At 35.2% G+C, this 118927-nt stretch overlaps 2 protein-coding genes and 1 long non-coding RNA gene across 3 annotated transcripts; all 3 read right to left on the bottom strand.

Moving 5' to 3' along the window:
- Positions 1 to 21625: 21625 nt before the first annotated feature.
- Positions 21626 to 31160, bottom strand: LOC128557628 (sacsin-like). Its single transcript, XM_053545303.1, has 3 exons — positions 27744 to 31160; positions 25761 to 25880; positions 21626 to 23673 (listed from the first exon to the last, which is right to left on the bottom strand). Exons 1-3 carry the CDS (start codon positions 31101 to 31103, stop codon positions 23509 to 23511), a joined length of 3645 nt encoding a protein of 1214 aa, XP_053401278.1. The 5' UTR covers positions 31104 to 31160; the 3' UTR covers positions 21626 to 23508.
- Positions 31161 to 34451: 3291 nt separating this feature from the next.
- Positions 34452 to 99088, bottom strand: LOC128557627 (sacsin-like). Its single transcript, XM_053545302.1, has 7 exons — positions 98963 to 99088; positions 97493 to 97576; positions 94950 to 95074; positions 59140 to 59304; positions 44131 to 44278; positions 42151 to 43722; positions 34452 to 38731 (listed from the first exon to the last, which is right to left on the bottom strand). The coding sequence occupies exons 3-7, from the start codon at positions 95022 to 95024 to the stop codon at positions 34452 to 34454; spliced, it is 6240 nt and encodes a 2079-aa protein (XP_053401277.1). The 5' UTR covers positions 95025 to 95074; positions 97493 to 97576; positions 98963 to 99088.
- A 1454-nt stretch (positions 99089 to 100542) lies between these two features.
- On the bottom strand, positions 100543 to 104765 carry LOC128557629 (uncharacterized). Its single transcript, XR_008371277.1, has 3 exons — positions 104631 to 104765; positions 101106 to 101177; positions 100543 to 100643 (listed from the first exon to the last, which is right to left on the bottom strand). It is a non-coding gene; the product is annotated as an uncharacterized LOC128557629 (long non-coding RNA).
- Positions 104766 to 118927: the final 14162 nt, after the last annotated feature.

Raw genomic sequence — 118927 nt, 5'->3', positions numbered from 1 at the left:
ATATAGTACGAAACGATTCGATTTACTCTCCGTGCTGAATGAATTTTGCAGTTTTAACTTGAATCTGGACGTTGAGGTTCGTAATAAAAATGGTATAATTTTCGACCCTACCATGTTCACATGTGTGAACGTTTCATTTGCTCATTCTAAAAGCATTTTACTGTATGTTCGTTGCCTCGTAATTTTTCTCTCCCATCCAGGAAAAGACCAATTTACATTTTATCACAATTAAATTATTCCGTTTTTCTACCACCTTCTATTAACTGTTTTAAAACTTGTCTTTCGGTTGTATAACAGAGGCACTGTCAGTGAAAGAAACGAATTTTTTACCAAAGTTTTGGGAGTGACATATCCCTAAGTGAGATTGAAAAATAGCTAGAAAGTTAGAATATTTAAGAAGAGCTTGATAAATACACTTGTTACACGAACTCAACAAATAGTATGTAAATGTTATCATGACATAATTATGTTTATACCCCTATGAACCATTACTTCCATGTTTATGTTACCAGAGTTCAAAGTGGAATCTCCTATTACTTTAGTAAGCCAGTACCGTACCCCGATTTACAGCGCAGGGGACGTGCGTGTGTGGGGGTGGGGGTGGGACAGGTGAGGGGGCACTATACGGAAAATATTAATAGCATAACGAAACAGGACAGTTATTAACCGAATTCTCAATTCCCTGATCCGCTTTGATTATTTAAGTTTATAATAAAAGCGAACCTTAGTAAGACCACATCGATAACTCTTTAATTAAGGAATGACAGTTTTAGTAGATAATAAATGAGTTCTAACGTACAATATTAAAATTAGCGGAAAAATAACTTTGAAATGTAGTTTAAACACAATGTTTTTATGTTTAAAAAATAAAACAAAATCTTCCTAAACACACACAATAACTCGTTGTGATCAAAATTATACTGAATTTTTATTAAAATGGTTGTGGTTTTGCGCAATGATAGAAAAACGACACATAAATAAGACGCAGACGTTTAAAATGCATATTTTTCCTAAAATATAATATACTTTTTTGAACGCCAGTATAACATACGGTCTATACTAGTATGCTTCACAGTTCATTCGTACCCAGCACAGAGTGCCGCCTTAATTCATAAGTTAATTGGTAAGACATAACTAATAATAAATAACTGAAAGTTTTAATTTCCGTGGTGCAAGGGCCTGAATATGCCAAGAATGAACAGTACAGGCTGTGTACGAGATAACCTTCTAGAATATACATGGTTGTTTGGTCCGCACCATAATCCCAAAAACGATTTGAAATATCTACATTTTGTAACAGTTTAACCAGCCACTTATTAAACAGTTATAATCAAGTGTTATTGTGACAGATTTTTTTTTACTATCACATCCATAATACTTAGATTAGCCCGTGAACAATTTTTTCAAAATATTTTGACGGGAATATTACGTAAAATAGCATGATTGTCAAATAAAAAAATCAAAAAACCGTATAGACTACAAAAAAGATTCACAATTTAACGAGAAATGCGCCGGTTTTTTGCACGATATCAAGAATATTATTAATGATAAAACACGTTCAAAAGCTTTACATTTAGCAAACGCACGATCGCGAAATTCCATCATCCTCTACTAGTACAGACACCGAGCCGATTCAGAGCCAGAGGGACAGAGTGAGAATAAAGCCCCCCAGAACAGCCAGAGAACAGAGAGAGATACAGGACTGTCCGGCTAACTTAGCCTAGCTTCTTTGCGAATAGACAGTCTGGTTCTTTAACTTGCCCCGGGTATAGCGCCGATATAACGCGAATCCGTCTTTTCCTGGAAATCACCGATACAGGCCTCATAGTCAGGTGGGAGTAACACTCAAGAGCGTCTCAGAAATATTCCGGTCCTGGACCTGGATTCGAAACCCCGGACCTCTGGATTGCAGACAACGTGTTACCTTACCACTAGACCACCGGCCCACCAACAAATAATAAAACAAAAAGAAAGAAAAAATGAGTCAAAATGTGAGTAATCACCATGCTGCCAGCTTTTGAATAAATAACCAGAGGTCTAAGATCCGTATAACCAAATACTAGTATAATAAATACAAGAGTGGTGTGGACGCCAATGATTTATCTTTCAATTTTTATATCTTATCAACGAAATATATTAAAATTAGAGGGAAAAGCACAAATGAGGGAAAAGCTTTTTTTTTATCTGGCTTCATATATTAACTATTAATACGCTTACATTTCATATAAAGAGAATAAACGACCCGTCCATTAAATAGACTAAAAACTCATCGAAAGAGAGTCATTTGCTTTCTTGTGAACAATCTGTGACCAAGAACGGAGCGATGACTGCTGAGAGTGAGGTTTACAGAAGTAAGGCACCGTTTGCCAGAAGCGTAGGGTCGAACGACGGCAACCGCACATGGTTTCCTTGTGCACAGTTTGGCAGAAAAATCTTCAGACCGCTATAGAATGCCGTTGAGGTTTCCTATTTCTTACCACAGGAAACCACACAGTCACCGACTGCATATGTACTTGCACGCGAATCACAACTATCTTAATCAGAATAACTATTCCAGGTCCCGGCCTACATAGAAAAAATAAAAAAATTAAAGGAAGACCAAATTCCATAATGCTTATATGAGCAGTAAATCGGACAAATTTTCACAATTTCACGAATTTTTGCTTAAACAGTCCTGAAGCCTTTAGTAGTACTGCCGTATAACAAGACATTGTAGTATTATTAAGTCTCCTTTCCCCCATACTTAGGTAATCCTAATTAACTCATAAATTACATAAATAATGCAAAATTTGCAAAAGTAAAAATTATATCCTTTCGTTTTGGTAGGGCCGAAATGAATGTTGTATATATAAACACTTATCGTCCAACCTGTGTAAGTATTTTGTACTGTTGCTCGCATTTGTTTTGGTGCTTTGTAATATAAGCAATTATGAACAATATAACCCTTGAAACAAATGACATTCAATTCCTAGGCCTGTTCTTATATTATTAGGCTGTTCAACGAACTGTGATGCGAATGTTGTCAAAACTTACAAATGCCAAGCACTTTATTAAAAACCTGTATAGATTAAAAAAAAGAAAACCCCTTGTTTCATTATTTTTTTAATATAGTTGCGTATACTGAACCCTGAAAAGTGTACATTACCATAAATAAAATGCAACCATTTTTCGTAAAGCCACCAATTTTTGCTTAAGCAAGAGTCCCTTAAATAATATGTTTTTATTAATACACTCTCATCCAAAACTTAATCATGATCACATAGTATTTTGCAAAACGTATTTGGTACGTACGCACCTAATACCATTTCATTGGCAGTTCAAACACCGTAATTTTATGGCAACGTTGCGGTTTGCGTCAACGGCACTGCCGTCCGTTCCAGGTATAGTAGTTTCTGGCGCATAGAATTTTTAAGCCAAGTAATGAAATTGAAGGTATGGCAGAAAAACTTTGTACAATGTTATCACTGAAATTATTGTGTGTAAACTCGTTTACAGTGTACGAATAAAACATCACTGATTAAATGCTGAGTATGGCCTTCCGTACAAGGGTTCATCATTGAGTTTCCTTATTTTTCTTGATTTAATTCTTTCTCTTTTTTCTCTCTGTTTTTCTTATTTTTTTCCCCTTTGTAACTCTAAAGATGTGATAAATGTTGAGTCTGCTCAACCCCGGGCTAGTAGGGCTTGGACGGTAGCATGCATTTCCACTACTGTCCATGAACAGTAGCCCTGCAACATTTTCGTGTTCGTTATGTTGATCGTCCTGTTTCCACTATTTTCCTTTCTATTTTCAGATCAGATTTTGATGGTTTACTTACTACGTCAATAACATAACCGTCTTCAATTTTAAATCAAGTCTTTATAAACATAGAGAATAATTAAGCGTTTTTATTAACAAGTTGCTCGAGATGCTGAATGTAAAAAAAATCACATCCCTTTTTATTGTTAAATGTTATATTTGTAATATCTCGCAACATATTCATCACTGGCTATTATTTAACTAATAACATCACGTGTTTCAATGATGATGTAAATTTTATATATTGCTATTAATATTTATTTGCTTCATAACTCTGACGGGGCCTTATAGTCTAATGGTTTTAAGTGCCGTCTGCTTCAACCTGTGGGTAGTTCAGTCTAGTCCCCCCACCGGGTTACGACCAATGCCTTCTTTATATGGCACCATACTGTTATTCAAGGAAAAATTGGACCCGTAATGTGATTCAAATAAGCTGAAACTTTCAATCCAAATACGAAGCTAAAAATAAAAGTTTCTATAAACTCGGGCCCTGACCATCTGTTTTTAAAATGAGAATAATGTAACCTTGTTTTTTTCAAAGAATATAAAAAAGTTCATAAAATATCAATCTCTAAAACACTCGTTTTTATATGTTTACAGAAATCCCTCCCCAATTACTACACAATTACGCCACGTCGCGCATAAATATTAAAACGTAAACATACGAGAATGATACGGTTACATTTAGATGACGTCGTGAACGTCGTTGGCAATTTTGAATTTATAGTGTGGTAGCGAAATTCAGTTTACTCACCACGAGGTTCAAAATGCACGGGAGTCTCGTGAAAGTACATGCCGTTAAATTTCACATGTTGAAGTGTAAACAATACTTATAATAGCTTCGTTTTATTTCTCAAGGAAAGATCGGACGGTTTTTGATATTTTGGATATAATTAAAAACATATATGCATCTTAAAGATGCAAAAGTTGAATTGTTTTTCTACAGGACGTAACAACTGAAACAATAAGCACTTTTTACATTTTCAGCAATGGCCCACAGGTGAAAACTTGACATTTTTACAAAGAAAATCAAAAAAAAAAAATTTTGTGTCATATATGAAATGCGTTGATTCGGCTAAAACGTATAGTTTCCCGGAAAGTTCTAAATTGGTTTATTTTGGGGATTTTTGTTTTTATTATAAATTCCAACACAATGGTGCCAATCTTCAGTTTTATTTTAAATGATTGGAATTGAACTTTATTATAGTAAAAAGTTCCGATCTATCAATTATATTTGCCAGCGAATGCTTACAAATTTTAAGTGACGATTCACGACGATGTTTACGACAAAGTAAATGTGTTTGTATATCCATTCTTCTGGAAAAAAATAATGAACCTGTCTCTATTCTGATGCCTAATGGTTTCTTAATGCAGAAATTAATTGAATAAAACAGGCCGTCAGGAAAACGCTTACAAAACATTGTTGCCTTAAAATTGACGTCACTACGTCATGACGCTACGTGTCAGTTACCCGACAAAATTAATAGCTTTTATTTTGAAAGTACGTAACTCTGTGCATTTCTTTATTTCAACTATTTCTTTGACAGCCATTACTTGCTGAAATATTTTTATAAGTCTCTCGTCTAAATAAATGATCAATATTTTGCCTTCTTTTATGTAAGTTAAAATTTGAAAGATTTTATATGGAAAGTAAAGAAAATGAGATGGTAACTCATAGTTTTTTTTTTGAAAAATAGATGGTGAAAGGTCACTTAGAAGGTCATTTTCCTAATAAAAATTAGGCAAGTTTTGATCTGTAATAACTATTTTTCAGTTTCCATGGATGTTACCATGAAAACGATATATCTAAATGTAAAATTCAAAAGCGTTGACACTAGTCTATTTAAGGAACACAGCTACGGCAATTTATTTTCATTTCAACAATATCCATGAGAATAATAGCAGCCTGCAGAATGATTTTTCCATGAAATATGTCAGACGAGGGGTACTGCTGTAAGTATTTTAAGCTGTGAAATAAATTGATAATGTCAAAACGAAAATACTACTTGCGTTAGAAATAGGATGTTTTAAAGCTACATTAACAGGAAAGAAAATTTTAATTAATAGTTACTTAATATAAGAAATTACGATAAAAAGCAAATATAAGCTATTTTAAAACATCTCCTGTTGCCAAAGTTTTTACTTTAAACTTTAAGACAAAAGGGGTACCATGTAAAATGCTTGGTAATTTTGGCTAAAAATAATCCCCAAATATTCCATGTTGGTCATTAACAAATTTGAAGTCGAAAAACCCGTTTTCATACATTATTTGTTTAAAGAGAGAAAATGCGTTACCATACCATGGAAACACGAGCCCCGCGGCATATACATTTTAAACTTATATTAAAAAGCTAACGCGCAATATAAAATATCGATGAAGGGTCATATATTTCAAACCTGGATAATAACTCTACTCGAAGGGACTGAGATGAACGAATTGAGATTGTAGCAGTTAAAACATTAAAGTACACAAAATTCAAAAAAAGTATTGCAGTTAAACTAGTTTAAATTTACCTTGGTAACAAGGTAACATACCTCCTTAAGTAATTTTGGTAGTTACCGCAGAAAGTGCCGGAAATTCCATTTCCACCGAATTTTTCATGGGGTAAGTACATCAATTTCAGTTTAATAAATTAAACCTTTCTTAAACTTGCACAATCCTTGAAACGATTTTTGGATCGTTGCTAAATCATGTTTCACATTAAGTCCTTACAATTTAAGGCAGTTTGGGTACAACCGTACATAGTAAAAATATCTTGTTCCCACATTTCACTACTTTTATGTAATGCTGACATACATTTATGTATGCTGAATATTATTCGTTTATAATACAATGCAGTGGAACGATTTGAAACAGATTTTTTTAATAATTTAGATTCTATTCATAAACATTCTACGCATTAATTGAAACTTTGAACTAAATTTTGCCATTCATGAATTTTTAATAAAGTAATATTGAATAGAAAAGGAAATATAAATGTAACCGAAAATTTAGAAAATTACAGGTAAAATATCTGCCTTTTTTATTCAGCGAACCAAAACTTTCAAATGCCGCTGCTCCATAGCACAAAACAGCCCAGTTTGCAAGACCTTTACTAAAAGTTGCTGTATAAACCGTAAAACTGAATTTTGGAAATAAACAAAGCAGAGGTTGAATATTTGACAGCATAACAAGTATTTTGATCATTTGTTTATTATCGGAAGAAAAAATGGCAAACCCTTATCAGATGAATATTCAGTTTTTGGACAGCATCTACATCTTGAACAGCATCTACATCTTGAAAGGGACATTAAATCAATCTGAGATACAGCGAAAAAGGTGGCAATGTCGGTAACTTCAAGTAAAGATTACCTTTTTCTAATTTCCGTAATATTTTGTCAAAATAAATATTTTGAGTTTGACATATAGACAAATATAACGGAAATGTCTTAAAATATATCAACATATTGTTTCAACAAAATGAGACGTTTTATATTGTTTAATGTTTTGATTTTTAGCTAGAATATCCTGTATAAAGATAATTGCCATGGTAAGGTTCATTTGCGCTAAGTAGCTGGGCAGATTACTGAAACAATACTGCATTTGGTGATGCAAGCAATAATTTGGCATGAGTAACTCGTCGAGCCTACTATTTTCAACAAAACCGTTAGCCACACAAAAATACCAAATGGCGGCCATTTTTCAAGATGCCGCCAATAGGAAGTTGTACATTTTCGACTTGAACAGACCTATACAGAGATCTTTTTTTTGAACCAATTTATTGAGGAAAAAAAAAACTCATTTTGTTTTGAGATATGCACAAATAACCTAATTTGTGATTACACAAGTCCTAACTAAAACTAAAGGACCAGCGTTGGGAGCCATCTGGTTCCAGTCGCCCGTAATGGCTGCCAGGTATTTGAACACTAATTATTTCAACTCGACTTGGCAACAGAGGTCTAAATAGAGGCTAGTTTTTGTTTAAATTCATTGTGGATAGTATTGTTGACAAATTTGGTAGGAAAAACGGGAGAGCAGGTTGTATTTGGTGAAGTCCAAGCTCAATTTTTAGTAATGCGTATACATACCTTCCAGGTCACAAATTTGTGATTTTGATGTCAGTTTTTTACAGTAAGTAAATGTGACCCAGAAAATCTCTCCTAGAAGATACATGACCCCTACTTTATCTCTTCATTTTATAAAATCCAGTTTTAATCATAACACTTTAAAATGGGAGGTATAGATTAGTTTTCTCTGAGAATGGGTGCAAGCTATGTTTGATAGCTCTTTTGAAAAAAGCCAGTTTTTATATAATAGAATATATAGGGAAAACTATTTAGGCATTGTGACCTAATAAGAAAATGTGGGCAAAAATTGAGATTTGTCCAGATATTGATATAAATGAACTAGTTTGGTCAGATTTTGGTAAAAAATGCGCATTTCATTGAAATTTTGCTGCAAAAATTGATAAAAATCCAAAAAACCACGTTTTCACTGTTTTGGGGGTATTTTTAAAAAAAAAATGCAAATTTGCACTCTAAATTATGCCCATCTATACCTTTCAGAGGGGACATTTGGTATATTTCAAAGTGTTAATGTGTAATTTGCTTGCAAATTATGGTGAAAAATTATGAAATAGGGCAAAAACCAGCTCTGGCTAGAAGAACTGGTTAAAAATTATATCGCGACATCAGTTTTGAAGGAAAATTGGCGCAGGGACACGTGTTACTGAAAATGCCATAAAACCTGGAAAACTGATTTAATCAAGCGGAAACTTGGTATTTTTCTTGCAGATGTGTTACTGGTACTATACAAATGAAATTGAGACTATTACAGAAAAACAGTTTTTCTTATAAGAAAATGTGGGCAAAAATTGAGATTTGTCCAGATATTGATATAAATGAACTAGTTTGGTCAGATTTTGGTAAAAAAATAAGCATTTCATTGAAATTTTGCTGCAAAAATTGATAAAATCCCAAAAAATCACATTTTCACTGTTTTGGGGGTATTTTTTTAAAAAAAAATGCAAATTTGCACTCTAAGTTATGCCCATCTATACCTTTCAGAGGGGACACCTGGTATATTTCAAAGTATTAATGTGTAATTTGCTGGCAAATTATGGTGAAAATTTATGAAATAGGGCAAAAACCAGCTCTGGCTAGAAGAACTGGTTAAAAATTATGTCGCGACATCAGTTTTGAAGGAAAATTGGCGCAGGGACCCGTGTTACTGAAAATGCCATAAAACCTGGAAAACTGATTTAATCAAGCTAAAACTTGGTATTTTTCATGCAGATGTGTTACTGGTACTATACAAATGAAATTGAGACTATTACAGAAAAACAGTTTTTCTTATAGGCCTAACTAAACTAAAGGAACCAGCGTGGGAGCCATCTGGTCTAGTCGCGTAATGGCTGCAAGGTATTTGAACATTAATTTTTCACTTGACATGGCAACAGAGGTCTAAATTGAGGCTAGTTTTTGTTTAAATTTCATTGTGGATGTATTGTTGACATTTTGGTAGGAAAAATGGGAGAGCAGGTTGTATTTGGTGAAGTCAAGCTCAATTTTAGTATGAGTAGTACTTCCAGGTCACAGAAGTGTGATTTTGATGTCAGTTTACAGTAAGTAAATGTGACCAGAGAAATCTCTCTTAGAAGATACATGACCCCTACTTTTCTCTTCATTTTATATCAGTTTTATCATAACTCTTTAAAATGAGGTAAGGATTTGTTCTCTGAAATGGGTCTAGCTATGTTTGATAGCTCTTTGAAAAAGGTCAGTTTTATATAGAATATATAGGGAAAACTATTTAGGCTATTGTGACCACAAAAGACCGGTTTCAAAATCCAATATGGGGTCTTTTCTTCAAAACGGCCGATGTTTCATGTAAAAAATACTAATTTGCAATTAAAACTGACCTCCATAGTTAAATCAGTTATTATGTTATAGTCAAATAACATATTTAGAGTGTCGAGGGACAGTTTTTGTCTCGCCTGCGACTTTAGGAACTGACGGTGGACTAAGGCTTAGCTTATCCGGCGGCGACATCGATGGCGACGGTGATGGTGGCATCAAAGTTAAATTTATATGTTAAGTCTTTTTCAAAGAAACTACTACGTTTATTGGGTCGAAACTTCACACATGCCTTTGTGGTCATTTGTCGCTGTTCCAGGTCAAGTTCCATAATGCTGACATACATTTTAACAAAATTATCCCCCTTTCAAACATAGATATTTCACCATTAAGTCTTCTTTTTCTCAGAAACTACTAGGTTTATTGGGTTGAAACTTCAGACATGTCTTCATGGTATTTAGGCACACTACCAAACCAAGTTACATAACTCTGACATACATTTTAACAAAAATATCTCCCTTTTTAAATTAGAAATTTTAACATGAAGTTTTCTTGCCTCTACATGGATGTTGTTAATTATGTCCCTTTATGACCGTCATTGCTTGATCGGAACTTGTGGTCAGACTTTATATAAGGCGGAAATTTTTAAAATTAAAGTGTATGTAGGGTAAATATGTTCAGTCTGACGCCATAAATATATGCTATAGGACTTGACCTGTCATACATAAAGACGACAAACTTTGTTCTTATTAGCACCGGCCTACACCTAGGTTATTAAAGACATCTGTGAACGTTCGTGTGAACGAAATGAGGTCATGACGCTGAACTTTTAAATTATTTGGCCGACAGAGATGTTGAATTGCACACACAAAGTACTATAATTGTGAACAGAAAGGAAAAGGTTGTATGCAATCAGGAAATCAATCTCAAAGGTCTGACATCATGCCGTCAAGAGGAAGCCGATTCACGGATGTTCATGCATGCAAGACATGCTGTTGTGGAGGGTCATAAACAGCTTGTCATTAAAGATACAGACACAAATTTGTTGCCATCACTTTTCATGGCTATTCAAGTATTTTCTGAGCTGAGAGGCTTTGAACAACTGTTTGGTAGTCTTCGGACAGGGATCAAATTAGAGATGGACTCCCATACATGATTTCATTCAATCAATGGACAATGAGAAAGCAAAATGTATAATTGCTTTCTCCCAAGCGTTTGCAGGTTGTGATGTAGTGTCGGGTTTACAAGGAAAAGGTAGGCTCTTCCACGAGTTAAATACTACATATTTATTCAATAAGACAGATCAGTGTAACAGACTAGGAAAAAGGTCAAAGGTAAATTTGGAATGTTTGTTCAGAAGTGACAGATGTCTTTAGTGTATATCGGCCAGGCATAATGAGGATAATGGGGTTCTTGAAAAGTTTGTCATCTTTATGAATGACTGTTCAAGTTCTATAGCAGATATATATGGCTTCAGACTGGACATGTTTGCGCGAAAACAAAGGTCATATGATGCTCTCCCCCCACATCAAGCAGCCCTTGCAGGACAAACAAAGCGTGCTGTATACCAAGCTGGTTGCATACGGAGACAGGTACTATTTTGTTAAATGGATGTCGGGAACCCTGCTGAATAGGGATGGGATAAACAAAGTGACCTTTGGCAGATACACTGGACAACGATTCCACCAGTTGCAGGTAGCTGTAAAGAACTAACCAAATGTGCATGTAAAACAGAATGTTGTGGCAGGTATAAATGCTATCATTTTGGACTCCCGTGTACAGATCTACACAGCTGCAAATGTGACAACTAAAATACTAAGACACGCCTTCCAGAGGAAACAGTACAGTGGCTCTGCATTCGTTTACCTATGACGCAAGTAGGCCTTTTGTTTATCAAAATTGATGTGTCTGCGTTAATGTTAAATATTTCCGCTTTATATTTAGTTTGACCACAAGTTCCAGTCAAACAGTGATGGCCATGAAGGATCATAATTAACAATATTTCATGTGGATACATAAAAACCGTTAGTGGTAATTTCTGATTTAAAAAGGGGGATAATTTTGTTACAATTCACGTCAGAGTTATGTAACTTGGCTTGGTACAGTGCCTAATGACTATAAAGGCATGTGTTAAGTTTCAACCAAATAAACCTTGTAATTAGTTTTTGAGAGAAAAACAACACAAAGACTTAACTTTGAAATTTCTGAGTTAAAAAGGGGGATAATTTCGTTAAAATGTATCTCAGATTAATTGAACTTGGCTTGATACAGCGACAAATGGCCACAAAGGCATATGTAAAGTTTCAACCTAATAAACATAGTAGTTTCTGAGAAAACACTTAACATATAAACTTAACTTTGACGCCACCACCGCCGTCGTCATTGCCGTCAACGCCGGAAAAGCTAAGTCTAAATCCGCCGTCAGTTCCTAATGTCGCAGGCGAGACAAAAACAGCCCTTCAACACTCTAAATATGTTATTTGACAATAACAATAATTTTAATTTAACTAGAAAATCACTGTTTACAGCAAATAAGTACTTTTTACATAAAACGGCGGCCATCTTGAAAAAAATACGCCATATTGAATTTTGAAACTAGTCTTTTGTATACTAAGAATAGGTTTTACACACTCAAAACATCTTAAAAGATATCTTTTCCTCAAAATTTACAAAAAGAACTCGGTATAGGTCTGTTCAAGTCAAATATCAACTTTCTGTGGCGGCCATCTTGAAAAATGGCCGCCATTTTGAACTTTTGTGTAGCTAACGGGCTTTTTGAAAAAAAGAAGGCTTAGATGAGTACTCATGCCAAATTTCATGCTTGCATCACCAAATGCAGTATTTTCCCGAATAAGTGACTTAATCTGCCCAGCTAAAGGGATATATTGTTACACGGAATTATAGAATATCTTGTTTCGCTTTCGGCAGCTTACTGTGTACTTGAATTAATGGTAATATTGGAGAAATTTGAAACAATTTATCTGTAAATATTTTAGATATTGTTAGCGGCGGATCATTTACGTACATGATGTATATAGCAAAATTATAAGTGATGTACTGAACTACATAATTCTTTATCATTTGGTTTGTGTATTACCACAGTGAAGATTTTGGTTGTGTCAGGTCACAACGTTTTCGTGCAAATGGAGCAACAAAAACTCTTTCTGGTCATAATGTTAAACAAAGAAAATAAAACTTTTTTTATTAAAATATGTTATCTCTGAAACGATTTTTGTATAACACATAATATTATCTTATAGATGCGTTTATTTGTTTTTCTTCCCGACTATGCTGATGCTTCTTGTTTTATGTGTTATTTTCTTTTACATTATTGTTTAATATCAATTCTCGGATGCATAGGCTGGTCTGTATCCATGCTGGTCGCAAAGAAACTATGTTGGTTTTCTCATGGCGCGACTCGATTTTTTTTTTCAGATTATGCTATTAGCTTTTAGCATAATCAAAGAAAACAATAGACAATAGCTGTATTTAGGCTGATTATGAATCGTGTGATGTTATGATTAGTACAGAAGCTTTGATTTGCTGAAATGTAGACTACGAGTGGATATGTTTTCAAGAAAAGAATTCAATGAAAAGATATGTATATGTTTAAATAAATTTGTTTTTAAGGCTACTTGCTCATAATTTAAATGAAAATGTTCAATATGTTCATTTCCGCCATGTTTGGCATAGAATGTGTATATAACACTGAAAAGTGATGATGTTGGTGAAAATAAAGTTAGATATTTGAAAAAGTGCAAGAATAATGTTTTTCTTTTGTTTTTCTTTTTGCATTATTTCAAAAGCGTTGCAACGGTTTACCACCTTTTGTAAAGTAATTTTAATTATTTATTAGAGAATCTTGCAAAACTATTATGTCAATAAGTTTGTACCAATAGTCACTTCTGATGCTCTCTTTTTATGGACTTTTTGAGACAAATTATTAGTGATTAGCTTAACGTAGATATCGAATATTGATATACAGTTCAGAAGTATTTAGAATTGGTGAGAGTTGCAATAAAAAGACTTAATATTTGTTTTAACAATTAGAGTTGTAACGTGAAAAAGCACCAATATGTTAGCTATGTTGTTTTTAATTTGGCCGCGCTTTGAGTGTGAGCTCTTGTGTAATATGTGTATTATTACGGTGACTATCATGGTATTCGCGTGTTGTGAAAATGTATATGCTATTTTACTTTACTTTGGTCATGTTGTTGAAATTTAGGCTGTTTCATTTAAGTCCTGCATTATTGTCATGATTGTGTTTACTGTCTTATTACTGTTTTATATTTAGAAGTTGAGCTACAGAAATAAGTGCAACTGTGAAAGATGATGTTTTGGTATATTGAGTTGTTTAAAAAAACGACCATGCTTTTTCAGTTTTTTTGCCGTACCTTGAGACCATTGACCGTTTATTCCAGTTATGCTATGAGAGTTTTACATACAGATCAATCTTGAATCTATTGATTGTTCTTTTCAGATATCGAGATTTAGATTTAACCTTGATTGGTGGATATGTATTTCAGAAAAAAAACTACAGTGTACGAAAAACTGCTGTGAAAACTTAATTATATAATGTTTTTTTTAGTAACAGATTATTACTTTTGTTATATTCAGTTGTGCTTTGAAAACGTTTGTTTTAGTAATTTTGTTGACTATGAAGCCACAGTCCGTACTTACCTTGGTTTTTACACCCAAATATAATCTTTAATCCATTCATTGTTTATTTTAGATGTTGTGATAACCGTAACATTGATTGGCTGATATGTATTTCAGACGTTTTCGCTGTAGTTATTAGCTTAACGAAGAGATTGTTTGATTGATATACTGTTCAAAAGTCTTCAGAATTGGCGAGAACTGCGACGGAAGATAAGTATTTGTCTTACAATACCGAGTTGTAATGCGAAAAAGGTGAATGTTTTACTTTGGTCGTGCTGGGAAAGCATTTGATTTTGGTAAAAAAGTAACATTCTACTTTGACCGTGCTGAGAAAGCGTGGGCTGTTTATTTTAATCGTGGATTATTGCGTTTACTGCCTTATTGTCAATATTACAAAAAAACATTAGCTATTGCACTTTTACTTTGACCGTACTTTGCAAGTGTGGTCTGTTTTGTTTAAGTCGTGCATAATTGCGTTGACTGCATTATTATAATTGCAGTGTTGTGAAAACGTTAGTTATTTTAATTTACGTCGACTGTGCTTTGGAAGTGCGGGCTGTTTTATTTTAGTCGTGTATTATTTTGTTGACTGTCATAGTTCTGTGGTGTTAGATCATTAGCTACGGAATTGAGTACAGAATCAATGATAAATGAAGTGGATTTAAACACGGCAGTGATTTTGTCTTCTCATTTTTGACGTACTGTTGAGAGCATTGACCATTGTTACCATTGAAATATTTTTTTCTAGATCAGTTTTTAATTTTTTAATGTTCTTTTCAGATGTAGTGTTCAGTGTTACTCTGTTTGGTGGATATTTATTTAAGAAACTGTTGAGCTAACCAAGAACAACAATGAATAGATTATACATTTTTGGACGGTTGTCGAAGACAAACCGGCCAATGCAACCACACTCCCCAACTTTTCTCTCTCCCCCACCCCCACCCCACCCCGCCCCTTCACTACACCTAAGTTAAGTTAAGTTACATTCAGTATCGCTTTTGAGATATTAATGCTTTTACCGATACAATTCACAATAAGATTCAATAAGTAATAAAAAAAATGGGGAAGCTGTTCAAAATGCTCTTCTTATAATTTGTAATCTCATGATATTTGCTATAACTACAGCTAAGTAAGATAACTGTTGAATCATTTATCCTTAAGGTTAATTCTAAGGTAGTTTTCCTGCTACTACTGAAGGTACATTTCATTAAACATTAGGGCGGAGTTATTATGGAGGAGATAGATCTCAACTGTGCCTATTTTCATTCGAATAACTTTGTTAAAGATTTTGCCTCATTCAAGGTTTTAGTAGGGAACATTTTCCTATGTATCAAGAGCAATTGGGAAACACTTTCACACACATCCTCTTTGTTTACATATTTAATATATAACGAAACATGAACAAAAAGTGGGAATAAATTGAAAGCTGTTCTGCAGATGGTTATTGTGCTTTAACTCAACACTTTCTCTTAACACCCTCCATCATCATGTAAAGTATAACTTCATCATGCCTTCATGCCTTCCAAAAATGAAATATCATTCAATAAATTATTCAAGATAGAGTTATGATTTAGTGTTCTTCACTGACACTTATTGAAGCCTATTACTATGAAAGTTTCTTAAAGTTTTCCTTAAATTGCAATAAAATAGATAAATCACGGCAAACGTATTGTACTTTTGATCTACAATTTCTAACATTATTATTAACATTCTTTAAAGTCCCTTTTATAATTGCAAAGTATTTGCTCGAGAGGAATTATAAAAAATACGTTGAGAGAGAAATTTCAAGATAAAATTATAGTTCTTGCACTCCATACTCCATACTTTCTCTTTTTGTCATATATAACAATATCAAGTACATTCCTGCAGTTTTAAAGCTATCATGCGGGATAAATATTCGAAAAATGAAGTAAACAAGATAACCAATATGGCCATAGGTCGCTCACCTGAGAAACACACCATAACAGTGCTGATTTCATGTTCATATTCTGACCAATTTTCATTAAGACTGGACCAAAAATGTGGTCTCAATTTGACCTAGTGACCTAGCTTTTGAGCCAAGATGACCTACTTTCGAACTTGACCAAGATTTGATCAAGGAAATTATTCTGACCAAATTTCATCAACCTCAATTGAAAAATACGGCCTCTATTGCACAAAAAACGTTTGTCTTTGATTTGACCAATTGACCTAGTTTTTGACCCCAGATGATCTATATTCAAACTAACTTTATCAAATCTATCGTTCTGAGCAAATTTCATGAAGATCAATAGAAAAATACAGTCTCTATTGCTTACAAAAGGAATTTATTTGATTTGACCTAGAGACCTAGTTTTTGACCCCAGATGACCTATATTCTAACTTAACCTAGATTTTATTAAGGCAATCATTCTGACTACATTGTATGCATATCCAGTGTAAAATGCTTTAATTTGACCTAGTGACCTAATTTTTGACACCACACAACTCATTTTTCAAACCCCTCTTAGATATTATCTAGACAAACATTCTGTCCAGGCTGACAGGATCAAATTTCATGAAGATCAGGTGAAAAATGCAGCCCGTATTGCATACACTAGGTTTTCTTATATTTGACCGAGTGACCTAGTTTAGTTTTTGAATCCAGTTAACCCATTTTCAAACTTGGACTGATTTTATCAAGGGAATCATTCTGGCAATTCAGTTGAAAAATACAGCCTCTATCGCATACACAAGGTTTTTCTTTGATTTGACCTAGTGACGTAGTTTTTGACCCCAGATAACCCATTTTCGAACTTGGCCTAGGTTTCGTCAAGGTAATCATTCTGACCAAAATTCTTGAAGATCAATCAAAATACAGCCTCTATCGCATACACGAGGATTTTCTTTGATTTGGCCTAGTGACCTATTTTATGACCCCATATAACCCATTTTTAATCTTGGCCTAGATTTTATCAAGGTAAATATTCTGACAAAATTTTATGATAATCAGTTGAAAAATACACCCTCAGGTGAGCTAATAAAAAAGGAAATAATTGAAATACTATTCAATGTTTATGATTTGTTTTGCTCTGTAATTTCTCTCGTTCAACATGTTACTATAAATTTGTTTTAAATTCCTTTTCGGATTTGTAAAGTTAGCGAAAATTTTAAATAATTCGCATGTGCTTTTTAGTCGCACTTACTGCTTTATCTTCAAGGCTGTTTAAGCTATCGTTTAGACGGACGTGCTAACTTTCTGTTACAGTACCAACCCCCAGCTTTGACCGTGAGCTGTGTCCTTGACCTTAAGCTGACATGGTTGACTCATAAATTCTTCAAATCGACTTGATGAGGTTATCATTTGACCCAAGTTTCATGAAAATCCTTCAAGGAGTTTAGGAGATATATAGCTCAAACCTTTGACCTTAAGTTGTGACCTTGACCTTGAGTTGACATGGCTGACTCATGAGTTCTTGATGAGGTAACCATCTGACCAAAGTTAAAGAAAATCCTTCAAGGGGTTTAGGAGATACAGAGTGAACACAAAATGGAAGGCTTGACATTTGACCCTAAGTTGTGACCTTGACCTTGAGCCGGCATGGCTGACTTATAAGTTCTGCACATTGCCTTGATGAGGTAATCATTTGACCCAAGTTTCATCTGAATCCTTTAAGGGAAATAGGATATACAGAGAGGACACAAAATTGAACGCTCAAACCTTTGACCCAGAGTTGTGACTTTGACCTTGAGCCAACATGGTTTACTCGTAAGTTCTGCACATTACCTTGATAAGGTGATCATTTGATCAAAGTTTGATGAAAATCCTATAAGGGGTTTAGGAGATACAGAGCTAACACAAAATGGACGGCTCAAACCTTTAACTCTTAGTTGTGACCTTGACCTTGAGCCGGCATGGCTGACTCATGGGTCCTGCACATCGTCTTGATGAGGTGATTATTTGACTCAGTTTTATAAAATTCCTTCAAAGGCTTTAGAAGATACAGAACGGACACAAAACGGAAGGCTTAAACATTTGACCTTGAGTTGTGACCTTGACCTTGACCCGACAAGGCTGAATCATGTTATGTAAATTGTCTTGATGAGGTGATCATTTGACCCAAGTTTCATGAAAATTCTTCAAGGGGTTTAGGAGATATGGAGCGGACATGAAGTGCTGCGGACAGACGGAGACCATTTCTATACTCCCACCCCCACACCACTCGTGGCAGGGGATCAAAAAGCGCATGTCTCCCCCAATGCATAGTCGTATAGGCAAGAAGTCAATAGAGATCAGGAGCGAAATCGAAAGGAGACACTGATGGTAGGTGGCAATAGGGATCATCTACATGGAATGTCCAATTATCCTATTAAGTTTCAACATTCTGAGCCTAGTGGTTCTCAAGTTATAAATTGGAAACAGTTTTCCGTGTTCATGCCCCTGTGACCTCGACCTTGGATCGAGTGACGTAAAAGCCAGTAAATGTCATCTACTCTGCATGTCCAATAATCCTATGAAGTTTCAAGGTTCTAAGTCAAATTGTTTTCAAGTTATTGATTGTGACCTTGATATTTGACGGAGTGACCCCAAAAACGACAGGGCTCATATACTTTGTAAATACTATCACCCTATAAAACTTCAAGGTTCTCGGTCAAAGGTTTCTCAAGTTATTGACTAAAAATGAATTTTCATATTGTCTGCTGCGACCTTGACCTTCAATAGAGGGAACCCAAAACCTATAGAGGACATCTACTATGCATTTACAATCATCCTATGAAATTTCAACATTCTGGGTCAAGTGGTTCTCAAGTAACTGATCGGAATTGTTTTTTCATGTTCAGATACCTGTGACCTTGACCTTTGATGGAGTGACCCCAGAAACAATAGGGGTCGTCTACTCCAAAGCCCTGCCACCCTATGAAGTTTGAAGGTTCTATATAAAATGGTTCTGCAGTTATTGATCAGAATGAAGTGTGACAAACGGACGGAGAGCGCAAAAACAATATGTCTCCCCCTGTGGGCAGTTCTACTAGTTATATTTGAAATTATGATTTATGTTGACGGTACAAAGGAAGATATTGGATAAGCATAGTTACCCATTATTCTCCCAACAGTACGATACGCTATCATAAAATTAAAATGATTTAGTTATATAACTGCATTAACCATACAATGGAATTTTAAACTATGCAACATTTCATTATCTTCATTTAGTCTGAATTAAAGATAAGAAAATAACAACAAGGTGTATAGTATATGGTAAATTTTAATTAATAACTTTAATTGTCTGATCTTAACCGAGTAACCAGCGGTGAATACGATAAAGAGGTAAAAGAATCACGACTTATCAATAAAATTTGTAAAAACACAAAAATGTAGCACAAAAACAAGTATGAGGTTGAAAGTTCAATACATGTGTTGTAGCCGTTGTACTGTCTCCTGGCCGTTATCCCATTGTAACATGTAGAATACGTAAATGAAATTACGTGTAAATAATGTTATCTATTTTTCATCACTTATATTTAGGATATTTTTATTTATGAAAAGATCCCATAAACGTTGCATGCTAAAATATTAATAACTCTCAACCTCAAGTTAATTGGTTTTCTTTTCCTTGAAATAACAGTTTATTGAGAACGTCAACTTTGAAGTTGCTTTGTTATGTACAGCTGAACAAAATATTTACATTTAGCAGATCGTTTAATGTCGATGAGATTGAATGACACATCAGTAAATTAAATTTAGGGGTTTGCATCAGCTTTAAATTATCTTTTGAATAAAATCGTTATCATGCAGGATTGTATGCACAGCTTATAATACTAAATAATTCTTCTTTAATCATGTTAATCTCAATGAGCAAATAGCATTATATTATTCAATATTAATCTTTGTACAAAGTGCAGTATTTGCCCAATAAACACTTATAACAGATTTGCGTTGGGTGAAACTTACATTTAAAAGCGTTCGCGTATTACCATTGAAAAGAATAATAAAGAATATTAGAAGTCTAATGTCTATATTGAAATATATTTTTTGAAATAAAATAACAAAAATTAAATGATCAAAACAAGAGCGCGTTTTTGCTGTTTAACAGTAAAATGTATCCCTTGTGATAAACAGGAAAAAATCAAAATGTTTAAAGCTTTATTTAATAATTGTTAACATTTTAAAAGTTAAAGGGCACGCCTTAATCAGCAAATAAAGTATATCCCTTGAAATAGTATAACCGTAGCTAAAATAATAAAGAGATCGTCTTCACCAGTAAGAAAATAATATCTCTTACAAAGTTAATTAAATATGACAGAATATTAAAGGGCTCGCCTTCATAAATAGAAGTATATCCCTTGAAATATTACAACCGGTGAAATATACCAAAGGGATCATCTTCATCGGTGAATACTCACCCTTATAGAGCTTATCTAAAAATCAAAATATTAAAGGGCTCGCCTTTAAAATATAAAGTATATCCCTTGATATGCTTCTTAAGATATATATGCTGCATGGGCATATACATGATAGTAGTTTAACATATAACCTTATACATTAACATAATATGGAAAATTTAAAGAATATGTACATAATCATGCAAAACACTATCTTCACTATTTTTTTTCAGTGAATCCGTTTTTATTTAGTAACTTACTGTGCTGCTCAAAAATTATTCATCACAAATACATTCTGATCATGTTCAAATAACTATTTTTTACATTATTACAATATACAAATGAATATACAGAAAACTTGTATATATCTCAAACATATTTAAAAGTGTTATGTGATTATATAAAGATGTTACGTAATACATGAAATAAATGTAGTGTGTAATAACAACGGATATTTGTATTAATATAAACTTTTAAGGTAGTTCTGCACGTTTGGATCGAAATTTTTTCTACAATGTAGAGTTTGATTAAACTCTGATTTTTCAAAACGTCAGAACATACCTAGAAAATTCAGCAAATAAAAAAGATAGGGCCGCGTGCTTAATTCTAGCTACACTGATTTGAAAAATTTGGACCTCACGCAATATTTCATAATGGGAGTCTATGGGAAAATCATTACTTTCGTAACATTTTCGCAAACAGAAATTTTTCTACAATGTAGATTTAAATGAAACTTCTCACAGTTGTAAATAAACACATGGCCTATAATTTGGTGAAATAAAATGTATAGGTCCGTGCGCTTATTTTTGAGATATCTGACCATGATTAAAGTGAACTGGACATTTCACGCTAATTTGAAGACATTATTTTGATTATTTTAACGTATCATATGTTTTAATATCATATTTTGACTTTAGAAATATAGCAACAGTGCCATTGTAATAAATTTACTCACAGATTTCAATTGATTCATAAAATGATTTTCAGTTATGTACGAATAGATATATATCAAATATACAGTTCATGTATGAATGTTAGGTATAAGAATATATATTAGCACAAACGCATGTTTTAAGTAAGATACAAGGTGCATTATTTGCAAAACATTTATGCATAAATCAATGGCTGAATACTGTTTCTAATAAGGTCTGCAAAGGCTAAATACTTCCGCAATGAGCAATGCCAGTAAAATATCTGTACAATGAGCAACCGTTACGGCTAAATACTACCGCTAATACTATGTAACATTGCATACTAAAAACAAAACTAATTTACATTTTAAAACCGCATTGTTTGCGTTTCGCTTTATACGCAGCTTGGTACAACATTGCAGACCAATTTGTAGAAACAAAGTGGATCTCTAAATGTTGCAAATGCTAATAACAAAACTAAAATCTCTTCACATATCAATGAGCAAAAAGCAATTACATATTTACACACAAAGTAATCATTTACAGACAACGAAACAGATACTGGTTTGAAATTGTAAAAAAGATATTATCTTACGATACAATTATTCAAAAAATATATTAACTAAATATAACAGTCAAAATCACTAAAACATCAGTAGTTGAACTGTAAGCGTATGTGTCAGTCATTACTACAGAGATGCAAGAGTGACATACAACATTTCGTTTTAGGTAAAATGCAACAAACAACAAAAACCTAATAAAGTGTAATCAGAAACATTACTATATACAGTCAAACCGGTGAACAAAGACCACTCTTCGGAACAAGCAAAAGTGGTCTTTGTTCACAGGTGGTCTTTATTTGGGGGGAATGGTCACTTCTCAGTTAGCCAATTTCATGCTGATAAAAAGTATTTTTATAGCTTCTTGCTTTCTTTACGTTCTATGTATTGATTCGGCCGGTGCAAACTTGCAAATTTTCAATCAAGCAGTAATTATTATGTTTGCTATAATGCGAAAATCGTGAAATTTCGGTGGATTTCAAATATTTTCATGCCGGAACGGTCCAGCTTGGTCGTTATTGGGGGGCAAATATGACCCTTGGGAATGAATTAGGCCGGTCGCTGGTCGCGGTCGCCAGGTGGCCGCTATTCACGGCCTTTTTATGAGCATTTTTCTACGTGAGGACCAGAGACCGGTCGTTGTCGACAGGTGGTCGCTATTCACGGGTGGTCGCTAGCACAAGTTTGACTGTACATAACTTTACATAGATACTGTGCTTGACCTTGTAACCAATTCCAATTACCGGAAACGTGCACAATAATCATCTTATATCTGACACGACCTGTTCACATTCCATATGGCCACAAGGAATGACTGAAAATATATGTATGGCACACAGAGAAAACAACCTTGTATGAATATAATGCATATGCATTTTATACATTATTTCTTAATTTAAAGCTACAATGAAATTTAGTTCCTTCTACAAACAAAATAAATGAAAACAAGACAGACAAATGTTCAATTCAACAGACTTGCATACAAATATAAAACTGTTGCCATGATGCTATATGAACTTTTTTTACCTGCAACAATTCATAACACGTATAAGTTATGTATCTACAGACAGCTCATTAGACAAAAACATTTGCAAAGTAATCAGGCACTCTTAACACTTCATGCAATAGGTTGTAATAAAAGACGATTTACATATGGTAATATTTCTCCATTTATCAAACTTTAAACACAGCTGTTCGCGTTAAAGTTAATACAATCATGTAAAAAAACGAAATAAGACGTGAAATAATATCTAACAATTGTGTGGTATGCCAAAATAACTTATTACCTATAACTTGTTAAATGTTACGATAATAAGGATGCAACATATAATCGTGTCATTATCGTTAATGTTACATTGCGATATTCGCACTAAGTAATTTAGCACTGCCCTCTTTTCCAAATCTAGTCGAGGAAATCAGCAACCATGTCCAGTATGCGCTTTGTGACTTCAACTGCCTGTTCGGCCTTTGTGCGATCAAACATTTCCGAAGGTATCTGGAGTCCAGCAACAGCGTCTGGGTACCGCATACATGAGTAATTTCCAGTTATAGCTTCTAAATTACTAGCCTGAATAAGAAATATCAAAATTACAATAGTGAAGCCGACGTCGTTTCAAATTTGATATTTTAGCGAACAAATTAGTCATGATCACAAACCTGAATTACGATGTTTGCTTAAACAGTTTTAATAGATGGTAATGCAAAGAAAGTAATTGTCATATTATTTTGAAAAAGTGCCACTGTTTTCAGACATGAATATTTCCAAAGATGTGTTGGGGGACTGGGGGTGGGGTCAGACGTTCAGGGAATGATGAAATAGACAATATTAAGCAGCTTCCACTTCATACATACAGGGAAATGTTACAACACCCCATGGCAGTCACGTATTTTGACGACACAGAACGATTTGTACAATCTAAGAACAGGGTCACAAATGAACCATCTGTGTAAAATTATTTTGAAAATTAGCCTGCTATTTCTGGCTGGCGGCTACATTTTCTGACAAATAGGAATATTAATAGAGGGTCAGACAAGGAAGAATTGTGTGAAAATTATGTGAAATTATATTCAGAAATTAGCCTTAGCAGTTCCATACAAGAATTTTATCGATATTTCCACCTATAACATGTAGAGAAAAAGTGACATAATCCTCTTGCAGCCACAGTTCTTTTTAACAAATTGGAAATATTCGAACACGTTTCGAAGAGTATGCGAAACTATTTTAAAATCGAACACGCAGTTTTTGACAAGGAGAGTTAAAAAGTTCATTATGTACCTATAGGGAAAGTTTACAACCCTGACCGCCATGTTCAGTGACGAATCAGAATTATTTGAACAGTCTTCGTAAAGATTCATCATTTAACGACGCGGAATTAACTGCAAAATCTAGGTTGAAAATCACACATTACTATTAATACGGGAATAATTTGAACAATCTTGTCAGACAGTCGCAGAAGGATCATTTCTGTGAAATTATTCTAAAATCGGGTCAGCAATAATATATAAGAAGATATTATACCATATACATACTGGGAAAAGCCTCCTGGCGGTCATGTGTTTTTACGAATTAGAATAATTTGAACGATCCTGGTAGAGGGTCACACATGGACCATCTTTGTAAAATCATTCAAACAAATTAGCCTACTGTTTGTGACTGGTGGCCACTTTTCTTGACAAATCTGTACTATCTGAACAATTTTCGTAGATGATCACAAACGGACCACTAGTGTGCAATTATTTTAAAATCACGTCAGCAGTTTCTGAACAAGAGATCTTAAAATTTCCACTTTATAGATAAAGGGAAATGTGATTACGCCTCCCTGGAAGCCAAGTTCACTGACGCGAATCAGATTTATTTGAACAATATTCGTCAAGGCCATCAAAGTACCATTTGTGTAAAATTATTTTTATAAAATAACCTGTTGTTTCTGACAAGAGTATTTTAAAACGTCCACTTTATGCATATAGGGGAAATGTACACACTGCTTGACGCTTTAGACAAATCAAATGATTTGAACAATATTGGTAGAGGGTCACACAAGGACCATTTTTGTTAAATTATTCCAAAATAGAGCAAAACATGTCCTCTATATAAAGGGACAAATGACCATGCCCTCTGTCGGCTACGTTTTCTGACGAAATGCTCTTGATAGAGCATACGCGTAAAATTGGGATAGCAGTTTCAGACTTCTACTATATACATATAGGGGAATGTGACCACGCCCTTCCCCGGCCGGCAATGTGTTTTGAAGAATCCGTATGTTTTGCATAATCTTGGTAGAGGGTAGCAGCGGTTCAGGAGAAGGAGTCGTTTAAAATGTTTCTATGTTAAACTCTGGTTGCCCCTGTCTAGAATAAACTTACACCACACGGTTTCAGAGGATTTGGTTGTTTGTTTTGGGTTTAACACCGTCTTTAAACAGCATTTCAGTCATGTAACGGCGGGCAGTTAACCTAACCAGTGTTCCTTGATTCTTTTCCAGTACAAACCTGTTCTCCGTAGGTGACTGCAATTTCCCCACATGAATTATCAGAGATAGAGGACGCATAAACTGTAAATGTTAGAATGGGAAACAAAACATTAGGTCTTGAAAGCCAGGTGGTATTTGTACAGAGATGGTCTTTAACAACGGTTTGACTATATAATAAATATACTTCATTCCGCAAAGATCCGCCGTCCAGACCAATTGCAATAGTTGTAAGAGAATGTTCTCGTCTGTTCACCTTGTTTGCATTGGTTGCAAACCAACCTGCCTTCAACGCCTTCTCTGATGCCTAAAGACAAAGTGTAAAATGCTTGAAACAAATAAACCAAATCCTATTTGTGTTATGCTTTAACGACTAATTTGATACAGATCATATCAAACATACGTTGACATTCTAATTAAAGCCTTAAAGCCGTAAAGGAATACCAAAAGTCCCCACCCCGCCCCGCCTCTCAAAATCATTTCAGATAAGAGCTGGTTAACTGGTTCCTTTCAAGGACGCTCCACAAGCAAATCTGATAACTTCATTAAAATAAGCCAGAATACGAAATATCAATATCATCAACGTGTATGTCACTTTGAAAAACCCATGTAATATATAGGTTATATCTGTCTGCCTGTCTTTACGTAAGTATGTACGTCTACCCGTACGACATCGTCAGTCGTCTCTATGTTTGTCTGTCTTCATATCTGTCTGTTTTTTTTCTTTCTGTCTCTATGCATATGTGTCTATCCCTGTCATTTTCTTCGAAACCGTCTCACTGTCTGTTTCTATCTGCTCTTCTCCCTGTGTGTCTGTCTGTCTCTCTGTCCGTCTTTATGTCTGTTTGTTTTATATTTCAGTATACATGTATGCATGTAATCCATCTGTCACTCTTTCTCTGTATCTGTATATCGATGTCCTCATGTCAAGGCCGTTTAACGGTAAAATAATCATATAAAACTTCATTGTTGCAGAGTGCTTCGAGCACTCTTTTGTTAGACACCTGTACGTAACTTGCTATTTCAAGCCACCAATTTGCGTCATGGTATGCTAAACTTTCATCATGTTGGGACTGTCCATGTTTTAACCGATATTTATTCTTTATGCAAAGAGAATATGCGAGATTCACGTTTATTTAATTAACATTTTATAAAGGAACTTCTTGATATAAATATTTGACAGTGTTGTATAATGTTATTGGTATGTGTGTCTATCTGTGTCTTAACGTTTGTCGTTTTATGTGTTGCTTTCTTATATTACCTTTTCAGTTTGATGCTATTCTTTTTGTTTTATTTACAGCGTTTTCCGTCTCTTTTACTTTCTGTCCGTCTGTCTGTATGTCTGTCTGTAAACCTGCCTTCTCATGTCTTTCTGTCTGTCTTATTGTTTTATGTCTCTCTGTTGCTAATTAAAAAGACCATATATCTAAATTTATAATCTGTAATTATGTTTCCCACCACACAGTAGTTGGGAGACATATTGATTTGCTCCAGTTTGTGTGTCTGTCTGTCACAAATCTTTTCCGCACACTAAATCGGAAAAGAATCTCATCCGATCTTCAGCAAACTTAATCAAGAGGTGTTTGACCAATAAGACCTCAACCAAATTCGATAAAAAGCCAAATCGGTCCAGGCACTTCGGAGTTTAGGCCCTTGAATTACCGAAAATCGGACTTTTTACTATTGTCCACAATCTAAGTCAAAGATGTTTCATCCGATCTTCCCCAAAATTAAACAAAATGTGTTTGACTATATGACCTCAGCCAAATTCGATAATTAGCCAAATCGGTTTTGGCACTTGAATTACCGAAAACATTTTCTTACTCTTGTCCGCACTCTAAGTCAAACATTATTCATCCGATCTTCACCAAACTTAAACAAAAGGTGTTTGACCATAACTCCTCGTCCAAGTTTAGCGATATTGGCCTAGGCACTTCAGAATTGTGGCCCTTTAATTACCCAAAGTCGGCCTTTTTACTCTTCAATGGTAACTTTGTAGTGAGTAAACAGTAAATAAAGATTGACTTGCTATTTAGAGGATTAGGCAGTTGTGGGAGACATGCGTTTTTCTCAAAAACATCTGTAGTTTATACTGTATTTGAATTTAATGACACTTCATCAGTTATCACGTATCCGGTGTATGTATATGGTAAATGGAACAAAAGTTTACCTGATGGCATTTATAGCACACCCAGTTAAAACTTTGGTCTTGCTCTCCAGTGCTAACATTACTCTCGGCAGCTTTAAAATCATTTACTGCTTGCCGGTGCCATCTTTTCGCTTCTCTAACATGACGTACCACTGCCTCTTCTGCTCTAATGTGGGCGAAGTTACCTGTTCTTGTTGACCTGTAGTAATCATTAATGTTATCACGAAAACCTGCAGCAAGTCTACAGCCTCTGTTGTAAACAGCAGCGGTGCTAGCCGATCCGAATGGTGAACGGGACATGTCTGGTGGCATTCTACCTGTTTCATTTGTAAAAACATCATCAATATGTTCCTTGTGCTCTAATTTTATGACTACTTCATGTACGTAGTTATAAACTCGCTCAGCATATGGTCGGTGATCTCTTTTTCTATCAGGATGCCACTGAGTTAACAAACGACGTATCACCCTTTTTCGCTCGATTTCATCCATGATCCAAGCTTCCGACAGCATTTGCCTAACACGACGAAAGTTTTCATCAATTGGAATAGATCCTATTGGTTCAATGTCAAACACGACTAAAGCATTTACCTCCTCTGGTTGTTTGGGTTTAAATCTGTACAGGCGATATAATGGTACCGTTATCAATCCATCACTGCGCCCAATGTCAACATTATATGTAATTCTAAGAATTGAGTCACCTGGAGCTGTGCTGCTTTCACTTATGATATGAGCATATATATACACTGAATCTATGACATCGTCGGCGTCTTCTACTTCAAGTGCAACGTACATGTATTCGTGAATTTTAAATGGAAAAATACTTTGTTTCAAGAAAGGATGGAATTTTTCTTCTACATACGTCCCTGGCCTAGGAAACACTGAAACATTCCAGGCAGACGGAAGGTCATACGCATCTATTGGTATGTGATCAAGTTTGCGTCGAATTTCTGACGGTTGTTCGAGTACACGAAGAATTGATGATAAATACTGAGACATTTCCTTTTCAAGTATACCATCAGTACATAAGTCTATCATTTTTCTAAGCCCGTCTTTTTCGTCTATTAAATGAAGCAATAGTTCTTCCTTAGAGCTTATTTGAAAATATAGTTCATACTGTTTAACTTCATTACCATTTGCAAGACTTTTCATTTGAGACTTAATGAAGCAAGAAGCATTTGCATCTGTACCATTAACTTTCTGTCCTTTATATGACAGGAATGTTTTAAGTCCTGTAACTTTGGTAATCCGTACATTTCTTAGGCGAAGCATCAATGTATTTTCAAGACTACGTTCGAATGTGGCTCTATGGAGCTTCATTTGATGTTTCACTAAGCGTAAAAGTCCTTCTATAAATTGGGGAGATCGTATAGAACTTTCTATTCGATGTGCCTGTATGCACTCTTCCTGGACAACATCATCAGTCGAAATTTGTTTCGTAACAACTGTTGTCAAAATATCTGGTCTCAGGTGTTTTGGCCACATTAGGAAAGGTAATACCGGGTCTCGTACACACTTTATTTCCATTTCTTTAAATCCTACGAAGAAATTTATATGTACTTTTCCCTCCAGCTGTTCTGCTATATCGTCGTTGTTTGAAACGGTCAAGGATTTTGATGAAACCAAAACATTATTCCGATTTGGGATGAACAACTGCATTACATCCGGGAACAGTTCGCGTTCTTTTTCCGAAATCTTAACAATGTTTTCAAGAGCTCTCTTTACAAACACTAGCTGATTAGGAGGCACTGGTCCATCTCCAAACTGTTCTTTGATTTTGTCTAAGACCATTGAGTAATCGGAAGAAATCGGAACTTTGTGTGATCCAAGCTTGTAAAATAGTTCCGCGTATGGGCCAAAAACGTTGGGGAGTTTGTATAAATATGGCCTTATCTCTTCTTCTTCTGTCAGATTTATAACAATTTGTTTCAGAGGCAACATCTTTTCGTCTTCTTGATGGAAAACGATAGGAGTTACCTGGAAATTCTGCTGCATTGCCACACTGAAATTTTTAAGAAGCACCTTATACAGCTTACTCATTTGGTAATTAACAAAGCTTGGGTGAACACTCCGTTTTTCTAACTGTACTTTAAAAATATCAGCAACGTTTTGACAATGCTGAACAATTTTGTCAATAGGCGGGTCTTGATGAATGCCTAGACTTTTCGACATTTCTGTTGAAGTTGGAACACGTGAAAGAACATTTAAAACTGACCAACATAAATCGGCATGTTTGCATGACACTCCTCCAGAAAAACAGATTAACTGATCTCCATTTCCTGGCTGGTTTACTACGTTTGTTCTTTGCAAATCAACTTTATATGGCACAATAAATCGTATACTTCTTATTCGAGCCAACGTTTGTTCAGTCCAGCTGCTACTAAAAAGACAGTCAGTCAGAGCATTCGACTGTTTTTCAGTCAAATTGCTGATTGGTGCGTATATGGTTTTCTCTATACGTAGTGCAAAGTCAATCATCATTCCACCGGTAGGCTCCAATGTAAGTCCCAATCTTTCCATAAATTTTAACCAGGAATACTCCCTGTATTTTTCTGGAAGAAAATAGTCATCAGTAAGCATACAGGAAAAAACAGTATGCCTATGATCATAGAGATCACACACTTTTTTATCTGTGTTAGCAACTCTTATAAATGCCAACCTTTTAAGTTGCTCAACAAGATTACGTAGGGTCTCATTAAGCTGTTGACTAAAATATGTTGTTAAAACATGATCTTTCATGTATCTTATATGAATATCCCAGGTGTTCCTTTGGAGGTTCTGCATGCTTGGTAAAATCTTGGCGGAATACACTTCTAATTCTGTCATTGTCGACAGCTGAAGAAATTTATATAATTTCCGAAGTTTATATGTGTCTCTGATCAGTAGAATACCAGTCACACGAGCCCAGGCATCGATTCCATTGGACGGTATACCTTCAGGCAAAATGACTACGTCCCTAAATTGTGTTATGCTTATAACATCTCCTTGATAAGACACAAACAGAGGGAGATCTCTTAATTTATCTCTTATGCTATTTTCTTGCATTTTCTTCTTCATTTCATCTACTTTGTCATCAAAGTAGCCTAATACTGTAATACCGTCATCGCACGTCAATGAACTAGCCTGAATCTTACTTCTGTGGTGATGTAAACATTCAAGTAATTCTACCGGATGCTCGGTAGAAGGCAACATTTTCTGCAATGCATATGTGATTTTGATCCAATGTTCTCGAAACGTTGACGTGTCGAATTGAGGAATATTAAACTTTTCTATTACTGTACTAACCGTTCGATTCCCGCTACAACGGTGAAACAGATTACTTGTTAGACAAATAGGTACAAGTTTATTTTTAGCTTGAACACCACAGCCAATACAAGCTGGCATCAAAGACCATGCATTTAATTTGCGAATGTTAGTTTGGAAAAGTTTATGATTAAGTGTGTCCTGGAAGGTGTGCGATTTCTGTATTTCTTCTGATTCATTGTATATAAAATTAAATACACTAACCAAAGTTTCTGGTTTCAAGGGATCACCAGTTTGTTTGTTCCAACCAATTTGTTGCCCGGATGCAAACAATTCAGGTTTGAATGTTTCTCCAACAATAAGCACAAAATCATCTACGCTAAGCCGTTTAATAACCCCTGCATTGAAATACTCCGTCCGATTGATCAAGTCAACTAATTTTGAATGTATAAACAAATTCGAAGAGCCAGTTACCACATTGCACATGTGTGAACAAAACACAGGCTTACTTTTGTCAAAGGTATGTAGAAAACCATCATTCGTTAAGCACAGTGGTAGACCTTGAACTTTATCGTTAAATGATTTGTCTTTTATAACATACCTTAAAATGCTTTGCAAAGAGTTCAGATCTTTGATCGTCGTTTCCGACAATGGAGTATTTATGTTCCCAAGCCGACAACTTGTCTCCTTTTTATCGCAAAATGTTTTCAAAAATGTTATAACCAACTCCGGTGTGGAATGTGGAACATAATCAATGCCAGACTTTCTTATTGAACTGCTTACACGCAAAGGTGTTTCAATAACTTTCATGCCCAACTTCTTGACTGTGTTTTCAACGGACTGTGCATCTTCTTTGCGAAATGGCTTCCCAGAATTCGAATATTGCGATGCTTCCTGTTCCGATATGACATTAAAGGTGCCACTGAAGTTGTTTTCTGATTTGGAAAGCGACACCCAATCCAGATGTAACTGTTGTATGTCACCATCAGGGTGATCACTTTTTTTTTGTTCTGTTGCTGTACTTATCATTGGAAATATCTCAATATCCTCTGCAATAATGATTCTATACAAACTGCTGACAAGAGCTCTCCAGAAAGAGTCAGTTGCCTTCTCCCATTGTGGAAATAGCTCATGATATTTTTCGAATGCTACTGACCTGATTTTTCTGTCTAACATTTTAGTTAAGTATTTGCAAACGAATTCCCTTTTCATACACTGGATAGCTGAAATACATGCTCTACTTAATAATTCTGCAATAACAAAGTCGTTCCATGACTTTCGGATTCCTTCATTCCACAGCTTCGTCCTGGCCTTATCTAGGGCAAAGTGACCATTTACGTGAAGTGGCAATCCTGTTGTCACTGGAAGAGGAAGAAAACAGAATGCTTTACTTGTATCTTGATTCTCTCGATTTTCATGTCTTTTTCTGTCTTGACTCTTCTTCCAGTCCTCTTTAGGCCAAAGTAACGCTGCAGATGCTACTGGTGTGAGACCAATATCATTTTCTTTAAGAGCAGCTAAGATACTGGAGTATTTTTTGTCTATGTGCTGAATTCCAAACCTATTAACGATTAACCAGCGTTCATTCCTGCCTTTGTTGTCTTCGATAATTACTTTATATGATGCTTCTATTGGTTGCATGCATAGATTTTTGTGTTTGACATCAACGTTAGCTTTTAGTACTTCTTTCACTGAAGAAAAATATCCGTTACGTGTTAAAGCATCTTCCTCTGAAAGTTTTGTTTCTACAGCAAACTCTTCAACCAAATGTCCATTTCTGTTATTTAAAATTTTTATGCATTTAATGCTCTTCAAAAACAGTAGACTATCATACATATCCGTCTTAAAATCCTCAATCAGTCTATCCATTCTTTCAAATGGAAAAACATTGTGACTGATATCTGACTTAGATCGTCTCAAGGGTAATCTAAAAATAGTACCCTGTCCAGAAGTCTCAATGCTTGGTATAACAGGATAACCCAGTAACATATCAGGAAACGATTCTTCCATCAGTTCAACGTCACATATTATACCTGGATTTTCCTTTGTTGCATAACCTTCTAAATACGTCATCAAAGGATCAAAGATACAAATTTTACCACTATTTCCCAGTCCTGGGCCTTTAGTAAGGAAAGATGGTACATCAGTCAAATGATAAACAGCGTTGAAACCAATGCCATACTGACCGGTCTTTGATGGATCAACACGCTTACTCCCAATGCCAAGGTTTCTGATGCCATTAAAGTCCTGTTCAGTGAAATAGCTATTGTTAAATATACATAAGGATGGCCCTTGTAATTCCCCATTGCCAAATATCTTCTCTGTAGAATGGTTAATATAATTCTTAATAAAATATATTTCTGTAGCATCTGCATCGTCTGCATTTTGAATCAGTTCTTTCATGATACTTGAATCACATGGATAGTCTTCCAGTATACCAGTCAGTCTTGTGACTAAGCTCTCGTTTTGCCCAAATGGTTCGAAGAACCCGCTTGAAAACAATTCTACTATTTTTCGCTGTTTTGACTTAACACCAAGTGTTCTACCTGTATCTGGCGAGATTTTCCCATGCAAAATATGTAGAGAAGCGGATGACTTGTAAGCTGGATCTTCTATAACCAGTTCGTTTGTTGGCCTAAGGATCCCGTCTGAATCAGGGGCAATAATACTCGTTTCTTTGTCTTTTAAATCTTCGTAAAGAACCTTTTCTGCTTTCATACTTTCGCACAGGTTTAGCAGCAAACACGTGACCGTATCTATATCCATGCATACACGTTGGAACCATGTTCTATACATTCGCTTTAATATAGAAATCAGATAGTCAACCGAAAATTTGTCCTGTACTCCAAGTGCTTTGAACACCTTTTTCCTCCTATTGTCGAATTCTCTGAGGCAATACAAATCTGGAGGACATTCTGCTTTAACAGTAAATGCTACTTTACACGGTATGACAAGTTCTTTTCCTATTAATATCAGTGGTTTATCTTTTAAGGTTAGAAAATAGGGCATTTGTGAAATTTCGTTTTCAGATTTATCCCAAATTAGTTGTCCAAGCCATTCATACACTGATTTAGAGATTGCCTCCAGACTGTTAAACTGTTGCTCTGAACTAGAATACTGATCAGACATCAGTGTTAGTTGCTGCAGAAGTAGCTCTACGGTTAGCTCGTTTTTTACACCTAGAACTATAAATAAGCGTTCTGGCACAGGATATTCCTTTTTTAAATAGTTTTCATCCAAGAAACAGCAAACGCTCCCAATGCAGCGGTAGTAAGATTCCCGAAACAATTTAGTCGGTCTTTCAAATCTGACAGAAACTCGCGTATGATCACGGTGCTGTCTGCATTCTGTGTTTGAACTATGCTCTTCTAAACAGCCAGCTTGCCATGTAAACTTCCAGTTATTTGGAGATGGTAAAGTAGGCAAAAGAAGTGCATGTTTTAGAGAATTCAATGTGTTTGTATCTTTTTCTAATTCTTGCATCACTTCCTATTTTCCGCAGTATTTTAAAAATCTGCCACATCTTTCTTGAGCACAACTTCCACAAACTGTAAGCAGCTCCTCAATTGACTTGCATCGTTCCATTAACATGTCTTTAGGGAGATACTTATCATTCATACCGAGTGAGATTAGTAGATTAATCACATTGCTCTCACAAAAGCCATCCGTATGTAAGGGGAATTTTCCATCAACAACATTAAACATATCTGCAATCTCAGATGTAGGACAAATAAGTTCATTTGGTCTGCAGAGAACATTGTCTGGGTCAGAAGGAATACATCTGGTTTCTTTCAACTTTTCGAATATCACATTACTTTTTGTTCTTAACGCGTATAGTATCAGTTTGTTCCTTTTGTCTAACTGGTGTTGCCAAAACACAGAGTCTAATGTGTTCAAGAAATGAATAATTAGTTCCTCTTCTCTTATCATCGCGTCTATAAATATGGACTTGCTCTCACATCTCCAGTCTTCAAACGATAACAAGACACGGCGTGGTAATCTTATAATATGTTTCCCTTGTCTGATTGGCATTGAAGACGCAAATGCAAAAGCAATATCTCCAATAATATCCATACAACCAATAGATGGGTCTAAATAGACAATTTCATCCACCGAAAGCCAGCCATGTCCTCCACGAAATAATTTTAGTTTATCCAAAATGAGGGTTTTGAAAAAGCTTCTTTTCAACAGCTGAACATCATCAGATCCATTTAAAGGCCAAAGTGAATGATAGCTATAACTGTCAGAACATCTTGTTGACAGGAACATTAAAAGCCTTACATAACTTTCAACTAAGGAGTCTTCAATTAACGCCTGGTTCCACATATAATTATCCCCTTTCTTTTTGTCATCTTCTGTATACCACGACAGACCTCTCCTATCTGAAGTAACACTGAAACAGCCATTAATATGTACTGGTAAACTTGTTGTGATCGGAAGCGGTAGGAAACAAAATAAATGTCCTTTGTTGTAAAAGCCAATCGGAACATCATCTAGCATCATAGGTATTGTGTCGTCTTTATCTCTCATTGGTACGGCAACAGCAGAAAGTGGCACAGCTCCCTTTTCCGATATCCTTTTTGAGAGCCTGAGAGACTCATTTTTACCTAGAGCCCAAGAAACAATCCACTTTGTTTCAACTGATACTGAATTTGACACTTCAGAAGTAGATTTCAGAAATGAGCTTTCAAAAAGTTTTTGACTTATTTCAACGTGCTGGATTTCTGAAAAGTCCTGGTTACTTTTAAGAATAGTAGGTATACGTTTTAAGATGCTCAGTGTATATCTAGCAGTTTCATCGTGTGAGTTTTGATAAATTCTTTTGTTAATGTTGAAGAGAAGCTTTGCTCGAGAAGGATCTTTTTCATCTTTCGAAAGGTAATAAATCTGTAAAATCTTCACATTTTGTGTGAATAGAAGTATATTTCCGGCATTTTCTACAAATTTATTTAAAAGAGCCGATACTTCTTCTTTTGTGTATGCCTCGTCACATATTTTGCTTTTTGCTGCTTGATTTTCTGTTCGCAATGGCAGCCTAAACAAAGTACCACTGAAGTCAGTAAAACTCGGTTCCAATAAATTACAACCAAACACAGCACTGTAAGGTTTAAACTGGTCAAAACTTCGTTGTATCAAATTTCGTTTTGATAATCTGACCCGCAGTCCTGTTCCACGAGTCTGTCTTGCCTCTTGTAAATACGTCTCGTGTGGGTCGAATATGACCATGTCTTTTCCTGAGATGAAACTAGGAACGTCCGTAAGGTTGTAGACAGAACAAAATCCCAGTCCAAATTTTCCAATCTTGTCCTGATAATCAGCTTTTGTCGCACCGTTTAATTTTGTGATATTTTCTAGGTCCTTTTCTGTAAACTGAGAATCATTATACACCCACAGGGCGGGTCCTTGGCATTCTCTTAGATCTGAACTAAACAGTTTTTCCTTTCTCTTTGCGTCATTATTATGTCTTTCGTCGTACAAAAACTTTACTACTGTTGCACCTGCATCATCCGCATTTTGAACAACCTCTTTTGGAACGGATAAACCATCTTTGTATCCATCTCTTAATAACGTATTGATTCTAGTTGTAAGTGACTCATGTTGTCCCCATTCTTCAAAGCTGAACTCTTCAGCCGCCCCTAAAATTGTTTTCCTCTTCACAGACTTTACTCCAAGGTCACTATCAACTGACACTGGTACGATTTCATTGACAATATAATATATTTTTTGTTCCTCTTCATCAAGTTCGTCCCAATCATTATCAAATATACAGTCCGAAATGTACTGTAAAGAAAGTTTCTCCGACGACTGGCTTTCCACTAACATAAGCAGTTTTGAATCATCAATATCAAGACTTCCATCTCTCCGTCTTGATGCAAATACTTTTAAAATTTCAAGTACAATATCTGAATCTCTCGACAGAGATGATTTAGTGGATTCAGTAGAAGATTCATACTTCATCTTAATGGTTTTCAAAACAATTAATAAAATATCACTGTTTTCTTCAGGATGGCATCCTAACTGCAGAAACAAATCATCCATATCCTGGATCTCTTCAGGTAAATTACAAAAGTATGGCTTCAGATCCAAATCTTGTTCTCGTTTTGTAATGATGACTTTCCTGGGTAATTCAAAGCCAAAACCAGTCCATACCGCTGCATTATTTTCCACTGTATTCCGAAATTTCGAAACTTCATCTCTACATTGATTCAGGTGTTTGTATATTCTCTGTGCTGCACGCATATAATCTGGTTTGTTTTGGACATTGTAATGCTGAGAAATAAAGGCCAACTGTTGCAATATAATATCCACCTTTGGAGCAACATTCCACTTGAACATATGAACTATTTTGTCTGAAGCACAATCAACCATTGGTACTATAGCTCCCGCTAAAAGACTCAGTTCTACAACTTTCGCTTCTTCTGGCTTACAAATTTTCACCCTCTTTGAAAACCATGGTAAACCTTTAGGGTAATCTACAGGTGAATTCTGTATGACCGGGATACAGGAAACTGACATTAAAGCACTGCCTAAAGTTGTTGTTTCGTTGCAAAAGTTGTCTAACAAGTCAGGATGGTGAACTAAAATTTCCAGAAATTCGACAGCCTTCCTTGACAAATAATAGGATTTTTGATCATCTTGACACCAAATACTAAGTGTATTTGCAACTTGTAGCATAATAGAGGCATCTATTTTCTCTTTTCCTTTGATACCAAGCCTTCTTAACGTCCGAATTTCGTCGTTGTTGTATTCACATGGGTTTTCCGGAAACAGCGATTCTCCAATTAGTAATCTTTGAAGTGAGGAACTGGAGGGGTCAAAAAGATCCGAAGGTTTGTGAAGTTCCGTCCCTACTTTTAAAAAAGGTAAATGTGCAGCATTGTCGCATATTGCGGTATTGGTTTCAAATAGATTGAAGTTTTCCATAAAATATGTCATGAAAATTGAGATCTGATCATGTTTCTTATGCAACAGTAAGTTTTGGATGGTACTCAGGACTAGGGATTCTGTCGAAATATTCTCCGCTTCCAGATGTTTAATTAAGTTATCTTCAGAACTGCTTAGCTTTATGCAGCTGAAAGGCAATTCAACTCCGGCAGGGAAGTTTATATCCTCATGTATATAACGAGGTACATCGACTACAGTTGTATATTGACCTTTGTCGTCTATGGTATGCACGGCTCTAAACAATTTCAGCTTTCGGAGCAATTTCACTACATCTTTGTCTATGTAAGCGAGGGTAGATGCAAACTGGGTCAGTGCTTCCCTTATTTGGCTGTTAACTTGGCTTACTGTATCAAACTCTGATACAGCAATATCTCCAGTCTTTTTGTACACTGCCCCTAACAGGGAAGCAATGCTTTCTTTCGTCGGCCGATAAACAAATTCTTTGATGGATTCAAAACGGATCCACTCTGGAAGTCTTGGCAATACTTTTACTTTCATCGCAAGTAGACAGTTACATAACTCATCTACAAGGACAGAGTCTTCTGATTCCTTAATAATAATAAACTCTGAAAGTTTCACCAATTCAATAATATGTGGATCAATCCAGCTTCCTTGTATCAATATAGGAACTAGGGGAATATCTTTGAAAAACTTTACCATATTTTTGTCTATGAGCACATGCCAAACGTTTTCTAACCATTGACCTGTCAGGCTTGAATCCTTAGTCAAACGAACATTCGTATCGGATCCAGCGTTATTAACTATTGTTTGCTTCAGCAGAGTCTTTGCACACTCAACGTTAAGCTTCTGTATCTGGTATGTTTCTGGAAAAATGTTTTGTATATCTTCAAACAAACTAGAAATGAATATTTAGGACACGGTTACCCCCAACTATGTGATGTAACTACGCGATAGTCATGCTTCTTTGACAATAGAACACGTGTACTGAGTGAAGGAGAAAAAAAAAACATTTCTTAACATCTTTCACTACTTAGTGTGTAAACTAAGAGACAGGGATTTATGTTTAGACCTGACACACCGTCTCACTTTGGTAAATGTTTGAGCCAAATTATTTGAATATCTATCTTTGTATACAAAATACCAAAATAATTGATTGGACAAGAAATTCGAAGTAATATTCTAATGATGACATTGACTTTACAACCTTGGATGTAGTTCTTGAATGCAACACACTGTATAATTATGGTCAATCTTTATGCCATAGTACTAGAATTTAAGTCCATTCATACAAAAGTTATTTATTGGAAAAGAAAACATATTTAAAGATCTTTCACCTCAAAGTGTGACCTTGCCTTTATTTGTAGGGTAGGGAACGCGTCATGTTGTCTTCTTTTGTTGAATGTTAGTGCCAAATTATTTTAATACCAATACCAAATACATTTGTAAATCAAGGTGCTGTCAGCCTTTTTCTCTAGCTGACGATGGTGGTAACTATACCCTTACCATTACTATTGGTGGGAGCATATAGTGTTACCACTGTCCATGTGCACACACGAACATTTGTGTTATTCTACGTAAAGTTCAACTCATTTATCCCTTCGTCAATGCATACATCTAAGTCTTGCCTATAACTTTGTTGCGCAATGCCGGATTGTAAAAAAAATCATGTATGGGCACATGTGACTATAATGATGAGTGTTGCTTCGAGACGTCTAACCCTGGTCTTAAGGGTAAGGTCACACTTATAATGTTACTCCTGTTCGCTTAATAACTTTTTATACATGCTTGGACATTCATAAATAAACAAACAAAACTAGTAACCATAACAAAGCATTATGCCGCATTAAAGACCGAAAAATCTACATTTAGGTCGAGGTCACACTTAGAGGATAAAGATTTAAGGTCAGGTTCCCTTTCCATTTCTATGAATGTTTTGATCGGCAAGTAACTGCCAACTTCACCACATGAATCAAAGTTGGAGGATTAATGATTTCAGACACAATGTCGTTTATCAAATAGTCACGGAGAACACACGTCCCGCCCGAGGATCGAACTCACGACCCCGCGATCCGTAGACCAACGCTCTTACTGAGCTAAGCGGGCGGGAGCAAACCATTCTTGAGTAATATTTTCAATTATGAAGGTTTTTTCTTTTTTGTTGGGAGACCAATGTCGCACCGACACAATTATTGGTCAAATGACAACTTTCCAGCTTTGAAGTTAGAGGAAGACCCAAAGTGCCTGTACGTGCATTATTTCATCACGGGTGGGCACCTGAATGGAAAAAAAACCAACATTCCGTAAGCCAGATGGGTAGCTTCCTCGAAAGAGAATTTCAACGCCCAGGATGAGGCTCGAACTAGCATTGGTGAGGAGCATGTGATTTCAAGTCATTGACTTTTAATCATTCGGCAAAGGAGGTTCTTCAATAGTGAAGAGGCCGTTTTTAAAAGGTGAAGAAGCCGTAAGTAACCAAGGTTCGGCCTCTTGTATAAGGTAGAAACCCCTTGTCCTTTGACCCGCTGGTTTAAAACATAAAGCATTTACCTACCACTCACTGTCAATTTGCCCAGATAGTTACAGTGTTGAAGGTCAATTTGCTTCTTAAATATTATGAACGGATTGTCAACTGGTTTAAAATGGAAAGCATCACTGTCAAAGTGCCTACAAAGTTTCAGGGTTGTAGCTCAATTCGCTCTTAAAATATTAGAAACGCATTTATTACTAAAAGTCAATGTGACCTCGACCTTCGACTAAAATCAACAAGAGGCATATACGGCCTCTGAGCAATGTGCCTAACAAGGAAACGGATCATAGGTCAACTGGGTTCTCAAGATATCGAGCTGAAAAGTTTTTGTTACAGTCACTGTGTCCTTGACCTTTGACCAATTATCCTCAAGATCAAAAGAAGTGATTTAATACCTATGAATAATGTCCCTACCAATATTAAGGATCGTAGGTCCGGTTATTCTTAAGATTATACACGAACAAGCACTTTGACCTGGATCTTTGACCCACTGCGCTTGAAGTCAAGACTGGTCATGGTCTATCCATAAGCAAACGTCCCGCAATGTTTGAGGAATGTAGAACTCGTTGATCAAGTCGATCCGAAAATGTTCTCAAGATAGTGTGCGGAAATTGTTTCTGTACTATCTATCACTGTAAGCTGGACCTTTGACCCTCTGACTTTATAACAATAACGGCCACACTATACTATGATATTATGTGTCAATGACCTTTGACCCTTTGACCTCAAACTCAAAAAGGACTCATTATGGACAGCCCATGAACACTGTGTATACATTTTTTTATCATACCGTATAGCGGGTTAATTCTTCGGGCAAAAACATCTGCGGTTTTGTCCTAAAATGGACCTAGTTCATTTCTGCGTTTTTTTAGTTTTGCGACCTTCGAGAAAAGCAGGAATTAATGTTTGCTCTTTGCATGAACCGGAATTTAATTCTGTGCATTGAAAATAGCTACCGCATTTACTAGGACATAGTTAACGATTCAAATGCATATCATTTTCGTCAGCTATATCTTGGTGGCATTATCTAGGTCGAAATCTAGGACAGTGAAGTTGGCGCAGCTGATTTATGTTTAAATCTGATTTCTTTTCATTACCGTGCATGATCAAAGATCAGAGTTAAAAAATAAATTCTGTAGGTCTTGTACCGGTTATTCATTTTAAAATACATTTTCATAAAATGTAATACTACCGGTAGAAAAATTTACGATTTTTTTACAAGTATATACAAATGCAAAATCTAGTACATGTACATAGTCCTTTCACAGTCCATTCTGTTACAACAGTTACAACACATATTAATTATTTTGTTTAACTTTTCATAAACCTAGAGTGTTTTGTAATATACACTTGTAAAGAGTACATGCCCAAAATGGTAAACATTCATTCGTGGACAATAGATTGATACAATAACAAAAGCAATCAACCATAATCGATACGGTGTGAATAACTTGACAGCAGACGAAAAACTCGTGAGATATATATTAAGCGAAATATCAAAGTATATTTCTGCGTCAAAAGATTATGTTGACAGCTTGAATGTGCGTAATTTATTTCTGCGTGACAGCCTCGGTCCGCAGATTTAGCAGAAAAAAAATCCCGCAGAATTAACCCGCCATATGGTAGGTCACTATGAAATAACTAACAGACAGAGAGACGTACATAACACTTACTTCTTTAATATATCGGGCGTGTAAAAATAAAGCTTTGTGCAAGCATTAAATCTACTTGAATAAAACTGAGAAATAAATTTACCTGATTTGCATATGCTTTCAATGCTCTTCGACAGCGGTACTCCAAGCTTTCTTGATTCCATCACAAGTTTGTCCTCCAAGCCCGGAAACATCACAGCTTCATCTGTACACAGATAAACAGGATCATTTTCTTTATTGAATACAGTCCATCGGTTAGAAGCCAATGGTAAAAGCTCAATGCCTTGTATATTCGCAGAATTGCCTTCCTCTAGTAGCAGATAGGATAAAACTTGCAGTTTGTCTTCACAAGACAATTCTCTGTATTGGTTACTTTTCTGTAGATGAATCACCAAGGATGAAGGAGTTAGGTCCTGAACGTACGGGAAATGGATCTGCAATGTGTCAAACAATTGACCTGGCAATTTGGCGTATTTCAGGCTAACTTTATGCAAGCATCTAGAGATGGCCTCCTGCACTGAAGTATCAATTTCACTCCCAAGCAATGTCCTAAACGTTGCAAATGTTGCTTTGTGTAGGACAATCCACTGATTTGTCTGAGCCGTATAAATTATATTTCGTTTTTCGAGCTTTTCGTAAAGTTTATTTTCGAGCGTCATCCACCTTTTATGAGTTTTTCTTGGTGAGTTCTTGCATACTGGCATCGCGTTGTAAACAGCTTTTACGAAGGCTTCATCATTTAAATTCTTCTTTGCAATTTTTATAGCTTCCAATACTAACAGTTCATACGCTTTTGGGAGAGCTTCCTCAATAAGAGCTTTGTTCCATAAAATAGACTTGTCATCTATATGCTTTCCTTCCTGTTCTTCGGTTTCCCACTTCATATGGTGTCTATTCTGGCTAAGCGCAAAGAAACCATTCACATGCACTGGTAACCCGGTCAACCTTTCACCTTCCCTCGGTAATGGTAGGAAACAAAATACATGTCCTTCAAATTCTTCTAAATGTGTATTAAGCGGTACCGCCACTCCAACATAAGGACTGTAACCTAAATCTTTGTTCCTCATTAAATTTCTGAAAACTTCCGATGCGCTTTCTCTTACAAAGTAGCTAACGACAAGCCATTCCTCACTTTTATCTGCGTCAAGAGATGACGTATGTAGAACCATTTTTAATGTTGAATGTATATCCGAGCTTTTGGGGGTTGAATTTATATCCATTATACGTTCTTTGAAAATGTTTCGGGTTTTTCTTACTGCACCATCCTTGTCGTCAATTTCAATTTTGAGTATTTCTTTCATTCTTTCATCTGCGTCTCGGATATGCAATGATATTTTCTCCAAATGTTTTAGAAAAAGTAAAATATTTGAAGCATCCGACTGAAAGGAGTCAAAAAGGTTTTTAACTTTAGTCTCAGTGTACAGTGTCTCTGAAAGATCTGACTTCGTTTCTCGAAGTGGAAACCAAAATAGTGTTCCTTGAAAACCATCTTCTCCAAGCGTATTTCTACTCAAGCCAAATGTGTTCTCTAAAGCACCCCAAAACGCTTCCGAATTGAGTCCTTCTTCAATATATTCGTCGAGGGCACAAATGTCAAATATAGAATTCACTTTCTCTGTAGATTGATGGGGATCAATCAAAAGAACTGTATCACCGCTGATGACGCATGGGAAGTCTGAAACAATGTTACAACCAAATCATCTGGTATTCGGTTTACAACCATTGCTTCCCTTAATGTTTATTTTCTTACTGGTTGTTCTTACTTTCATTTAGGATATATAGAATATTGAACTTCTCTAAGAACATTGTAATGTAATCTGCATAAACATGGCTAACTTGCATCAAATATGAACATATCCGCGATTGTGTAACGAGTAGATATCTGTCAACACTTTCAGTGATATTAGTTATTTTTAAAACTTCAACAGAAGCCATTATATTATTTTTCCTGGTGTGAGTTTATAATAATATACCTATTCAAATATTTGGGATGGATGTTTAAACTTGACTTTGTTAAAAATACTTAAAAAAATACAGTTGTTCAACAAAAACAGTAAGACTTAGTACACGTGTAATGCATTACCTGTAATGTGGAAAACTGACTTGAATCCGAGACCAAATCTTCCAACTTTGAGTGGATCTTTTTCTTTCACACTGCTATATATCATCTGTATACCTTCCCAGTCATTCTCAGTGAAAACAGCGTCATTATACACACAAAGTGCTGGGCCCTTTACAAGAAATAATATATTTATTGACAGATGTTTTATCTTGTGGACTGACGAAGTATTGAACAGCTCAAAGATATTTGGTTATTTAATATTTGAATACTTAAAATGACTCTTAACGTCTGTACGCATATTAAAATAATGTTTTAAGAGGTATAGTACAATGGAACTATGATACAGCAGAGCCAATGTCTACCGCGTAGCTCTGGTGAAAAGCTGTGCTGATATATGATAAAAATGTCTTATTATGTATCAGCACGCTTAAGCCCTCCCTCAAGTTTTATGAATTATCAAAAATGTTTAGTTTACGGTGTTTGACACTACCTAAAGTAAATACTTTTAACATAAAATATTTTTGATTATTAACGTTAAACGTTAAGAAAAATTAAAGATGGAGGAAGAATGATTTCAGACACAATGTTTTTTATCAAAATGTCACGGAGAACATACGCCTCCCAGGACTCTAACTCGCGACACTGTGATCCGTAGATCTGCACTCTCCCTAAGCGGGCTGGCATTAATAATTGTGTAGTACCTATTCTTGATTCTTCAGTTTGGGGCTATAAACAGTTTCAACAAATCGACAACGTGCAAAATCGTGCAAGAGAAACATAGCTTTGATGCAATAATTGCATTATTAGTGACACTGGGTGGATTCCTAGTGTGCATCGCAGATGGCTTAACATGTTGAGATATTGGACTCAAATTATTGGTTTTGATGAAATTAGACTCACAAAGAAAATATCAATTACGACTATAATGAGCACAATAATAACTGGTGTAGTGATATAAAACATGCTAAGTCAGATCTCAACATCATGGAGCATTACCACAATAAAACATATGCTGACCTGCAAACTGCATGTACCGGACTTAACACATATTTTATGAAAGACCTTGAACCATCAATGTACAGAATACCCAAAAAACACGGACGTACAAACTTTTTAAAAGTCAGTTTACGTAAAAACAATATATCAGTCTAAATTTAATGAACGATGAACGCTCTCTCTTAGCGCAATTTAGGAGTAGGATATGGCTTTTGCGCGTAGAAACATGCAGATACATTGAAGAACCGCTGAATGAGAGATTTGCAATTTTTGTGAGAACTCAGAAGTCGAAGATGAGACTCATGTTGTCATTACTTGCAACAAATACAGTTCAATCAGATCTAGTATATTCGCCAATAGTAATGATTTTTTATAATTACCGCCTGTTAAACAATGTAAAACCATGTCCGAAAACTGGCTTAATTTATTGTAAGAGCTTATCTATTGCGAAAAAAATTGTTTGTATTCTGCAAACTTGTTAATTGACATTTATTGGATATCATTTGATAATTAGGTCATTTTATTGTAATTAACATAATTATGTGTTTTTAAGTAGGCTTACATATTATGTATCAATAAGTTGTTATGTTAACCTTCACCATTCACCATTCTTATCAGCATTAACTACAAAAATATTTATTTTTTATATGTTTTATTTATATATTTCATATTTGTTGAATGCTACTGTATTTGTAAAACGTAAATATTTCTTTTTATATCTGGTATTGATGCATTTAATTTACCGCCATCATCGTCTGGAAATATGCATATAGTGCATTTTTAAAATTTGGCGTCTTTGAAATATGTATATACCAATTAAAGGTGACGTATAGGCCTATGGGGCCGGGTGTTCTTAGAATTATGTAGCTAACAGTTTGCTTTATATCTATACTGTATAACACATGTCTCTAAATTTTACTTACTTATTTACTTTTTAAATTTGTTAATGAAAACCAGGTAGTATCTCTTCAAAAGAGGTTTGAAATTGTAGTAAAATTGTGACTCTAAATATAAATTGAATATAAATCTTGGGTAATATCAAACACCACATTCCGCAATAATGTATATTATAGTGATAGTATACTCTTTTCAATCCTAGGGACAAGGGACATTTTCAGCATTCAAATTACATGTTGGGCTTCTCGCGAGATAAATGTATGGCTACCTATATACTTTTAAATCTGGAAGAGAAGGAAAGCAAAACATGTTCAAACTAGGGATGCTTTTGGGAAAAGCGCATGTCTCCCACAACTGCCTAATCATCTTAATAGTAAGTCAGTCTGTGCTTTCTTGGACCAAAAATGTACTCTATACTACTTGTGCATGCACTTTCTTGCACCCAAAACGGTTTGGGTGCATGAAAGCGCATGCCCTCTGAGGATTTTTCAGTAATTCAAGGGCCATAATTCCGAAGTGCCTGGGCCGATTTGGCTAGTTTTCGAACTTGGCCGAGGTCTTATGGTCAGACACATTTTGTTCAAGTTTGGTGAAGATCGGGCGAGAAATGTTCGACTTAGAGTTCGGACAAGCTTTGTGACAGACACACACACACACACACACACAGACAGACACACAGACTGGAGTAAATCAATATGTCTCCCACACCACTGTGTGGTGGGAGACATAATGAACCGCTGAGGTGATTTAGGAAATTTCTAGTTTTCAAGTAAACGTTTTCTGCTCAGTGTGTCACACTCCTAAGGATGATTGCTTGTGATAATTATCTGGTAGTTTAGAAAAGCTTTGGTCTACTTCCTTTAGACTTCATATGATGATTGCCTGGGTCAGAAAATGATTACTATTGTTTTGTGAGTCACTAGGTAAAAGACCAACGTCACATTGACCTTGATACAGATATAAAGTAACTATTTTGCCTACAATCCTCAAAACGTAAAAGCATAATTTGATGTGATCTTTGCATGTAGATGATCGCTACTGTGTTGGGGTTCAGTAGTCACAGCTACAGGTCAAGGTTATAGCAGTTCCTATGTGCTTTCAAACAGTTCTTGTTCTATTTTAAATAGCGGTAATTTTGACCACTCTCCATACGGCAATTAATTTAATCCAAACCTTAGATGTCTTGTCAGCTACCTACATGCTAAGCTTGAATGGTCGAAATATATCATTTCAATGTAGAATTACTGAGCGGAAATTATTTTCGATTTCTTAAAACAACACCCTGGACCTCAGGAGCCAAAATATATCCCAAACTTGGCCTTTTTATAGGGTTGCAATACATCACTTTTTGTTACATTGTGCTAGCTAATCTAATCATATTCTCATTCACTGCACTGGTCTAAACGACATCAAAAGGTTATTTCCATATTTTTACACAAGAGCCAATGCCTGCATTTATACAATTAATCTTCATCTACATAGCAGATTTCTGTTCATTAACGAAGACCAAGCTACTGTCGATATTGTTGTTGCCTTTGTTGCTCATTTTCTTTTCCTTTATTTATTAATAAGTAAAACTGTCAATTTTTTTTTACATTGAATATACGGCTGTCATTAACTGTAAGAAAAATCCCAAACGACGTTTGTATGCGACTATTGAATTGATAACATAGTTAGCTTCTATTTCTTACTTCAGTTTATGCATTTCTGAGACAAAAGCACGGTTGTATGTAGTGATGGTACCTAAAGGATTCAAATTTGTCTTTATATGCTTTGTTTTAGTGTCAAATGATAGCCAAGTGCACAAGTTTACTATTTAACTGTTGTTTCCCCCTCTCCATATAGAAATATTTGATATTTAAAGAATGACCTTCAAAAAATATCTGAAACAAAACGGACAACTCTCATATTGACAGATTTTCATTGATTTTGGGATTTCCCCAGTTAGTCTATATCAACAGTTTCCACAGATAAATAAACTGAATTGATTAAAGTATAAGTTTAGTCTTCTTTAAACCTTTGAAAGAGCCTGTACTGAACTTTCTTTTGTCTTTAAAAAACTAAATCAAAGACTTGCAAAGAGTTGAAAATCATGAAAATAATCTGAAGGAAAGAGAATGACCTTAAATGTTTTGGTTAGGCACCTAACGCTAACTGCGTTTAATCTAAAACACTTGCATGATTCAGCAATTATTTTATTCTATAACATATGTTGATACAAGTTCCCCTCATTAGTACAAATTTAATTCGCAAACACGGTGTGGTGGTGAACAGACTTTCGGAATCACTTTATCTGTTATATTAAAAATATTTTATAAATATCAACAAAATGGCAAAACGGTGGATGCAATTAATTTCAGCTCGAGTTCTTTGTCCCATACAATTTGGACATTACCCTTGTTTCATAAGTTCTTTAGTGTGGAGTGAGGTACTGCGGACAAATATATATCCACTTTGAAAACAAATAAGGATGAGATTGTTATCTCTTTGACATACATTGACCAGGTTTCTCTTTAATAGGCAATAGCGGTCTTTGAAAGCAAATGTTTTATTAACAAATATAACAGGGTGGTGACGCTCTGCCCAAACTGCTAAAGGGTAACTGATTTGTCACAAGATGGTTGCTAGGTGGTAGATAGGTGGCAGCTCTCAATGATATGTAAAAAGAAAACTTTGAAAATATTCTTATGCTCAGAAATATGCATTAATTTTCAATTAAGAAATAATTTATAGCAAAAGAGTGCTTTAACACTATTTATGCAAGATGGGTGGTTATATGTCGGGCGTAATAATTTCACGAGGGCGCAGCCCTCGTGAAATTATTTGAACGACATATTACCACCCGAGTGTATAAATAGTGTTAAAGCATGCTTGTGCTATAAATTATTTCGATTCTAATATGCCCCTAATCTCAAGCATTAGATAAAATATAAAAGCGCTCTTTCTTGTTCGCAACAAAAGCTTTGACGTCATCGCACGTTAACATGTCGTCATTCTAGCGAAATATGGTTTTAACAGAGACAAGCATATTAGAATATTTGATAATAACTCATTTAAAGCTGACGTGCTGCCTTTAACTAATTTTCTGTGGAATTTAAAAATGTTTCAGAACAACAGAAACAAAATGACAGGGTGTTGCAGCGTCAATAAAGAAGACCCACAGCGATGTATCACTTTGTTAGTGTTTGTTCCTTGTGATCGTTAGCAACAGTGCTAGGACTAAAATGTTTCTAGGAATTACGAAGCTAATAGACAAAAATCATTTTCACCTAAGCTTCAAAAGAGACTTTGCCATAAAAAGTATAAATTATGTACGTGACACAGTTTCTTATCATGGTGAACATTGGTGTGCAGTACTAAGATAACACATCAATGCACATAAGATGGAGCGGAAACAATAGAATTATTTTACTTGACCTTCAAAAGTGTAGCTTAAAACTCAAGTATTCAACATGGATAGTATCAATAAAATAACTTTTTATCAGGTTTTCAAAGAACAAATCACCTACATATCAATGCATGCAAAGTAGCACAAAATTACTGTTATGTTTTCATTTTGGTCTTCCTTTTCTAAGGAAAATTTCTTTACATAGAAGTTTCTAAAATCTCTTGGTTTTCCACTTTTTGTATTTAATGTACTATCCTATCTCACAAAGTTTTTCCGTTGTTTTAAGATGGACAGTTTCAAAACATATCTTTACCCTAATGTCCATTACTTAATGCACTGATGTTCAGAAGCACGAACATATAAATAGATAATGCCCAAGGAACTGTCAGAGGAGACAGTTGCTAGACAACCGATGCTTTAATTGGAGCATGTCGCAGTATGTGGGACAACAGTTTGTGTTTGTGTTCAGTTTTATTTAGTACAAACCAAGTGCCTGATTTTCAATGTAAAAGTTGGCATAATTCATCAAATATGGACATATTGTCATTTGATGTAAGTGATAATATATGATAACACATCTAAATTTAAATCAAATCTATTTAATTTTAAAGGGATAGAGTAAAATGCATCAAAACTCAACTCGAAATATTGTAAAATGAGAAACACCTACTAGTAGTTCAGGTAACTCCGTCAGGTAACATAAAGTAGAAAAGCATCCAAATTGCAACATAAAATTCTATGAAAAATAACTGCATATTTCATGAATATTGGTGAACGAGTTCACACAAACATTTCAAACATGTCGAAAACATTTCTGCCAAATTGAAATTGTGCTGGGTACCCAACGTTATAGGGATCTACGGTATACGGAACAACTGATTCTTTTCTGTTCTATACTACTTTAGTAGACGATAGCGATATTTTTTGTTAGTCGTTAGCCAGAACTCGTAAAAGGCGGGCGGTTTTCACCGCACATCGAAAATTCCTTTTAAAGCCAAGATTTCTCATAGGCACAACAGTGTTTGTATTATTTTGAACTATCTTTATTAATATTTTTCTTAAAATGTATTGTAGTCAACTATTATATTGTCTTTTAGGCGTAAATTTCATCCTTTTTTGTCACGTTCGTACCCAAGGTGTTTCGTACATAAGGTTTTCGCACCTCCTCCTTATTGATAAATCCATCTAATAGTTGTCTTGTATGTTAACAGATCTGGCAAGGTATTGAATGTTGCCTCTTTGTATACTTTCAGCTTTTACCATCAATGACACGAACCTCAATAAAAGAACTGAAGTTAAGCCACCTCTCGTTTTGACTTTATTGAACCTGTGTCTAGGGTAAACTGTCTGCAATAGGCAGAGCAGTAAAAGACTGTTCCTGTTCGAGAAGTTTCACGTTCCATGTTGTCAAAAGGACCACAAACAAGGCAAATAAGAACAATGTCCGCTAAAGGGATGGAGTGGTTTAAAGAAACTGTTGACGCATATCAGGATAGACTTCATGAATACTGGGGAACGATTCAAAGAACAATTAATGAAAATGAAGTAACCTCTTCCCTAGACCATCTGAAATACACATTGCTGAAATCATCTGTGTTTGATCAGTTCAAAAAATTGGACAGCACTTCCTCAGAATTTATAAGATTTTTGGAAGGGTCGCAAGTAACAGAAAGTGAGAATCTCCTGAAAAAACAGTCACAGAATTCACAAATGAAAAGAAACAGATCGCAAATCAGTTTATTGAAAATTTAAAGTCTTTGCGTCCTGAATGGTCTTTAGTCCATTCAAATTCACAAACATGTAGGTCCAGCAGCTCTATTGCTAAGCTTCAGGCTATAAAGATGAAAGCGGTATTTGCTGAGACAGAGGCTGAGCTTGAACGGCAAAGAGTAGCACTGCAAGAAAAAGAAGCAATAACGGCTGCCGCGACATCTAGAAAGAAGGCAAATTTAGAAATAGACATGAAACTTTTGCAACAGAAAAAAGAGGCAGCCATAGTTGAAGCTGAACTTAATTCGGTACACAGTGATAGTGAACTAGGTGATATCGACTCGGTGGCCACCGAAGACCCAGAGATAAAAACAGCAAACTATGTAAACAAACTTACAGTCACTGATGCGACAGATAAAATGAATTTGTGCCATGTTCAAACACCGAATGCAGCAGGAGATTTCACAAAATTTCTGTTTAAGAGAGATCTACTCATGTCACGTTTAACTGTATTTAATGAACAGCCAGAAAGCTACCAATCATGGAAGCAAACTTTCAAATGTGTTGTCACAGACATAGATGCCTCACCAATGGAGGAAACAGACTTGCTTATAAAATGGTTGGGATTAAACTCTCGCAGACAAGCAACGTCATTGAAAGCAGCATACATCAGCAACCCACATGAAGGCTTAGTCAAAATTTGGGAAAGATTAGACGAGAGATTTGGTGCCCCTGAAACAGTGTACCACTCAACTGTCAAGAAGCTGGAATTTTTTCCAAAATTAACAGTGAAGACATACAACAAACTGTATGATCTTTCCGACATAATTTCAGAAATAGAAGGGTTACAGAAAGATCCCAGATACTGCACAACACTTTCCTACTTCGATGCCGCAGTTGGAGTGAACCCCATAGTTAGCAAGCTGCCTCACCAGCTCCAAGAAAGATGGACAACTTATGCAACAAGTTATAAGACAAAACATTGTGTCAGCTATCCGCCATTCACAGCATTTGCGCAGTTTATTCGGGAGCAAAGCAAAGTTCGGAATGATCCAAGTTTCGCGTTCGAAGAATTGGTAGCAAGATCAGTATCAAATCGTGGAGAGAGGCCAGTTTTTGCGAGAAAGACTGATGTTGAAGCGAGGTGCCCCATACACAGAACTCAACATGCTTTAGAAAATCGTAGAGTGTTCAGCACCATGAGCAATAGTGATAAGAAAAAGTTACTTAGTGAAAAGCGGTTATGTTTCTAGTGTTTTAGTAGTGCACATGTTGCTAGAAAATGTAATCGTGATGTTAAATGTAGCATTTGTTCACGTGATACACATTGTACAATTATGCATGTTGATACACGGGAAAAGCCAGTTGTTCAAGGTGGGGAGGGGGGCAAAGTTGGCAGTACCAGTGCAAAGTGCACCGAAGTCTGCAATGATAGTTTTGGAGGAAAATCATGTGCAAAGATTGTTTTGGTTAATACTTATAGTATGTCTGCTCCTGAGCGAAAAATGAAAGCGTATGCTATTCTTGATGAACAGAGTAATGGTACTCTAGCAAAGCCCGAGCTATTCAACTCACTGTCTCTGAATGGTCCGCATGCTGAATATACTTTGAATACTTGTTCAGGCTCCTTGGTGGTAGATGGTCGCAGGGCTCACGACCTTGTTATTGAGTCGCTTGATGGGTCTGTAAGCGTTCAGCTCCCAGATGTACTTGAATGTACTCACATTCCTGATAGCCGTGAGGAGATTCCTGTCCCTCAGGTTGCTCTTCACCATCCTCACTTAGAGAGCATATTCTCATGTATTCCAGACTTAGATGAGGGTGCCTCTATCTTACTCTTGGTAGGTTGAGATCTGTTGGAAGCCTACCATATCTTAGAGCAGTGCATCGGTTCCTCTGGTACCCCTTACGCCCAGCGCCTTAGTCTTGGATGGGTGATTATTGGGGAAGTCTCGGTAAGGTCCACACTCCGCGAAAGGTTTCAGTGAATAAGACCTTTGTTGTAGGTGATGGTTGGACATCCATGCTGCCTCCATGTACGAGTAAATTCCACATTGAGAAAGATAGCTTCGAGTTTAAATCTAGTTATACGTATGACCCCGTGTTCGTCACTACTCCCAGTGACAATAAACCTTCCTTATCAGTGGAAGATAGAGAATTCCTTACCATTATGGACCAAGAGTTTTCCTTGGGTTCTGATCGTAGGTGGGTAGCACCTCTCCCTTTCAAGTCTCCCAAACCTAGGTTGCCTAGCAACAGAGATCAAGCCTTGAGACGTGCGAAATCTTTAGAGACAAGTCTCTTAACGAATCCAGTGAAGAAGCAGCATTTTCTAGACTTTATGTCCAAGTTATTTTCAAGTGGCCATGCTGAGCTTGCCCCCAAGCTTGCAGAGAATGCAGAGTGTTGGTACTTACCTATCTTTGGGGTATACCACCCAAAGAAGCCGGGTAAAATCAGGGTTGTGTTTGATTCTTCCTCAAAATGTGATGGTGTGTCCTTGAACTCGGTTCTCCTACAGGGTCCAGACCTTACCAATAGCTTATTGGGTGTATTGATGCGGTTCATGCGTGATCTGGTTGCCATTTCTGTAGACATTGAGCAGATGTTTTATTGTTTTAGTGTGGCTTAACACCATAGAGACTTTCTGCGTTTTATCTGGCACAAGGATAATGACCCCTCTAAGCCCTTAGTTGATTACCGCATGACTAGACATGTGTTTGGAAATAGTCCGTCCCCAACTGCGGCAACGTATGGCCTGAGAAAGGCCGATGAATCAGCTGATCAAGATGTCAAGGACTTTGTGTGCCAGAATTTTTATGTTGACGATGGCCTTACCTCATGCCCCTCAGCCTCAGTTGCCATAGATTTGCTTCAGAGAACTAGGGCCACTTTAGCAGTCACAGGTTTGAATCTCAACAAGATAGCATCCAATGACCCTGATGTAATTAAGGGTTTCCCAAGGAAAGATTTGGCCACAGATCTGTCCCGTGTAGACTTTGAACATGAGAACTTACGTGCTCAGCGTAGTTTAGGTGTCAAATGGGATCTAGAACAAGATAGCTTTACCTTTACATCCAAGATTCAGGACAGACCTATAACCAAGCGAGGCGGCTTACTTTCTGCTTTTCATAGCATTTTTGAACCCCCTTGGCTTTTTAGCCCCAGTACTGATTAGCGCCCGACTCATCTTACGGGATGTAATGTTATGCAAGTTCGGCTGGGATGAACCTTTGCCACCAGAGACCTATAGACAGTGGGAAAGTTGGCAGAAAAACCTCCTTCATTTAGAATGCATTCGGATACCTAGGTGCTTGTTTTCGCTGTCGCTTGGTTCATTGTCTGACTTCGAACTCCACACTTTTTCAGATGCCAGTGAGAAGGCGATAGCAGCTGTTGTTTTTCTAGTCGTAAATTCAGAAGGGGGCAAAAGGCATGTGAGTTTCATTATGGAAAATCAAAGGTTGCCCCAAACAGCGATCATACAATTCCCCGCCTTGAACTTTGTGCTGCAGTCCTTGCCACTGAATTGTACCAGATTGTTGTGGAGAATATGCACATAGATATCTGTAGTTCGCATTTCTATACTGACAGTAGAGTTGTTTTGGGATACATTTGGAACCAAGCTAGAAGGTTTTACACGTATGTAAGCAATCGGGTGCAGAAGGTAAGATGGGTCTCTTCCCCCCAGCAGTGGCAATATGTCGCCACCAACTTAAACCCTGCTGATGTTGGAACCAGGGGTGTAAACTCTTCACAGTTACAAGATAGTGTTTGGTTATCGGGTCCCATCTGATGGTAAGACTACACAGACAGAGTTCTTTCCCCTACTTCAGCCAGACCTAGATAAGGAGATTCGCACTCGGGTTGCCGTTAAAACAACTGTGGTCTCGGAAGGAATTAATCCAAAAAGTAGTCTTGGTTCTGATAGGTTCTCTAGGTTTTCAGATTGGTCTAGACTTGTGTCTGCACTCTGCACGCTCTGGCATATTGCAGTATCTTTTCATGAGAAGGGGCAGTGTCGTGGCTGGCATGCGTGTAGTGAATCTAAAAGTGTAGAAATGAAGCGACAGGTTGAGACTCTGATCGTTAGGGAAGTACAGCAAACAGTATACCAACAGGAAATTACCTCCCTTTTGGCAGGTAGACCTGTGCCCAAGACCAGTTCTATTCTCCGTCTTGACCCTTACTTAGACAAGGAGGGAATGTTGCGCGTAGGTTGACGACTAAGCAAAAGCACCATGTCGGACAAGGAAAAACACCCTTTGTTGTTGCCTGGAAAACACCATGTATCAAAGTTGTTGGTCACCCATATTCATAACTCAATCAAGCACCAAGTCGCCTTATAACCGAAGGCGCTATAAGATCTGCTGGTTTTTGGGTCACTGGTGCAAAACGTATTGTCTCCACACTTCTCCGCAGTTGCGTTGTTTGCCGTAAGCTTAGAGGCCGGTTTGAATACCAGAAAATGTCCGATCTACCTGTTGACCGCGTTAAAGAAGCAAAGTCCTTTTTCTTTGTAGGTGTAGACGTTTTCGGCCTGTGGCAGATTGTGTCACGTCGTACCCGGGGAGGCCAAGCCAATTCAAAACGTTGGGCTGTCCTCTTTACTTGTCTTACTATCCGCGCAGTTCACATTGAGGTAATTGAGGAAATGACTTCCTCCGCATTCCTCAACGCGCTTCGCAGGTTTATTGCTATTACGGGCAAGGTCACGCAGTACAGGTCTGATAGGGGTACCAACTTTGTTAGGGCCACATACAAGCTAGGCATTGACGCCATTAATGTGGAAGACGCTGAGATAAAGAAGTATCTTTTTGACTCTGACGCAGTCTGGGTCTTCAACACTCCTCATAGCTCCCACATGGGAGGAGTCTGGGAGCGAATGATAGGGATTTCGCGGCGTATTCTAGACTCTTTGCTCTTAAAGACACCAAACCTTACCCATGATATCTTGGTCACACTAATGGCAGAAGTGAGTGCCATAGTAAATGCTCGGCAAATAGTCCCTGTCTCAGATGATGCTGAATGTCCAGACATTCTTAGTCCTTCTGCGTTACTTACCATTAAGCTCCAAACAAGTCAGCCCATTTCAGAGTGCGGGTCGTTAATAAACCTATATAAGGACAAATGGCGACGTGTTCAGTTTCTGGCAGAGCAATTTTGGGTCCGGTGGCGACGCGACTATCTCCAGTCCCTACAGTCCAGGCCTAAATGGCTAAATGAAGAAGTCCCACTTAAGGTAGATGATATAGTCCTTTTGAAGGATAGTCAGGCTCCGCGCAATAGTTGGCCAATGGCTAGGGTATCGCAAATCTTTCCAAGCTCAGACAATAGAATTCGCAAGGTCGAGATTAGTTTCTTAAAGGGAATTCCTATAGTTTTTTATGCGCATCTTTCTGCGCAGCCGACACTTTCTATGGAAAACTGAACTGAAGTCAACATTTGTTGAAACATGTTACAGACAATCTTAAATATGAGGAATTTTGAATGAAATAACATTTCTGATAAGTTATATCAGTAATCAAATGTTGATACTGGTTTATGTTGTATTGACAAGTATCATGCCTGACAGGTATCTTGCTATTTTTGTGATTGTGTTTTCACATCGTATTTTAGTACAAAGACAGTGTTGTTGATATAATGTAAGATAATTGACTTAGTACTGATAAGACAATATCACCTTTCAGATTATTTAGTATTCAATTATAGAAAGAATTAAGAATTTTTAAAACTTTTTTTTAACTTTTAGCAGACATACATGTAATCAATTTGGCCAGGTTCGCGCCATTTCCGTCCGAACAGGTGTTGAATCCTAGCGGTCTTAACATAAAATTTAGCCTGGTGACCCATGCATTTTTAGCCATTTTTATGCTCACAATACAATTATCTATACACAAGAAGAAAAAGAAAAAAATCTATGAAAGAGTTTTTTTAAAATTTAAAAAAATATTCTTCACTATGGGTATTTTTCATTGAAAAAAGTTCACAAAAGTAAATATGAAACAATATTTTTTTTTCATTTGTACCCATTATTGTAAGGATAGAGTATTACAAATATGACTTTGATATCAAATAAGTATATAATAAAATCTGTAAAAAGAAAAAACCGTATTGTGCTGCCTGGATGTATATTTTGGTTGGTATTTATAAAAAAGCAGAAAATTATGAAAATGTTGAAAAATCGCTGGCAGTTTCAGCAACAGTGGGTGTGTTCAAAACAATTTTTCACAAAAACAAGCCTGGTGACCTATTGTTTTTATTTGTTCATTGTTTTCAGCCCAAATTTCCTATCATATATGTGAATTTAAAAAAATTCCATGAAAGGAAAAAAACTATAGGAATTCTCTTTAAGGGAGGGAAAACAGATATTCCTAACTAGGCCTGTGGTAGAGTTAGTGGTACTTGTGAGAGCATAATTTGAAGAACAGTGAACTGGGTAGATGTTTTGTGATTTTGTTATTTACAGAAGTCATTTTTGATAGTCCTGAAATTTTAGGAATCTATTGATAATGAGCTAGTCATAACGTTACTGTTTAAATATTTTATTTTTGAAGTTTGCATTATTTTTTGAAGTTTTATAGATGCCAAATACCTTAGGAAAATGCACATGTACATGATGTATGGACATGGTTAAGAGATAATCTGGACATGGTTATGAGATTATATGGACATGGTTAAGAGAAATTGATCGACTTTGTGATTAATTAACCAGATTCTCATTTAAAAATCTATCTATTGCTAATTCATCATATAATATACTACGGTTTTTGAAGTGTTATTTTGCAAATAACAGGTGGGGAGTGTGCTGGGTACCCAACGTTATAGGGACCTACGGTATACGGAACAACTGGTTCTATTCTGTTCTATACTACTTTAGTAGACGATAGCGATATTTTTTGTTAGTCGTTAGCCAGAACTCGTAAAAGGCGGGCGGTTTTCACCGCACATCGAAAATTCCTTTTAAAGCCAAGATTAGGCACAACAGTGTTTGTATTATTTTGAACTATCTTTATTAATATTTTTCTTAAAATGTATTGTAGTCAACTATTATATTGTCTTTTAGGCGTAAATTTCATCCTTTTTTGTCGCGTTCGTACCCAAGGTGTTTCGTACATAAGGTTTTCGCACCTCCTCCTTATTAATAAATCCATCTAATAGTTGTCTTGTATGTTAACAGATCTGGCAAGGTATTGAATGTTGACTCGTTGTATACTTTCAGCTTTTACCATCAATGACACGAACCTCAATAAAAGAACTGAAGTTAAGCCACCTCTCGTTTTGACTTTATTGAACCTGTGTCTAGGGTAAACTGTCTGCAATAGGCAGAACAGAAATATAGATTTACTGACCTAAGTATGTCAAAGCTACGGCACGGAAAAGCTCTAAAATGGCATCTAACCTTTAAGTATCACCATGACGTTTAAGACAAGGGTCTGAAATTTGCGTGCAACACTGCATCTGATTTAGGTGAAGATTTATGGCGAATCAAAAACAGTTGCTGAATGCGAACGACAGTTATGGCCGCGCAGGATCTGACATGGACTTTGACCCCATTTCTGATCTTGACTTTTGAAATATAGACATTTAATGTCATTATTGTAAACTTGTATGTCAAATGTAATTAAAACAAGATTACCCATGCATGTTACTCTCCGGAGAAAGTTAGACGCACGCATGCACTAAACTAATGAACTACAACTATTTCCATGACTATACCGAGTTCACCACAAGCTGGCTCCGACTAAAAAAATCTTTCTTCGCGCTTTTTACAAACATGTTCATAATCTTTTCCGAGCCAGCCGAATATGGCAGTTTGCTTCAAGCGGCATAAGTTTTCCTTTCGTTTCAGGAATAAACATGAAACCAGGGGAGAATACTACAAAACAAAAATAGTTTTTTTGATTCCTCTCCCCATCCTTGCACATTTAATTTATTTTGTTTTAACGATAAGTATATTTTATAATGCACCAACGTAACCCATTCAGGCGATATTTTGTCAAGAAAACCATGGGGCTTAAATCTGCTGAGATTCCTACCTTAAAGAATTTTGTATATGCAGGAGTTGTCTCGCATTCTTTGCACAATTCTTCGTCTTCCGTCTCATGCAGTACGTACTTGCTTGGCTTATGGTTGATCTTTCTTTTGTCGTGCAGAACTTTAATCTCTCTTGCTCCCGCGTCTTCGGCATTTTGAATCAGCTCCTGAGGAATAAGAATAATCAATGATAATGTAGCCTTATCTAAACATTAGCTAACATGACAATTTCAAACTTTATTTTCCAACTAAGATTTACATCAGGTAAACAACAAAAGCAACATTATCATAGCTATACAGTGAATAATGGCGACATATCATATTAACATATTGCAGTTCAATAATATATATAGCAGTCTGATACATTTGTGTAGTCATGAAGACTTGAACGACAGAGAAGCAAAATAAACGTAATACCTTAGTATGGCATTACAGACAAACTTAATTTGGTATGAATAGATGTTTCAGAACTGTTTTCCCGCGCCCTGAATAATAATAACTAAAACGGCAATAATAACCCGAAGAACGGGACATAAAAACTAAATAGAGTAGCACAGGGACAAAACAAAATACTATCAAATACAAACTTATATGAATATAGATTTAACTAGACTGCGTTTCAACAAAGGACATTCCGTTTAGTTTATCAGCTAGTCTAAGACTTAGTCACCATAGCGATTGGACGCATTTCAGTTGTCAAAATATATAAAGGTGTTGGCATTTCCCTGGGACATATAACTAATATCTTGTCATGTATATAGGACAATGTGATTAGTTCTATTGATTAGATATTATGAATAGTGCAAATCTTTTCAAGTTGTATCTGAAACAGCCTGTTGGATGCTTTCAATTTCTAACCTAAACCAATCCAGGTTCTATAGTAACTCTGGGAAAATGTAGGCGATAGGAAATACAGTGAAATGTGTAATAAAAGGTTAATCCGATGTCAAAGTTTTGAAATAAATATTAATTAATTAATTAATATGGTATTCTGCATTCCATAAGCATGGTAAGTATAGCTTTGAACGAGCTCGAAAGAGGTTTTTGCAAATTATCCCATGACGTTATCCTCATCCCCCACCTCCCGCCCAAATACAAAGGGGATATAATATTTCGTCAGGAGCACAACTCCACAACTATTAAAGTAATTTTGTTTTAACCTAGTAAGTTATGACAAATGTTATTGAAATAAAAATTTGATTTTTTTAAAAAGAGGATTCTACACCAATAATCCTCTTTTAAAGAGGCAAAATTAGCTTTTTTTGCCTCTTTTTTCTCCTTTTTTCACACAGAATGTGGAAATTTCTACGACAATATGTAAAATATCACAATGCTTTTATTCATTCCTTTTCATCTTTTTGTGCGAATGTGGAAATTTCCACACCACAAATATGCTAAGGAATACCCATTTTAATGTTAATAAAATAACAACAAATATAGTTGGCATATAGATACATATTTATTGAGGGAATAAAAGAAGTAATAACAAACGTTGTGGAAATTTCCACACCTCGTCGAATGCATAATATAACGGGGTAAAATTTCAAGATATCAACACATGGTAATTTCAACATTACTTGGCACAATCTTGGTGTGGAAATTTCCACGTGAACCCATTATTCTGTAAATTATAAAACATAACAATTGTTGAATATCAATCTATAGTATCTACTAAGAAATCTGATCACTCGAGTCAGTGTGGAAATTTCCACAATAAATATATTGTCTAAATGTTTTCAAACAGTAATCTTTGGCGAAATATTACAAGCAGTAAAGAACATTGTGGAAATTTCCAAACACCCCGTAATGCACAATAAAATAGGGTAAATTTCAAAATATCAAAACAGGGTAGTTTCAAAATTTACCCTTTATAGACATCTGTAGCAATCTTGGTGTGGAAACTTCCACGTCAACCCATTATTCCGTAAAATATTAAACATAACAATGTTCAAATCAATTTATACTAAGAAATGTTATCACTTGTACAAGTGTGGAAATTTCCACAATACATATATTGTCTAAATGTTTCTGTCATAAACGTGGAAATTTCCACGTTTCAAGGTCATATTTGGCGGAATATAATAAGCAATGAAGAGCATTGTGGAAATTTCCACACCTCGTAAAATACATAATAAAATAGAGTAAAATTTCAAAACATGGTAGTTTCAAAAGTTACCCTTTACAAACATTTGTAACAATCTTGGTGTGGAAATTTCCACACAAACCCCAAATTACAATAAGAAATATTTTCACTTGTACAAGTGTGGAAATTTCCACAATACATATATTGTCTACATATTTCTGTCATAAACGTGGACATTTCTACACCTCGTAAAATACGTAATAGATAGGGTAAATATCAAAGCATGGAAATTTCAACATTTTCTCTCTAAAAATATTTGTCACACTGTTGGTGTGGAACCAACCCAATTATTTCCGGACAATTTGAAACAACAATGGTTAAGAAGAAACTACACAATAAAATTCTATCACTTTACAAGTGTGGAAATTTCCACAACATAAATATTATCAAAATCTTGTGCACCTCACAATATACGCCCGTCATAGCAAATTTCTTTACACTAGCACCTGTATTTGCATGTAAAATATTTGGCCAATTATGAAACAGTTATAATATTAGTTATCAATAGTAATATATAGGGAAGTTAAACCTTAATTCTATATAATTAAAGTCACATAAAACTCGTTATTGGGAAAGAGATAGGTCAAAATACACCTAAAAATCGGATGTAACATACATGTTATACCACAGAAAAGTGGTCATGGGGACCTTGACCTTAGATCAATTTCTTGCCCATGACACTCTGTCTCATAGATATACATCAAAATCCCTCCATGCATGAAGAAGAAATGGTACGGACAAAGTTTGTGGACACACAGGGGCAGTAACTCTGGAATATGGCTGGTTCAAGAAAGGAGCCTTGATCTTATGGTGATACAACTTGTGTGCATGTTTGGTTAAAATCAAATCATAAATAAAACCACTGTCGTGCAGACAAGACCAAAATAACCAATTTTGCACATTCAGGGGATGTAACTCTGGAACCCATGGTAAGATATGGCGGATTCAAGAAAGGACCGGAAATCTTACAGTAATACAAACTGTGTGCAAGTTTAGTTTAAATCAAATAACAAATGAAACCACTATCCTGCAGACAAGACCAAAATTGCCAATTTTTCCCTTTCAGGGACTATATCTATGGAACCCATAATGGGATATGGTTGGTTCAAAAAAAAAGGAACCGAGATTTATGGTGATACAACTTGTGAGCAAGATTGGTTAAAAAAATAGCAATAGGGGTCACCTTCTCTGTAATTCTATATGGAGTTTGAAGGTTCTAGGTCAAATGGTTCTAAGTGACAAACGGAAATGGCTTTCCTTTTTCTATATGCTGCAACCTTGACCTTTAACAGATCTAGAGTGTCCCCAAATCAATAGGGATTATTAATTGTACTCTGCATGTCTAATCATCCTATGAATTTTTTAACATTCCGAGTCGGTGGATCTCAAGTTACTGACTGGAATGGTTCTCCAAGTTCAGGCCCCTGTGACCTGGACCTTTAACAGAGTGACTCCAAAATCGGTAGGGGTCATCCCCTCTGCATGTCCAATCACCCTATGAAGTTTCAACATTCTGGGTAAAGTCATTCTCAAATTACTCACTGGAAATGGTTTTCCATGTTCAGGCCCCTGTGACCTTGACCTTTGATCAAGTGATCCCCAAAATCAACAGGGGTTATCTACTCTGCATGACCAATCATTCTATGAAGTTTCAACATTCTGGGTCAGGTGGTTCTTAAGTTACCGACCTGAAACGGTTTTCAATGTTCATGCTCCTGAGACCTTAACCTTTAAAAAGTGACCCTTAAATTCGATAGGGGTTATCCCCTCTGCATGTCCAATCATTCTATGAAGTTTCAACATTCTGGGTTAAGTGGTTCTTGAGTTATTGATCGGAAAAGACTTTCCATGATCAGGCCCCTGTGACATTGCCCATTAACAGAGTGACCCCAAAATCAATAAGTGTCATCTGCTCTGCACGACCAATCATCCTATGAAGTTTCAACGTACTTGGTCAAGTGGTTCACAAGTTACGGACCGAAAATGGTTTTCATGTTCAGGTCCCTGTGACCTTGACCTTTAATAAAGTGACCCTTAAATTCGATGGGGTTATCCCTCGCATGTCCAATCATTCTATGAAGTTTCAACATTTGGGTTAGTGGTTCTCGAGTTATTGATTGGAAAAGACTTTCCATGATCAGGCCCCTGTGACATTGACCATTAACAGAGTGACCCCAAAATCAATAAGTGTCATCTGCTCTGCATGACCAATCATCCTATGAAGTTTCAACATACGGGGTCAAGGGGTTCACAAGTTACAGACCGAAAATGGTTTTCCATGTTCAGGTCCCTGTGACCTTGACCTTTAATAGTGACCCAAAAATTAATAGGGGTTATGCATGACAAGTCATCCTATGAAGTTTCAACATACTGGGTCAAGTGGTTCTCAAGTTACAGACTGGAAATGATGTTCCTTATTCAGGCCCCTGTGACCTTGACCTTTAATAAAGTGACCAAAATCAAAAGGGGTTGTCTACTCTGCAAGACCAATCATCCTATGAAGTTTCAACATTCTGGGTCAGGTGGTTCTCACGTTATTGATCAGAAATGGTTTTCCCTGTTCAGGCCCCTGTGAGCTTGACCTTTGACAGAGTGACCCCAAAAGCAATAGGGGTCGTCTACTCCATAATCCCCGCCACCCTATGAACGTACGGAAGGACAGGGCAAAAAAAATATTGAAACCACTATTGTGCAGACAAGACCAAAATTGCAAATGTTAGTCTTTTCAGGGACCATAACTCTGGAACCCATGGTAGAATCTGGTCTTATTGTGCTACAAGTGTCTGCAAGTTTGGTTAAAATCAAATCATAAATGTAACCCCTAGCATTCAGACAATACCAAAATAGCCAACTTTTTCCCTTCCAGGGGCCGCAACTCTGGAACCTATGATAGGATGGTATTGATTCAAACAAGAGGGCCATGATGGCCCTATATCGCTCACCTGTTATCATTGCACTTAAGGACAAGTCTTCAAGGTCAAAAGATCATAATAGAAATCAATCAAAAGAATTATGAGAAAATATAGTTGAAATTTTCTTTAAGTAACTTTAAAAACAAGATTTGAAAACTTTTTGTAGAGGTCCACTAGGCAATGCTACATGTCAAATATCTAAGCTCTTCTGGTTTATTTTTAGAAAATTTTGAAGATTTTTCTATGTACAATCAAGTAACCCCATGGGGCAGGGTCAATTTGACCCCAGGGGTCATGATTTGAATAAATTTTGTAAAAGTCTAATAGGCAATGCTACATGTCAAATATCTAAGATCTAGGCCTTCTGGTTTATTTTTAGAATTTTTTCTAAGATTTTCCTATGTAAAATCAAGTGACTCCTAGGGCGGAATCAATTTTGACCCCGGGGGACAAGGTTTGAACAAATTTTGTAGAGGTCCTAGGCAATGCCACATGTCAAATATCTAGTCTCTAGGCCTTCTAGTTTATTTTAGAAAATTTTTGAAGATTTTCCTATGTAAAATCAAGTGACCCCCGGGGCGGGGTCAATTTGACCCAGGGGGTCATGATATGAACAAATTTTTGTAGAGGTCCACTAGGTAATGCTACATGTGAAATATCTAAGCTCTAGGCCTTCCGGTTTATTTTTAGAAAACTTTTGAAGATTTTCCTATGTAAAGTCAAGTGACCCCTAGGGCGGGGTCATTTTGACCCCGGGTCATAATTTGAACAACTTTAGTAGAGGTCTACTAAGCAATGCTACATGTCAAAATATCTAAGCTCTAGGGCTTCTGGTTTTTGAGAAGAAGATTTTTTAAATATTTTCCTATGTAAAATCAAGTGACCCTGGGGCGGGGTCAATTTTGACCCCGGGGGCCATGATTTGAACAAATTTTGTAGAGGTCCATTAGGCAATGCTACATGTGAAATATCTAAGCTTGGGCCTTCTGGTTATTTTTTAGAAATTTTTTGAAGATTTTTCCTATGTAAATCAAGTGACCCCTGGGGCGGGGTCAATTTTGACCCCGGGGTCATGATTTGAACAATTTTAGTAGAGGTCCACTAGGCAATGCTACATGTCAAATATCTAAGCTCTAAGGCTTCTGGTTTTTGAGAAGAAGATTTTTTAAGATTTTCTTATGTAAAATCAAGTGACCCTGGGGCGGGGTCAATTTTGACCCCAGGGTCATGATTTGAACAAATTTGGTAGAGGGTCTACTAGGCAATGCTTCACACCAAATATCTAAGCTCTAGGGCTTCTGGTTTTTGAGAAGAAGATTTTTAAAGTTTTCCTTTCGGTTGCCATTTGGGAACCAGTGTTCTGCATGGAATTCAATTCTTTGAACAATTTTGAAAGGGGGCCATCCAAGGAACATCCCTGTGAAGTTTCATCAAAATTGGCCTGTTGGTTTAGGAGGAGATGTTGTTTAAAGGAAAGTGTGGACGGACGTACAACGGACGTACAACGGACGGACGGACGCCGGACGGTGAGTGATCACAATACCTCACCCTGAGCACTTTGTGCTCAGGTGAGCTAAAAAGGAACCGAAATCTTATGGTAATACAAGTTGTGTGCAGGTTTGGTTAAAATCAAGTCATAAATGAAACCACTATCCTGCAGACAAGACAACTTTTGCCCTTTCAGAGGCCATGACTCTGGAACCCAGATTGGCTTCTAGAAAGAAACCAAGATCCTATAGTGATACAAGTTATGTGCAAGTTTGGTTAAAATCAAATCATAAATGAAACCACAATCGTGCAGACAAGTAATTGTTGACAAACTGTTTGAAACGTAAGATGGACATCAAGTGGTCACAAAAGCTCCACTTGAGCTTTGGCTCAGGTGAGCTAAAAACTATTCTGAAACATTGAGAGAAGAAACATTCAAATAATTTATTACTTCCCGAGCATAAATATTAAATTTTCCATGTTATAACCAAATACTATAATTTTCCCCAGCAAAATGTACTTATCTAAATATGGAACAACATTTACTTATACAACATTTACATAAATAAATACAAATAAGATAAAACTCTCAAGATGATTAAACAAACAAATAATGTAGCAACATTTTTGTAAGTCATTTTACTTAGCTCTTATCGAAACGAAATATAAGAGAAACTCATGATACCAACCATGATGAATGAGTATAAGGAATAATGTGACCACATTTTGTAAAAGTCACTTTCTGAGGCTGTACTAAGCCCACATAATAGAGAAACTCATGCTACCTATCATGCGTATCAAAGAGTAACCAAAATACCCAATAATACAGTACAACCCCTTAAAAAATGAAAGCTACTGAAGTATAATATTAATAATTACAAAAAAAGAGGCCCAAATGGGACTAAGTCACCTGAAGAGGACCTTAACCATCTGACCTTCAAGATAGTCATTTAAACTACAAAATAAGCAAAAAGGTTGCCAAGATTGGCCACTTTTATATCAATTCAAAACACTATACAATCATTTCAGGTACTTTCATACTGAATATCCTATCTAAATAGACCTAAAATATTGACAGGAAAATTCAGCTGAAACCAGAATACTACCCTTAAGAGATTTTATTGTAAATCAGGTAATAAAACATAGGTCTTATGTCTAAAATGCGTACTGGTCCGCAGTCCTGGTATTTAATCAGTTATCTTAAAATTAACAATTTAACATAAACTTTTTAATAAACATAAAATAGAAAGTTTTTCAATATTGTTCTTTTAAAATGCGGAAAATATATTTCAATAAAAAACCCCTTTTAATGAAGGCTAGGTAAGAAAATTTAATTTTTAATCCGATTGTTACAGTCCAAAATAATCCAATTATGTACAGGAATGTGAATTTAAACTATTCACTTTTTACCTTTTTTTCTCATTTAAAAAAAGAAAATTGATGAAGACAAGTTTTTGAAAAATTACAAAAAATATTGGGTCAATTACCCAAGGGATTTTTGATATTTAGGACCCTTTATCAAAAGTCAAATTTTTATCTTTTAATCAAAAAAGGGATTTTTGTTTTCCATTTAGGAACCGGGTGTCTCAAGGGTAAAAATGTGAATAGAGGAAAAATGGGTTTTAAAATTTGGGAAAAAATGCTGTTTCAAAAAAAAATTTTTTAAAATTTTCTATAAATTTTTGGGTTTTAAATTTAAAAAAATTTCTATTTATTCCCCAATCATTTTACCAAAAAAATGAATTTTTCGTGTAAAGAATTTCCCTAAAAATTATTGAGAAAAAACTGTTCACTCTACTTCAAAAATGGTGGGCAAATTATCCCTATACAAATGGGAAAGAATTTTAGGGTAAAAAAACTGAACCCTATGTGTTGCCTCACCCAAAAATTCCCCAAATAGAACATTTACTTTTTTGTAAATTGCTTTCAACAGTTGTAAAAAAAAAAGAAATTTGAATAAAAACAGAAACAAAGCAGTAAAAGAAAAACAATTTCTACAAGATAAAAAAAGATTTTTCAACCAGATATGTTTTCTTGATATCATTTTACAATAGGTGATTTCATTTATTCTGTGTCTCTTTTTCCACTGAAAAATACAAAAAAAAATCAAAATTGGAACCCAATCCAACAAAAATTCATAGGATATTCAAGCAGACTAGTAAAACTCCTGTTTCGGGGTAAAATTTTAAAAGGCTCTTTTCAAATTTTTAAAAACAAAAAATACTTGTGAAGTTTTTGAAGTTTAGTTTCCTTTCCCTTCATTCAGACAAAGTAACGGGCCCTAAATGTTTTTAATTAATGTAGTGGAGGGGAAAACTTTCAGCAAAGCTTCTTTTTTTTTGTATCACAATGTTTGTGCAAGAAATTTAAACACTTCATTCATTTTTATAGTAATACCTTCTGTCTTTTGTTAGACTTCTAAAATTTTTCCCTGATTTTTGTTCTTGATTTCCCCTTGTTCTTTTTCTGATTAGGTTGTTTTTTTTTAACCTGTGCTATAAAAATGAAAACAGTTTTAAAAACACATTTTTATACTCTTATATAAGTTCCAGCTAATAAATTTTAAAAAAATTTAATTTTATTTTTTTCAAAATTAAATATTGAAACATTAGAATCAAAAAAAATTACGGGCAAAAACCTGTTTTAATATATTTATACCCCCAAAGGGTTTTTAAAACCCACCCATAATAATTTTTCCATTCTACATTAACTGGAAAATTTTTTTTAATTTTAAAAAATTCTTCTCGGGTTTAAATTTTTTGTACATATTTTTTTTTTAAAACAGGAAGGCCCTGATGCCCCTGGAACCCCTCCCCTGAGAAAAAATACACTGCTTCCCTTAAACATTTTTAGTTGACGCAAATGAAAAGAAAACATAGGGGAATTTATTTTGAAATAGTGCCAGTGTTTTTGGACAAAAAATATTTCAAGGTCTCTACTAAATTTAAAATTAGGGGGGAAAGGTTAATTTGTGTTTTTTGGGGGAGGAAAGGTTTAAGGGACATTTTTCTACTTTAGGAAAATGAAAATGTAGAATAGAAATTCTACTATCATCAATTAAAACTCCCAGGACATACAACCTAATCTTTGGGAAAACCCCATAGAAATGCTGCATTTCCCTATAAAAATTTTAATTATTATAACTTGAGTCTGGTTTTTCATTCTACAATTGTTAATAGCTTATTTTATATCTATCACTTTTAGAAAAAAAATTTTTTTTTTAAATTAGTGGTAAAACTGTTTTTAAAACTAAAAGTATTGTTTTTTGTTTGTTTTTTTTTTAAAAAAAAGGGAGGTAATTTCATGAAAAAAAAAAGAAAGTTAACATGGGTGGGGCCTTTTGGTTTTTGACCTTTGCACTGACACAAGGGCTTGTTTAAAGGGGAATCTTTTTGTACACCCGTTTCAGACCAGGGCAAAAAAAAGATTACCAACAAAAGCTTCACTAATGGCGGGCAAATGCCCCCCCAGCGCCTTTACCTTTGACCCGGTTTACCCCCCAAAAACAGTAGGGGTGGTGTACTCAAAACAAACAGCATGTGAAAAATTTTAAGTCCTGGGTGGTGGTTCGAGGTAAAATGCCTTCATCAAAAAGTTAATGTTTGTGGGCGAAAGAACTAACGAAAGGAAAGGGGCAGTTTAAAAAATAATATGCCTCCCTTCGGGGGCATAAAAAAATTCCCAAAAATGCTATTTACCTTGGAGCTAGGGGGCTGGGTTTTTGCATAAGAAAATTAACATTTGTGTCAATAAATTTTAAAATCCTTTATAAATGGCAGCCTTTTTGACCGGACAAGGGAAAAAGACCATGTTAACCTTTGGGAAGTCGAGCTAGAGGTCTAGGTTTTTTTGGGGACAAATGTCACCCAATTATACGGGGAAAATTTATGCAAAAAAAATTTTAAATCCCCTTTAAGATTTAAAGAGAAAAGGGAAAAAGACCAGTTTAAAATTTTAACCCCTAAGTGTGACCTTTACCTTAAAAAAAAAAAATTGGGGTTTTGGGTCTTGTGCAAGGGCAGTTGTCTTATTAGGGGTGAATAATTTGCAGAATTATTTTGAAATCCCTTTTTGGAAGGCAGGACTGGAACATAGGGGAGGGACCCCCCTTTTTAGGACAAATGCCCGGGTGGAAGGATGCAGCCCATTTTATGTTTCCTCAATAAATTTTTTAGGTGGGAACCCAAAAAAAAAATTTTTCTTCGAAAAAGCAGGGGGACAAAAATATTTATTTTCACCCCCGTAATGCCAATGTAATAAAATTTTTTTAAACCCGTACGGGCCCCCACATATTTTTGTGTCCAAAGTCCCCCGGGAGGCCTTCTTTTTTTGGTTTTAAAAGGGAAAAAATTAAACAATTCCATTAAGGGGTTAAAAAAGAACCCTTTGTGTGAAATTATTTTTTAATCTTTCCCAAAAGTGGTTAAGCAGATGTTGTTTTATGTGACCCATGAAATTCTATGTTTTAAGTAAAGTTTTAGATAAAAAATTTCTGTTCTGTTCTGTTCTATATTTATATGCTACCAAGCAGAACAATTTGAAAACCTTGAGAGAGGACTACACAAGGAACATTCAGTTCAAGTTTCATTAACTTCCCACCACATTGTTTCATAAATGAAATTTGAAGAAAAAATCAGAAATACAGATGGTGAGTGATCACAATAGCTCATTCCGAGCACTTTGTGCTCAGTTAAGCTAAGAAACTATATGGAGTCAGTGGAGCAGTGGTTAGGTTGGGACTACAACGCCAGCGGTCCGGGTTCGATTCCCTGCTGGCAGCTGATATCCCTGGAAATTAAGTTGTTCCATCCATTCCAGGTGGGGACTTTCGTCGACTACCTACGTTAACAAGAACCTTTTTCAACCTAATATAATACGGATGTACAACCTGAAAAGAACTTTTCAGTCAAATTGAACTAAATACGTTAATACCTCCTGCTGACTTAACACTGCCTTTCCGGACTTTCACCGTCTTCTGCAGTTTTCTTTTTTTAGACTTCAAAACTTTCAATGTTGCCTTTTTCACAAGTTAGCTGTAAAATAATGGGAGTCAATGTGTTTTAAAGCAATAAAATCGTCAAAAGAATATTGATGAAATATATGTCAAAAGGATCATTCTTACATTTTGTTATTATCTATATAGACCACAATATAGCACCACAATTTAAAATAGTTCTGAATAAGTGTTGTATGTAAGTCATCATCCAGTTGCTATAAATATACTATGGTTAAATATAACAACACTGACTGCATACTTTTATTAGCTTATTTAGCCTTCTGCAAGTTTGCGGTCGACATTTATTTTGTTAAAATAAAGCATATATTGACCTTTTACTTCAAACTTCATTCGGAAAATTTTGAGGCATAAAACTAACTTAAACTTGTTCATTAATGTTTTAAAAATGGCAACAAAGTCTAAAACAAGCTAAACAAGAGCACCGCCTTGCGGGTGCTAACGCTCATCTGATTTTTTTTTGTATTATAGAAAATTTGTCCTACCCATGATTTTCTAAGTCCAAAAAGGGCCACAATTCTTGCAAAAAGCAGGATGGAGTTATGTTTCTTGATGTACAGAGTCAGCTTATGATGGTGAACAAGAGTTGCAAGTTTAAAAGCAATAGCTTTGATAGTTTATGAGAAAAGCTGACCTAAACATAAAACTTAACCAAGAAATCTGACTTTCTAAGTCCAAAAGGGGCAATAATTCTTGAAAAAAGCAGGATGGAGTTATGTTTCCTGATATACAGGGTCAGCTTATGATGGTGAACAAGTGTTGCAAGTTTCAAAGCAATAGCTTTGATAGTTTAGGAGAAAAGTTGACAAACATAAAACTTAACCAAGAAATCTGATATTTTCTAAGTCAAAAGGGCCATAATTCTTGCAAAAAGCAGGATGGAGTTATGTTTCTTGCTGTACAGGGTCAGCTATGATGGTGAACAAGTGTTGCAAGTTTCAAAGCAATACCTTTGATAGTTTAGGAGAAAAGTTGACCTAAACATAAAACTTAACCAGGCAACGCCGACGCCGACACCGATCAAGTGATGACAATAACTCATCTTGTTTTTTTTTCCAAAAATCAGATTAGCTATAAATGTAAAGTAACTCCAGATAATTCTTGCAGGCATTTCTGACTATCTTTGTTCATACTCCTCCACAGTTTCATCTGACATTGTCAAAACTGACAAAACCCTATATTTACACCATGGCTGATTTCTCTATCTTTTAGTCATTAATTATTAAACATACATGCACTACTCTGTGGAGGATTAACTTACCTCAGGTTCTGCAGATTCTTTTTCCAGTACCTTTTTCAAATATGGATCAAGCAGAGACAGAGAACTCCTGGATTTGGGAAAAAGAGGCTGCTTTGGAAGGACATTTATCCATTCTCGTTTGGGTGTATTTTGTAAAGCATATGTTTTCACATTTGGGATAAAGTCAGCCCACCAATTAAACTTTTCTTTGTCTGAGAAAAGTCCCTCTACTGAAGACACTAGTTTTTTTAATTTTTCTATATTGAGGTCAAACTTTGAATAGTCTGGCTTCAGAAGTTTGGGATTTCCACTAGGCACTTTTCGTAAAAATGTTCCTCTTCCATTTAATTGTTTCCAGAATGTGTGTTGGAGACCTTTATAAAAAACCTTGACATTATTACCACTGGCAACAAACTTGTAATGCAGAGGTTCACTGGTTCCTTTTACATCACAAATGTTTTCTCCAAGCCAACTTTTAACATCATAAGCTTCACCAACTCTCTCTACATTTGGTATCCACTGAAGTAAATCTGGTAATGTTTCAGCTGATTTCTTTTTCAGTGCTCTTGAAAATTTGCTGAATGCTGCGTCTATGTCCTCATGAGTATGCCAAACAAATGAGGAACGAAAATACACCTGTAATATCCATATAAATAACAATACATCAAATTAAGGCAACAACAGAAACAACAAGTATTAAAAATTCCACATAAAATGCCTCTTTAATCTAATTAAAATGACAAATTATGTATGATTGATTGAAACTTTAATATCAATGGTCATAAATGATGCAAAAGTGAAAATTTATTAACATGTTATCAGTACAAAAGAAATAATTGTAATGTTCATATATTGCTCAAATTTGTAACTTGAATGTTGTGTATAGGAACATGGTATTGTTTCCAAGAAAATTTTCATATAACCTTTAGCCAGACTACCTTTAATATAGGATACTACACGTCGTATATGGACACTACATATAAAAGAAGGTCATCTTGAATGCAATCATTAAAAATTCTATATATATTCTCAGAATATTATTAAAAAATTGGTTATTTTCTATTCCTGCTTGCAAGAGGCAACAAAGTTTTGCAAGTGCTTTCTTTGTATTTACTGCTCTAAATTCTAACAAGGTTCACAGCCTAACTGAGAATAATATGCCTTTTATTCACAAACAGAATGGGCATAACAGAAAATGGGCATTACAAACCAAACCAAGAGGTCCTGAATGCCCGTTGCTCACTGAACTAGTTCAATACCCCAGGATAATTTCAAAAGAATCTAAATTTGGTGTAGATTTTCATACAGTGAACCTTTAGACCAGACTTTATCTAAATCAGATAGATCATTAACCCTTAACCCCGCTAAATTTCTTAATGAACATGTCTAATCTTTGAATAACAAAAGTACCATTACCTGTTAGAAGTTGTGCTTCCCAAAAAGATACTGAAGTGGCCTAAATGACTACATGAATGTGCAGCTGATCATGATCTACAAACACTGCTTTAAAGGCAGAATCAATCAAGGTCCAGTCTGATAAGGTTAACAATGTTTTTCATGATCTGACCCACGTACATTTAAAGTTTTTTGACCTCAGGAATATTCTACAATAAATTATGAACCAAGTTAAAGGTTGCCTCTGAAGTGTTAAGCAAAGTTTTCCAGTTCTGACCTAATGCGAGGTCCATTGTAACTTTGATCTTTCACCTATTTACGCAAAAACCAAACAGCCCAATGTACTGACCGAGGTAATCCTCAAATCAAAATATTCTTTAAACTGCTTCAAAGTAGTAATAGTATAGAGCAACCTCTCTTGACACTAAAACACGAGATTCCTCCCTCTAAGACACTGGCCCAATTGCTCCAAAGTGAGGATAGAGCCTTGTACACGTAAAAATTTTTTGTAGAGTATAAAAGTCAGCAACCAACACAATATAGATTGTATGGCAAACCTTTGAATTTCAGGTGGCTGCCAAGGATGTGACACCAGCTGCCCCTCCCATCATCTCAAACACCTGGGTAGATCCACAAACCTTCTATAAGCCAGCTTAATCTCTTCAAATAAAAGAAATTTACATTCTAAATGAACTAGGTTTCAAATCTGCAAGTAGTGTGGGGCAAGTGATCAAAGTCACATACTTAGTTTAGTTTATACTAATATATTTTAGCTCGATAGTGATGGAAGCTAAAGCTTGAACCACTCTCGAATTCCGCTTCCTGGAAAGACTAGTGCTGGTGTTCTATGGGAAGATCATGACATGACCTCAGGCTTTGGGGCTTGAACCCACGACCCATGGGCTGGGCGCCTGAAACCTTAACCACTAGACCTCTGCTCCCCTTAACCATTCAGTTATGAGAACCCCACTGGTATAAAAAAAGTAAGCATTCTCTTTACCTCTCGAAAAATTCTCCGATACGGACCCAACAATTCTAAGAATGCAAAAACATATTTATTTTTTGTTTTCTCTCGGCAGTTGTTCAGCCTGTAAAAACAGATTGGGCGGTAGGCTACCCTGAAAAAAAGTAAACAGTTTAAAGAAAATTGAGGATTCCATTTCATCAATTTGACAGTCTTGTTATTAACAGAGAAACAAAGTTATAAAAATATAATGGTAGAAACAGGCGGGGGTTTTAGAATCTTCTATACTTTATAATTCTTTAAACTAAGCGCCGCCAAGCGGGCCAATATACGCCCCGAAGGTTACAACAGAGGATGGAGCAAAATTTTAAAGGACTTAAGTGGTGAAGCCCAAAGGACAGGAACAATAGGAAGAAAATTCAAAAAAAATTCTAAGTCCACAAAAAAAAATCCTTACAAGTAAGATAGGTCAAAATACACCTAAAAATGTGATGTACCATGCAATGGGGTCCCACAGAAAAGTGGTCCCGTTCTTTCCCCACGGCCAATAATAGAAAAAAGTTTCAAAATATTTATAAGTACGTAAAAGGGAAGTAATTCAAAAAATATTTACTGTATGTGAACAAGAGGAATTGTCAATAAAACATGAGCACAGCAATGCAGAGCCAATAAAACAAAGCAAAGTCCTATAGACCTTTGACCCCTTAGGTTACCCTGGACCTTGCAGCAAGTCATCCCAACCATCCCGCGCAGCACGTCGTCTCATGTGGTGAAATACATTTTGTCAATTCTTTGAAATCCTTCAAGCAGTTAGAGTTACAGAGCGGACACAAAACAAACTGTTATGATCTTTGACTCCTAAGTGTGACCTTGACCTTGAAGCGAGACATCCAAAAACATGGCTCTGGGCCAAAAAAAAAAAACGGTTCCCCCCCCCCCCCCCCCCCCCCCCCCACCCCCCCCCCCCCACCCCCGTCTCGGTGTGGTGAACTTTTGGTCAAATTTCTTGAAATCCAGTTAGGGGTTCAAGAGTTACAGAGCGGCGACCACAAAATTGCTACGGAACAGACAAGACAACGGACACCAGCGTCATAACATAATACGTCCTCGGGCATATAAAAACAGACAAACTTGTCCCTGTGCTCATTGCATTACTTCTAAAATAAATACCAGATAGTCCTAATAAAGACATATTCATTGTTAATTCAAGACTCCATTCAACATTAATTACATTAAATTAATAAAGAAATAATTCATTTTATATGTAGCAACATGGAGTGATATTAATGGTAAATCCCCAACTGTGGATTTAGCAATTTTTGTTTTCTTTATTTCTTATGTTGAGAAAAAACGTGTTCTATTTACATTCTATGAATCTATGCTGGAATACTTTTCTGAGCGACATCATGGGTCATGTGCGGCAACACAAGAATCTAATCATGGTGAACCATTGATTGAAATTAAGAAAAAAAAATTAAAAGTTATGGGCAAAAACAATTTTTTTTCATAGTAACCACAGCCTTGACCACTAAGCATGGGTCAATGTATGTGACATACTATTTATTTATTTATTTGGTTTTATGGCGCACCAACACAGTATAGGTTATATGCGCCAAGTAATGTAACATACAGTCCTGGTTACTGTAGTCACATACTTGGCGCCATATAACCTAGACTGACATACAGTCTGGTCACTAGAACATTTGCTTGTTGTGGAAATAGACAACCTTTAACGCATATAAAAGTTATGGAGTGTAAACCAATTTTCATTTGACCCTTAAAACAGTGCCTTGAACTTAAACACAATAAGCATCAGATCAGGTGTTGACACAGTCTGTCTCATCATGGGGAACGATTTGTGTAGCACTAAGATAATTCATCAATGCAAGTGCCGCATAAAAGTTTATAAAAAGGGGCGAATTTCAAATATAATGACCTTGACCTTCAAACTACAAAGATAAGTCATAAATGTCATAATCTATACATGCCCTCTATTTACAACCAAGTTCTATGATCAGATGGAATATTTTTCGAGTACGTTGCAGGATTCAGAATTGTGAACAGACAGACGGATAGATGGAGGGCATTCCTATAGTACCCTCGGATGTTCCACTGGTAGGGGACTAATAAACATTGATTCAAACTACCTGGATGCATAAAAATGGACTTATTAAGTTTGGCACCCAGAATAATGTTGCTGCATCACACGTTCCTCTTACCTTAGTCTTTACTAATTTAAGCAAGGATTTCAGTAGTAGATTTATTGTGAGGTTTGGGTCGTGTGGTATTCTAGCAGGTCCACATAGTTCATAAATAAGTTATGGCCATGCTCATACTCCTGTGATATGATGCCCATCAAAGAGCTGCCGGATTAATGACCTGAAAAAAATTATATTAATAATGCATAAACCGACCAATTTAAAGTGTGTCAAGTATAAAAACTTAAAAGATTTTTCAAGTGTATTAATGTAGGCCTGAACTTTCAGACAAAAAAATTTTTAAGTTTTTTTCCCTATATAAGCCTATGTAAGCGTGGACCCCCAGGGCAAGCCACTTTTCACCCAGGGCTCTATTAGAACATTTTTGGTTAAAGGATTACTACGCATGCTACATCACAAATATCAAAAGCCTTGCCTTGCAGTTTTCAGTCCAGAAGATTTTGTTTGAGAATCCCTATATAAGTCAATGCAGAACTTGAACCCCCAGGCCTTACCTCTTTTCATCCACGGTAATAATTTAAACAATTCTTGCAGAGGACTTAAAGGTAAAGCAACATACCAAACATCAAAAACCTACCTAGGTCTTGTGGTTTCAAGACAACAAGACTTTAAGTGTTTCTATACCAGCCCATGTAAAACTTGGGACCCCCTGAGGCAGGGCCTCCTTTCACCACAGAGGGATAATTTTGAGCAATCTTCATAGAAGACCTTTTAGATAATGTCACATGCTCTACACTACCACCTTGTCGTTTGACAAAAGATTTTTTAAGTTTTGCCTGTTGGCAACCAGACTCCCTGTATTGAATTCAATTGTTTTGAACATTTGGAAAGGGGATAACCAAAAAACATTCCTCGTGAAGTTTTGTCATAAATCTTGCCCAGTGATTTTGAAGAAGATATTTTTTGGAAATTGTTGATGGGGGACGGCGACATAGAGAACTCACTAAAGCTCACTATGCGTAAAAAAAGAAGACAAAAAAAACAAAACAAACAAACTGGGATGAAACATCAAATTCTGAGTTAGGTTAGAGAGCAATAATGTTATGACGATATGGTACTTTTAGTTTTAAACGAGACAATGCTTTAGTAAGTTGGATTATAAGAGAAAGATCTTTCACCATCTATACCTATACAGATCAACCTAAAATCTCTTGGTTAAGAAGAGCTAAAAAAGGGGTACAGGACTTAACTTTGCTCCGTCTGCCAACAAAGTGCGGTAAGTCAGTCTTAGCTGTAAACACGAAACGAAACTACATAATATTCAAAATATCTACGCTTATATAGAGCATGATAGACCTAACTCAACGAAAGACTACAGTAACAAACAGAAAACACAGGCTAAATTTAATTTGTGAAATCATATTCAACAAAAATGTCAAGAGAACAGCCAGCATCCATCAAAATCTGCTCAGTCTATGAAATTGTGTACAAAGATAGAAGTTATATAGATTATGTCTCTGGGCAGACATAACGCAGTCAGCAATTGTAAACATCAAACAAAGTCCAATGTCATCAGCCAAAGCCTTTCACCTCCAGCAAATTAAATACCCCCCCTCACTAACTTCCGCACAGGTAAACTTGGTCTAGAATGGCGATACACATAAACATAAACCATGGGTAAAAATATTCCTAAAATGGTTTCTGAAGTCAGAAAGGTTTTTTTCACCAGCCAGATGGGCAAAAAGGCAAGTTTTTTTTTTTTCTTGTAAGAACATTATTAATTGAACATTTTCTGGTGTATTTTGTGTTTGAATGTCATTATTAACTCCATACCAGCAGAGTAATGCTTTTGGAACTGACTAAGCAAGCAAGTTTACTGCTGCATGCCCAGAGCCTAAGTGCACAAGTCGAAAATGCTCTTAATGTCTGTTTATAATAGAAGTGTCAGTTTTCATAGCATCATGCATACTGGAACAATGTTTTTGTTTATTTCATTTCAGTAGAGTGTGTCTCCGTAAACTTGGACAATTTCTTGTTGGCAATGGATGGGCGGGCCAGTACGACCAGTCCCAACTTCACATGTCCAAGGAGCTTGAGGAGGCCTCGCTGAAGAATAGAGTTCAATCCCAATATAAGATCCTTGGCGGCCGTTTGGTAGATGGAAGCAATAGAAATGGCTAGTAAACCTGGTGGTGTACAGTGGGAAGTGCTAGGTGGTAACCACACTAGGATTTGCTTTGCAGGTAACAGACCTAACTTTTCTGAAATTTTGTTTAAGATGTGTTACAGGCAAAAACTTTTATATCAATAGATGGAAAGAAGAATGAAGTGAAAGACACAAAGTACACCCGACAAGAATTGTCACCTGATGCCTCCACTTTAGGACCAGCACTTTGAAATTGACCTTAATATCTCAGGTCCTTTCGAAACTGACCAGATACCATTGCAGGTTTCCAGAGTTATGGCCCCTTTAAGGGCCAGAATGTTGCTTCTTGGGCTTTTGCAAGCCATATAGAGACTTCATTATTGTCTCCACCACACAAGATGTGGGACACATTGATTTAACTCCAGTCTGTGTGTCCGAGAGTCAGTCTGTTTGTCTGTCACTAAGCTTGTCCACAACTCTAGAGTCAAACCATTTCTTATCCGATTTCACATACTTGAACAAAATGTGTTTGACCATACCACAAAACCTCGGCAAGTTCCGATAAACTAGCCAATCGGTTTAAGCCTTTGGAGTTACAGCCCTTGAATTACCAAAAATCGGCTTTTTACTCTTCTCCACACTCCTAAGTCAAAACATTTTTCATCAGATCGTTCACTAAACTTGAACAAAATCGTTTGAGACCAGAACCTTGACCAAGTTTTGATAACTAGCCAAATCTGCTAACATTTTGAGTTTTTGGCTTTTTGAAATACCGAAAAATCGACCTTTTTACACTATTTTAAAATCGCACTGTCCGTCCAGGCTGTAACTCTTCCATCCATAAGGAGATTTTGGAATAACTTGGCATAAATGTTCACCATAATGAGACATAGTGTCATGCGCAAGATCCAGGCCCCTAGCTCTAAGGTCAAGATCACACTTAGAGGTCAAAGGTTAACATGGTCTGTTTCGTGTCTGGTCCATAACTCTGCCATCCTTGGCATAAATGTTAACCATAATGAGAAAAAGTGTCATGTGCAAGACCCAGACTCCTAGCTCCAAGGTCAAGGTAAAACTTGCAAGTCAAAAATTAACAGGGTATGTTTCGTGTCTGGTCCAAACTCTGCCATTCATTAAGCATTTCTAAACATTACTTGCATAAATGTTCTTTATAATGAGACGACATGTCATGAGAAGACTCAGACTTCTAGCTCCAAGGTCAAGGTCCACACTTAGAAGTCAAAGGTGTATCTTGTCTGGTTCATAACTCTGAACATTTATCAAGGAATTTGAAATAAATTTGACACAAATGATAATTACATTGAGAGATGGTGTCACACACTTATGACCGTAGCCCACGTAAGGTCAAGGTCACAAAAATAGTGGTTTTTTTTGCAAATACAGCTGTGCATTCCTTGGGCCTACTTCGGGGGCATTTTCCACCAATCAGTGACAGCTCTTGTTATGACTATGCTATACCTCTTGAACATGGTCAGAATGTTAATCTGTAGATTCCTAGGCCTAGTTCAATAACTTGGTCTTAATAATTATTTAAATATTCTATTTGGCTTATCATTATACAGACACTGAGAAAGAGGGGCCTATGGAAGATATGAGCTTAGGTCGAGGTCAGGCAAACTCGATGACCAAGAGTGATCCTGAGTCTAGGAAATACAACATAAATGTTGTAGACAAGCAGCACTAGAGATGTTGCTTCATGGACGAAGTCCGGCTCATCAGAAAGTTGATGACCATAATCCTTCACCAGGCGGAGAAGCAATGAGCATGTCTTCAACCTTAAGGGAATTAATTATTAGGTTTTAGCGTGTCCTTACTTTAAGTTAAGAACAAAATGTTCAAAACCTGTCCATCATTTTCCTTAAAAAAGTTCAGATCATAGATTTTCTTTTATGCAAAAGTATCTGAAATCACTATGATTTTTATTAAGTCCTCACTGAACAGAGTTGGTGTATATGTGAACATCCTGTGGATGAAAAAGTATGGTTCTGCTTGCAATTCGAGACAGTTTTCATCTGATATTCACCGACTTTCTGACAATGTTTTGTAGCATATCACGGCCAAGTTGATAACCAACCAAATGTGCTCCAAGTTGCCTGATTTTGCCCTTGAATAACTCAAATATTTTGGATGGAATATTTTGTTATAGACTGCGCTCTGTTTAATATGTGAAATTACCTTATATTATATCAATCAATCAGAAATAAATATCGTACAAAAATATGTCTCAGTAATATCATTAGATATATAGAATGAGAGTCCATTAAATTGATATCATGAATTTTACCATAAAATGGAATTAATTTAAAGATGTAAAAGAATTCAATTTTTCAGAAACTAACCTTTTGAGCATAAAACATCATTCAGGATGCATAATTGTTGTTACAATTTATCCCCATGAAAAGTGTTGCATAAATCAACGACACATTCTAGATATTTGTTTTCTCTTTTATCAGAATTATTGAGAAGTATTTATTAATTAGTAATCCACCGTTCGCGGAACACTATTATGGCCAAGAATAATCCAATTAGTTTGATACGTAACAGTTACGAGTTTCTTCACTTTTGTAGATCGTTCACATGATCATATGTCAAACATGTATGATATAATTGAAGCTTAATACATAATTGAGCAATTCAATTCACTGATCAGATCATAACTTGTTTATGTCCTACCAAAAGTTGGTAAGACTTTTTATTGTAATTTATGTTTTTGACATGTTTGTTTTCAACCGTTTTGGTACAGTCATTGTTAATGAACAACATGCCAATGTGTATGTTACTATCGTAGGGGAATCATATTTTATTGGAGATGTAATGTATAGGCTATTTCCACTATATTTTTATTTAGTGATTGCTGCAGATGGTGTTAGAATAAAAGATAACCTTGGCAGAAGTAAAACCTTACCTCTGTTTCTTTCAGAATATGTAAATCTAAAGAGTAAAATGCAAAAATAGAAAACTTTAGCTGCAATGTAACGCAGTTATTTTAAAGATGTCTAACTCTGTCCATTTCTGTTCAGAGGTAAATTCACTTGAACACAAAGAAATCTTTATCAAATAAAAACATTCCACTGTTGTACAATAATCAGTATTAGTCTTGAAAAAAGTAAAAATAACTAGAAATGAGTAGAAGATTTATAAGGTTGAAATGGTCCCATGGGCTGAAAGCCTTGTGCCCTCTGAAAAATTGAAGTCAAAGTAAGGTAATTATTGTTGAAATTGATTACTCTTTAAAAGAGGTACAACTATTACATAGGTGATGCCATAAGTCATTAACTTAATTTAGGTCAGTTGCAATATAAGGACCTACATAACTAAACTTTAACTGTCAATATTCCTATAAATTTTCTGGTATTTTGCCTTCAAGAATATAACAGAAGAAGTCCCGACACAACCCCAAGACTCATGAAGTGTGGCGAAGGTTTCTGATGATGTCTGGATGAAAGATTGGAAGTGGAAGCCAAATGGAAAGAAAAGAAGCCAATGAAGCAGACGTTCTTTCGACCAGTTTGGCTAAAAGTTCAAAGATAGGAAAAGAAAACGTTTATTAGACACCTATCTAAAAGAAGGGTGACATACTACAAGGAATCAGTGTAAGTTAAATTTAAGTTGTTTGTTTCAATTTATATTATATCTACTGATCTTTTCAGGAATTTGTGAATTTTTTAGAAAGGATTGTAAAATTCAATTAGCCAAAAAAACTGAACAAGCATCTTTGTAAAAATATACATTCATCTTATTTGTTTTGTTTGGGTTAAATGTCCCAAGGAACACAGTTAAAGGTCCATATGGCACTTTCCAACTTTGATGTGAGGAAGGCCTCAGGTGCCCCTCGTGCATTATTTCATGCACTAGCGGGTACCTGGGTAGAAACCCGACGACCTTCGTAAGCCAGCTGGATGGCTTCCACACCTATGAATTCAAAGCCCTGATAATGGTTCGAACCCTAGGCAATGATGGAGGGGCAAGTGATTTTGAAGTCCTGAGAGACCCTTATCCATTCAGCCACGGAGCTCCTATTTATCAATCTTGCTTCATGTATGTTTTAGAGAGATAAAAACAACTTGTATTTTAGTAATAGTGAAAAGAAGATCATAAATAGCTAAAATAAGAAATGAATTTTTGTAGCTAAAACTTGAAGAACCCAGAGCATTTTACTCAAGATAGATGGAATGAAAAATACCCTTATTACTATCACTTTTTCATGTAATGTCATGAGAGCAAGATAATGATGTTAAGCTGGAAAGGCGTTGATTTGTATATTTGAACAAAATGCTGGTAAGAAAAGGACGTTCCTTGTGAGCATAATACAGTTTTCTCAATAGGAGAGATCATGTTTTGTATTTTACAAAAAAAATCCGAAGTATTTTCTAGTTTTAGAACTGAGAATTTTAGAAAAAGTCAAACATCCCCATGTTTTTTTGTAACAGTGATGTTTTTCCTAATGACCGAAACTTTCTTGAAACACAAAATTGTTTTTTTTATTTTTTTAATATCAATTTTTCTTCTTTAATCAAATAAGCAACTTACAAATGACTTTTTAATTATTATTTCGAAATAGAATTGATTTAAATTATGAACTGCTTAGTTTTTCTAAAAAAGTTTTATTAAAATTATATGTCATTTAAAACAGTTAATCATTGAAAAAGAATGCATGATGTCACAAGATCGCTCCTGACACAGAGTCCACTGATCGACCAAACTGTAATACTAGTTTTGTGATGAACAACTGATAAAATCATCAAATTTTGTATTTTTCAGTAGAAGCCTCACACAAGTAAAAAGAGTTGACCTGTACCATCCAAGAAGAATGCTACAGAGAAAGGATATTCATCAAGTGGAGCTTTTGAGCAAAGAAAATGAAATCTATGAAGGTAATGACTCATCTCTATTTACTATGCATTTCATTTCTATGTAACTATTCCTGTTTGTGTAATCATAATTATTGGGGATGATAAATACCACTTACATCATACGAATTTTCTTTAAAACATGCAATTTTTGGTATTTTATCTAGGATCTAATTTCTATGAAAACATAATACTTGGTGCTGTCAGAGTTTATAAAAGTTAGATAACTATGAAATGCCATCTATAAGAAAAATAAATTCTGCTTAAAACCATTATAGGAGTTCTGTAAACAGTGAAGTTCAAACTGGTCATACTAAGAGCATTAAGTAATGAAATTAAGGGAAAGATTATAGTATGGGTTTGTGTGTCGGAAAACATCAAAAAAAGTGCAAACTGTTGACGTAATTTACTTTTATTAGATTTACAGTTTTCAACCTTGACTTTAATATACTTTTCAGAAAGCAGTGCAGGAAAAAGTGGCATGATTGTTAACCTTGAGAGGAATGCAAACAGACTTAGAGAGGTATAAGAAACATTTATTAATAAGTGAATCATTCATTATGCATTTATTACTTTGAGCTGAAAAAGGCACGCAATTTATTATCTTTGTGAACATTTTATATTTTCTGCACCAGACGCTTCTGAAATAATAAAATATTTACACTGTATTTCTGCACAAAGAGTAACCAAACCAGTTTTTGGAAACATTCCAGTTGCCCAGGATACAAAGAAATTTATGAATGCCTTCAAAAATAAAAAATAATAACTAAGATTTAGAACGTTTGTTAATAAAGAGCTTATTCAGTAAATGTTATTGTCAGTCTTGCTGTGTAGAAGCCTACAACAGTGAACAATGTTGTTTTTTATGGCACCATTTGCAAAGTTATTAACAGTTGATGATGGCTATAGCTTTGTAAAATGTATAATGTGTATGTATGACTTACTGATGTATTGTTAGATACATTACAGAGATGAAATCCCAATTAGCACAGACAGCACAGAACAGACAAAGACCAGTATTGTCAGTTGAAAAGGTAATACTGCAGTAGATCAGACCAAACACACTGCAAAGTTTCAAACTTTCTGTATTCCAACATTTCAGCTGCCATGCCTTCTTCAGGAAATAATGATAGTAATAAAAAAATGGAAATCCGTCATACATATAATGTTACGTTATGCTAAAAGAGCGGGAAAGAGACATAGGTAAATGTGGATGACGTCTCGTGTATTACTTGTAACGTGTTATAATGAAAAAAATTCATGAACAATGTAAATAATTGATACCAATAATTAAGTAAATAAATCTTATAGAAGTAAAAAAAGCAATGCATCAAAATTAGCATCTCATCAAAAAAGATACACATTTCCTATAATAAAGATACGGATTTTTTGTTTTGAAAAGGCATTAATTTAACAAGTTTAAAAAAAAAAATAAAAAAATTATCTATTTGTAATTTTGCAAGAACATGATTAAACTGAAAGATATTAGTTTTTAGTTATACGAAAGGTTTATAAAGTTAAGTATTATTTGTAATGTCTTTATGTACGTCTAATTATTTTCAGAGACAGAGAGTCGAGTCCAGAGGAAGTGAAATCAAGAAAGAAGGTATGCAAAAAGTTTCCTATTCACTTAATGTAATGGCAGTTCGCCCTTACCATTACCTTTAATTCTAGATTTGAATTCAATGAAAAGTAGTGTTTGTTTATTTGAGCCTGTCTATAACACAGTAGATACAGCAAAAGCTGCAAATCAGTGATGTCATAGTTTCCTAATCGAACCCCCTTCCCCAACAAAAAAAAATCCATGGGGGAGATGAAATATTCTGTGACAAGATGACAACATGTTTTGGCCTAACTTCATCATTTGAGATATTGTTAGACCTGATACTAGGACTGACTGGTTCCATAAACACTGAACAAGGCCAGAACATTCTGCGAAATAGCAGCAATTAAAAAAATCAACCAAACACCAGATAATAGAGCAAGACATTATAAGTTCAAATGTGTGGAACATACCGGGTTTTTGTACCCTGTGTACTTCGTGGTTACCATAAATTAAAAAAACTAATACATCATTTTTTTTCTTATTCAGGTTAAGTTCACAGTGATGGAGTGAGTGTAGGGATGTTTGTTTGGGCTCGGTTATGTTAGGGCATGCATATCCAGCAAAATGATGAATTCAGTGCAAGCACGCAAAGTAAGTTGTTTTAGGAAAAATACAACTGTGACTTTGATAGAGCGTAGTCGATGGATCACAGGTCGTGTGCTTGATTGCCGTGACTGCGTGGGTATCCTGTGACAATTTGAGAAAAGATGTTGTGGCCTGAAATCTTTCTTCCTCCACCTCCTGATTCATGTGAGGAATTGGCATTACTTGCGATAACAGCTTTTTTAGCACATCTGTCACATTGTGAACCAAGGTGAGCTTTTGTGATCACCCGTCGTCCCGTCGTCAGTCCCGGCGTCAACAATTTCTTGACAGCACGATAGTGGATTCATTTAGATTTTATTTTTTTAACCAAACTGCACACAACTTGTATCACCATAATATCACGGTTCCTTTCTTGAAACTGGCCAGGTCCACATTATGGGTTCCAGAGTTATGGCCCTGAAAGGCCAAAATACTATTTTGGGACCTTGTCTGCACAATAGCAAGCTTTATTTATATTGAATTTTTAACCAAACAGGCACACAACTTGATCACGCGATACGATCTTGGTTCCTTTCTTCTTGAACTGGCCAGATTCTTATGGGTTCCAGAGTTATGGCCCTAAAGGCCAGAATTCGCTATTTTTGACCGTGTCCAGGCACAATAGCAAGCTTCATTATGATTTTCATTTAACCAAACTTGGCATACAACTGTATCACCATCAGATCTGGTTCCTTTCTGAACTGCGAGATTCCGTATGCTTCCAGAGTGATGGCCCCCTGAAAGGGCCAAAATTAGCTATTTTGACCTGTCTGCACAATAGCAGCTTCATTTATGATTTGAATTTAATCAACACTTGCACCAAACTTGTGTCACTAAAGAGCTTGGTTCCTTTCTGAACCGCCAGATCCCTAATGGTTCCAATAGTTATGGCCCCTGTAAGGGCCGAAATTACTATTTTGACCATTGTCTGCACAACAGCAGCTTCATTGAGGAGGGGGGGGATGTGTTAACCAAACTGCACACAACTTGTATCACCACAAATCTTGCTTCTTTCTTGAACTGTCCAATTCCATCATGGGTTTCCAGAGTTATTGCCCCTTACAGGTCAAAAATTGGGCTATTTTGGCTTTTGCAGCCATATAGAGAGCTCATTTTATGGTTTTATTTGATACAAAACTTTCCAAAATATCTTCATCAACATAGATCTTTGGATTCCATGACAAATCAGATCCAACCGTAGGTTCCAGAGGTTATGTTATAATCTGATACTCCCCTGATTGTAATCAAAAGGGATTTTATATCATTAGTACTTATAGACTTATTTAAAATTTCATTATTGTTATTAGTCGTGGACTGTGACATCAGGTTAGATAACTATGGACTGATTTTAAGTCAAAATTTCCTCCCTTTACTTTCAAATTAAAATGGTATATCTTCATAACTAATGAAGGATACTGATTAATGAAATTTATTATGCAACAGATTTAATTGGCAACAATCCTTCTTTGTTACCTTACAAAAGATTTTTTTTAATTACTGTCCCTTTTACGTTACTATAAAATAGCTTTATTTTTAGTAAATTTTTTTATTATTGGCCAAGGGAAAAACCGAGACCACTTTTTCGTGGTACAACTTGGATGGTACCTCCATTTTTTTAGGTAGTTTTTTGACACATCTAACTAGTAAGAATTTTGTTATGATTTTTGTTAAATTTCATCCTTTTTTGTTCCTGTCCTTGGACGTAGATATTTTTCTGAGGACCTTCTTGTCCTCAAGTGCAATGAAAACAGTGACGATATAGGGCCATCATGCCCTCTTGTTAAGCTCTCCTGAGCCAAATGCTCGAGGTTAGCTTTTGTTGAACTGTTCAATGTGAGTAATACATTAACAATTTTGTAAAAAAAAACTTCTTCAAAACCACGGGCAGATTTACCACCAAACTTTCTGGAATGAGTCCTTGGGTGTCCCTTTCCAAATTGCAGTAAAGAATTTATTTCATACAGAACAAACTGAATGGCAACCAGAAAGGCAAACCTTTAAAAAATCTTTCTTGTCAAAAACCACAAGGCCTAGGATTGAATGTAGTATGTAGGATCATGAGTTAGCCTCTAGACAATTGGTCCAAATGATCCACCTAGTGTCAATATGGCCCCGCCACGGAGGTCCACATGGTTTATTTAGACTTAAAATAGGAAAAACTTGAAAATCTTCCTGTCAATATGAAAGTTTTAGGGTTTTGATATTTGGTATGTAGCATCATATAGTGGGCTCCACCAGATTGTTCAAATATCCCACTAGCATAAAATATGGCCAAGCCCAGGGGTCACAAGGTTTGTTATAGGAAAAAAAACAAACTTAAAATGTTCTTGGTGTGAAACCACAAACCTAGGTTTTTGAATTGGTACATGTAACATTGCCTTGTAGTTCCTCTACCAAAAATTGTTCCCCTGAGATGAAAAGAGGCCTTGCCATGGGGTTCCCTCGTTTCACATAGACAAATGTAGAAACAACTTAAAAATCTTCTTGCCTGAAACTGCAAGGCCTATGCTTTTGATATTTTGGTATGTTTGCATTGCCTAGTGGTCTACTACCAAAGTTCAATTTATGCCCCTTGGGTGAAAGAGGCCCTGGCCCTGGGGTCCCCAAGTTTTATCAAAGGCTATATTGGGAAAAAAACTTAAAAGATCTTTGCCTTTGATATTTTGTATGTATCATTGCCTAGCTGATCTCTAACATAATTGATATACAGTTAATAGGAAAAAATATGTTATCATATCATATTCATACTGGTTTAATTAATTTACCTAATGGCCCCAAGTGATTATGTCACCTGACTGTGACCTGACCTTCTGACCTACTTCTTGTTTTTTTAAGATACAGCCTTGAAACTTTGATTGACTGAACAGTTTTGTACACTTAACTTTAAAACAGCAAATGTCACCTACTGACCTACTTTCTTGTTTCGAATCTTTAGCAAAGAAATTGTTGTTCAAGCTAGTAACTCCACTCAGGTGAGCGAATAGGGCCATCATGGCCCTCTTGTACTGGTACAGAATCCAGGAACCACTGGTAAGGCGAACTGCAAACCATTACCGGACTGAAATACTGTTTGAAAAATGGCATTAAACCCAAAACAAACAATTGATTGTTAGATAGATATTATTACTTACTAATTTTTAACTGACATGGTAAACATGAATTTTGAATTTTATATGTGCTAAATTATGTTTTATTTTATTATGTATGTAGAAACATTATAACAGAAATTATCTTTCTTCACTTTCAGAGTATACAGTCCCTAATGTAGGAGGATGGTGTTGTAACAGAAGTAATCTGATATGGACATCAAACAGAAAAAGTGATTTGAAACAATTTTTGCCTTTTGCTTTTGGATTTTATGCTGTATCATGTGCCCAATCACGTGATCGAGCTACGTCCCTTTGAATTGACTTGCACAGTAAGCGCACACAATGTCGAAAGTGTTTGAACAGGATTAGCGTTAAAATGAGAAGACTTGGTGGGAATTCGTAGTTACGGGGGGTATGCACTTTCAATTAGGTGTCGAGGTCAGTTGCATGAATTAACACAATATATTGAATATAAAACTTACGCCCTGGTTATAATTTTTTTTACCTTTCCCTTCCGCTTTTACTTTCGACGAACAAACATAGCGCGATCACGTGATTGGGAGCACTGTTATATGATGAAATGTTATAAAAGATATATAGAAACAAAAAAATAATAATTAATTGATATCTATACTAGCTGGTTTTTTTATATCATAATTCAGTTACATGTATTTGGTTTTGAAATAGAAGATGTATCATATCAAGAATCATTAAAAGTTGTAATAAATCTGTGTATATAATTATGGTATTCTATGTATGAAATGTGTGTTGATAATTAGTAAAAATAGTAAGTAGAAGTGTACATTTATTTCTGAATTATTTTAATGATTTCAAAATAAACCGAAATATTATCAGTCATTTCCTTTAATGATGTCATTAGTACAGACTTAGTTTTGTTTAAAGGTAAGCTACTCCTTTTACATGATGTTCAAGGTCACCACCTATTTAATAACTGAGTGCTCATGCATGTTTGATTTTAATAGAGACATTTTTAGCTCACCTGTCACAAAGTGACAAGGTGAGCTTTTGTGATCACCAGTCTTCATCTGTGCGTCCAACAAAAATTCTTGTCTGAGCAAGATAGAGGTTTCATTTATGATTTTGATCTTTAACCAAACGTGCACACAACTTGTATCACCATGAGATCTCATCCTTTCTTGCACTGGCCAGATCCCATTCTGGGGGTTCTAGGTTATGGCCCTGAAAGGGCCAAATTAGCTGTTTTGCACCTTGTCTGCACAATAGCAGCTTATTTATGATTTGATTTTTTAACCATACCTACACACACTGGTAATCACCATGTGATCCAGTTATTTTTTGCACTGGCCATATCCCATTATGGTTCCAGAGTTATTGCCACCTGAAGGAGGGCCAAATTTAGCTATTTTGACCTGTCTGCACACTAGCAACTTCATTATGATTTGATTTACCAAACTTGCACACAACTTTTGTCACCACAAGATCTGTTCCTTTCTTGAACTGGCCAGATTCCGTCATGGTTCCAGATTATGGCCCTCTCCTTAAAATGTCCAAAATTGCTATTTTGGGCTTTTTGCAGCACATATAGAGACTTCATTTATGATGGTATTTGATACAATACTTCCAAAATATCTTCAATCATACAATAAATCTTGGATCCATGAACAAATCAGATCCAATCGTAGTTTCCAGAGTTATTTATATCTGATTACTCCCCTGATTGTAGTCAAAATGGATTTATATCAGTAAGTACGTATAGGACTTATTTAAAATTTCATAATTGTCTTTAGTTGGACTGAGCCAATCAGGGTAGATAACTATGGACTGATTTTATGTCAAATTACCTCCCTTTATTTCAAATTAAAATGGGTATATCTTCATAACTAATGAGATACTGATCTGAAATTTTATTTATATCAACAAATTACTTGGCAGATCCTTCTTTTGTTCACTTACCAATAAAAAAATTTTAATTTACTTTCCCTTTTACGTTACTATAAAACGCTTATTTTAGTAACATTTTATTAATTGCCGTAGGACAAACCGAGACACTTTACGTGGTACAACATGGATGGTACCCTCCAATTTTTAGGTGTATTTTGACATATCTGTACCTTTGTAAAATTTTGTTTTTCTTTTTGGGTTAAATTTCTTCCTTTGTTGTTCCTGTCCTTGGACTTGTATATTTTTTCGAGGACCTTCTTGTCCGCAAGTGCAATGATAACAGTGAGCGATATAGGGCCATCATGGCCCCCTTGTTACAAAAAAGTGTCACATATTTCTTATACTGTCAACATGGTTGGTATAATAGTTTCTCTTTAATAATTTCGCTTTGATAAGAGCTAGTAAACTGACTTACAAGAATGTCGCTACATTATCTGTTTGTTTAATCATCTGTGAGAGTTTTATCTTAAATGTATTTATTTATGTAAATGTTGTATAATTTACAAATGAGGCAATATTTTATAAATCAATTTGTTCCCATATTTAGATAAGTAATTGTGCGGGAGAAAGAAATATAGTATTTGGTTATATATGGAAATTCAATATAATATTTGCGATATATGGCCTTTTTGTGTCGTTCGGCCGGTAAAATACTAACTCACTCACGCACTTAATATTTATGCTCGGTGAAGTAATAAATTATTTGAATGTTTTCTTCTCTCAATGATTCAAATAGTTTTTAGCTCACCTGAGCCAAAGCTCAGGTAAGCTTTTGTGACCACTTCATGTCCATCTTACCTTTCAAAACGTTTGTCAACAATTAACTTGTCTGCACGATGTGTTTCATTTATATTTGATTTTAACCAAGCTTGCACATAACTTTTGTTCACTTGCAGATGTTGTCGACTCCTTTAGATTTTGGAGGTCACTTTTGTGAAGGTCAAGGTCCCAAGGCCCTGAATAAGGACAATATTTGTCAGTCTGTAACTTAGAACCACTTGAACCAAGTATGTTTGAAACTTCATAGGATGATTGGGGTCATGCAGAGGGGATAACGCCTGTTGATTTAAGGGTCACTATTAAAGGTCAAGGTCACAGGGTCTGACTTGAGTAAATCACCATTTTTGCCTGTAACTTGTGCACCAATGACCCAGTATGTTAAAACTGCATAGCCATGATTGGACAGCAAGGGGAAACCCGATCGAATTTAAGGGTCACCTTTAAAGGTCAAATGTCTCGGGAGCATCAACATTAAAACCATTTTCAGGTCGGTAACTTGAGAACCGCATGACCAGAATGTGAAACTTTCATAGAATGATTGGTCATGCAGAGTAGGTGACCCCTGTTGAATTTGGGGAATCACTTGATCAAAGATCAAGGTCAAGGACCTGAACATAGAAAAACCCGTCAGTAATTCGAGATGACTTTACCCATAATGTGAAACTTCATAGGGTGATGCACATGCAAGGAAATAACCCCTACCTTCTTTCGCAGTCACACAGTTAAGGTCCAGGTCACAGAAGCCTGAACTTGGAGAACCTATTCCAGTCAGTAACTTGAAACACACGCACTCAGAATGTTAAAATTTCAAAGGATGATTGACATACAGAGCACAATTAATAATCCCTATTGATTTTGGGGGTCACTGTAGATCTGTTAAAGGTCCAGGTTGCAGCATATAGAAAAATGGAAACCATCTCCAGATTATCACTTTAAACCTTTGGAACCTAGAACTTTCAAACTTCCATAAAATAATTATAGAGTAGGTACCCCTATAGTTTCTTTTTAACCAATCTTGCCATCACAAGTTTGATCACCATAAATCAAGGCCTCCTTTCTTGAACCAACCATATCCGCACAATGATTCCAGAGTTACTAGCCCCTGTGTTCCAGGAAACTTTGTCCATTATATTCTTCTTCATGCATGGAAGGATTTTGATGTATATCATGAAACAGAATGTCATGGGCAAGGACTAGATCTAAGGTCAAGTCCCCCAAAACCTTTTTCTGTGTAATAACATGTAATGTTCAGCCGCATTTTTAGGGTGTATTTTTGATCTCTCCTAATAACGAGTTTTGGTGGCTCAGTTATATAGAATTAAGATGTTAAACTTCCCTATATTGTTACTATTGATAACTAATTTTATAACTTTCATAATTGCCAAAATATTTTACATGCAAAACAGGTTCTAAGGTGTAAAACGACATTTGCTACAGAAATATAAAGACAATATATATGTACTGTGGTAATTTCCACACTTTTACAAGTGAAAACATTTCTTATTGTAATTTTGGTTTGGTGTGGAAATTTTCCTCACCAAGATTGTTATCAAAAGATTTTATAGGTTAATTTTTAAAACTACCATGTAGCTTGTTTATATTCCGCTAAAACGATTCTTTGAAAACGTGAATTTCCCCGTTTATAAAGAAACCTTTAGACAATTTATGTATTTGGAAATTTCCACACCAAGAGTGTTTTTCAGATGTTTGTAAAAGGGTTTACTTTTTGAAGCTGCCATGTTTTGGAAATTTTACTCTAATTTTATTAAGTATTTTACGAGGTGTGGAAAATTTCACAATGCTCTTCATTGCTTATTAAATCCGCCAAATATGACCTTGAAAACGTGGAAATTCCACGTTTATGACAGAAACAATTAGACAATATATGTATTGTGGAAATTTCCACACTTGAACAAGGGATAACAATCTTAGTAATAAATGGATTTGAACATTGTTATGTTTAATATTTTACGGAATAATGGTTGACGTGGAAGTTTCCACACCAAGATTGCTACAGATGTCTATAAGGGTAAATTGTTAAACTACCCTGTTTTGATATTTTGACATTAACCCTATTTTATTGTGCATTTTACGGGTGTGGAAATTTCCACAAATGTTCTTTAACTGCTTGTAATATTTCGCCAAAGATATACTGTTTGAACAACCATTTAGACAATATAATTATTGGGACATATATCCACACTGACTCGAGTGAACAGATTTCTTAGTAAGATCTAATAATTGATATTCAACATTGTTTATGTTTTTATATTTTACAGAATAATGGGTTTCACGTGGAAATTTCCACACCAAGATTGTGCCCAAGTAATGTTGACATTACGCAGTGTTGATATCTTGAATTTTTAACCCCGGTATATTATGCATTCGACGAGGTGTGAAATTTCCACAACGTTTGTTATTACTTCTTAATTCCCTCATAAATTGTATCTATATTCCCACCTATATTGTTTGTTATTTTATTAACATAAAATTGGGTAATTCCTTAGCATATTTGTGGTGTGGAAAATTTCCACATTCGCACAAAAGATGAAAAGGAATAATAAAAGCATTGTGATATTTTACATATTGTAGTAGAAATTTCCACATCTGTGTGAAAAAAGGAAAGAAAAAAGAGGCAAAACGAAAGCTAATTTTGCCTCTTTAAAAGAGATTATTAGGTGTCGAATCCTACTTTTTAAAAAATCAAATTTAAATGTATATAAAACTGTAATTGATATTTTGCTCAACCTCACTTTTGAATTATTTTCCTCCCCCTTTTTAAAAATTTTTTTTTTGAGTAACCCTACTTTTTTTCAAAGCATTACTCTAACTCAGGTCCGGATGTAACTGCACGAGATTTTTTGAATATCTCCTCTGCGATTTTAGCGTGACTGTAGTACTAGCTCTAACTGTACAGCTTTGTTCATTAATTGTATCCATGACATTTTACGAAATGAAATAGCGTTTTCGAGTTCTTTTCATTGCAAACAATGCAGCTTGTTAAAACAATGTCGTCCATGTTTGCTAGTTTAAGTTAACGTTTAAAATGCATTTGTAAATTTTTAAAAATATTTAAATTCAATTGACTAATGTGTGAAAGCTTACATTGTTCCAATACCAATTATCGCTGTTCAAAAAATCAGTATCTTCAGTTTATCTTTCATATTTGTTAGTTTAAGTAAACGTTTAAAATGAACTTAAATATTTAAGTGCATGATTGACCGTGAATGATTACATTGTCTCAATATCAATTATTGTCTTACATCAGTGTAAAAATTCAGTATGTTCAGTTTATCTCATACAATGTAGATATGGATTTTGAAATGATATAACATGTTTACTATGAAATTTGCTTAAATTTTACAATGTTCATAATTATACATAATGTTTATTTTATTTCAGCATATCAATTCAACGCAGTAAGCCCAATCCATCAAAAGCATTTTAATACTGGTATACTGATGTTGCCTTATTCAGGAAATACTTATTTGAATTACCTTGAGTATTTGACCACCATCTGGGTATTCAGACAAAATTCCTTTTAACTGTTTAATCAATGTAGGCTGTTTCATCCGCGAGTAGCGGACGGTCTTTTTCTTTTTAACACCAAGGCTCGTCGACGCTGAAATACATTATTTTCAAATAGGTATCAGAAAATTTTACGAAACTCTTTGATACTGACCTATCAGGATATTGACAATCAAACGAAGCAATGCATTCTATAAATGAAAGTTAAAAATTAAATGTTGATTAAAAGTATTTTCATAAAGACCCTTTCATAGAACCGAGGTTTGTCGTTCTAACAAGAGGCAGACCGAAGGCAAATACATCAAGAGGGCCAAGATGACACTAGGTCGCTCACCTGAGTAACACATCTTGACTGTGTAAACATGAATTACCTAGTGATTTCATGGACACGATTATTCTGACCAATTGGCATTAAAATTTGACAAAACACGCGGCCTCATGAGTGTAAACAAGCATTTTCTTTGATTTTAACTAGTGACCTAGTTGTTGATCCCATATAACCCAGACTCAAATCTGTCCAAAATTTCATGGAAAGAAACACCCTTACAAAGTTTCAAGATTATTGGAGCAAAAAATACGGCCTTTAGAGTGTATACAAGCGTTTCCATTGATTTGACCTGGTTACCTAGTTTTAACCCCGTATGATCCAGTTTCGATCTTGGCCTAGGTATCATGAAGATAAATATTCGTACCAAGTTTCATGAATATAGGGTCATAAATGTTGCCTCAGGGGTGTTAACAAGCTTTGCTTTTGATTTCCCCGGGTGACTGAGTTTTTAATCCCGTATGACTCAGTTTCACACTTGGCCTAGAAATCATCAAGACCGAGACCAACATTCTGACCAAGTTACGTGAAGATGGGTCATACATTTATCTTCTTTTTTGTTAACAAGCTTTTCCTTTGGTTTGACTGGATGACCAAGTTTTTGACCCTACATGACTCAGTGAGCCAGTTTCGATCCAGACCTAGACATAATCAATCTGTGCAAGTTTGTATCAACTCAAAGCAAAAATGAAACCTCTATATGGCTGAAAGATCCAAAATGGCACATTTTGCCCCTTTCAGGGTCCATAACTACGACTAGATGTGTGACAGGTCCATAATGGAAAAAAAAAGAGTTATTGTTGCTGAAGAAATTTTGCAAGTTTGTATCAAATCTAACCATAAATAAAATCTGTAAATGGCTGCAAAAGCAAAAACACCAAAAGTTGACCCTTTAAGGGCCATAACTGTTAAACACATGATGAGATTAGCTGATTTGTTAAAGGAACTGAGATATTATACCAATGCAAGTTGTGTGCAAGTTTAATTAAGATAGTTCTGCACGTTTACAAACCGGAAGTGCTTTATCTTGAAAACGTAGAATAAACCCTGGATACGGCGTACGGAAATGAAAATCATGTTATGAATTATTGGCAACCTGTGACTAAATTTAGTGCAATTGTACTTTTACTCTCTCATAAGTTAAACATGATATCAAAACATCGATACGTTAAATAATTCAAAATAATGCCTTAAAATTAGCGTGAAATGTCCGGTTAACTTTAAATTTCTATTCTTGAAAATGTTATGGAATTGATGATTTTCTTACAGGCTCCATTATGAAAACTTGGGTGAGGTCCAACTCTTTCAAATCTGCCAAGCAAACAAATCCCATGACACTATCATTTTTATTAGCTAATTTTTCTAAATATATTCAAAAGCTTTGAAAAATCAGATTTTAATCAAATTCTACATTGTTGAAAAAATTACGATCCGAACGAGCAGAACTACCTTAAAGTTGATTGCAATATGTGGTCTCTATCATGTTCAAGCCGACAATAGCAAAATGTGGCCCTTAAAGAACAAAAAGAACACAATGGCAACAGAAGGCATGGCATGTAAATACATATAAAATGCCCTCGTACGTTTATATAAAAAGCAAACTTTAAGATAGAATTTAAAACTTGCCAATTATAGAGCCCTCCGTCCGAAACAATCAAAGAAGCGTAACGCTTAACTGTAAATGGGTCGAACACTAAACATGCAGTGTCCTCAAAACGACTGGGTTATAACCTAGCCACAAGTATTACAAGTAAAAATATGGAACGCGCCATAAAACTTTACAAAACCTGCTCTGACTATAGTAACCTCGACTATAGAGGTACCTTGACTGAAACAATAAACATTCTGCCTCTTCCAAGCTAAAAGACCTTACATGAATTTGGATAATGAATGGGGTAGTAATTAAGACGATATGGTAAAATTAAGAAGCTTGTCATAAAACTTTAAGCAACAGCGTTATAATATATGTGATATCAATGACCTTAACTTTAGGACCTTTAACAAAGAGGTGATTTTTTTCCAAGATGAATCCTTATGCGAAGTGGTGGTCATAGTTCTGAAGATATAGTAAATTGCGAATCTTGCCATAAAACTAAGCATGAAAGTAATGCCAACACGATAGTCTAATTCTTCGAGTAGTCGAACTAAAAATACGTGATAAAAGTAGAATGAATTAATCAAAATTACCTTTATCAACTGATTTCCTCTGTCTTTTAGGAGGACCTGCATCGTCTTCAACTACTACCCGTGAGTCTAATGTTGATTTTTCACCTAATATTCAATCAAAATTGGTATAGTAAGTGAAAGAGGCAAACATATCAATCTTATGTAAATTTCAAATCTGAAATAATTAAAAGAAAACACTTTGCTATTAGTAATCTTACACATAAGCTTATAGTAATATCTCAATAGGATCCATAGTCTTCCGTGAAGTTCCATCATTCCGACCGGCATGAGGTTAGTGGGGGTTCGATTGTAGAATTTTTTCGTGGATGGGGTTTGGCTGAGTAAGAATGTGAACGTAAAAAGAATCTCTAGCAAAACAACAAAGAAAAGGTCATTCATCCCTAGAAACTTAATTGACTGATTCTAAGTATTAAGAAACAAGAAAGAATAAAAATATATTTTTGAATGGATGTGGTGACGCCGGATATACTTAGAAACAATATCAAAAACCGCAAGAAGATACTTAAACAAAATTCCTTTGTGTCAGTTGGACAAAATCAAGAAAGTACTTTTTAACATAAGAAAATCAAAACACTTGAAACACAATAGAAAACAAGAAACCTGAAAATCCTTTGGTAGAAACGCAGGAAAAACAAACAGGAAGGTAATATGGGCACGGATGAAGACTGACGAAAATAGTATCAACAACACAAGAAAATAAAAAAAATGCATTTCTTTGGGGTGGGACATTGAGGTTGGGATGGTAATTTAGGGGAAGGTAAAGAGACAATATCAACGAATATAAAAAAAAGAGTTAAAGGAGCTAAATGTAAAAAATGAGGGTTTAATGTAAGGGTGGATGGGAGTTGTGTGGTGATGAGAAGGCGGAAATGTAGGCTGGGAGCAGATGACGTTAGAAACATAGGAAACTGAAGACATAATATACACGTTGATGTCAATACCTGGAGGATCATAATTTGTCGCTGCAAGCTAAACCGTAAGAGAAAGATGCAGAAATACTAACTCAATAAATTTCAAAACGAATTCAAAAGTTCAAAGTGAATTTTACATTTTTCAATAACATAAACCAAAACGTTGAGATAAAATCTAAATTGCAGCAGTAAACGTTTTCAGACATTTTGCTATGTGAGCCAGCTTAATGAATTCTTCACCTGAAAATTTCTATACTCAAGGCAAGGTTTAGTTATCACCATAGGCGTAAGGCAGAGATTCTAAGTCGGCTGATAAAATTAATATAAAAATCTTATTGATCAGATAAAGTTGTTGGCAATCTGAACTTCAGTTTGTTGAACATGCATACTATCTTTATAAATAAGGTTTACAAAATGTTTTTAAAAAGTTCTCACTTATGTTTAAAACTAAACGTATGATGTACGTATCTATGCGCCCATGAAATAACAGAGACATTGGTTACATAAAACGATACAGATGAAAGTACGCAGGCAATCAGAGAATATAGAACAAAATTACCATTATCTTCGGATTTACGCCGACGTCTTTTAAGAGGCCTTTCATCGTCTTCAATCGCTTGCTGCGAGTTTTCTGTTGATTTTCCGCCTAATAATTTAAACAGACAGGATTATTTAAAAGTTGAAGATTGATTTACTCAGACATGTTTAACTAGTTAATATCACAATTTGCCATAAACTTAAAATCTGTTCAACACGCATATTATCTTGTACGATCTTCAAATACCTTTTATAAAAACTGAAACCTAATTTGTGTTAAATCCGAAAAAAATGTGAATTAAATATTGCCGTGCAATACCAAAATATCCCTATTAGACGGTAGCTAATTATTTCAACAGCAGTATAACTAAATGATCTGATATAGATCTGTCAATGATTTATAGACAAAATTTGCTTTAATACAATATGTCATAAAGGAAAATGCTTTGATTTAAATTTGCATTTAATATTAATTGATATAAAACTATTTCTAATAACATTTCGTTTTTGTATTGGTAGGAAGATAAGAGAAAATAACATAATGCTTCATCATATTAAAGGGAAGTAATTCTAAAGAAATTTAGGATCTGTATGACACATGAGCTTGTACTGTTAAATAGTTATACAAAGTTATCAAAATATCCCTACTCATCCATGGACGAAAAGGTTACAGACAGGACAAGAAAACAAAACAAAACTTCTTTACAGGATCGGGGTTGATGCTGTATCGTTTTATTTTAGGGAACATTTGTGTCAAGTAATATTAAAATCTCAGGTGGCAGAGGTATGGACCGGATACAACAAACACTATTGATCTAGAGGTCACTACAGGTGTTTCGGTGTCGTCTCATTTTGGAGAACATTTCTTCCTAGTATTTTAACAATCCTTTGGTAGAATCCAAATTGTTATTGACCGGGCAGACAGAAAGATGGAATGACGGCCAGACGGACGGATGGAACAATTCTAGAGTCTCCGAAATTTACATTCAACCAGAAGGGGACTAAATATGTATTCAGTTTAATAAATGTTCAGATTCATTTGTATTTGTAAAGACACATTGAATAAATAGTAGCACAAATGTAAAACAGACAGAAAATATCACAGAATAAAGCTACATTTACCGGTATCTGCTAACTCACTCAGATGTCTTTCAGGAGGACCAGTATTGTCTTTTATCGGTACTTGTAAGTCTTCTGATAATTTTACACCTAATTACCAAAACAGAAAGAGTTAGTGAAAGAAACTCTAAATAATTTTCAACATGTATTTGAAACCTCTAAGTTTATATTACATTTTGCCTTAACCTGAAACAAGACAAATGGCAGTTAAGTTACATCATTCCGTTCTTTATCCTTTCCTAAGATATTTTAAATCCTGGCACTTACTATCAAAAATGTCGTTTACATATCCTGCAAACCTGATCATTTAAATACTAATGTATCCAATGCTGAGCCTAAACTGCTAATAAAGTTGTAAACAAAAAGTATTCAAGTCTGTTTATAACATTTTCAAAATGGTTTTGTTAAAAGCAAAGCTCACTTACAGTAACATTTAAAGAGTTTGCTTGGAGGTAAGATAGCTGTGAATATGCTTAAATATTTACCAGCAAAGTTACCTTTATATGCTGACTTTCTTCGATGTCGTTTTGAAGGCCTAACATCTTCTTCCACTGCCACATGTGAGTCTTCTGTTGACTTTTCACCTAATAATAAACACAGGAAAGGAAGTGAATTAGGTATACTTATTAGCTAAAGGCAATGCTAAAAATAAGTCTTAAAATTTAGATTATGAAAGTGTCAATAGCATTAAGGCAATAACCTAAAAAATCATCTGAATTGTATTCATTGTCTTCTATATTCCTTCATTAGACAGTTAAAACCCTTGGGTCTCATCAACTTTTTTTTTTTTGTTATTTATAATTCTATATACTGTGCCAAATTTAATTTATTCAGTGCCAACCTGATATAGCAAATAAAGTTACAGGTAAGTAGTCGTATGTCTTTTGAATAGGTTATAAGATTTTTTAAATAGCCCTTGATTGTGGCTTACAATACAAACAAATGTATTCAGAAAGATCAATAATCACATTTATTTACATTTAAAAACACTTCTCAAACACACGGTAGCTATGAATATTTCAGAAAATATCTAACAGCAAAATTACCTTTATCAGCCGATTTGCTCCGGTGTCTTTTAAGAGGCCTACCATTGCCTTCTATCGCTACTTGCGAGTCTTCTGTTGATTTTATATACAATAATGAAAACAGGCACATAATGATGAAAATAGTAAGTGAGTGCAATTTTTAAACTGTACCACAACGGGCATTTTGTTATTTATCATTTGAGATACTGTGATGTAAGAACTTGTTGATTTATTTGATATTTTTTTAGTGTGTGTAGGTCTTTTTTTTGTATTTAACGTCGCACCGACAGATACTGAATATTCATTATGACGTGTAAGTGTGAAAAATGTAAATATGAAAACATAAATGGAAGACTGGTAAGGGTAGGAGCCAGGGGTAGGGTGTATGGAGGATACTAAAATAAAGGCAGAAATATACATGTAAGCGTAAGAAATGTACAAGAAATTATTTTCGTGATGGAGGGATGGAACAGGTTGGAAAGGGTGGAGGCAAGGTGGTATGAGGGTATCGAAGAAACATTATGAGATATATGTTAGTGTGACAAATGTATGGGTTGTAATAGGTGACGAGAGGATGGAAGAAATGCGGGTAGGGGTTAGAAGTGGAAATACTAAGAAGCATTGTGAGATTTGTGAGATATAAGAGTAACTGAGAAACATGCTACATAATTTTTACCAACATGATAAAAATGTTTGACCCAAGTCAACTTGACCTTTGAGGTATCTGAACATAAACTAAAACATGTGTTCCCTTATTAAGATCAAGTTATGTCAGATGTGGTGATTACAGAGGCAATAGTCAAAAGATAGATTGAAATTGCGACGCTTTCCATAAAACATTGGTCAGCACTATTGAATTATTTGACCCCTAGTGACCATGGTGATTAGGATACCCGTCCTTAAACTAGCTACTGTATGTCCCTTACTTAGGCCAATGTGAAGTTTGATGTTAATATAAGGACAGTCGTTTAAAAGAAATAATGACAATGAAATGTTTTCAAAAACGAACTGCAATATGAATGAAACGGTTTTGATTCTTATTAGCGCTACACCGCATATTAATTCTGCTAGAGGAGATCTATGTTTTCTAGACATAATTGTTTACATTATTCCTTAACTTTAAAAGTTTATAAGCTTTTTGTTGCTTCCACCAACTTTACTACTTCCAATATATGGGTTGATTTTAATTTTTCCGCCTTAAATAAATTAAAGTTTTCTTTTCAACAATACTTTGTCCACGTTTTATCTAGAAATAACAAGTTCATCAAAGACAAACATTCTAAACTGCCAAGTCAGTCTTAATTAACGAAAGCCTGCATATCTCACTTCGTAAGTGCCCTACTCCCGACGACCCTATGCGTAGTACTAAATAAAAAACAGCACTTTTTTAAGAAACCTATTTAGAACCTTCAAACAAATGGTTAATAGTTCACACCTTAGCGTGTAGATCAATTGGAATACATGCGTTAAGAGTATACTAGGGAATTCCATAAGGGTCATCGCCTTTAAACGATATTCGATAGTACGATGATGAAAACGCAACATCACGATAAAGATAATGCGATACTACGATAACAAAAAAACGGGATGATACGATAGTACGATGATGATAATGCGATATACTATCATATTTTCACCATCGCACTGTTGCGTTTATACCATCGTAATGTCGTGATATCGCGTTTTCTTTATATTTCGTAGTATCGGGATTTCGTAATTTCATAGTACTATCGCGTTATCATCATCGTACTGTCGTGCTATTATCATCATATTGCCGCGTTAACAGTTGCGTTAGCATTATATGGGCATTTGCTTTAGGAAACAAAACAAGTCAATCAAATTCATTGATGCAACAGACATGAAACAAAAGGTTCAAACTATTGACATTGACTGGTAACATTGAACTGGTTATTTTTTCGACTCCAAAATCTTTTCAGTTTCTAAACATGTTACTTTTATAATAACTATAAGATTATCAAATCGGAACCGTTTTTATATTAGAATCACCGTGATACATTTATATAATGTTAATACTTTAACTTCCAAAGTTAATTAATTATCATATCAGCCTATTATTTTCACAAATAACATATCACTATTTTGGTCATTTAAAGGTACTATATTTTGGACGCATCTATGATTTTTATATGAAAGATTTATCCATGTATAAACATGTTTCAGGTTTTTAAAGTTCAAGTTCGAATATTTAGTCGTATTTATCTTCGGAGCCTTATCTATAAAGTAGCTGTCGATCTTCATCAATATCAGCTACCAAATGGTACGATGACGATAACGCCACAATAAGATGACGATAACGAGACAATACGATGGTGATAACGCGACTGTACAATGGTGATAACGCGACGGAGCGATGATGATATTGCAGTAGTCGATAATGCGATAATGAAATTGCGAATTCAGGATACTACGATAACGAAAACGCGATAACATGATATTATGATGCGATGGTGAAAACATGATAGTTTATCGCATTATCATCATCGTACTATCGTATTATCTCGTTTTTGTTATCGTAGTTTTGCGTTATCATCATCGTAGTATCGCGTTTTTGCTATGCTATCGTAGTTTAATGACTTCGCGTTTTCATCATCGTACTATCGAGTATCGCGTTTCAGATCCACTATTTCAAAAGCGATGGCCCTAATGCAATTCCGTAGTTTACAATTGCACGCCTGTCGTGTATTTTAGTATTGCTCGATATATTGAAGTTCTTTTCAGAGCGTATTTAATACTCAATACCCTATTGTTCATGAGAAATAAGACCCCGATATCTGTCTGCGCTCCATGTTTTTAACGACCAAGGACGAATTTCATGAAAGTCATTCTAATGATACAATGAAATAACGATACGATAGTTTAAGGCCATTTGCAGTACTTTATACTTTTTATTATTTTTATTATGATAATAAAAAATAATAAAATTAAACGTTACATTTAGGTAGCTGTTGAAGGGAATGAGCTCTTTCAAAGGATCGATTTATTTTTCTGTATATCTTGATACTTGATCTAAGACTTTAGCAACCGTTATATTGATACGTCTGACACAATTCTATTCCATGCACAAAATACACACGAGTCCTTCTAAATGTTATTGTGTCAACTTTCTACGCATATGTTACTCTATATACTGCGCAATCTTGCATTACCGAAGGATATTCAAAAATAGACATAAAACAAAGTGTGTGTCTCCTTTTATAATTTCGGCATTTGAAACATTGGAAAGTCTTATTAGAACTGCGGTGCATTCGGAATCGCCAGCGGCTTTGTCTGTCGTAAGTCAAATTTTATGTTACGCCCAATAAGCGTTTTGACTTTTCGTACTAAGCTATGACACAGGTCATAGTCTAGAATTCAAAGTAAAACAGTAATACAACAGTTGAAACGTCAATAGGAAAATGCGGTTTAGATTTAATGTTTTCTTAATGCAAAGTGGAAAAAAAATGAGTGTTCTTCCTAAAGATGTCTTGTTTTATCTGGACAAATAGCATTATATATCGGTTAAGAAAATATGTGTACACTACTTACCCATCTTTAATCCTAAGACATCCTGTAATTAAATGTGTTTTACTCCTTTTTCCGTTTTAAACTTTGCACGTTTCATTTTCAGAAAGTGGTTATATCTGTTTAAACACGTTACGTATTCGATTCATTCGAAGTATGACACATAATCTAGCGATCAAATAACTACTCCCTGGCATTCATCCATGTGTATAATAAAACATATGGAACGCCAAAGCTGTCTTCTGTCATTTATATAAAAGCATTCTATGTTGTTATTGGATAAGTATGTGAAAGAACTCCACATATATGTGCAGTCCTTAAACGTGTATGTGATGTACGTACAGGTAACAATGCATAATGTGATATCTTTATTAGTACATGGGCCAGAAACGCCTACTATGCACCCTGTAGACGTTTTTTCATAGATACTAAATTGTTTGGCAGAACCAACTCTTCCAAAATAAAAAAAATGTTCCCATGAGAAAACTCTTTTGAACTATGTATGACTTCACTGTTTCCATGGCAACAGTTTATGTTTGGAAAGGAGAACCATAGGGATAATAATCAGTCATATGTTAGACCGTTTTGGTGATAAAACAATATAAATGATGCAATGATTGAGCTGAGACAATGGCATCTTAATAGTTCTGTTTGAGGTTAAGTAACTATTTTGCATATTCATGTACCAAACAGTTTTGATTTGGTTTTAAAGTCTCTCAGTGTTTTCAAAAATGGTATTTTGTTACTCTTATTGTAACTTTTTTACTCAAAACTAGGTATGCTTAACTTATCTGCATTAAAAGAACCAGTGCAACAAACATCTAATAAAAATCTGAGACCATTATAACTCAGTAAATGATATTATCAATTGTTATCAATGAAATAACAATTATGTGAGCTATATTGTTCGCAGACATAGAGTAAACACTTACGTGAAGCAGGAATCAGAATGTAACAAACATTGCACATGTTAAGTTACCATTTCAACAAACTGATTTTATTGGATCAATCATTTAGGAAATATTCTAGAAACATACTTAATATCAGTTATTTTATAAGAATGCAATATGCTTCTTTAGTTGTCAGACAGTGATATTTTTTTCCGTAACAAACTTTAAAATACGTCACCACTACCACTGTTTCTTTTTGATATATTTAAAAAGACATTGAAGTCTTAATTATCACGTACTGATTTATTTAAACTGTTAGGGTTAAATTTTGAGATAGTTGTCTTCTGTTAACTCAGAAATAGCCTAAAATAGCATTGCACCATCCATGTAACTATTATTCTAGATGAAATTCACCAACCTATGCATTGATATGATCATAAAGCTTATATGGGCAGTCATTCCTGTCAATAAGAATAAAGTTATTTTGGTTTTTCTTTCAATTTTAGAAATAGTTGCGTTATAAGGAAATATACGGAATCAGCTCAATAGAAAGAACACATATCTATGAAACATAGGATCTTGAGTCAGATATCTGGAGAAGGCCTTTGTTCTCCATGATGATTTGATAAAGACATCGTATCTGAAGTCATTCGACCTACATCTGTTTAATATGGAGAGCTTAGTACTTTCTTGTAGAGAACTGATTAGTTCAGGAACATTAGCTAGGTTGACTGTTCGACTTTAAATGACTGAATTTCTGTAATGCTTAACCAAAAATTAGCAAACAAAGGAAAATGTGCAAGTATTTTAAAGTAAGAACTAGATTTAAAACTTTTACCAGGCTGTCAAAACTGTTAGTGTTTAGCGATAGCAAACCAAGATATAAGAAATATATTTAACTTGGCAGATATAAAATGAAGACGGCTATTGTCATTCTAATCTATCTATATGAATGACAGAATGTACACAATAGATTTTTAATATTTCAAAACTAAATTGTTGTGTGTGATTTTTGGAAAGCCTATGATCTTCTTTTGGCAGTTGTTTTCCATTTTATGATAGTTTCACAGCAACACATTATTCATAGCAGCTAACCAACAAGAGAGTAAATATGCTACCATAGGTAACATTAAAGTGAAAATATCGTAAGTCACATTTTAATCATGATGTGCAGAATGCGATTCTTGTAACACTGCTGCCTCAAATTGTGTTCAGTTAATATTTTTCAGACATTTCATCCTGATTTTAGATTCGGATTTTAGACAATTCATTCATACTGTAATAGAACACTGTTCAAGCCAGAGCTAGTGGCATGGGGCAGTTTCATATTTCATAGACACAATCAAACCAAGTCTGCTTCATTTTGCTTTGTTTTGTTCTATGCTTCCAAATGATCATTCTAAAAATTTTATTGACCTATAATCTCAGCAACAGTCTTCAAGTGCTATGTGATGGATATAAAATGTCTCCCAAAACTCAGATTCAGTGTTGTTAGATATTTTGGTCCTTTTGGATCATGAAGTCCACTTAGTTTTACTATAACAGAATTCCGCTTAAGACGGTGCAGGGGGGGGGGGGGGGGGGGGGGGGGGGGGGGGGTAAGGGGTGTTTCACATTTCTTTTATTTATTTGCTTGGTTGCGTTCTTTGCTTCCAAAAGATCATCTTTAAAGATGTTATTGTCATTTCTTCGGCAAAAAGTTCATATAATGAACTATGTAAGATTTCACTATTTTAGGCGTAAACAATTGTTTGTTTCCGGTACTCCGACCTACCTTAAATTTTTGGCACGACCCTAAATGTTTTAAAGCCATAGAGAATATTTTTTCAACTTTTTAACAAAAAGTTGCAAAACTACACGTTTTGTGCTTTAAACATGGCCAGTGATGTTAGAAATCAACTTACAGATGCTCTAAAGGCATTTGTATTGATTTTTGACTCAAAATTTATTTCCGAAAAGTTTCTCTTAATAGAAATATATTTTTAAAAAAATTTCGACCTACGTTACCTAATTTTTTTAGCATGTTACTGGAAACAAAGATATTTTTAGGCATAAACAGTTTGGAGTAAAAAAGATCATCACAGTTACTAAATACCATTTAAGAAAACACTGAATAACGTTAAGACCAGCAGTGGCTTTCCATAGGGAATTTTGCAACTTGAAATGATTTTTATGTTGCGCTTAAAATATTTACTATGTAGTACATCCGACTTTAATGTATTGGGCTGTAAAAACATTTCCATAAGTGTTTCACTATCCATGTTGTAACAGTGATAAGCTTACTTCCACATGTTGGAGAAGATTGTAAGAGTGCTTAACAGGTTATCTACCTAGTGTTGGTGAATTATTAAATCATTTATCGGCTGTTAAATCTTGTGTACTGTTATCCGAATCAGATATCGGGTTAAAATACTTTATGACATCGATTTCAAGGCTTGTACATGTATTAATCTTGTCAATAGGTTTTAGAAAAGGAATAATCTATCTAATTTATCAAAGCACTGCATTAATCGATAAATATACATAGTCAGGTGGTTTTAGTGACAAAAGTGCTCTAGAAATCATTTTATGAGGGCCGGCATGTTAATGCCCGAAGACAACATATTTGTTGAAGCTTGAACCTTACCGGTTACTTTGATAGCTGTCTCCAAAAAATATAACGATGTTTTATGTAAATTAGAGGGGTCAAAAGGTCATGCTTTGAAATTCTGATTTTGAAACTTTTTTGTGTAGCTTTCATTTCAATGATTATGTACTGGCAATATTTCTGGAAAATTTTACCCTAAATGTATTATGAAAATATTTTTAGTCACCTAGAGTTGATGCAAAGCTAAAACAGAACATGACAAATAGAAACAATGTCTGAAATTAGGGTCAAAGGTCGTGCACTTTATCTATTTACGTTGAGACAATGTCATCTATAGATTCTATTAATATGTTATCCAAAAGTGATAAATGGAATTCATTCAAACTTCATACAAAGATTAAGGACATTAGGGAAAAGTGCTTTGTACAAATACAATAAATCTATCTACTAGCTTACTTTTTGAATTATCTCCCTTTATTAAACTTACATATAACATTTATTTTCCAAAGAATAACTCTAAATTTAACCAATCATTTTTGTTGAAGTTTCACGCAACGATAAAGACCACTGAATCTGAAGTGTATAAAATCATGAGTCTATCTCGCTCATTTTTTAAATTATCTCCCTTTATAGAATGTAATTGTCTGAACCATATCGTTAAACACTAAATGACATTACTTTCTATTCAGTGGTCTAAATAGTACTTACGTTACTGGCATCAGTTGATCGTTACAAAGCTTTTGTCGAAAGGTTTATGGTACCCTACTTGCTTGCTTAAGGGATTGTTCAATTATATAGAAAACATATCAGCAGATGGTCACAATCAATACTATAGACATAAAGATGAATATTTACCGTATTATGTACTTGTTAAATCAGACCTCAGCTCCTCGACACTTACGTTATCATCAATATATATCATGTACAGCACAACATATGATCCTTGATTTTCCCTTTGTCTGCATACTTAATTTTTTTTCGTTGGATTTAACGTCGCACCGACACATGATAGGTCATATGGCGACTTTCCAGCTTTTAATGGTGGAGGAAGACCCCAGGTGCCCCTCCGTGCATTATTTCATCACGAGCGGGCGCCTGGGTAGAACCACCGACCTTCCGTAAGCCAGCTGGATGGCTTCCTCACATGAAGAATTCAACGCCCCGAGTGAGGCTCGAACCGCATACTGAAATTTTGTATGTAATTTAACACAGGTATCTTAAGCATTGTTATAGAATATGGGGTTCCTTATTGGCTCATCTGATTTTAGCTCGATTATACGAAGTATAAGGAGGGCTATCCTACTCGACCAGGCGTCGGCGTCTTTCCGCGCCCTTACTTTGGTTAAAGTTGTTTTTTTACACTTACTATTTTTTCTACCTATATCTCTGTAATTACTTGATTGATTTTATTTACACTTAAAATAGTTATTCCTCATCATCACCCATATCATCTGACCTAAGGGCCATAACTCTGGTACCAATATTTTGTGATTTATTCCCCTTTTCGCTTAGAGTTTCAGGTTAAAGTTTTGATGCACTTTCACTCTATCTGTGTTATTACTGAATGGATTTGATTCAAACTTAAAATAGTTGTTCAACATCATCACCCTCATCATATGAAGCAAGGTGCATAACTCTGGCACAATTTTGTCACGAATTATTCCCCCTTTTTACTTAGAATTTCAGGTTAAAGTTTTAAAGCACTTTCACTCTATCTCTGTTATTGCTGAATGGATCTGATTCAAACTTAAAATAATTGTTCAACATCATCACCTACATCATATGATACAAGGTGCATAACTCTGGTACAGTTTTTCATGAATTAAGCCCCCTTTTACTTAGAATTTAAGGTTAATTTTGATGCGTTTCACTATATCTCAGTTATTATGAAATGCACATTTAATTCAAACTTGAAGAAGTTGTTCCACATCATCACCCTCATCATATGACACAAGGTGCATAACTTTTGCACCAGTATTTAATGAATTATTTCCCCCTTTTTGCTTAGAATATACTTATATAGTGTTTTGATACACTTTATCTTTACCTCTCTTATTACTTAATATCTTTTACTCAGGTTATTGTGCAATATCTTCATCCACCAATGGAATCACTCCAGTGACAGCCCCAGTTTCCTGAGATGTGCACAGTTTTACTATCCAGCTTTTCTCCTAAACTATCAAAGCTATTGCTCTAAAACTTGAAACACTTACTAACCATCAAAGACTGACTCTGTAAAGCAAGAAACATAACTCAGTCCTTTTTTTTGCAAGAAATATGATCCCTTTTGGTCTCAGAAAATATCAGATTTCTTGCTTAAAGTTTGCGTTTAGGTCAACTTTTCTCATTAACGGTCAAAGTCTCTGCTTTAAAACTTTGAGCAGTTATTCGCTGTTTAAAGCTGCAAGTACAGTAACTCTACATTGTTTTTGCAAGAATTACGACCCCTTTTGAACTTAAAATATCATGGGTATGACAATATTTCTATTATATAGAGACAAAAAAGTCAGATGAGCATCTGCACCCGTAAGGCGGTCCTCTTGTTTTATTTCAGCATGCTTTCATGGTAACATATGTACCGATACTTATATTTACTTTTGAAAAAATATACTGCATAACACAGGTATAATTCGATTTTATTTATATTTGTGAGTTCTAATTACAAGTCGCTTTTACATGATTTAATGAATGAAATGCCCTCTCCCACAATTTACCACACTTTGAGCAATGACTGTCTACCACTGAGTACTAGTATATCATGCTTTGTTTAGTGTACCATTTATTTCACCAAAATCTACGTTACATTAACACTTAAGATTGACAAACTTTTCAAATTTACACAATGAGCATTAGGTTACAGTGCTTAGTTAACAAATATCTTTAAACGCCTTTTGAATAATTATTTATGTAAATTACTTTAAAGTGCATTCTTTCGCCAGATGCAGCTTATTGGTACATACGTTACTTAATTAGATTATGTTCTTTGTTCAATAAAACTCTCTATTGATAGAGAGTGAGTGGCGCAGAAATGAACAGACTGGGCTACAGCGGTCCGGGTTCGATTCAAGGTTGCGGCTGATATCCTGACCAGTGTTCAGTACTGGTACTGTTTCCAGCACTATCGGTCTAAAATATATGCTGGGAAGGTAAATATCACACCTGCCGTGGGCTCCGCTGGAAATAAATTGTTCCATCCATTACAGATGGGGACTTTCGTCCACTACCCACTTTAAGAACTCATTACCCTATGCTGCTATTCTGCTAATTTCACATAAACGAATTATTTAACAATACTGAATATTGTTCTGTAAAAATGAGTTTACAAGTACCAGTACTTGTACATGTTTTAGCGACTCCCACATACAGCCGACATCATCCTTACATAATACATATATTGGCTTGCAATTTTTGTTGATATATTCCAACGACGCCACTTAAACATTCACCATTATAGACAATTTGACATGTGCAAAGGTCAAGGTCACAAGCACCCAAATTAAGTTTTCTTTTTGTTTGTAGATGAAATTACTTACCTTTTTTATCATAAAGTATAATAAATGTGTTTCTCTTCAGTTTTAGAACTAATTCAAAAATGAAATCACGATTGGTTCTGATAGATATATAAAAATGCTATTAACAGTATTACATTTCCAAAATATGAACACAGACGCACTGGCCACAAATTTATTGAAAGAATAATTTTTTGACAATTGTTTTTTCTTTCTTTTTTGAAATAATAACGTAACTGAATGGTTTATCAATAAAAGTAAGCATTGATGTAGTTGATAAATAGTACCCTTTTATATGCAAGGTTATGCATCTTTTCAGTAGGCAATATGATCATGTTTACACTTACTGCGACCTTCGGACCTTTAACATATATTTGTGACATTTAAACTGAGAAGCATCTGTATGATTAAACTGATTGCATTAGGCCTCACCAAACTAAAAAGTTGTTCATCGGATTTGCCGCTCTATATTTTCAGAAACACAAAAAAAAATATTTTTTTTTTTTTGTTTTTGGCTTGCGCTCGCCCCATTGAAAAAAATCAATCCAAAATTTTTTGGTGCGCTACTTTTTACGGACGTAAAAGTGTATAAAAGTTAGAAAAAGAGCTGTGCATAAGACATCATGCTCGACTTTTCTGAATCAGAGCTTTGCCAGTAAAAGGGGCATAATAGTCAGAAGCTTTGAAAGTAACAGAGCTATTGGTCATTACATAAAAATTGATTAAAAATATTCTATGTTAAAAAGGGGCATAACTCCGTTTAGATTAAGACTTGAGTATTTTTTCTCCTGGTGTAGACTTTGACAGTAAATAACTATTCTAAGTTTCAAATCAAAAGCTTTAATAGATCTAGTAACACTCACAGAGATTTATGATGGATCAAAAACATTGTAAAGCCAGCTAGAAATGCTACATTTTCACATAAGTATGGCGTAAGGTTATGCACTGTTGTTTATTACATATTTTCTAACAGCATTTTCAAAAGCATGCATTATTTGATTACAGTGTACTGTATGACAATGTTATTACTTTTTTTCACGAGTTCGCTTTGTTGTGTGTCTGGAGGTCAGGTTTTCGCAATCCCTTTGGGACTTACTTTTTAATTTAAAAGGGCTATACATTCTATTTTAAGGTTTTTATTAGTCAGCCGAGAGCCAAATGAAGACAAATATATTTCTTCGCTCTTCGCTCGCTCCTGATATTCTCAAAAACCAAAAAAAATATTTAAATTATTTTTTCGCTCGCCGCCTCAATTTTTTCAGAAAAAAATCCGATGAACAACTTATCAATTTGGTGTGGCCTTAGTTAGATAAAGAAAATTATCTTAACAAGAAATCAGAAATATTTGGTTAAGTAGACTCAACCTGAATTAAAACAAGTCAGAGCGGTCCATAAGACAGCGCACTCGAATTTTCTCATTGCTTGACTCTGAATTAGAGCTTTGCCAGTAACAAACTTGATAAAACTTTAACCAAAATCTCTAAGTTAACAAGGGGCATAACTCTGTAAAAATTCAAATCAGAGTTAGGGAGTTTATTTCTCCTGGTGTAGACTTTAATAGTAAAAAACTATTTAAAGTTTCAAGTCAATAGCTTTGATAGTAACAGATATATTTGACTTAATCAAAAATTTAAACCAACGGCGACGCCGACTCCGATGCTGGGCGAGAGCAATAGCTCTACTATTTCTTTGAAAAGTCGAGCTAATAAAGCAACGAAATGAAACATTTAAAACTTTACAATATGTCCTGCCGGAAGGTGACCTTCAGCAGTATTTCATGATAAAATGTATGCAAATATTACATAAAGATTTACTGGGACGTTTTTAATCTGTAAAATAAAAGCTTTCCTAACACTGTATATAACTAATATATACCGAACAAAATAGCTAAGTGCCCCCAATATTTATTTGCCAATATCTTAAAAAAAACATAAAATACTTCTTGAAATGTAGTATACACTCAAAACAATATGTAATTGATAAAATGCCGAACTTTCAACAAAACCAAAACACGTCTTCAGATATAATATTCATTCATTTTACGATTTCAACCAATTTTTGATAGGTCACAAAAAGTAAACAAACATGTTTACAATGTGCATGTACATACTAAAACGAAATAGATAATGAAATAACTTCGTTAACTTGCTTTTTCTAAAAACAGCATTCACCATTAATGTCATATTTAACCATTCGCTAGAAAAAATGTTTGTATGAACAGTTCTTATTCTTACAAATGGTAATAACTTGTTCACTAAAACACAGCTTTTATGTGTTTTTGTGACTTTTTTCAAATGAGGTGAGTTAGTAAATTGAATAAAATTTATATGTTGGCGTCACATAATATTTTTGAAATTTTATTATGTTATTAACAACACTTTGTTCTAAAAGTATGCTAAATTTCAAATTTGTATTTACAGAATTTGCAAAGATATTGGAAAAATAGCAAATGCGGTTAGCTATTTTGTTCTGTATATATACTCTATGACCTTTAACCTTTATATATGAGCATACAATACGTTTTCGAGTGCGAGTCATAATTTATATACTGGATACAAGTGTATGGTTTATTTAATCCTAATATTGTAAATCAAATCCTGTATAATGAGAAATTATTCATGAATCATTGCATCAGTGCCAAAAATTATGTGAAAATATCAGTTTTAACGCATGACCTTTTGACCTCTATAACTTGCATATAATGGTCATATATTTTTTGGAGACAGCACCCAGATGAACCAGGGATGTTTAAACTTAAATAAAGTCTTTATTTCCAAGCATTAACATTCCGGCCCTCATAAACTTTTTTCAGGGCCTAAAACCACCAGACTAACAGTACAGCTCATATGAAAACAAGCAAATTTAGTGAAGTGGTACCGTCCACCGAACGAAGTAGGGGTTTCACCCATGACGAAACATTCTTTCCCCCCTAAAAAAAAAACAACACTTAAATGCAATTGAATTTCAGTATCCTTGAGAAGTACTTATTCTATCGAAAACCTTTTTTTTTTTTTTTTCTATATAAAATAGAAATGACCTTGACCTAAGCTACCTAAAATGAAATAAAAACGTTTGTCTCTAAGAAAGCTATCTATTTACCAGGTTTGACCTGTTACCTCATTCCTAACTGAAGTTATTGTGAGAAAGCCATTTTTCTATTTTGAGTACAATGATCGCTATAAAACCATGGCATCTATGCAAGCTTCCTAAATTCCAAGTTTGATCGAAAACCCTATTCCTTACTGAAATAATTAAGAAGAAAGAATTTTCTATTTTTTGCAGCAGGGACCTTGACCTTGACCCCAGTGACCAGAACGTATTCCGTACATCAGTTTCAAAGAAAGCTATATATGTACAAAGTTTGGTCACAATATCACATAGCGAAATGAACGATAAAATGTCATTAATTTTGCAAAGAAATAGTCTATATATATTAAAGCCGATTTTGAAAATTCTTTCACGTCTTTAAAGAAATTCTAGCAGACGGAATTAACATAAGAAAATCATTGCCTTTCTCTTTAACGCTGGAGCTAGTTTCACGATTTCACATTATTCGGTACGGTGTAACGTTAGGGCCAGCGCCTGTTCCCTGTGAACGCGAAGCGCGAAGGCACGACGGTACGATGGCGAAGCGCGACAGTACGATGGCGAAGCTCGACAGTACAATTGCGATAACACGACAGTAAGATGGCGAAGCAAGACAGTACGATGGTGACAGTCCATCGCACTGTCGCGCTTCGCCATCGTACTGTCACACTTTACCATCGCTTTGTCGCGCTTCGCCATCGCATTGTCGCGCTTCACCATCTTCGTGTCACCATCATAGTGTCGCGCTTCGCCATCGCACCTTCGCGCTTCATCATCGTACTGTCGCCTTCCTATCAATCATGCGCAAAAGAATTCTCTCTTCTTTAACATAGATCTACATTTGCCCACAATATTTTATTTTTTACTTACTCTAAGGTCAGTAGTGAAAAGATAGGGCCGGTCGGGTAAGCGGAAACAAACAAATGTATGCTAGATCTCATTAACTCTTTTGTATAAAAAGTTATCCAAAAATTTTGATATAAGCAAAATTTAGACAAAAGTGTATTATCAATATTTTAAGCGGACAGTGTATATTTTTAACGTTTCATGGCTTGCAGTTTAAGAACTGATTAAACAACATTGTTTCTTTCCCAAAACAATGAATGACATGTAAATACATTATTAATTTTCCCACAAAGAGGTTAATTTTGATATTTTGTTTATAAATAACACTCGGTCGGATGATATTCGTTTGAACAACACCCTATCGGTTCATATTCATTTTTTTTTTTTTTTGTTGGGTTTAAATAATATCGAAAAAGCACAATTATAGGTCATATGGCGGCTTTCCCGCTTTGATGGTGGAGGAAGACCCCAGGTGCCCCTCCGTGCATTATTTTGCATCGCTTAGGGGCAAGTGATTTGAAGTCGGCGACCTTAACCACTCGGCCACGTAGGCCCCCTATAGTCATTTTTATCATTCCTCAAGTAAACATTGTAAAATCAATAGCCATAGACCAACGGAGACTATTTTGGAATAGTATATTTCAGACAATATAAAGGTATAAAGTCTTTTTGAATATCATCATGCTAGATGATAGTCATTTGAGTGACATACTGCCGTGGAATTTTTATTTGAATAACACCCGGGTGATATTCGTTTGAATAACAGCTGCCAGGTGATATTCATTTAAATAACATTAGGTCTCGTGATCATCATTTTAATAATACCCGTGCCGAAAAACGTTCCAAATATTTTATCATTGGACAGCGTAGACAATACTATACAATACAAAGTTGTTAATTAAAATTGCGACAGTGAGATGGCAAAGAGCGACAGTACGATGAAGAAGCGCGATAGAACGATGGCAAAACATGACAGTGGTGACACTGCGATGGTGAAGCATATGCTGTCATGCTTCGCCAGCGTTCTTTCGCGCTTCGCCATCGTAATGTCGTGTTATCGCCATCGTACTGTTGCGCTTCACCATCGTATATCGCGCTTCGCCATCGTTTTGCCGTACATTCGCGCTTCGCGTTCACAGGGAGCAGGCGCTGACCCTAACGGAACACCGTAATTTGGGTTGTGATTTCTAAACGTCATCGAAGTAGCAATTAAAAGAAGCTCTGTTTGACAGTCTCATTGGCTCAATCCTTCACTCTACGGCGTATATTGGAATGTATCGAGTAAAGCGTCTGTGGAGTGAAATATTTACTATATGTTTGACGTCATCAGTCAATTTTTTATATCTTCTACTTCTTTCAAATAACCACTTTCATGTTCTATCTTTATAAAGGCAATTTAAGTATATAAATGACAAAACTATTTAGTTCATTTAGTGACATATAATCTTATTTATGCAACAATAAGCTTCAGCATCTTTTATAAACGTTTTCTTTTTAGGTACATGAGACCGGCAATTTATATTTGCAATTACCACATGGAATCGCTCAAGAAAAACGGAAGCGGAGTCATCCAGAGCGCCTGCGAAGGATATTCTAATTTCTACACTAAAATCAAGGAATATGGCCAGTCGATAAATTTAATCCAGATCTAACGATTGCTTATTGAGAATGGGTATCGGACTAGCATCTGAACTTCGGATAAAACTTCACTTGGCAGCAAATTTCAAGTTACTTCATCATGTTTACACAGATGTAGTACACAGAAGTCGGGTACAAAACGTAAGGTAATCCTTAGTTTTTTCTCTTTTATTTTATAAAGTTTGGGATTTTTAACAGCTGTTGCAAAGCAAATTATCAAAGATGCTGTGTAAACTGGCCGCATATATCAGTGGCGTACTATTTTTTAAACTGTTGTTGAATCAGACCTACCATGTTGGTTTGTTGTGTTGAGTAAAATGATTTTAAATCAGACGGTAGGATAAATAGAGCATTAGCCTCCACTTTCATATTTTCTTCGACTTCACCTAATTAATCTAAATCTATAAGACAGTAACCTAATATTCTCCTTTTAGTTTATTTAGTGAAATAATCAATTTGTACGCGCTAATAATGAGGTCCCGCACTATTTCCTAGCATCCGCAGTCTACATTTTTTATGTTTTATTTACAACGTTACAGATTAATAATAAAACCTTGAAGTAAAATAATCAATAATGTTGGAATAAAAGAAAGTAATTTAAAAGGCCTCTATGGCATGGATACTGGCAAAACAGTGGGAATTTGTCACGTGACACAAAACAGGATCCCTATCGCCATCAGGTGTTAGCGGATCGAAAATGCTAAGAGCTGTTGCAGGGAATTTTCACTTTTTTTCCTCAAATTCTGCGCCCTATAAAGTGTTGTCAAAATATATATGTATTATGCCAAGTTACTTATATATGGCCATTAGGTTTATTTGTACATCCATTATGTATTGCTGTTAAAATTATCCAAATAATCATAACTGTTTCAAGTAACTTTTATAATCAGTATTCAAAGGATATAACATATACTTACACATGAGATTTCTTAAGGATGTTAAGTAAGCAAGGAAGAACAAAACTTCCTTTTGAAAAATCAATAATTTGTAATCTCCCTTTTTTGTACCAAGCATTACGCTTTTCATAATGCAATAAATTATTGACTGACGATGTGCTGACGAATTCATAAGTAGATTCACGTAATTACTGACATATCTCTATTATATATCTTTTTGTAATATTCTATTCAATTAAACACTTTGATAGATGGAAATGAGATGAAATATAGTGTTATGAAATATCTCTCTGTCTTGATATCTATGAATGTATTCTACTTTGGTTTGCTTAGTTTAGTATTTATTACAATAATAATACACTTGAAGCTGAAGATAGAATAGCACTTGATATAATGATAGAAATTCAAATATATTGATCACATTTTTCTGTAATGATAAAAGAATATCATCCCCTATTATTTTTTATCAAGCATTTCATTGATACGCTGTATATCAACATTGGCACACTTCCTGTGTCCAGGATCGATTCCACGAGCTACATCAAAGTACTGATAAATGAAGCTGTTGTTTTTCGTAGTTTTATACTTTTGGTCCAACTAAGGCTTTTAATCAAGTAAGGTTTTTGATATGAAACACAATCCATGTTGTTTTGCATATCTTTTTCTACGCAAGTGTTAAATAGATATAAACCAAAAACTTAATATACCAGAGCACGAGCTCCAGAATTTATATTACATTCAGTATCGCTTTTGAGATTAATGTTTTACCGATACAAATCATATGCAAGATTCAATAAGTAATAAAAATTATGGAAGCTGTCCAAAATGCTCTTCTTATAATTTGTAATCTCATGATCTTTGCTTTAAC

This window comes from Mercenaria mercenaria, chromosome 6, assembly GCF_021730395.1.
Source record: "Mercenaria mercenaria strain notata chromosome 6, MADL_Memer_1, whole genome shotgun sequence".
Classification (NCBI taxonomy): domain Eukaryota; kingdom Metazoa; phylum Mollusca; class Bivalvia; order Venerida; family Veneridae; genus Mercenaria; species Mercenaria mercenaria.
Note: the sequence above shows the minus strand (reverse complement) of the source record. Positions and strands in the feature narration are given on the sequence as shown.

Bases quoted from the DNA above. Each gene is read 5' to 3' on its own strand.
- LOC128557628 (XM_053545303.1), bottom strand. From the start codon at position 31,103: ATGCCAGCTTGTATTGGCTGTGGTGTTCAAGCTAAAAATAAACTTGTA. The intron at 25,881-27,743 runs GTAAACTTTTGT...CTTTGTCTTTAG, and splicing joins TGTGCTATAAATGCCATCAG to GCATCAGAGAAGGCGTTGAA. The intron at 23,674-25,760 runs GTATATTTATTA...TTTCTTATTCAG, and splicing joins GCGGATCTTTGCGGAATGAA to GCTAGTAATTTAGAAGCTAT.
- LOC128557627 (XM_053545302.1), bottom strand. From the start codon at position 95,024: ATGAAACAGCCTACATTGATTAAACAGTTAAAAGGAATTTTGTCTGAA. The intron at 59,305-94,949 runs GTAATTCAAATA...CTTATTCCTCAG, and splicing joins ATGGTGGTCAAATACTCAAG to GAGCTGATTCAAAATGCCGA. The intron at 38,732-42,150 runs GTAAATTTATTT...ACATTTTTCCAG, and splicing joins TGAAAGCATATGCAAATCAG to AAACATACCAGATACAGAAG.